General features: G+C 36.7%; 1 protein-coding gene and 1 pseudogene across 1 annotated transcript; both read left to right on the forward strand.

Moving 5' to 3' along the window:
* The first annotated feature begins 3,861 nt into the window (after positions 1–3,861).
* Positions 3,862–121,415, forward strand: PIGK (phosphatidylinositol glycan anchor biosynthesis class K). The gene is made up of 11 exons (XM_047794363.1): positions 3,862–4,001; positions 7,915–7,968; positions 11,285–11,376; positions 35,404–35,539; positions 37,630–37,741; positions 40,125–40,221; positions 42,848–42,965; positions 43,179–43,289; positions 50,536–50,708; positions 79,165–79,249; positions 119,956–121,415. The coding sequence occupies exons 1-11, from the start codon at positions 3,909–3,911 to the stop codon at positions 120,070–120,072; spliced, it is 1,188 nt and encodes a 395-aa protein (XP_047650319.1). The 5' UTR covers positions 3,862–3,908; the 3' UTR covers positions 120,073–121,415.
* On the forward strand, positions 87,775–89,770 carry LOC125132194 (60S ribosomal protein L39-like; annotated as a pseudogene).
* Positions 121,416–136,838: the final 15,423 nt, after the last annotated feature.

Consider the following 136,838-nt stretch of genomic DNA (forward strand, 5'->3'; position numbering starts at 1 on the left):
AGAAATGAGTCTTTTGAAGGGCAGTTACTCTCCTCTTGCACTGAAGCAATGTCTTTCTGCATTAGTTCTGAAGCTAGTGAGAAGGTCATGAATTGGAAACTGATTACAGCATAACAAACTATTATTAAATGGCTCATGAGAAGAAGGGGAGAAAAGTAATTTGAGGTCAACCTGAAGTGGAATTTAAAATGGTGCAAAATAAAAAAAAAGTACTAGAACATGATACAAATACACTGGAAATAAATGTTTTTGCTTCATTTTAACTGCTTTTTTCTCTTTGTATTTTACTATATATCTAACATCCTTTCTATTGAATATTATCTTGTCCAAAGAAACATTTTGACTGTTGGATGTGAAATGTCTCCAGCGAATATTTCTGGTCCTGTTTGTTTGTAGCAAACATATTTGCCTGCAGCAATTAAACTGTATAGTGTAAAGCACACAGCAGAATCTCTCTCAAGGGCCATGTTCTGATCCTGATTAAATTTATCCTTTTCATTCATTTACTTTATAACAATACTTATTTAGTAGTACAGAAGTACTTATCATAATATTAAGGCAAGTCTGCCTCCAAATTGCTCTGGGTAAATGTTTAAACCAGATCTTACTTGTATATGTGACCTAAACCTCATCACTTCCTGTGCATCTTATGTTAAATATATATATATATATATACTACCATGTATCAGTTGTACAAGTCAGATAGCCAAAAGTTGTCTTTGAAATTGTTCTCTCCCCTACTTCCCAAATACAATCCCATCATATTCTGTTAGTTGTAATCTTAAAATTCTTATTGGTTCTCTTCATTTTTCATCATCTTTACTCTTACCACTCTGCTCCAAGCTACCACTGTTTGGACTGTAACAGTGGCCTCCCCAGTGCTCTACCTGTGGCCATTCTCCTCTTGGGAGCCAGCATGATCTTTACCATTCTGAAGCTTTCCATGACCTGACCCTCAAGGATCTGAAGGGAGGTGGCACCTGCTTAGCAATGCAGTTTCATCTTGCAGGACTCAGTCTTTTTTTGTTCTTGAACTGCAAGCACAAAGTCAGAAATGATTACAAAGTTTCTTGTAATGCTGCAGGCTTCCCTCTTCCATAGGTTCTTTGCAAGAGCTATTTCCTCTGCTTTGAAAGCTTTTCCCTCCCCTCCATCTTTTCCTCAAGAGGTCATTAATTTCAGGTCAATTTTCTCAAGGAAACCTAACCTGGTTTTTCTTACAAAGTTGGGTCCCCTACTAGGAACCCTCCTGCTAAGACTAACATTTGCTTAAATGCTTCTACTGTTAATATCTGCCTCCCCTGGACTGTAAGCTCCATGAAGGCAGAAACATGCTCAGTTTTTGTTCTCTCTTCTACTGCCCATGACTACTAGCACGATGCCTGTACATAACTGGTGTTTAATAAATATCCACTGAGTGAATGAATAACACAACGGTGTTCCTGGTACAGAAAAGAGGGAAAAAGAGAAAGAAAAAGAAGATATGATACGAATGTAGGTAAGAGGAGAGAGCAAGAATAAACACTGATCCAAAAAGAGAGTCAACGGTGTCAATCTGAGTTATTACTTCATTGAAGAGCAATAGTAAAAACAGCATGGATATACAGAAACACTAATTCAAAAAGACACATGCATCCCAATGCATAGCAGCACTATTTATAATAATCAACATATGGAAGCAACCCGAGTGTTCATCACCAGATGAATGGATAAAGATGATGTGATTTTATATATATATATATATATATACACACACACACACACACACAGAGAGAGAGAGAGATTATTATGCTTAGTGAAATATGTCTGATAAAGACAAATACTCTATGATAATGCTCATACGTAGACTCTAAAAAATAATTTAAACAAATGTATATAGCAAAACAAGAAAGACCCATGGATATAGGAAACAAGTTAGTGGTTACCAGAAAGGAGAGAGAAAAGGGAAGGGGCAAATTAAGGGTAAGGGGTTAAGAGACACAAACTGCTATGTATAAAATAGATAAGCAACAAGGATATACTATATAGCACAGAAAATTATAGCCATTATCTTGTACTAACTTTTAATGGAATATAAAAATGCCAAATAATCGCATGTATCTTACAATTCAAGATTCCCATTCCGGGAAAATTATCCAAAGAAAATAATTCATAAATGTAAAAGGCCAAATGACCAAAGACTCTTTCCAATTTTGTTGTTGTTGTTGTTGCTATTTCTTGGGCCGCTCCCGCGGCATATGGAGGTTCCCAGGCTAGGGGTCCAATCGGAGCTGTAGCCACCGGCCTACGCCAGAGCCACAGCAACGCGGGATCCGAGCCGCGTCTGCAACCTACACCACAGCTCACGGCAACGCCGGATCCTTAACCCACTGAGCAAGGGCAGGGACCGAACCCGCAACCTCCTGGTTCCTAGTCGGATTCGTTAACCACTGCGCCACGACGGGAACTCCCTCTTTCCAATTTTATTTTAATAATAAAACTTAGAGACTTTGTATTGCTCAAAAGAGGGCCAATTACTTTGGCTGAAGCATAATAAGGGATAAATTCCATGTTAACAATGAATGTTAGGGAGTTCCCATTATGGCTCAGCAGAAACTAATCCAACTAGTGTTCCTGAGGATGCAGGTTCAATCCCTGGCCTCGCTCAGTGGGTTAAAGATACGGCATTGCCATGAGTTGCAGATGCGGCTTGGATCTGGCATTGCTGTGGCTGAGGTGTAGGCCAGTAGCTGTAGCTCTGATTTGACCCCTTGCCTGGGAACTTCCAATGCCAGGTGTAGCCCTAAAAGCCAAAAAAAAAAAAAAAAGTTAAAATTGCATCCATGACAAAGCAGCATAAACACATGTTTATGTCATGCTAAATGCAAAGAATAATTTAAAACTGAATGCATATACATAAAAAGGAATGAAATAATGCCATCTGCAGCAACATGGATGGAACTAGAGATTCTCATACTAAGTGAAGTCAGAAAGAGAAAGACAAATAACACACGATATCACTTATATGTGGACTCTAAAACATGACATAGATGAACCTATCTGTCTACAAAACAAATACACTCACAGACATAGAGAACAGACTTTCGGTTGCCAAGGGGGAGGAGGAGGGAGTGAGATGGATTGGGAGTTTGGGGTTTGTAGATGCGAACTATTACATTTAGAATGGATAAGCAATGAGAGCCACTGTACAGCACAGGGAACTATACCCAATCTCTTGGGATAGAACATGATGGAGGATAATATAAGAAAAAAGTCCGCATGTTATGTATTGACTATGTTTTAATTAAAAAATAAAATAAAACTGAATGCATATAATGAACATAATGGAATGAATACACAGAATCTTGTTAAATCCTCACGTTCTGAGATGTTTTAGCACTATAATTACGAAGAAACAAAAATGTAACTAATTTCTAAATAAGTTTTTAATAATAGACCCCCAGCCTGTTAGTTGCAGCATTCACCCACATTTTCACCTGGAACCGATCACCTTTAAACGTGTCTCAGAGTTTACTCTTCCCACCACATCATGCCTCACAGAGTCAGAATGGGCAGCACTGTGCCAAAAAGGAAATAACAGCTTCTGAAAATTTATGAGATCACACATTTTTCTCCCTCATCAATAAAGTTTTACAACGTTGTATCTATTTTACAATACAAAAACTGAAAATGCAGTTAAAGAGAAAGGATCAATGTCCTTTATCTACCGTGCCCCGGCTAGCTGGGGACTCCAGGTCTGTGAAAGTTCGGACACCTAAAGGCTGCCAAGGAGGCGGGGCAGGAGTCGCAAAACAAAAAAAAAAAGGAAACAAACCAAAGAAACGCGCACGCAAAGCCCCGCCCCGCCCAGCGCTGCTTTACGGCACTCGCTCCGCCCCTCCAGGTGCGGGAGGCTGAAGCCGGTCAATATGGTCGGTACTTGGTTTCTCTGCCGGGGTTTTACCACCCTGGCAGGGTTGTTGCTTCTGCCCTTCGGCAGCTTGGCCGCTAGTCAGATCGAGGTAGGAGCCAGGCGCTCTGAGCGACAGGGCCCCGGGGGGACAGCTGTGTCGTGGCCGTGAGCGCCCGGCAGATGTCCGATTCACAGCCGCCGAGGGAAGCCTCCTGGAGTCACCAGCCTCTTACTAGGCTGTGTGGGCTGTGGGGAGGGTGTCACAGGGGGCGGGATTGGACAGTGCCTGTCTGTTGGAGCCTTTTAAAAAGATGCATTAAAAGAATCGAGTTTTGGGAGGCCAGGGAGGGTCTGATCCTTGGCTCCGACGAGTGTGCGGTCCCTAGCAGGTGGAAGGTCAGACTGAGTGCTTCACCTCATTTCTTGCTGCTAAATACAGCTCTCTCGTTTAATCCGAGTCAGATGGATCCTGTGTTTTACTTTTGGCTCATACTACCTTCTCGTCCTTTATAAACCTTTTACTCCTGTAGTCTGATAATACCTCGGTCCAGTTCTGCAGCCTGTTTCTAGCATCATTACTCAGGCCAGGATATCCAGCTGGCCAAGGGCCCTAGAGTCAGCCAACATTTGAAGATTTGTGGCCATGTTTTAACTTCTGCCTACCCCATCTCCTGTGCCGTTCCTCCTAAGCTAGAAACTTGAGTTTAAAAATAAACTCCTTTCTACCTCACTTTTTAATCACTAATTTTTTTTTTTGTTCTGAACTTTTAAAATGGCTTTCCTCCTTTCTTGTACCTACCACTTGCTGAATGCATTCTCACTGAATGGTCATTTCTCGCCTCATCTATTAAAATAACTTTATCTTGTTTCCTCCATGCTTCCAGACTCCCTCACTTCAGTCTTCATCAAATGTAAACTCGATCAGGTTATTCCTCTAATTGAATCTTTGCATATTTTTCCATGGCTTACAGAATGAAGTCTAAAAATCTTGACCTGGTCTCTGCCTACTTTTCCAGTCTTCATATAGGAGTCCATTCTCCTCCACCTCACACCTTGATCTTAGACCAATGGACTCAAAACTTTTTGACTACATACCCTTACCAGTTAGAAACGATAGACAGCATGCATTCTCTGTTTCTGTTCATGAATTACTGCTTCTTTTTTTGTTTGTTTATTGATTTATTTTTCTTTTAACAGCTGAACCTGCGGCACATGGAAATTCCCAGGCCAGGGGTTGAATCAGAGCTGCACTTGCTGGCCTGTGCCACAGACCCACAATACTGTAAGTGAGCCGCATCTGCAACCTATGCCACTGCTTAGGGCAATGCTAGATCCTTAACACACTGAGCCTAGTATTAAACCCAGCATCCTCAGAGACAATGTTGGGTTCTTAACCTACCGAGCCACAACAGGAACTCTGGATTACTGCTAATTTGTGTATTCAATATTTATAAAGCATCTTGTTTAGGTAATATAAATATGAACAGAAATTCTATTTTCCTTATTTATTTTAGCAGATTATTTTGTATACTTCACTTTGGAAACCATTACTCTTTTTTGTAGTTAACACAATTACTTTGCTTTTTTTATATTACCATATTTTATTTCTCCTATTTTTTTTCTATTTACTCATTTACTAAGTTGCAATACATTTTAGAAGCTTTCCCCAGCCTTTACTTTTGCCTTTACTGTTGTAATTTGTGCACTTAGCTATTATAGCACTCACCTATTATAACCCATGTATGCCTTGTACTATCTATTACACCTCACTCACTTAGAGAGCGCTAGCTCCCTAACTGGTCTGCCTCAAGTCATCCTTTTCTCCTTTCAGTCTGTTCTCCAAGCTGCAGCCAGAGTAACTTAAATAGGCAGATCTGGAATTCCCCTCATGGCTCAGTGGTAACGAATCCTACTAGGAACCACAGAGTTGCGGGTTTTATCCCTGGCCTCACTCAGTAGGTTAAAGATCCAGTGTTGCTGTGAGCTGTAGTGTAGTTCACAGATACAGCTTGGATCCTGTGTTGCTGTGGCTGTGGTGTAGGCTGGCAGCTGTACCTCCGATTAGACTCCTAGCCTGGGAACTTCCATGTGCTGTGGGTGCAGCCCTAAAAAGACCCCCCCCCAAAAAAAACCCTACATCATAAATAGGCAGATCAGGTCACCCATCTATACCTTAATGTTACTTTAAGGGTAAAGAACTAAATATTGATCACGACCCATTAACAGGGCCTCACATACTTGGGCTCCTGCCTGTACCTCCAGTTATCTCTCCTGCCTCTCATTTTCAAACTTCTAGTCATGATAATCTTTCAGTTTCTAGAAACCTTTAAGCTCCCTTCTGCCGTTAGGGCCTATGTTCCCTCTGTCTGGAATTATCTTCCCTCATCTCATTATCTTTGGATCCTAACCCGGATTTCACTTCTCTAGCGAAACCTTCTCTGACATCCCTGTCTGCCCTCCCCACTCCCAGTCCCTGATCAGGTCTGGTGCCCCTATTACACTCTTCCATGACAGTATAGATCTTACCTTGGTAGAATTTGTAGTTTGTACTTATCTGCTTAATATGTGTTTACCAAATTGGATAGTAACTTATTTGGAGGTAAGTACTCACACTGTTTTTGCCATCACTGTATTCTGAGCCCTGAGGACAGTAACTGGCACTTGGTGCCAGTGAATGTGATGAATGAGTGTTACATTGTAGTGTAATGGGTTTGCATGCTTGTCTTTGAACTCTAACTCTGGGATTCTTGAGAGAAGCCAGCATACATTTTACTGATTTTTGAATCACTCTGCATCACATGGTACCTGGCACATGATAAGTGCTCCACTAACTGCATGTGAAATAAATAACTTTGCAGTGTTTGTATTGTTTAAACATTCACAAAAGAGTTTGCCATCTTAATTTTTTTCACCGAAGTCTTGATGTGAAAATTTTGGAGCTGGAAGGGACATTAGAGACTCTTGGGTCAACTCTCATTTCTACAAGAGGAAAATCAAGTCTAAAGAGCTAAATGACTTACTCTAGTCTTGCAGCCAGGTGAGGGATAAGATGTGGGTTGAAACTTCGATCTTCAAGTTCCTAAACGACTATAGTATATTGCTTTTCGTTGAGAAAGTTTAAAAAAATCCCCCCCTTATGTGTATGTATGTATTTATGACACACACACACTTGAGTGAACTTTTTGTTTCATTTTCCCTGAAGTTTTCTTGCCAGCTGCAAATTGAAACAGCTGATATTTGCTGTGCAATTATTGTATTCCCGTCACTGTTCCTCCATTCTCTGAGTCAGGTAATATTACCATTTTATAGATAGGGAAATGGAAGCACAGAGAAGTTAAGCAGCTTTCCTAAGTTTATGCAGGTAGTAAGTAGCAGTGTGCAGATTTGAGTCCGGGCAGTCTGACCGTTCTAGTAATTAATACTCTTTGAGAGTAGATCTGAGGTCATTATGGTTTATATTCCCTATTATTTTAATATATAATGAAAGTCATATTCATTAGGTGTCTGGATGGTCTTGAATGCTGAGTTTTTTTCATGTTCTGTGATAGCAAATGTAATTCAGACTTTTAACATTAGCAAAATGGTACATGGAGGTATGCTAGAGAAAGTGTTCAATCACATCTTTTGGTGAGTTCAAATAAAATAATAGGAAGCACAGAAGAGGAAGAAATATTGAATGAAATTTCATCAAGAAGGGTATTGTTTCGCATACAATTGAGACATGAAATAAGTCATTCACAATTTGAAGACTGAATGGAAAACTAGAAGCATTTGAGGAAGTGCTGACTATATTTGAGTTTTTAAAATGTTTAAAAACAATTAGCTCCTCTCCCAATAAGGCCCACCACCAACAAAAAGTTTCCGTATTTCATAAGGGCTAAGACTAGAATATTTATAAACTTGTACAATGATGACTTATTACAACTGTAAAAACTCCTTAAATTTTAACTATCTTTATCAGTCTTTATTCTGGGAAATGTGGTTTTTTTCTTCTAATCTTTTTACTATTATTTGACTGATAGGATCAAGCAGAACAGTTCTTTAGAAGTGGCCATACAAACAATTGGGCAGTTTTGGTAAGTGTTTTCTGTAAAGGTATACCTTGTTTACATTAGATATGTGTCTGAGAAAGTTTGCATGAATCACGTTCTTGAAAATAAAATTTGTTTCTTATATCTATAACAGAAATTATTTATTTTTATTTTGGCTATATTTTAAGTTGACCACATCAGCTAATAATATTTTTTGCCTTCAGTGTATCTGTCAAGTAGCGATATATAAATAAATAGAAAAATAAGGGGTGCTGTGGTTAAAGGAGGCATTTTATAAAGTATAGAATTATTTTCATAATGAAAACTAATAATTGTATTTATAATATTTATAGATATTATCTAGGCTGTTTTATTTTTATTTTTTGTTTTTCTGTTTACGAAAATAAATGATCATTGTAGAAAATTCAAATTATACAGAAAAGTTTAGAAGAGTCTCAGTTGAGAAACAGAAGGTGAGGAAGAATTATTACTGAGTAATTCACAGCTGTAGTTTTCATATTTTGTGGATTATTTTACACATTAATTCAGACTTAAGAGAGTGAGACTTCAATTAATTGTACTTTCTTAAATGGAAAATTCTGAAATTTGACCAGAGCCAAGTTGAAAGTATAAAATATGCATTTCTTTCAATGTTATTTAATTCGGATTTTAAAATATATGTTTTTCCCCTAGTTTGAATTAATTTGTTTTTGGTCTTGACTAGATGAACAGAGGTAAATGAAATGCCTCTTTGCTCTTTTTTTTTTTTTTTTTTAGGGCCACACCCACAGCACATGGAAATTCCCAGGCTAGGGGTTGAATCGGAGCTGCAGCTGCCAGTCTGTGCCACAGCCACAGCAGCACCAGATCCAAGCCTCATTTGTAACCCACACCACAGCTCACGGCAAGGTTGGAACCTTAACTCACTGAGCAAGGCCAGAGATGGACACATGAGCTGTGTCTTCATGGATGCTAGTTGGGTTCCTTACTGCCGAGCCACAATAGGAACTCCCCCCTTTGCTCTTGTAATAGTATTGAGAACACTTGCCACCAGAGGGAGATAGAGGGAAAATTGGATTCCATTTTAGTCTCAGGATCTGCTTTAAATAAAACATTTTTGTGTTTAATAAAAAAAGTTATAAGGATAATCCATACTCATGGTTAAAAACATAATACTGATACATAGTGATTTCGTTTCTAGCTTTTTGGTTTGATTTTTGCTAATATAGACAACATTATAATGAAAATTCTTGATATAATAGATATATTTGCATACTTATATAAGCTAATATCTTTTTAAAAAGTATATTTTTAAATGATATGTGTTCAAATTACTCTTTTGGAAGGTTTATATTAGTTTACATTCCCATCAGTAGGCACTGATGGTAGTCATTCCCCACATCCTTGCGGATGGTATGACTTGTCGACTTTTGGATATTTATCAATTTGATTTGCGTATCTTATTTTTTCGTCTTTTTTTTTTTTTTAAGGGTTGCACCCAGGGTATTTGGAGGTTCCCAGACTAGGGGTCGAATGGGAGCTGCAGCCGCCTGCCCACACCACAGCCACAGCAACACCTGATCCAAGTCGCATCTGTGGCCTACACTGCAGCTTTTGGCACTGCCAGATCCTTAACCCACTGAGTGAGGCCAGTGATCAAACTTGCATCCTCATGGATCCTAGTCAGGTTTGTTACTGCTGAGCCACAATAGGAACTCCATGATTTGCGTATTTTATTATTTTTTTAAACTTATTTGTTTTTTATTTTTATTTTTTATTTTTTGTCTTTTTAGGGCTGCTCCTGTGGCATATGGAAGTTCCCAGACTGGAGGTCCAATAGGAGCTGTGGCTGCTGGCCTACACCACACCTATAGCAATGCAACATCCAAGCCGTGTCTGCTGCCTACACCACAGCTTCACAGCAATGCTGGATTCTTAACCCACTGAGCAAGGCCAGGGACCAAACCTGCATCCTAATGGATACCAGTTGGATTTGTTACCCCTGAGCCACAATGGGAACTCCTTGTGTATTTTAAATTATGATAGAAATTGAACATCTTTAAGAGTTTTATTGTTCACTTTTTAATACCTTCATTATGAAATGCTTGATCTCATTTTCTGCCCATTTTTCAAAATTGGGTGGTTCATCTTTTTCATATTGAGTTATAATTATTTCAGGTTTTTCATTTGTTAGGATTTTATGGTATGTATTCTTGACTTTCGGAGGTTTTACGTTTTTATGTTGTCAAGAATTAGTCTTTTTCCTTATTGGATTCCGGGTTGAAAATTCATGTTAATAAAAAAACCTTGTAGTTTTTTTTCTGTTTGCAGGAGAAGAACATTTGTGCTAGTCTCAAAACCGTCATTATACTTAATATCAGTAAGGCATGTGGGAGGTGGGAGGGTGCTTAGTGGGTAGATATACTATCAACTGACCCAATCTCTGTTTACTTCATTTGAAACAGATGCTCAAGTGGACTGGCTTTTGAGGCAGAGCTTTGTATTTTCCTAGTACCTTTAATACCTTTTTTAAGGAGTCAGTTTCTTTTCTTCTTTTTCTTTTTCTTTTTTTTTTTTTAAAGGCCGCACCCATCATGGCATATGGAAGTTCCTGGGACAGGGATTGAATCTCTGCAGCTGCAGCAATGCTTCCAGATCCTTTATCCTGCTGCTCTGGGCTGGGGATCAAACCTGTGCCTCAGCAGTGACCTGAGCTGTTGCATTTGGATTCTTAACCCACTATGCCACAGCAGGAGCTCCAGTTTCTTTTCATTTTCTTTCTTTCTTTTCTATTTAAGTATAAGCCTCCTGGAATCATTTCTAGTTTTGTACTCAGTTCTCAGCTTTTTTATAATGCATTCTCTTTTGTGCATTTAAAACTGTTTTCTATGCTATGTTTTAGTCTCTATCTTACATTTTTCACAACTAAAAGGAGGAAGCAATCCAGAGTGAAAGGAATATTATATAACCCAATGTAGCTAATTTTCTTTTCTATTCTGTGAAAAGATAATGGGCACTGTCTTTGGTTCTGAAGAATTTAACATTTTAGAAATTGGAACATTATAAAAACACATAAATTGAGAATGACTAAGTTGGTTCAGTATTTGATTAAATTCCCCAAAGATTTGTTTTCTTGTCAGCTGAATTTTTTTTTTTTTCACTTAAGATGAGTTGTGAAAGCCCTCTCCCTAGAGAGATTGGTTTTATTAACAATTCTTTATGTGCTTTGTTGTGTCTAGGCCTGAATTATGATATTTTCTTTTTCTTAGGCGTCTCTGTATCCTACTAAAAAAGAGACAGTTCTGTAACTTTATAGCTTATTTTGATTCCTAAAAATAATATGTTTGTTTTAACATTTTAGGTGTGTACATCTCGGTTCTGGTTTAATTATCGGCATGTTGCAAATACTCTTTCTGTTTATAGAAGTGTCAAGAGGCTAGGTATTCCTGACAGGTAAGAATTCTTAATAAAGCTTAACTCTGAGCCTCAGTGAAAATCACCCTTAGATGATTGTATTATATTTGTGTCTTTGTATTGCTTTTGAAAAACATAAAGAAACCTAATATGAAGTTTTTGTTGTTATTATTAGAGCCTACCGTCATGTATAAAGTAACTTTTGCTTAAAACATGAGGGCAAAGTATATGAAACAGCAGTCAATACTAAGGTAAAAAGATTTGATAAAGTATAATTATTCAGCATTATTTATTTAATTATTAAATGCCTCAGTCTGGGTTTTTAATTGTAGGCAACAGAAGGCAATTGTAACTGATTCAAGTAAAGAAGGTATTTATTGAAAGCATATTGATTAGCTTACCAAATTGCTGGGAAGGCTGAAGCTTTAAAGAGTCAGGAACAAAGAAGACAAGGTAACAGAAAAGACATTTCTAAAATCATGGCATAAAACCAGTCCAGTGACAGTAGTGCAGCCTTGAATTGCTGAAGACTAAATTCGGCTACTGCATAGCTGCTACTATTGCCCTTGGAAACTTAACGTTGCTATTGCTGCCTGCTGCCAAAATCTGACTTTTGCCATCTCGACTTCTTACTGTCTCTAGCTCTTAATTTAGAGTCTGATGGGAATGTCATGTTGGCAGAGCATAGATTAAGCACCCATGTCCACGCTGCAGGGGTGATAGGAAGAAGGACAATATAGCATTGTTAGTTTCTCTATAGAGACTGGGGGGCTCTGCCTTCTGTGGAGACTCATAAAGTGGTCTATTTCCTAACTGTATGAGGGAATTCAGGTACTAAGCAGAACCCCACACCTCCACCCCCAGATACATGTCTTCCACATTTGGTTTGTCAGATGTGATACATCTATTTTTGCTACCTCCAAAGCAATTACAGAAGAAACTGCAGTTGGTCCAGTTATTTAGGTTTGATTTATGGAGCCCTTCCTCCCTCTCTACCTGTGAGGCAGTATGGAAGAGCTTTGCAGTTGGACGATGCGAGTTTGAAATCAGGGTTTAATGGTGATTTTGATTAAGTCATTTAGCAATCCTAAGCCTGTTTCCTCAGCTATTACATGGCGATAATGGTACCCTTTTTTGCAGGATTTAGGTACTTGTAATGAAAAGTGAGGAGAGCAATGTATAAAGTGCTGCAGGAGCAGAAAGGAAGCCGTGCATGACTCGGGAAACAAAGTTATGTTACAGTCTGTGTTAATAGTTTATTTTAGCCTCAGAAGCTGACAACTGTAGGCTGGGAACTATAATTTAATTCCTGTATTTCATTGGGAATTGAGGTAACTTGGTGATACCATTTTTAAAAAAATACATTAAATTAAGTCTGAGAAAGGATGATTTGCTTTATCAAGTATAACTATTCTTGTAATTAGCCAATTACCATTATCTGTCAGTTGGTTCTCCTCATATGGGTATGTGTGATTGGTCCTTTAGTTTTTAACTCCCATTGCTTCTGTATTTTATGTGCTCCTCCAGGGAATTACTGTGCATGGTTTGGCAGTAGGTTTCATTTTGGTAAATGAATCTTTATAAAGTCATTAGGATATATTTAAATGGTTTAAGTAAGATTTAGAGAAACTTTTTAGAAGTAGACTATAAGTTGAGGATATATTTTATATATTATGATTAGTAAGTTTGTCCCTGGGTTTCTGAAGAATGTTCTCTAAAAAGCTTATTCCTGTTTCAAATGCTCTCCTGTCTATATCTCTGTTTATAAAGTCTTTATTGGGGAATGAATTGGAAATTTAAATAGTTGATTTAAACCATTTGTTACTTAATAGAGATTAATAGAAAATATTCTATTTGGAAGGAAGCCGTATACATGTATGTGTAACTGGGTAACATGTATGTGTAACTGGCAGAACACTGCAAACCAGCTATAATGGAAAAAATAAAAATCATTATAAAATAAAAAAAAAATAGTCTCAGAAAAAAAAAAGAGTCTATTTGGCTTTTAGCCTAATATGGTGAATACTCCTCTTACAGGTGACTGGTCCCACTTTACTCCTACCTGGAATTAAGTATAAAATACTTTTTAGTTAGAAAGCAATAACCTATTATGGAATAACAGTTTAGGAGTTCCCGTGTGGCTCAGTGGTAAATAACCTGACTAGTGTCCATGAGGATGCATGTTCAATATCTGGCCTTGCTCGGTGGGTTAAGGATCTGATGTTGCTGTGAGCTATTGTGTAGGTCACAGACGTGGCCCCGATCTGGCACTGATGTGGCTGTGGTGTAGGCCGGCAGCTATAGCTCTGATTCAAACCCCAGCCTGGGAACTTCTGTATGCTGCAGGTGTGGCCCTAAAAAGACAAAAACGAAAAAGAAAGAAAGAAGTAACAATTTGGAAACTCATAATCGATAAGGGCAGTTTTCACTTTTACAACATGAATTTCAAAACACAGCTTGAATTTATTTGATAAATTATAGAACATTTTCAAGTTAAAGCAATATTATCCCAGCATCTGACATATATCATAACTTCTCAGGGTGTGTACCTGAGAAAAATGATTGGTCTTTGCATTTAATAAAAAATATGGGTAAAGCTCTGTTTTGTTTTATTTGGGTTTACTTTGCTTCCTTTTTTTTAAAGGACATTTTACTTTTGTCTTGCAGTGCAAAGTATTTGGGTTTAGTTTTCCCGTATACTTCAGTAGGAAACTAGTACATGTCAGAAATCGTTTCCTGAAACATGTGACACAGATGATTGCCTTCTATTTTGGAAGTTTACATCAATTCCTCAGACCCTGTTTGAAATGTCACATTAGTTATATCAGTACTATTCTGATTTCTCTCTGATCGTCTTTTGTATTTCATGTACTTTGACCACCCTGAGCTCTTCTCTCTGCCTGGAATGGTTGTCTGTACTTCAAGCTCACTGCTAATAAAACCTGGCTGTGAGTCTGAATCATTCATGGTGTATGTTAAAAATGTTGGTTTCTCAGCTCCACCCCTGGAGATTCTACCTCACTAAATCTGAAGTGAGTCCTAGACATTAGCTCTGTATGTGGTTCTAGTGCACAGTCAAGTTAGGAAAGTTTTCCCAACTTTCCAAATTCACTTTAATACTTCAGAAAAGCATTTCCTGGCCCCTTGTTTGCTTTTGTGGTATCCTTTGTGTGTACTTTGATTATAACCTGATTATGTTAACTATAGTATGTCTCCCTCATTAGATTATGAACTCCTTGAAGGGAACAGGGTTATTATTTTATTTCAGTTTGTACTTCTAGCATCTGGTATAGTGCCGGGCACATAATAGGTGCTCAGTAGGTCCCTGGGTAAATAAACATGTGACTTGGAAATACTTTAATCGGTTAGGCAAAACACATGCAAGTTTGTACTTTAAAAGTGAAAACTTTTCTGTCTTCTAAAGTGTGTTAGTGTAGATTTTAGCAAATGTTAATCTGTTATAAAAGACTTTCTTTTTAAAACGATTTTTGTTTTTTCCATTATAGCTGGTTTACAGTGTTCAGTTTTCTGCTGTACAGCAAAGTGACCCAGTCACACATACATATATGCATTCTTTTTCCTCACATTATCCTCCATCATGCTCCGTCATAAGTGACTGTGTATAGTTCCCAGTGCTATACAGCAGCATCTCATTGCTTATCCATTCCAAAGGTAATAGTTTGCTAAAAGACTTTTTAATACATAGGTTGCCAGAATTTTATAATACTATACCAAAATACTGACTCAGAGAGGGAATTTTAATGGTTATGGGGGAAAATAAAAAGGTGTGCTCATGAGATCCCCTTTTGACTATTATCATTTTCATTCCTAAGTTCCATGGAGGACAGGTATCTTGCACTTTGTCATGCACTTCTGTAACCTTACCCACCCTCAGAGGTTTTTTTCTTTACCTGGTTTTAGCTTCTGGAAACATTTCACTATTTTCAGGAAATTTGATGTCCTCAAATAACTGTCTTGGACCAAATCTCTGTTTTGCTACCTCCACTATGCTTTGTATGTTTAAGATGAGGAAGAGAAAATGCATTAGACAGGGGTTAGGTTCTGAAGTCAGTATGTGAAGCAAAAATTGAGCCAAAATTACTCTAGTAAGTTTCTTAAATAGCATCTAAAGTGTAATATAGTATTACTTTTCATTAAGTTGAACACAGCCAGTTTTAGAGCAGTGCTAGAACACATTATTGTTTTCTTTTTCTTTGGTGGAGCATTTGATGAAAGGGTCACTTAGGATTAAGGGACCTGTTGTATGAAAAATATCCACATCTCTAACACTAGAATTGTGATGCTCATGCTGGGACAGGCACAGGGGAATCGAGGGAATGTAGAATCATAGCTCCCATCCCATCTCATGTTTACTTCGGGGAATAGATGTATTGAGTAATAGGGTGGATGAGCTCTGTCCCTCCTTTTATTTATTTGTTTTTGGCTCAATGCCTAAGAATTCGGTTTCTGGAGCTCAATAAATAAATAAATACACACACATATATGTACATATATATATAATTTTTCTTAAAATATGATTTAGCTCTACTACAGGTTATAATGATCCCTATCTGATAACTATTTCTATAGTTAAATCCAGCAGCTTTTCTATTTTTTCCTTACTTTATATTTTAATCATTACGTGAGATTAATATTCCTAATTTAAACCTTTATTCATCTCCCCTTTATTCATCAACTCTTAGTGTGTGCAAAATAAAGTTCAAATCCCTTATGCTTGAAATGCAGGACTTTTGCACTCCATCCAACTCTCATATTCTGATCATTTATTTCAATTCCTTAGGCTCCAGTGGATTCCTTCTTGAAAGTCCCTGTGTTGGTTTCTGGCATTGCCTTAGGCTGTCCGTCGTTCTGTATTTCTTTCCTTTCTTCTTCAGTATGCCCAAATTCACTTCATACATCCCCTAAGGCTTTCTTGGTCCTTCTTGCATAAATATTTTATTTATCCTTCTATTGTAGTACTAATTTTTGTTATGTATTAATCTTATTTCTTTAAGGCTGGTTCTGATACTGTGTTTGTATTCCACAAAGTACATTCTTTGGTATATTGTGCAGAGTTGAATGAGTGAATGAATAGTATGCTTAAGATCCCTAGTTAAGTAGAACTTAATTGGTCTAGGCTAGAAAGGAAATATTTATGGGTCTATTGCTTATTTATAGTCTCTGGGAGATCTTGTTTATTAAGCTGTACTGAGCTAAAAATGTTCTGTGGTATATTTTATAAACTACTCCCTGACTCCTGCTTCTGGGATCCATGGGTGGAGTGATCTCACCAGGGAACTTCAAATTAATTTCCTTCTGTCAGATGGAAGTCCTTAGAGTGTTGCCTAAGACAGGTTAACTTCAGCTTGACTTATTCCCTACCTTCTTACTATTTAAGTTCTCTCAGGAGGCACCTTTTTTTGTTTTTTTGCTCCCATGTCCCTTTTAATTTCTTTCTCAAGTAATAAATATCAGAATTAGAAATGCGAATTCTGGTAATGTTTTTGTAAATTAAAAAAGAAAAAAATCACTAACTGCCTTTTATTGTTGCTAAAATCAAATTAGTAGTAGAGCTTTTGAGTGTTGCTCTTTAAGCTGGTGTGGATTAGATCTTATCTGTAAGAGGATATTGTCTAAGGGGGAACATTAATAAGATATTTCAGGAATTTTGTAGTATAATTTCTCATTAAAATAATATGGAGAAGGGCATGGCTATTATAGTTCTTTGAACATGCTTGTGGTGAAGTTCCCACTGTGGCTCAGTGGAAGCGTATCTCATGAGTAGCCATGAGGCTGTGGGTTCCATCCTTGCCCTGCTCAGTGGGTTAAGGATCTGGTGTTGTCTTGAGTTGTGGTGTAGGTTGAAGCCAAGGCACAAATCCCGCATTGCTATGGTATAGGCCGGCAGCTGGAGCTCCATTTTGACCCTTCCCTGGGAACATCCATATGCCACGGTGAGGCCCTAAAAAGCCAAAAAAAAAAAAAAAAAGGCAAAAAAAAGGAAATGCTTGTGACTTTCTTTCCAACAAGGCCAAAATGGACCCTGGTTTTTGACCTTGTCCTCTATCCTCCCTGCAACACACAGTCACTACCCACCATAATTAAGATACTGTATTAGGGATTTTATTATGAATCATTTCATTTATTCCTTGAGGCTGTTATGAGAGATTTTCACCCCCCCCCCACATTGTATATATTGAAAATGGTTTCTCAGGAGTTCCCGTCGTGGCTCAGTGGTTAACGAATCCGACTAAGAACCATGAGGTTGCGGGTTCGATCCCTGGCCTTCCTTGCTCAGTGGGTTAGGGATCTGGCATTGCCGTGAGCTGTGGTGTAGGTTGCAGATGCGGCTTGGATCCCACGTTGCTGTGGCTCTGGCGTAGGCCAGTGGCTACAGCTCCGATTAGACCCCTAGCCTGGGAACCTCCATATGCCGTGGATGTGGCCCAAGAAAATACAAAAAAAAAAAAAATTAAAAATTAAAAAAATGGTTTCTCAGAATGGTCAAATGACTTCCTTAAGGTCCATTAAAGATACTGTGAAATAATAGAAACAGAATTTGAATTCAGGTGTTTTGACTTTATGGCTGGACCGTTTCTATCACATCACAAATATCTCCTAAGAAATTACAACAGGTAATATTTTTGTAACATTTATAGTTAGAGAATTCTTTTAATAACATGATCTCATTTTATGGTATACACTGATCATTTAATACCATATTTAATTAAAAAATGTGTAACTACATGTTGAATGTGACGATACTAGGATGTTATGGAAATGGTTAATGTTAATTGAAAATATAAGGAACATCTCTTGTTTTCCCATTTTCTTCTTTTTTCCATAGTTTTTACTATTGTCAAGACTTCATTATCTCACGTTTTGTGTTTTTCATGCTTCTGTACTTGAGCAGCTTTGTAGCTGTTTATTCCACCTCTAGTCTTTTTCTTCCTCCAACTCATCCTACACACAGCTGTTGGAATTATCTTTCTCAGGCACTGCTTTCGCCTTTTCACTCCCACGATTAAGAACCTGCAGTAACTCTGTTGTTTCTCTAAAAATTCCAAAAATTTCAACCAGCCTTCCATCTTTACTGCTTTGTTAATTCCAACTTACTATATTCATTTGTTAATTTGTTATGACATCTACTACACAATATTTATTCACTCCCATTTCTATTTTTTTTTTTTTACCATTCTTCCCATTAGAACACTTAGAACATCCCCTGCACTGTCCTTTTCTGCCCATATATCTGTGTTTCTTTCCTTTGGGTCACTATGTAGGACTTTATTCTCTACAGGGAAGTCACTGGGTGGTAATATTTTAAACTATTCATTCATTTTTAAACCATTTCATAAAATTTCATAAAAGTTTTTGAATAACTAGATATATATTTAAAATTTTATTCTATTGCTATGTTTATTTTATGACCTTGACTCATTTTTTTATGAACAAAAGGACAGGAACCTTAAATGTGCTTGTAAATAATTTGCAATTTATTATTGTAGTTATTGTCAAGATAATATTCACTCCTGCCTTTGAATGTTCTGCTTTGTCATCTGTCATTTCCCAACAGTTTTTTTCTCATATACTTTGTAAATATATGAATAAGAATGTTTGAATGTAGATATTTATGTATTCTAAGCAGTCTGTCATTTTATTCTCATACTGGTAGCTGATCTGCCCATCACCCCGCATGATGTTCCTGATGAAGTGCTTAATATCTTGTGTAGGTAAACATTTAGAATAGTTAAGAAGTTGAAATGTGCTCCAAGGAGGAGAGTAGTGACAACACTAAAAGGAGCATTTTGGCCACTGCTATCACATTCTTATGGTTAGATAATTAATAAGATCCATTTGTAAGACTAAGAAGATCTTGGAGGATTTTATGGAGCAAAGGGGAAATTTCTTTATTGATGTGTAAATACGTAGGAGGGTTTTGGGTTGTTGAAGAAGTGAGAGATGCTTATTCCTTCATCAAAACTGTTAGGAAATTACAGAAGACAAGAAGCAGAACATTCAAAGGCAGGAGTGACTATTATCTTGACAATAACTACATTGTCTTCATTCCTGTTACTATCTTCTTATCTGGTAATTTGATTTCCTTGATTTTGTTCTCCTTTTGAATTGTCTTGGCTATTCTTGGGTCTTGTTCTTTCATATTAAGTTTAGAAGAAGTTTGTTGAGTTCTTGAAACCCTGTTAGGATTTTGATTTGCATGACAGTGAATTTTAATTTAGAGGGAATGGGCTTCTTTATAGTATTAAATCCTTCAGTTTATGAGTAGAGTATATCTTTAATTTTGTTTATAGTTGTTAGGGAATTGTTGACTGAAACTGCCTACTTAGGTCAAGCATGATAATAACTGCTTGCATAAGTTGTCTCAGGACAGGAGGCCCCTATAAGGAACAACTAACTGGGAGAATTTGGGAGGGGCCGAAAAGAGCGAGGAGACGCCAGCCCATAATATGTGTTGTAAAACTAAGTGGAAAAATTCAGGAGGGGCCAATTGGGATGAGCCGATCAACCTTCCTGATTCCTGAGCTAGAGGACTGGATGGTAGTGGAATCCTTGGCTGAGAGATGCCCATGCCCCAGGAAGGACCCTGAGTCAGACCAAATATGAGCCAAGCAAGATGATTGGCCAGGGACAATCCAGAAGGGATCCCCATTCCTGCAACATAACTTTGAATTTTTCTCCATAAACATTTTTGGTAGAATTTTTAGTTGTCTTATATTTTTTTGGTTAATAATATAAATGTATTTAAAAAATACATTTTCTCGGCGTTCCCATTGTAGCTCAGTGGTAATGAACCCAGCTAGTATCCATGGATATGGGTTTGATCCCTAGCCTCGCTCAGTGGGTTAAGGGTCTGGCATTGCCATGAGCTATGGTGTAGGTCGCAGATGCAGCTTGGATCCTGTGTTGCTGTGGCTGTGGCGTAGGCCAGCACTTGCAGCTCTGATTTGACCCTTAGCCTGGGAACTTCCATATGCCATGGGTATGGCCCTAAAAAAAGCAAAGAAAAAAAATTTTTTTCTTCTGTTTTGCGTGCAGTTGGTTTTTGTATGTTGTTCCAGCAACTTGCTAAGCTCTTATTAATTTTAATAATTTAACTCTAAATTCTTTTTTTGGTAGCCATAAAATCTACAAATAATTATAGTTTTCTTCCTTTCAAATCTTTGTACCATAAAAAACTTTTTTTTAAATCTTCAAAAGCATTTATATTTGAAAATTTGGAGACAAACCTCAAAATTAGTAGTTCAGAGAAATCTTTTATTTTCCACATGAGAAAAATGTATTCCTGAGAAGTAAAGTGATGTTTAAAGGTTAACAACTAGGAGTTCTCCTTTGGTGAAGTGGGTTAAGGATCCAGTGTTGTCACTTCAGTGGCTTGGTCATTGATGTGGCATGGGTTTGATTCCTTTCTTCTTTTCTTGGCCTGGGAACTTCCTGGGAACGGAAAAAAAAAAAAGCCAACAACTGTGTGGTAGCAGATCTAAATCTAGAATCCTGGTACAGTGATTATATTGTATTGTTTCCCAATTCATCAGTACAAATAAGTAAAATATTAAGGAAAAAGGATAAATGAAAGCAATTAAAATATACCTTATGAACTTAATGTTTGCATAACTCAATGTACTTGATATTTATTGTAAACAATAATCTAATAACCTAACCAAAATTACAATAGCCTATCTTTAGAGCTCTCTCCTGTGATAAGCTTTCTCTAGTGCTATCCATCTATTTCAATTTGAAAATAACTCAGAAAACTATTTTATTTTCATTTTGGCACCCCCAGTAAAGTACACCTATTGGCATCTTATATCTAATTTTTTATGTCACATTGTGCAATAACTTGATTGCCTAAGTGTTTGTGAAGACCGTATTAAGTAGTCTTGTTGAATGATTATTTTAAAATCAATTATAAACCAGTTTAAGATTCATTTGCGTCCAAGGATTATGTAAATGTAAAGAAATCACTGTTTAGATGGGAAGCTATTAGCATAGTGTTTAAGAGTACAAGTTTTTAGTAAAACTGTCTCTATTTGCAGATGTCATGCTATTATATATAGCAAACCCAAAAGACTCTACCAGAAAACTGTTAGAACTAATAAATGAAATCGGTAAAATTATAGGATACAAAATCAATATACAAAAATATGTTATGCATCTATGTACTAATAATGAACTATCAGAAAGAGAAATTAAGAAAACAGTTCCATTTACAGTTGCATCAGAAACAATAAAATACCTAGGAATAAAGTTTACCAAGGACGTGAAAATACACTGAAAGTACACTGAAAAATGTTAGACATTAATGAAGGAGATGAAAAAGACACAAATAAGTGGAAATTCTGTGTTTGTGAGCTGGAAGAATTAATATTGTTAAAACATCTGTACTGCCCAAAGCAATATACACATTCATGTAGTCCCTATCAAAATTCTAATGGCATTTTTCACAGAAATAGAAAAAACAACCCTAAAGTTTGTATAAAACCACAGAAGAGGAGTTCCCGTCATGGCACAGTGGTTAAGGAATCCAACTAGGAACCATAAGGTTGCGGGTTTGATCCCTGCCCTTGCTCAGTGGGTTAACGATCCGGCGTTGCCGTGAGCTGTGATGTAGGTCGCAGACGCGGCTCGGATCTCGCATGGCTGTGGCCCTGGTGTAGGCTGGTGGCTACAGCTCCGATTAGACCCCTAGCCTGGGAACCTCCATATGCCGCGGGAGCGGCCCAAGAAATGGCAAAAAGGACAAAAAAAAAAAAAAACCCAAAAACCCACAGAAGATCCCCAGATAGCCAAAGCAGTCTTGAGAAAGAAAAACAAAGCTGGAGACATCACACTCCCTGATTTCAAACTATATTACAGAGCTATAGTAACCGTAACAGTACAGTATTGGCATAAAAAAAGATGCATAGACCAATGGAATAGAATAGAGAGCCCAGAAATAAATCCATGTATATATATGATCAGTTAATTTATGACAAGCCAAAAATATACAATGGGGAAAAGATAGTCAATAAATGGTGTTGGGAAAACTGTACAGCCACATGTAAAACAATGAAACTGAATCACCAACTTACACTATACACAAAAATCAACTCAAATGGATTAAAAGACTTGAACATAAGATCTGAAAACATAAAACTCCTAGAGGAAAATGTTGGCAGTAAGCTCTTTGATGTTGGTCTTTTTGATGATTTTTTGGTTTTGACATAAAAAGCAAGGGTAACAAAGGAAAAATCAACAAGTGAGACTATAACAAACTAAAAAGTTTCTGTATAGCAAAGGAACCTATCCACAAAACGAAAAGGCAATCTACTGAATGGGAGAAAATATTTGTAACTCATGTGCCTGATAAGGAGTTAATATTAAAAAATGTAAACTCCATAGCAAAAACAAAAACCAAACCAAAGCAAAAACAAACAGTGCAATTACAATAATGGGCAGAGAACTGAATAGACATTTTCCAAAGAAGACGTACAGATGGCCAATAGGTACATGAAAAGGTGCTTAACATCACCTATCATCAGGGAAATGCACATCAAAACCACAATGAGGTATTATTGTAAGTAATCTAGAGACGATTTAAAATTTAGGGAGAATATTGCTGTGTAGGTTATATGCAAATACCAAGTCATTTTATATAAAGGACTTGAGCATATGTGGATTTTGGTAATCAAAGAGGTTCCTGGAACCAGTCCCCTGTAGATACCAAGGGTCAGCTGTATTGAAGCATCAGTAAAAGGATTTGATGTCATAGATTTTAGATAGGTGCTAATTGGTCTGAGAAATAGGAACGAAGACAGACAATTGATGGGGCGAAAGACAATACACACCAATTTACTTCTCTTCCTTTCTCCCTTATTTCTTCTTTCCTTCCTCCTCCTTTCCTTTTCCAGCCAAGAAATATGTTGTCAAGAGTGAATGGTGTTTAGAATATGCTTGCTGGTTTTTGTAATTTCAACTGAAGTGGGGTAAAGGAAAGGGAAAAGAGCAGAGGAGTAAGCTTCCATGAAAAATCTAAGTACTTGGCTGTGAGAGTGACCTCAAAATAAGTCAGACTAAGCTTGACATTTCACCATGGAAAGTGATGATAAGTATTTCAGAGAAATTTCTGAGGACTTTCCTGAAGAATTGATAGAAACAGTGTTGTAATTCTCAGTCATGTTCTATTAGACTCAGGGGTGTTAAAAGTATAAGTGAAATTAACATTTGTGAACATAATTTTATTTCTTTGGAGAAAAGATATTTCACAGAGTTTTATATTAATGGTTTCCAAGAACTTGACCTAAGCGTGAGTGGGAGGTTGCTCAATTCAGTAAAAGGTACCCTGACATTAAATCCTTATACCCACTAATTCACTTACATTTAATTGTACCCATCTTCGAGTCTTCAAATCATAAAATTCAGATATGAAATTTTAGAGAGTAAAACCCATATTAATGGGATATTAATTTACCTAAACTGTTAGTTTTTCTCCACCATACTAGAAACAAAAGGGCAATCTAAGAAGATCATATTAGGGAGATTGTTCTACAAATATATTTTAGAATTTATTCTGGGCCCATAAATGCTAACTTAATGTCTTGTACTTCTTCTGTCTATATTGTTAAATATAATAAAATAGATATTCAAATGTTAGCTTTGATATACTAATAAAGGTTATTGTTTAGTAGATTGTATTTATTCAAGAAAGCAGTTCATAGATACTGTCTTTTTAAAAAAGTTTGCTTTTTACTTAGATGTTTAGCTCTTGTACTAGGTTTTTACAAGCTGGTGAACACTGACAAATTATTTGTCCCACAGAAGTATAACCACTATTACTAGACAATATAAACATATGGTTAAACTAACATTAATACATATCACCTCTTGATCAATTACATAATAAACTATCCAGTATCCAGATACTGAGTTATACAACTCAAAAGGCATATGAAAATTAGATGTCTGCTCAGTTCACTAGCAGGAACCCGCTTCTTTTTTTGAAAGGGAGATTGGGAAGAGAAAGAAAAAATACACTTCAAACAAAAATAATAGCTGGTGAATAACTTCCAACAGGTATGGAAAAATAACAAGAATTTCAAGAATTTTACGATTAAGAATTTTTTAGTTACAATAATAAAACATCTCTGCCCTTAAAATATATTTACTGGAGTTCTCTGGTGGCTCAGCAGGTTAAGGATTCTGGCATTGTCATTTCTGTGGCTCTGGTTATTGCTGTGGTGTGGGTTTGAACACATGCTGCAGACATGGCAATTTTTCTTTTAACTAAATTGAAGAACATATTCTATATATTCTGCAGAAGATAAAGTCAGTGTCTTCCTAGAAGTATTCAATTAGATATTTAGTAGTTCCCATCATGGCTCAGTGGTAACAAACCCGACTGGTATCCATGAGGAAGTGGGTTCAATCCCTGGCCTCACTTAAGAGGTTAAGGATCCAGTGTTGCTGTGAGCTGTGGTGTGGGTTGCAGACACGGCTTGGATCCTGTGTTGCTGTGACTGTGGTATAGGCTGGCAGCTGTAGCTTCGATTCCACCCCTAGCCTGGTAAATTCCATATGCCACAGGTGCAGCCCTAAAAAGACACCCCCCCCCAAATTAAATATTTAGCCCTCTCCCATTCCTTTTTAGACTCTTCCTGTTAAGTTGCACACAAAAGTGCCAACATTAATTGTAAAGCTTTTTTGCTTGGAGACATTAAAGATATACTTCTATATACAATGTAGATTTTCAAAGTACAGATTTTCTATAATAGCACAAAATGAGATTTATAGAAAGATATTAAATAACCCCATGTGACTTGGTAAAAAGTTTAACAAAAATCAATGGTTATGCAAACTTGTATACTGACATGAATGCGGGCGAATGTAAGTGTAAAGTGAGCAAGCAAATAAGTATATAGGCCCTGTTTTCAATGTTTGAAATGACTGGAGGAGTAAACCACATAAGACCTGGAGTGTTCATGGTTCCTAGGCTTTTAGTTGATACTAAAATAATATACGTGTTACCCTGGGTATTGTGATACCTAATGTTTCTAAATTTCTTTTTAAATTATCTTTTATTTTTTTTAATATTTTTTAAAAAAATACTAGATTTCTTATGTTTTGAAAAGATTATGGCATGGAAATAGATTTAAAGAAGACATAACTCAGTACTGTGTGGCTTCAGGGACTGGAACAAATGATAAACAAATTTTAAATGCTGAATAGCAAGAATCTTTTGCTGAGTGTCTGAATAGGTTGACTGTAACCTAAACATAGAGGTTCTGTCAGGAATGTAGCCTGGTAAAACTACTTTTCAATACTTCTGTAAAAGCTTCATTAGACTTACTCACCTGAGCCAACTCTTGGCTGATATGCACGACGAAGTCAGAAGTTCCATTTCCAGGACAGTAGCATCAGTCACCTCAGTTTTATTGACCTTTGTAGTCTTTGCAGCGTAGACACATTTAAGTGATGCTTCTCTAAATACAAAAGTTGCTTGATGTTAGAAGCGCCATGCTGCTTTTGTTTTCTGATCTGTACTGAATCTTCTTGTTTCACTCCACCTTCTATTAATGCTAGGGCAACACAGTGATCAGCAGCAGTACGATAACCAGTTTCTTCATATAACTTGATATTTACAAGACTTAACTGGTTATCAACAATATGGTTGGACTGTGATGTGCTTGGATCAGTCAAGAACATGGTGGTTAACGAATCCGACTAGGAACCATGAGGTTGCGGGTTCGGTCCCTGCCCTTGCTCAGTGGGTTAACGATCCGGCGTTGCCGTGAGCTGTGGTGTAGGTTGCAGACGCGGCTCGGATCCCACGTTGCTGTGGCTCTGGCGTAGGCCGGTGGCTACAGCTCCGATTCAACCCCTAGCCTGGGAACCTCCATATGCCGCGGGAGTGGCCCAAGAAATAGCAAAAAGACAAAAAGACAAAAAAAAAAAGAACATGGATGCCTTCTTTTTGCATAAGAGCAGTGTCTTGCATTGCTTCACATACTCTTACCACTGTGATAATCTATATTTCTTACATTTCTCAGTGACTTTGTTTAAGGTTTCTTTGGTTGGATGGTGTATAATAACTATCATGTTCTTGTATGTGACTTCCATGGGAGTTGGCAGTTCATGTAAGACACGTTAATTTAGTCAAATACTCTTTAGGGTTGTGAAAGAATTTAATCAAATGCAGAAATGATGTGAAGAAACTTCACTTGCCTCCATTTGAACTTGGGAATTTGGGAATAGTGGGGAATGAAATGAATCTCCTCACAAGAAGCAGCAAGTCTTCAATCTTGTAATATCAAGGGACAGAGAGGAAGTGCACTGAGGCTTACCCCATCTAGGTCAGAACTGGAAAAAGCTCCGTGGATTTCAATTAAACGCTTGTGTCTAGGTCACTGCTCTTAGGTGGCTTCTTGGGGGAATAGTAATGAGTTTCTACAGCTCTCTTGTCCTCATAAAGTTCACGCTGTTTAGCAGTCATCTTCACTGACCTTCAGAAACTCCGTAAATGTGCGATGGATGACAGAAAGGAGTATGTTTATTCACTGAAAACTGTGGCCTAATCATACAGTGGGTATCAAAGCGACCCAGGCAGCTGTAGGGTGGAAACTCCATGGTGGTCGGTTGCAGGGTGGAGGCAGTGCAGCTGTTAACAGAGGCAACAGGCACGTATTGGGTTTTGAAAAAAAAGTTGAAATCAGAACATAACATCCCCCAAGCTTTCTTAGTCAGATTTTATTGTAGAAAATTGACAGAACACTGTAAACCAGCTATAATGGAAAAAAAAAATCATTATTAAAAAAAAAAAAGAAAGACTTTGGGAAGATTTTTTTTCAGTTTTTTTAAAAGGTGAAAACAGACTTAAAATCTGTAGCTCTAAAATTGAATGACTTGTTTATTTAAAAAATTGAAAAGGAGTTCCCATTGTGGCGCAGTGGAAACGAATCCGACTAGGAACCATGAGATTGCAGGTTCCAGCCCTGGCTCACTCAGTAGGTTAAGGATCTGGCATTGCCGCGAGCTGTGGTATATATAGGTCGCAGATGTGGCTCAGATCCTGCATTGCTGTGGCTGTAGTGTAGGCTGGCAGCTGAGCTCCAATTTGACCCCTAGCCTGGGTACCTCCATATATCGCAGGTACGGCCCTAAAAAGCAAAAAAAAAAAAAAAAAAAAAAAAAAAAGAAAAAGAAAAAGAAAAAGAAAAAAAATTGAAAATATTTGAAATGAAATTTAAAGCATAAATTTCATTGAACCATGGGAAATGCTCAGATGAGAATCTTTATGAGGAAAAGTGATGTCCCCTTAACTGTTTGTTGATGTGTGTATAGAAATTATTAAAGAATGTCTTGCTCTGCTCACTTCTGGGAGTGAAAAACAACATATTCCATTCTGCCAAAGAATGTAGAAGTGGATGGGAAGTGTGTGGACTATGAAATCAAATCTCATCTTTTCTGCTTACCAACTGTGCAGCTTTGGGCAAGTGATCTTACCTCACTGAATTTCCTTATCTTTAGAATGGAGATAATAATAGTCTTCATAGGATTGTTGTGATTTGGTGAGAATTAAATATCTGAAAGGACTACAGCCCCATGCCTGTCACACAGTGAACTCAGCAAGTATTTGTTTCCTTCATCCTGTAATCTTACCTTGTTTCCATTTTTTCCATAGCTTCTAATCTTATTTTTTATAATCTTATTGAAATAGGGAATCTAGATTTGATAATCTGGTAAAATATTATAGTGAGTGTCTGTACAATTTAATATTGGTATGGTTAAATCAAATTCGTGTCAATTAATACCATTATCTTTCTTTAAAAGTTGTTGAATTACATTTAGTTGAGATTTATTATCTTCCATTTAATTACCCTTTCATTTTGTCTGTCATAGTCTCCATTTAATATTTTTCCTCTTCAATTTGATTCTAAAAAACTAGGGCAAAAATGAAAGAACAGAGATAGTGGTAAAATACTCTTCACCACCAGTGTTGGGTCTCTATTTTATCGTTTGCCAAATAGATTTTTTAAAAACTGGTAAAACTGATACCTCAAAAGAAGCATAGCCATCCAAGTCTTCTTAATGAGAAGAATACCTAAGCTTAATTCTTAAGAATATCTTTCTCGGAGTTCCTGTCGTGACTCAGTGGTTAATGAATCCGACTAGGAACCATGAGGTTGCAGGTTTGATCCCTGGCCTTGCTCAGTGGGTTAAGGATCTGGCGTTGCTGTGAGCTGTGTGTAGGTCACAGACGTGGCTCTGATCCTGCGTTGCTGTGGCTCTGGCATAAGCTGGTGGCTACAGCTCCGATTCAACTCCTAGCCTGGGAACCTCCATATGCCGCTGGAGTGGCCCCAGAAAAGGCAAAAAAAAAGAAAAAAAGGCTTATTAATGATTAACGTTTGAATATATTTTTCAGGCAAAATGTACAATTCAGGCAATGTAGTAAAGTCATAGGAAACCATAGCATTCTAGTGATTATATAGAGACTGTTAAAATACTTGTCAAGATACTTGTCATAAAAGGATATGAGTTGGGGACACTGGTTAAATCAGGACAGATCATTACAGGAAAAATAACAAAAAGTAAAATTTCTCTTAAACATGAGACCATGTAAAAATTGCATTATTGATTTCCATTATGATGGACTGTATGCATTATATATTAAGATTAAAAAATTCATCCTATGTATTTTGACAAATATAGATTATACTAGAACAATGGCATTCATTAATGCAGCAACATTCTTTTAAAAAAGTCTTTTAAATTGAAGTATGTTGATTTACAATATTGTGTTAATTCCTGCTGTACAGGAAGGTGATTCAGATATATACACACACACACACAATTCTTTTTTATATTCTTTTCCATTATGGTTTATCACAGGATATTGAATATAGTTCCCCTGCGCTCTACAGTAGGACCTTGTTATTTATCCATTCTATTTGTAATAGTTTGCATCTGCTAACCCCAAACTCCTGATCTGTCCCTTCACCATCTATCTACCCCTTTTCAACCACAAGTCTGTTCTCTATGTCTGAGAGTAAGTTTCTGTTTCCTAGATAAGTTCATTTGTGTCATATTTTAGATTCCACATAGAAGTGATATCATATGATAGTCTTTTACTTTGCTTGGTATGATAATCTCTAGGATCATCCATGTAGCTACAAATGGCATTATTTCATTCATTTTATAGCTGAGTAATATTCCATTGTATGTATATGTGTGTGTGTATGTATCACATTTTATTTATCCATTTATCTGTTGATGGACATTTAGGTTGTTTCCATGCCTTGGCTGTTGTGAATAGTGCTGCTAAGAATATTCGGGTGGGAGTTCCCGTCGTGGCGCAGTGGTTAATGAATCCAACTAGGAACGACGAGGTTGCGGGTTTGGTCCCTGCCCTTGCTCAGTGGGTTAACGATCCGGCATTGCCGTGAGCTGTGGTGTAGGTTGCAGACGCGGCTCGGATCCCGCGTTGCTGTGGCTCTGGTGTAGGCCGGTGGCTACAGCTCCGATTCGATCCCTAGCCTGGGAACCTCCATATGCCGCGGGAGCGGCCCAAGAAATAGCAAAAAGACCAAAAAAAAAAAAAAAAAATTCGGGTGGATATAACTATGAATTTTTTTTTTGTCTTTTTGTCTTTTTCCCTGAGCCACGATGGGAACTCCTATTTTTAGTTTTTTGAGAAAGCTCCATAGTGTTTTCCATAATAGGCTGTACAAACTTACATTCTCACCAACAGTGTAGGAGGGTTCCTTTTCCTCCAAACCCTCTCCAGCATTTGTTAGACTTTTAAATGATGGCCATTCTGACTGGTGTGAGGTGATACCTCTTTGTAGTTTTGATTATTGCAACATTCTGTATTTTGTTTATTTCTGTGAGCCACCCAAAATGTTCAGGAAATATAATAACTTGTAATTTTGCTAATACAATGCATAGATTTGAATTCCAAGCCTTGAGGTGCTTAAGTCAGTAAACTACTTAGTGGGAAATTGAGCAATGGAAAACAGGAGGAAAGAGATGAAAAAGTTTCCTATGCAATACTAGGAAGGGCAAGGGGTAGATTGGACATGTCTGCTGCTTGCCCTCTCCTTCCTTACAGGAAGAATGGTTAATTAATATTGGGCATGTTTGGAAGCAGAGATGGAGCAGTCAAGACTTAGGCTGCATGTGGAGGTGCAGGTGTGGATGGTAAGCGTGAAAATGTTAGGCATGGTGGCTGAAAAGACTTTGGTGAGAGAAGGGCCAGTAGCAGGATGTCATCCCAATGCCTTTCTGTAAGAAAAGAGTCAGGGGCTTTGGAGAATTGTTGGAAGAATGTCTAGAACATTAATCCCAGTATCTCTTTGATGTTCTGTTCTCTAATTTTTGCGTTTAAGTGGACACTTAAATTTTTCGGTTATACCTTACTACCTTTAAAGGAGAAGCATGCTCTAGTGCTCTTCTTCACTTTAGAATTTCAGGGGCCTATTTTATGTTATTTGTCCTAAAAATTGAACAGCAGTAATGAGTGCATGCATTTAACTTAATTACCTGATTTGATTGAATTATTAGTTATTACAAAACACATTAAACTCTTTCAAATGCCAATTCACATAGTTTAAGGGTAATGCAGAATTATTAAAAGCAAATGTTCATGCCAAACAAACTGAGTTTCAATCCAAACTCCATTACTTACTAGCTCCGTGACCTGGGACATGTTACCTAACTTCTGTGTGCCTCAGTTTCATAACTTCTAGAACAGGGATGATAGTTACACGTATCTCGGAAATAATGTATGAGATAATGTGCTTATATTATTAGTGCAGTGCTTGAGATATACCAAGTACTCAATAAGTGTTCTTGTTGTATTACTGTATTATACTAAACCACATGTGACTTTAAATATGTGAGCCTATGGCTACCTACCTTATGTAACATGTCTGCCGCTGTTGACTTTCTATCTCTGCAGTGCAGTTTTTTGAGTTTCATTTCTAATAATATAAGTGCAAAATACCTGGCATCTATATATAGTCTAGAACTGCCAATTGTTTGACATTTGGCAATTGAAAGTAGTCCAGAAAATCTTGATGGTCCAGCACCTGTGGCTAGCAGATTTGTTATAATTAGTATCATGGTTCACTGGTGGTGAGATTTATTAACTTGGCAATTGCTCAGGACATGCAAGACAAAGAAGAAGAAAAGCCTAAAAGTAAATTACTCTGGCATCAAGCTAATGATTATATAACAAAATGTGTTGAACTTGCTTGATCCAATAGTCATTGCATTGCTGCGGAAGCAATAACCCACAGAGCATTCTAAATAATTTATGTGGGGAGAAAAAAAAGCAACGCCTATGAGCAGAAACCCAGAGACTCAAGAGAGCCTCAAAGATCTCTGTGATCCTCAAATGTCCTGCTGCTTTCATTTCAGCTACTATTTTAGATTGGAATGGTGATATTATTAGAGATAAGCTTGGTGTAACTCTGGGTGCTGAAGATGCTCTAAGGTAGTGTTACTTAACTAGTAATATGTTTATAGAATGTACAGCAATTTATTTATTGCAATTTTAAGTGAGTGGTTTAAAAAACACTTTCACGAGTATAGTAATTTATTTAAATTTAATTTATTAAATTTTTTTTATTATGGTAATACCAGTCTATTGAAAAGCTAGCTTTTTGAAATTTCATACTCTAATGGTCTAGAGCAGTGAAAGATTGTTTATTTATTAAAAAAATTATTTTTTCAACCCATTGGTTACTGGTTCCTAACTGGGCCAAGGGAAAATTTCAGAGAGGAGGTTAAGGAATAGATGAGCAGCCCTGATTCAGGGCTTACCTATTCCTTCAGTGTTAGGCAAACCTAAACATGGGAAATATTTATTTTAGACCATTTTCCTCTCATAGAAGTTTTCCGAATTGGGTTTCATGTCTTCTGTTTTTGAGAAGTTTTAAAATATCATTTTTGTGTCTATGATCTTTAAAATTTATTTAAGCATGATTGAGTGTTCTATTAAATCAGACACTAAATAGTAATAAGGCAAGAAAATATTAGCAGTTTCTTTATGTTTTTTTTTAATCTGTAAAAATTAGAGATTTTTATATTTCACTAATATTCATTATATATATTTAAAGTAACAAATACATATGACTTACAAATTAGTAGATATACATATGGGTGTCCTCATTTTTTTTTTTTAAGTAACAGGAGTGAGTGCATGATTTAAGCATTGTGTTGGAAACTATTTATATAAATAACTATTGTGTTTGTTTCAAATCCACTTTGAACTTTATGCAGTTTTAGTGCTTACCTTTTTTTTTTTTGGTTTGGTGTTGAGAGAAGGCCATATTACCATGTGTTTTATTGTGTGATGTAGGTTTAAAGGGCCTTGTGTAAAGTATGATAGTTGAGTCATCACACATGGTGGTAGTATAGGATTGTCAAACTGTAAGAATATCGTTCTTCTATCAGTTGGATATATTTGAGGGATTTTTGTCTTAATTTAAATAAGATAACAAAGCAATTTGCTTTGTCTTCAATGTTTTTTTTTTTTTTTGTCTCGATTCTAGTAGTAATTGATACCCACTCAGTGAAGATTTAAATAACTGCTGTGACACTATGCTGGTATTCAGGTGAAAAAGGCACTTTAAGGAGACAAGTTAGATTGCATGATAACTGGTGTTCAAAGAATGTTTACTGGCAAAGGCTTAAACATAAGATCTGATTATCCTGAACAGTAAACAGAGCCTGGAAGTTATGAATTGCATTTTGTACAACATACTTTTGCGAACAGATGTTTTCTATATCATCAACTTATATTGTAGTGCAGATGTCAAAATAAAAAAAAAAATGAACTGTAGAACCAGACTTGAAGTTCTCTCTTTTTCCTGTTAAATACAACTGCAGTCATTTAGTTGCAGCAAAATAACATCATCCTTCAAATGGAATTAATGTTCTTAGAGTATTCTTAGTGTGGTAGTTTCGTTAGAAACTAATTTACAATTTTGTATTTATTTGCTTATAGTTCTGTAAGAAATAAGCCTAAAGAGTTTACTTTCATCCATATATTTAAGTATCCTTATACAAATAATTTAACACTTGGGCCAAGTGAGAATTTATTTCTCCAGAAAAGAATTCTGAACATTTAACTTTCAGGAACAGTGCATTGGAATATGTGGTTGGGTTTCTAAATCTTTGAAATTCAGTCTTTTTTCTGTCCTATTTTTCATTTATTATCTATGAATCTAATGGTTTTTTAAAGATATATTGATTATGTTAACTGAAGTTTATATAGTACTCATATTTCAATCAAAATTTTGATTGAATTCATAATTTTATGCTAAAATGACTACTACTTTATGAAATTGGCATTGTATAGCTATTAAATAATCATTTATTTTCAAGGAATGATATTCACCTTAAACCAAAAACATGGCCTTAAGGGATATTCTTATTTTATATTGAGATTTAGAGGTCAGTTCATTCTTTTTAATAGTGGCCTATAATAAAAAGATATAATTGATAATAACTTAATGTAAATCACTTTAAGTTATTAAAAAGAGGAGATATATTTCCATTTCAAGAGGAGTAACTTTTACCTTCTGTGAGTATGAATCAGTAACAGCTGAAGATCTGCTCTTTGAATGCGGCAGGGTTGGAACCCTTTCAAAATAGAAACCTAGCCAATTTTCAAGAAAAATCACAGTGTTTCAGTTTTGAACTTTAATGTATTTGGAACATATGCATCAGAACATTTTCTTCTTGCTGTCTCCTGCCAAACTAATTACGTATGCCACATTAATTTTTCCCTTATGTTTGGGAAGCTCAAGTATATGGTAGAATAAAGAATTGCCTGATTCATGTTCAGTTTTAATGGTAAGATCAAGGTAGGAAGTATTTAAGACTTGGTAATCTTCTCTCAAAGGAAATATATGCAAAAATGAAAATGTTTCATTCACTCAATGACTATATTTATTGAATACCTACTATATGCCAGGCTCAGTTACTAAGCCTGAGTGATACAGTGGTGAACAGGACAGGTAAAGCTCCTGCCCTCAGAGAAATGCTTGGATTCTAATGGAGTAGGTGGTGGGAGATGATGGCGATTTCGGATTCGTAAATGACCTGTGGAAAAGAAAACATGTAGTGAGAATAGAGTACCTTAGCTGATATTGTGATGACATGAAGATTTGGGAGGAGGGAGGATCAGTAGCCCCCTCAATTGGGAATGGCTTGGCAAACGCCTGGAACGAACAGTGTGGAAGGAGCATAGTGCACATGAGTGGTAAGGGCTGAAGTTAGACAGTGGGCAAGAGACCACATTGAGCCTTTTAGACCATGTAAGGAATTTCAGGTTTCCTCTGATTATAATGGGGTGTCCTTGGAGTTTTTTCAGTGAGAAAGGTTAATGGTTTGACTTATTTAAGGAAGATCACCCTGGTGCTTATAAGGAGAATGAACTACAAAAGGGTGAGAGTGGAAGCAGGCAGCCAAGTGGGAGCTATTCCAGCAATTCCATTCTATCTAGTGATGATGGTGGCTGGTGTTAGTGAGATGAAGTGGAGCCAGTGAAGCATGACTGCGTTATAGATGTATTCCTGTGGTACAATGATTGCACTCGCTGATGGATTACATGTGTTCATACTCAAGTTTTTGAGATTATGAAAAGTAAATTCTTTGGAATATCATAGTTGAACTCTGTAAGTCTTGAGAGTATTAAATAAATTACTAAAATTTTAAAAAATGTTTGGGGAGGACAGTGTGGCTCCTTCATCTTAGCTTCCATTTGCTGTATCACCTAAAGTATACTCTGTGGGAAAAATCAATGTAAGATAGTAACTCCCTAGTCCTGTGGAGAAGTTCATGCTATATTATTCTAATTTCTCAAATTTAAAACTGACACTATGTAAGGCTATGAAAAAAATAATTAAAGCCCTCTTAAAGATGTACTCAATAATTATTTTGAGCTATTTTTGATAAAGAAAAGAGTGAACATAATTACCAGTGATATAAATAAAATAAATCTGTTTTTAACTTTTTGGCTTTATTTGAATGGTATATTTACTGAAATTTTTTTTTTCCTAGTCACATCGTTCTGATGCTTGCAGATGATATGGCATGCAACCCTAGAAATCCTAAACCAGCTACAGTGTATAGTCACAAGAATATGGAACTAAATGTGTATGGAGATGATGTGGAAGTGGATTATAGAAGTTATGAGGTAAATTGTTTAATGTAGCAACACTTCTGAAATCTAGTTTGCATTATTAAGCTCTAAAATAGTGGTAGAATAAAATAATCGTATTCTTTTTCTTTAAACTTTGTACGTGATTGTCACTGAAGCACTGATACAATTCTGTTTCTGCAATTCACATTGAGGAAACAACATTTGAGTAAAACTACCCCAACATGAATATTTCATATATGTTATCTAAGATAGAACAACTTTATCTTGGCTTCTGTACTAGGGTATTTTATTGAGGTTATTGAAAGTATCAACTTTCTTTTAAAGTAAATGTATTCTTTATTTTTCATATTTAATCTAGAAATTTCAAGTTTTATTTTTTTAGAAAATATATTAATTATGGGGATATTAAAATAACTACTTATAGGTAACTACTTTTAATGTTTCCAGTGTTTTATGCATTTACAATTAAAAATAAAAATCTAAACTTGAAAAAATGGCATTATACTATTATTTTCTTCCTTTGAAAACATCATTTTAAATTTAGCAGATTGTATGTTTAAAATGTGAAGTCTTCTTTGATGAAGTCTTCCTTGATAGTCCTTCCCCTTTTATCAAGCCTACCAAAAGGATGACACAATTTCCTATATTTCAAGGCAATTTAAAAAGAATATCTTGGAGTTGCTGTCGTGGCTCAGTGGTTAACGAATCCGACTAGGAACCATAAGGTTGCGGGTTTGATCCCTGGCCTTGCTCAGTGGGTTAAGGATCTGGCGTTGCCGAGAGCTGTGGTGATGGTTACAGTGTTGCTGTGGCTGTGGCATAGGCCGGCAGCTACAGCTCAGATTAGACCCCTAGCCTGGGAACATCCATATGCCGCATGTTGCAGCCCTAGAAAAGACAAAACAAACAAAAAAATAAAAATAAAATAAAAAGACTATCTTTTCCCAGGCTAAGTTCCTTGAGGATATGGCATATATTTTATTTATTTTACACTAGAGAGTACCTATAGCCCTCTGAAGGTACTCAAAAATGTTTGTTCGACAATTAGATATTTATGAATGTTGCACTTTTTATTTGTTTATTTAGTTATTGTAAAATGTAGACCAAATATTTCCCTTCCTTGTTAGCCACAAGAAGACCTGTAAAAAAAGCACTTAGTGTTTTACTGTCTTCTGAGAGAAATGTAAACCAAACAGCTTACTCTCTCTCTCTCTCTCTCTCTCTCACACACACACACACACACAGACATTTACATACTCATGATTAGAGAAAAGTCAAGCAAGAAAGCTGGTTTGATTTTCTACTTTTTAAATTTAGATCTGTATAATATAACTTCAAATTATCATTATACTTGTAAGACTTTAAGTATCTTTCGAAGAATCCCAGAGGTCCAGAAATTCCTGGTTGGGAAATCTAATTTACAGAGTTACAGATTTTTTATATGTTAAAGACGACCCTAATGAAATTCAAATGACAGTATTCATTAAAAAATCAAAGATACATAATTTGAGGATTATTTATAGATCTATCCTTATGGCTTTATTTTTACAATTTATTGTGAACCTGTCTTTCATTGTTAATCTAGAATTAACCATGTAGTTGCGCGTATTAATTGCAGTAGTTATGTTGAATTTATTTATGTTTCTATATTTTGTATTTTCTCAAACGATTGCCTATGAAGACATATTAATAATTTTTAAGTTTTTGGCAATACTTCATACAGCATTTGAACTTTTAAATTTATAATTAACTTATTTTTCTCCAATGTAGTTTTTATTTGTTTTTAGTATTTTTAAAAAATGGAAACAAATTTACTTTGAAGCACATTATTTAAATAAAAATATTTTTATTGCTATATTTCTCTTTGTGTTTTATTTTCAGTTTATGCTGAATAACACATAGAGAAAGAAGAAGGAATTTTTTTTTTAGACGAAACACTTAAAATTTTTTTTAATAGTTATTTCCCCAATGCAATTTTTTTCCTACTGTACAGCATGGTGACCCAGTTACACATACATGTACACCTTCTATTTTCACACATTATCATGCTCCAAGGAATGTTTTTGAAAGTGAAAAACAATAGAACCCCAAGTTCTATTTCATCTGATTTCTTTTTTTTTCAGGTAACTGTGGAGAATTTTTTACGTGTATTAACTGGGAGGATTCCACCTAGTACTCCTCGGTCAAAACGTCTTCTTTCTGATGATAGGAGCAATATTCTTATTTATATGACAGGTAATTTCAGAATTTAGATGTATAATGGTAGAATATGTTGTGATTCTTTTCCTGAAGGCATTTGCATGGAAAGAAATTTAAACACCTTGAATTATTTGGGGATAAAATAGTTGTGAAGGTCTCTCTTTTCCTGTAATGAATAACACCTTGAGTTGATGTTTGAGAACAGTGTATTATCAACTGATGTTAAAATAGGTTCCGATCGTTCTTAGATATCATTCAGCAAGACAGTTGACCCCTACTTAGTGGTTTACTTTTCTTTATCATGTTGCATTTATTTATAGCTTTTAAAATTCAGTTAATTTATGAACTACAAATTAACTCAATGAAATCAAGAAAATTTTCATTTTAGTTCATCTGATATTTACAGGAAATTTTCAAGCTTTTAAGGGAAATAGGATGAAGTACAGTCTCGTTGCTTGGCTTTTTTGATGTACTAAATGAGAGATTTTACATTTTTTTTTCTGCGTTTATTGGTACTCTCTCAGCATAACTCCAGATAGAGAAGAAATTCCAGTATCGAAGATAGGATTGGCAAACCATGACCGATGGAAGGGCTACCTCTTTTGAAAAAAAAGGTTTCAAAACAAGTTGCATCCGTTTGTTTTACCTGTTGTCTGCGGCTGCTTTTACATTGCAATGGCAGAGTCCAGTGGTTGCAGCCGAGACACGTGGCCCACAAGCCTAAAACATTTAGGACTTGGCCCCAACCCACATAGGAGAGTAGGAGGGCTGATAATTATGATAATAATAAAAATGGTAATAGCTAATCCTTATTGAAGCTTAGGATACATCAGGCAGTATTCTTAATCATTGTGTGCATTAATGCATTTCATGCTTACAACAGTCTAAAGATTTTGGTGCTGATTTTCAGGACTGTCATGTGGGGTTGTATGGATTGTGCACTGAACTTAAGTGTCTGGCTAGGGTGGTGAGTGGAATTTGAGATCTAGTATATGGTTACACTTACTCAACTGTGTCTATTGAGTTGTGTCTAATGAGAAATATATATATTTTTTCTGCCACAAAGGCATAGCCATTGTGAGCTGCTTTTAAGCTCACAGGACTGCATGTATTTAGAGGGGGCACTGAAATAGACAGATTTTTCTATTTTGATACCCAGTGGGAAATACCTTTTTGAAATCTGCACCAAGAAACTATATAGTCAGCCTAATGATGATCTTATGGATACATTTCTTATTTACAGCTGAGGAAACTGAGGCATAGAAACATAAAGCTATTTGCCTAAGATGACACAGTCATTAAGCAGTAAAGCTAGTATTTGTATCCAGACAGACTAGCTCTGTCATGCATTCTATCTTTTTTTTTTTTTTTTGTCTTTTCTAGGGCTGCATCTGCAGCATATGGAGGTTCCCAGGCTAGGGGTCGAATCGGCGCTGTAGCTGCAGGCCTATACCAGAGTCACAGCAACTTGGGATCTGAGCCTCATCTGCGACCTACACCGTAGCTCATGGCAATGCTGGATCCTTAACCCACTGAGTGAGGCCAGGGATCAAACCCGCAACCTCGTGGTTCCTAGTCAGATTTGTTAATCACTGAGCCACGATGGGAACTCCCTGTCATGCATTCTAAATGTCATAATCAGAGTTCCCATCGTGGCTCAGTGGTTAACAAATCTGACTAGCATCCATGAGGAGGGTGCAGGTTCAATCCATGGCTTTGTTCAGTGGGTTAAGGATCTGACCTTGCTGTGAGCTGTGGTGTAGGTCGCAGACACAGCTTGGATCCCGTGTTGCTGTGGCTGTGGTGTAGGCCAGATTTGGAGGCTGAAGCTCCGATTCGACCCCTAGCCTGGGAACCTCTATATGCCACAGGTGTGGCCCTTAAAAGCAAAAAAATAAAATAAAATAAATAAAGTCATAATCTTCTGGTTAATTCTTACATGACAGTGGTAGTTAAAAACATCAGTTTTTAGGTAGGAACTGTATTTCCTAGTGGTATAACATTTCAAGTATACACTGTGAATAGTGCTAGCTTACCATGGGACTAGTAGTGTCTGCAACTCCTTCCTCATCAAAAATGTTTGCCTGGTATTTGAGAAATTTTGTCTGTGGAAACTCATTTCTGACATAATAATATGGAGCCATTGAAAAGTATAAATGTGCTTTTCTAAAAGTGAATGATAGAAAAACTCTTAAATATATTGTATCTATTATGTTTTACACAGTCTATCATTAGTCTCTTTTTAATTGGTATAGCAGAAAGTTAAATTTATTTATTTTTATAGTACTTTTTACTGTAGGGCATAAAAACAACAAATAACATTAAAATATTCCCATGAATGAAGTGAATGTTTATACCTGCATGTATGCAGCTTGCATTAAAAATATATCTATTTGATCTTTCTGACTCTTCTTATAAGGACATGGTGGGAATGGGTTCTTGAAATTTCAAGATTCTGAAGAAATTACCAACATAGAACTTGCAGATGCTTTTGAACAAATGTGGCAGAAAAGACGGTAATTGACAAATGACTACTTTTCATAAGAAATTAGTACTTAATTTTTCCATGGTTAGTAGATTTATAAATCTTATTTTAAGAGATTTAAACTTAATAAGTTATAGCTTCTACCTTTTGATTTATTTTTGTTACTTCTGTTGAACTGAATTATTTTTAATTTTTTTTAACAGTGGTACTTTACAGCAGTAGTTTCACTGTATTTTACAGAAGTATGAACTGAATTCTTTTTGAAAGAAAAATTTGGGTTTCTTTAAGAACATGGAAGGAAGTTCACCTTTTAAGATCATCTCTCTTGTTATTTCTCATCCTTTTTGGAGGAAATAAGAGTCTCACCAGCCAAGTTCCCTGTAGATTATGAACATATATTTATTTTTTTCATCTTGTATTGATTTTTTTGTATGTTTTTGGGCCCTCTATGTGATGGCAATACATTATTTCTTCTTTGGAAAAAAATGCTGGAAATTTGGATTAGTATAAAACTTGTAGCAACTGACATTAAGATACATTGTTGGTAATCCATGATATGCACCCTTTTATTCAAAAGTTGTCACATGAATTTAAGTGAATTTAAAGTAGCAGTGCTTTTAACTTGTTTACCCTCAATAAATTCTTATTACTTACTTTCTAAACATGGCACACTGTGCCTTCAAAGTGTTTAAAATCTAGTGGAAAAGAAAACATGTACACAACTAAGCTATAAGTTAAATACTCTGAATACTGAATTATAAGCATAAGCGGAATGTATAAACGTGTTGAGGAGGAAGCTTTTTCTTGGTACTGCTTTTATTTATTCATTCTTGCATTTATCAAATGTATACTGGGTGCCGGGCACTGTTACACACGTGTTGCTTTTTTAATTTTAATAACTCCATGAGGCAGATCCTGTTATTATTCCCACTTTTACAAATGTGTGAATTGAGGTACAGATAGATTAAATAAGTTACCAAACTTTACGTAGTTCTTAAGTGCCAGTACCAGGATTCACATCCAGTGGTCCTATCCCGGAGCTTACTCTCCTTATTGTTATGTGCTGTCTCTCATAACCTTAGGTGTTTCTGATCTCCAAAGGCATCTTCAGATTTTTGACTCACAACACATGTGCCATATTAATTGGCCTTCTATCGTCTGCTTAGATATTGCCATTTAAGATTCCATGCTGTCTCTTTTAGGTCAGTATTAGCTGTTTATCTAGATCCAATGTCTGAGAGAACCGCTGTGAAAATGTTACCTGCTCCCTGTTTTCACCTTCACCAGATAGGCAGCTTATTCTAAAATATGGGAGTTCCCACTGTGGTGCAGTGGGCTGGCTTGTTTCTATGGAGCTTCCAGTTCAATTTCCAGCCCAGTACAGTGGGTTAAGGATCCAGCATGGCCACATGGGTGGTGTAGGTTGCAGCTCTGGCTTGGATTTGGTCCCTGGCTGGGAACCTCCATATACTTATATATGCCAGGGGGCAGCTGAAAAAAAAAAAAAAAAAGAAAAAAGAAAAAATAGAGACACACACAATTATGTTATTCTTTCACTTGTAAAAAGCTTTTGATGGCTTCTTCAAACTTAGAAGATTCAAATTTCATACAGGTGGAATTCCTGCTGTAGCACAGTGGATTAAGAATCCAACTACAGTAGTTTGAGTTGTTGCGGAGGTGCAGGTTTGATCCCCATCCAGTGAAATGGGTTAGAAGGATCTGTCATTTGCCACAGTTGTGGCATAGTTCTCAGCTGTGGCTTAGATTCGATCCCTGTCCTGAGAACTTCCATATGCCACAGCCAAAATAAGTAAATTTTTCAAAGAAGTGCAGCGTTGGTAGTATATTGTTGGTAAGCATATCTGCATTCCAAACTTCATACAGGATACTTTACACAGTGACCTTACCTTACCTTTTTGAAACTAATTGCTTTTCATTTTTCCAAATTAACTCTAAATCCAAGTTATACTATATTGTTCCTTTTCCCCAAACAAACTTTTTACATTTTTTTTTTTTTTTTTACATTCACTAATTTGGGCTTTTCCCTCTGCTGGTATATGCTGCTCCTTTCTTAGTTAGATAAAATAACACTCACCTCTCATTGCCTTTGTCAGATATAACCTTTCCCTGATGGTTTCCTTTATGGTTTCCTTTGTCTTATTCTCATCATCTTGGAGCACTTTGACTTTGTTAGACTCTAAGCTCTGAGAGGGCAAGGACTGTTGTATGCTCAACTTAGTGTCAGGCACATGGTAGGCCCTCAGTAAAATTTGTAACACTCATCACATTCTGACATAGTTATATGTTTATGTGTCTGTCTTCCAGTTAGATTTTAAGATCTTTGGGTATGGTGACCAAGTCATATAAATATATATATTTTTCCTGAACCTAGCTCAGTCACTAGGACTGCATGGGTGCCAGCTAAGTAATTGCTGAATGGCACAACCACTGCACTCTATTGAGATGATTTCCCCAGACGTGATTATACTTTTAATTTTTCTAGAATCAAATTTGTGTTGGGAATTCTATCAAAGAATCTCAAGTTTTTAATTAATGACTAAGATATAACAAACATCTTGTGGAAGAATTATAAAATATTAGCCAATATATGATTAACAGCACAATTCATGTCAAAGATATTATCACTTTTCTTTCAGCTACAATGAGCTACTGTTTATTATTGACACTTGTCAAGGAGCATCCATGTATGAGAGATTTTATTCTCCTAACATAATGGCTTTAGCTAGTAGCCAAGTGGGAGAGGATTCACTCTCGGTAGGTACATTTCTTTTCCCATTTTTAAATGGCAGTGTCTTTGGAATGTGTAGCTATTTCTGAAATCTTTTAACGTTTTACGAATGTATCTGTTATTTCTTATTCTTAGACTTATTTATATCTTGGAAGGAAATTTTGATTACATTTTAAACATTTTGTTATAATGATCCTATCTATTAGAGATGTACTTTTTTTTCCTTTGCTTTTTCATAGCATCAACCTGATCCTGCAATTGGAGTCCATCTTATGGATAGATACACATTTTATGTCTTAGAATTTTTGGAGGAAATTAATCCAGCCAGTCAAACTAATATGAATGACCTTGTAAGTATTTGCTTGATTTGATTATAGCACAATAGCTATGCTAATCTTAATGTGACAAGTGAAGTCTATTATTCCTTATACTTTTAGGATACTCTTCCATATGTTGAACAGTGGCCTTTTAAAGTGTTTTGATCTCCCTTTAGAGTAGTATCTCTTTCTTTGCTACAGGAGGCCTAAAACCGAAGCTTAGTTAACTTGCTATTCCTTGAGGTATTTCCTATTCTCAGACATTTGCTCATATATATTTTTTTCCTACCAGAAATGTACTCTTTTAGATTCACATATTGAAATTATGTCTATTCTTTGGGAGTCAAATCAGATCCTACCTCCTCCAAGAAATCTCCCCATATTCTTCCCTCTTGGAATTTATGTAAAATAAATAAAGCTTTTCAGAGCTTTATTTCTTTTTTTGTGTGTGTTCCATTTATCATTGTCTGTCTTTTTTTTTTTTTTTTTTTTTTTTTGACTTACTAATTGAGTGCGAATGTTTTTCTTACTTAATGGGAAGTTGTTGGAGGAGAGGGACCTCCTCTTACATGTTTCTGTTTACCCTGAAACTTCTAGTACAGTGTTTTGATAATGGCTTGTTGAATTTTATTTTATTTTTGTCTTTTTAGGGCCACATCTGTGGCATATGGATATTCCTAGACTAAAGTTTGAATTGGAACTATAGCTGCTGGCCTATGCCACAGCCACAGCAACGCAGGATCTGAGCCATGTTTGCAACCTACACCATAGCTCACGGCAATGACGGATCCTTAACCTGCTGAGTGAGGCCAGGGACCGAAACTGTGTCCTCATGGATACTAGTTGGGTTATTAACCACTGAACCACAGTGGCAACTCTGTGGCTTGTTGAATTTAATTCAACTTTTTTTCCTGAATTTTCTGCACTGATTGTATCTTTTAACATAAATCAACTTTGAGGTTGTTATTGAAAGTAGGCATAAAAGCTTGAAACAGCAATTCTAGAATGGATAATTACTGTGAATTAATGACTTTCACTTTTTTCATTAATTTATATCTTATTCATTTATTTACAAACATTTCTTGAATTTTTGCTAAGTGACTGGCATTGACTTCACTCTAGAGAAAGAGGCAGATACTGTCCTTGCCTTTAGGGAGCTTTGGAATGAATGAGAGGCTAAGTAGATATGGTTCTGGACTCTAATACTTTATTCACCCAAGCAGTTTTGCATTGATCTCTTTTATTATATAGAAACCCTTCAGGTAAATTTGTATTTATTAAAGGGGTTCTACTCTAAAATTCTGAAAATCACTATGAGCTATCAAATTTAATAATGCTTACTCATTACATTTTGAAGTGCTGGAAGGGAAAAACTGAAGATTCTCTACCCTGCAAGTTTATCACTCAGATTTGAAGGAGAGATTAGGAGTTTCCAGATAAGCAAAAACTAACAGTGTTTATCACCACTTTATAAGAAATGTGAAAGGGAATTTTCTTTTTTTTTTTTTTGGACTTTTTATTTTATTTTTTTAATTTTCCCACTGTACAGTAAGGGGATCAAGTTATCCTTACATGTATACATTACAATTACATTTTTTTCCCCCACCCTTTGTTCTGTTGCAATGTGAGTATCTAGACAAAGTTCTCAATGCTATTCAGCAGGATCTCCTTGTAAATCTATTCTAAGTTGTGTCTGATAAGCCCAAGCTCCTGATCCCTCCCACTCCCTCCCCCTCGCATCAGACAGCCACAAGTCTTTTCTCCAAGTCCATGATTTTCTTTTCTGAGGAGATGTTCATTTGTGCTGGATATTCGATTCCAGTTATAAGTGATATCATATGGTATTTGTCTTTGTCTTTCTGGCTCATTTCATTCAGTATGAGATTCTCTAGTTCCATCCATGTTGCTGCAAATGGCATTATGTCATTCTTTTTTATGGCTGAGTAGTATTCCATTGTGTATTTATACCACATCTTCCGAATCCAATCGTCTGTTGATGGACATTTGGGTTGTTTCCATGTCTTGGCTATTGTAAATAGTGCTGCAGTGATGGACATTTGGGTTGTTTCCATGTCCTGGCTATTGTAAATAGTGCATGTGTCTCTTTTAAGTAGAGTTTTGTCTGGATATATGCCCAAGAGTGGGATTGCAGGGTCATATGGAAGTTCTATGTATAGATTTCTAAGGTATCTCCAAACTGTTCTCCATAGTGGCTGTACCAGTTTACATTCCCACCAACAGTGCAGGAGGGTTCCCTGAAAGGGAATTTTCTAAGCTGGAAAGAAGAGGTAGTAATCAATAGTAACATAATTTCCCAAAGTAAATATCTTACTGAAAAGGTACTTAAATAATGAAGGTAGTGGATTAATCATTTATGAAGTAAAAACAAAGGGAAAAATACAGAAGGCATAAAATTAATTAAAAATGTAATAATTAGTTAAGGGATATGTAAAGTGTGTCATCAGAAATGTAAAATGTGTCATCAGAAATATAAAATGTGTTGAGGGATAAAATACAAAGCTTTGGAATGTGTTCAAAATTGTTATTGTCAACTTAAAAGAGTTATATATGTAGGATGTTATGTATGACCTCATGGTAACCACAGAGAAAAATATTATAGTAAATACACAAAAGTAAATAAAAAAGGAATCTAAACATAAACTAAAGAAGACAAACAAGAGAAGAGAAGAAAGGAACAGAGATGAACTACAAAAGCACCTAAAAAACAATGAACAAAATGGCAATAAGTGAATACCTATCAATAATTACATTAAATATAAGTGGACTACGTTCTCCAATCAAAAGACGTAAAGTGGCTGAATGGATTAAAAAAAAACCAAAGCCCTTCTCTATGCTCCCTATAAGAGACTCACTTCAAACCTAAAGACACAGTGTGGAAGTGAAGGGATAGAAAAATATATACCACGAAAATAAAGATGAAAAGGAGCTAGGGTAGCAATACTTAGACCAAATAGACTTCAAAACAAATACTATAACAAAAGATGAAGATGGGCATTATGTAATGATGAAGGGGCCAGTCCAACAAGAGGATGTAACATTTGTAAACATTTATGCACCCAACATGGGACCACTTGAATATATAAAGCAGATATTAATGAAAATAAAGGCAGAAATAGACAGCAATACAATAATAGTAGGGATTTTAATACTCCACTTACATCAATGAATAGATTATCCAGACAGAAAATCAGTAAGGAAACACTGGCCTTAAAACACACCTTATATCAGATGGACCAAATGGATACGTATAGAACATCCCATCCAAAATGAAAACAGCAGAATACACATTCTTTTCAAGTGCACGTGGAACATTCTGCTGGACAGATCGCATGTTAGGCCGCATAACAAGTCTCAACAAATTTAAGAAGTCTTAATAAATTTAGGCATCTTCTCTGATCACAACAGTCTGAAACAAAATTACAAGAAGAAAACTGGAAAAATAAAAACATATAGAGACTAAACAACATGCTGTTAAACAATCATTGTGGGTCATCATAGAAATCAAAAAATACCTTGAGACAAATGAAAACGGAAACACAGTGTTCCAGAATCTCTGGGATACAGCACAAGCAGTTTCTAAAAGGGAAATTAATAGTTAATCTGGCCTTAACAAAACTCTTAACCATCTAATTTTACATTTAAAGGAACTAGAAAAAGAAGAATAAACAAAGCTCAAAGTTAGTTGAAGGAAGGAGGTATTAAAGCCATTTTTTGGGGCTGCTCCCGTGGCTTATGGAGGTTCCCAGGCTAGGGGTCTAATTGGAGCTGTCGCTGCCACCCTACACCAGAGCCACAGCAACGCAGGATCCGAGCTGCGTCTGTGACCTACACCACAGCTCACAGCAACGCCAGATTGTTAACCCACTGAGCAAGGGCAGGGATCAAACCCGCAACCTCATGGTTCCTAGTCGGATTCGTTAACCACTGTGCCGCCATGACGGGAACTCCACAAAGAAATTATTAATGCAACTAAAAGTTAGTTCTTTGAAAAGATAAAGTCAGCAATTCTTTAGCCAAACAGACTCATCAAGAAAAGAGCCCAATAAATAAAATCAGAAATGAAAGAGGAGAAATTACAGTCATTACCACAGAAATACAAAAGATCATAAAAGAATATTATGAACAATTACACTGCAACAAATTAGACAATCTAGAAGAACTGGATAAATTCCAAGAAACATGAAGTCTTCTAAGATGAATTATGAGGAATTAGAAAGTTTGATATAGACGAGTTCCTAATAATGTAATCAAATCAATAATTTTTTTAAAAATGCTAACAAACAATGTTCAGGCCTAGGTGGCTTCACTGGTGATTCTGCCAAACATTTAAAGAAGTTAATACCTAGCCTCAAATTACTCAAAAAAAATTTGAATGAAAAGAACACTTCCAAAGTCATTTTACAAGGCTAGCATTACCCTCACACACACACAAGAATTGACACTACAAAAAAAAAAAAAAAAAATCACCAGGCCAGTATCTCTGATGAACATAGATGTAAAAATCCTCAATAAAATATTAGCAAACTGAATTCAACAATACATTAAAAGGATCATATAGCATGATCAGGTGGGATTTATTCCAGGGAAGCAAGGATAGTTTAAATAGGCAAATCAGTAATGTGATAGTAACAAAATGAATGATTAAAAATCATATGGTCATTTTAATAGATGCAGAAAGAAGCATTTGACAGAATTCAACATCCATTTATGATTAAAAACAACACAATGGGTAGAGAAAGAATATACCTCAATATAATAAAGGGCATATGTGATAAACACACAGCTAACATTATAGTCAGCAGTGAAAAGCTAAGAAACCTTTTTCCTCTAAGATCAGGAACAAGACAAGGATGCCCATTCTTGCTGCCTTTAATCAACATAATATTAGAAGTTCTAGCCACACAAATTTAAAAAAAGAAAGAAAAAGGCATCCGAATTGGAAAGGAAGAAGTAAAACTGCTACTGTGTGCAGACGATGATATAGAAATCCTTAAAGATTCCACCAAAGAAACTGTTAGAACTAGTATGAATTCAGTAAAATTGTAGGGTACAATGTTAATATACAGAAAAATGGTTGAATTTCTATACACTAATAATGAACTATGAGAAGGGAGAAATGATGAAAATAATCCCTCTTATGAGTGCACCAAAAAGAATAAAATACCTAGAGATACATTTAACCAAGGAAATGAAAGACCTTTATTCTGAAAGCACTAAGCATTAATGAGGAAAATTGAAGATGACACAAATAAGTGGAATAAATCCATATTTCTGATTTTGAAGAATTAATATTGTAAAAATGTCCGTATGATCTTGGAGAGACAGCTAAGATGGATTGAAGCAAGATCCTAATTCTCTGCTCAGAAATTGAACCTGGGCAGCCTGGGTGAAAACCAGGAGTCCTAGACACTAGACTAGCTAGAGGCTAGAGGCTAAAGACAGAGTTGTCCTGATTCTTGTTCCCATTAAAAGCAGGAATGTTTCAAGGAAACACAGCATAACATGTGGGAAAGCTCACTACTTTTTGGTAGACTGAGCAAGGTGGTAATACACACCCAAAAGAAGAGTATTCTTGTTTTGGTGGGCATTCTCCTGAGTGAGGAAGGTGCCAGAGAGGTGCTTTAAATCACTTATATGGAACAGTTCTTCCAGGTCTTTGTTTTCCTTTGAATAATTATCTTTTACTTCTCATACCTGATCAGACTCAAGGCCCTTTTCTGATATGCATGTGTTATCTTTTAGCCAAGATGAATTCCAGCTTGGGTTTTTATGGGAAGATTGACAACGTTTATTATGAGATGGTACCCCCTCCCTTTTTGACTTGGAGGACTCTTTCTGTGCATGTGTAGTCAGGAAGTTCCCCTTGACCTCAAGAATGATTAAAAAGGAGTTACAGTTGTGGCTCAGCAGTTAACAAACCTGACTAGTATCCATGAGGATGTGAGTTCAATCCCTAGGCTCACTCGGTGGGTTAGGGATCCAGTGTTGCCATGAGTGTGGTGTAGGTCACAGACAGGGCTCAGATAAGGCGTTGCTATGGCTGTGGTGTAGACCAGCCGCTGAGGCTCCAATTCTACCCCTAGCCTGGGAATTTCCATATGCCATGGATGTGGCCCTAAAAAGCCTAAAAAACAAAAAAACAAAAAAAAAAAGAAAAAAAGATAGATGTGGTCATCTTATCTTTTTACTCCAGCAGAACTCAACTCATGCCATTAATTTTCTCCTTGAAGTGTCAAAAAGAGATAAGGCCCAATTTACTCAGCTTAACAAATCTCACCTGTTCTCAGGCTGGGGGCCCATCTACCTCCTACCTTACATACTACCCAAAATAATCTACAGATTTCTTGCAACCCTTATCGAAATACCAAAGGCATTTTTAAAAGATTTTTATTTTTTCTATTATAGTTAATTTACAGTGTTCCAAAGATATTTTTTATAGAACTAGAACAAATAATCTTAAAATTTGTATAGAATCACAAAAGACCCCAAATAGCTAAAGCAGTCTTGGGAAAGAAAAACATAAGTGGAGATACACTCCCTGATTTCTGACTATGCCGTTAAGCTATAGTCATCAAAACAGTGTGGTACTGGGAGCACATTTCTAGTTTCTAGATGGGATGCTGCCTGCCCAATTTAAGAATCATCTAATAAAAAGCCAAATAGATCTTCAAATTTACTTGGTTTAATTTTGTTTTTTATAGATGGGTGGCAACAATGAGCCTTCCAATGGCTTCTGGGGACAGCAGAAAACACAGGCATGGCACCCTGTGAACCTTTTTGAGTTCATTGTCTTTCTTGCTGTTTCTGAGGGCCATTGGTAAGTTCCTTTTTTTTTATTTTTGCATTTTTTAGGGCTGCACCTACAGCATATGTAAGTTCCCAGGCTAGGGATTGAATTGGAGCTACAGTTGCCGGCCTATGCCACAGCCACAGCAACACCAGATCTGAGCCATGTCTGCAAACTACACTGCAGCTTACAGCAATGCTGGATCCTTAACCCACTGATCAAGGCCAGGGATCAAAACCGCATCATCATGGTTACCACTGAGCCACAAGGGGACCTCCTGCAAAACTTTCTTAAAGTATAAAGCATTACGATGGCAATGAAACTTTAAATCTTTAGAACCAGTAGCTTTTTTTAGGTTGGGAAAGCCTTAAAAATATACTACTCTCTAATATAATGTTTTTATGGACAATAAAAGTTATATGAATATGTAAGCATGTGTGTATTTATTATTGCTACATATATGTTTTTCAGTTTCAGGTGTGCCCCAAAAGTCTATGTGTGTCTACCCCTGGACATCGCACTGATCTTTTTCAGAGGGATCCTAAACATGTCCTGATAACTGATTTCTTTGGAAGTGTACGGAAAGTGGAAATTACAACAGAGACTATTAGTTTGCAGCCAGATTCAGGAATCATGAAAAGCAGGTATCCCTCTTAAATTTTTATTTGAATAGAGTATTCTAGTCTCACAATTTGTAAATTTTTATGTAATATAATATTGAGATGAAAATTAGTATTTATAAATAAAATTACACATTTCTACCCATTCTTTACTTTATGTAGGCCCTATGCTTTTCAGATTTATGGGCAAAAGCTCAGACTGATATTTGTATCAATGGGAAGCTAATAGCATGATTAGAGTTTATTGTAGCTTAATAATGCAATGTTTGTAGTAGTGTGAATTCAGACTTGCTGAAAAGCACTAAAATTTTCCCCACAACTGACTGCCTCAGATCCGTACTTTTCCTTCGGTAGAGGCATATATAGCGGTTCACAAGACCTTTCTAATAGGGCAGGCCTGTGAATGTTTCAGACATTAAAACTCTCTAGCGAATGCGTATGTTGTTCAACCTGTTGCAGTAGAAAGTATTAAATGATGTGGCATTGGATAGGGAAGTTGACACCTGGGCATTTAGAGTACGATAGGGCCCTAGGAATCTGGCAGATGCAAGGCAGATAAACATATAAAGGGGAAGTGAGTGCCAAAAGAATATAGGTGCCAAATGTATACTGCAGACTATATAACACAATGCTTCCATTTTCTGAATTCCTCTGAGCTCCACTAATCTGATTTTGGTACCATGTATTTTGGTTCCTAGAGTCTGGGTAGTTTTTGAATCTGGTTCAGTCCTGTCTCTGGCATTTCTTTAGTGTTGTAGTCTCTTAATCTTGAACAGTTTATCTGGGGCTATTGTAAATTTGGAGAGGCCCTCTAACAATGGGTGCTACTGTTTAGGATTTCACTGGAGGCTCTTAGTTATTAATTAGGGAAAGGAATGAAAGAGAGAGGTATAAGCTAGGTACTTCCCTCTTGGGGAATGGATTATGTGAGAGAGAGAGAGAGAGAGTGTGTGTGTGTGTGTGTGTGTGTGTGTGTGTGAGAGAGAGAGAGAGAGAGAGAGAGAGAGGAATTGAGAGATAGAGATTGGTTGATTTTAAGTATGTGAATTTAGAACTATTTATAATGTCCTGCTTGTTTATCTGCTATAAGTATTTTTTTAAGGCAAAAATACTTTGTTAGGATTAAATAGTGTCTCAGTTAATAGCCAATGTATTTTTCCTTCTTTCTTTTTTTTTAGATTTTTAGGGCCACACTCATGGCATATGGAACTTCCCAGGCTAGGGGTTGAATCAGAGTGATAGTGCCAGCCTACACCACAGCCACAGCAATGCAGGATCTGAGCTGCATCTGTGACCTACACCACAGCTCATGGCAACACTAGATCCTCAACCCACTGAGCAAGGCAAGGGATCGAACCCGCATCCTCATGGATGCTAGTTTGATTTGTTCCCACTGCGCCACAACAGGAACTTCCTATTTCTTGAAATATATAGACAATATATTTTATTAGCCATTAAACTTTGTTACTTATGATTATCTAATCCTGTCAGTTGGAAACTTATACTCCAGGGAACTTTGGATTGCCAAATGGCAGCATATAAATTACTCTCAGTTTTGAAAATTTCAAATATTTATAATTGAGTTTGTGAATGTTTTAGAAATAAATTCAAAAACTAGCACAAAAATGCATTTATGAAGATTTGAAATTGATACTATTATTATTTCCTACTTTGTGTATTCAAAGCCTTGTTTTTCTTTTTTAATTTCCTATAGCTATTGGCTTAAAACATATTCTCTTGGGAGTTCCCACTGTGGCTCAGTGGGTTAAGAATCTGACTGCAGCAGCAGTTGCTATGTAGACGAGGATTTGATCCCTGGCCTGGTGCATTGGGTTAAAGGATCCAGCATTGCTGCAGTTGCAGCGTAGGTTGCAGCTGCAGCTCAGATTAAGTCACTGGCCTGGGACCTTCCATGTGCCGTGGGTGCAGCCATAAAAATTTTTTTTCTTGACACTGCAGATGATATATGAAAACAGTGTCACTTTTATTATTTAAATATTGAGTTTCAAAGTACTTTTGTAAAATAGCTAAACTATACCATGGTACTTAGCAACTAAAATTGAAATTGAGTTACATGTCTTTTGCCAAATTTATTTTGTAATTTCCTTTAAACTTATGCCTGTAAAACATAAGATACACCTTATCTTAATCACCTGAATATTGCATTAATTTCATTTATAGGCAAAGAATTTTTATACTTCTGTACTTATTTTCTATTCTGCTTACCTTACACAGTATTAAATATATAATAATCATACAGTAAAAAACAAATGGTTTTAGTGGAGTTCAACTGAATATTGTATGTTCTTGAAAGATGGAATTTTGTCTCATAAAGTATCTCGAAAGATGGAATTTTGTCTCATAAAGTATCTCAGTGTATTGGTTCAAAAGCAAAAGTTGTTGGTGTTGACAATTATCTTCATTTATCTTTAATTGAAGAGAAAATTATTTTACTCATCAAAGTCTGATACCAAGCACTATTGAATTAGAGCACCCTCTAGTGTTTATAAATACATTTTACTTAGAACATTGCTTACAGGTGGTTTCATAATTACTAGTACACATGATCCAATTAACTTAGGAGGATTAATTTCCCCACATGTTTCAGGAATTTTTACATGGGTGATACAAATATTATATGTCGGTGCTATTTATATGCAAATGCAAATGGCAATTGGATGTTTGTTTAAAGAAAAGTATATTTGTTTGAGATGAGATTTCACAAAAAACTGCTTTATTAAGGAAATTATGAGCTTGAATGTAAATGTGTTTTTTCAGATCTCAGCTTAAAAATATAAGTACAGTTATTGTTACTAAAATTGATAGTTGGACTTCCTTTGTAGTGCTGCGAGTTAAGGATCTGGTGTTGTCACTGCAGTGGCTCGGGTTGTTGTTGTGGTGTGTGTTTGATCCTTGGCCCGGGAACTTCCATGTGCTGCAGGTGCAGTGCCCCAAAAATCTACAGTTAAACTTTTTTAAAAATACTACTTTTTACATATGTTAGGGAAAAAATGAAACTCATTTGTTCAGATTGTTCATGTTTCATATTTTTTATTTTAGAGTAAGCCAAACTAAAATAAGATATGATGGAGAACATTAGTGCATAAAGTTGACTGAAGTAGCTATATGAAATAATTGTCTTTTTATGTCTTCTGACACATACATATTATATGAGGAAAGTACAGTCATATACTTACATATTGAGTAAAGTACAGTCATATACTTAGTAACAACACTTGTTTCTGCATGTTTTACAACTTGTGTTTTTAATTTATTTTCAAGAACAAATGCATTTAAAATAAGGACTGATTGCAATAAGCTTGACTCATATATGTTAATTCTAAACTACTTCATCTCAGTATACATAGGTTGACTTTTTTTAAATGAGAGTTGCAGTGTTTATTTCAGGTTCTCTCTCTTTTTTAAAACATTTTTAAATTTTTGTCATACTGGCAGCACATGGAAGTTCCTAAGCCAGGGACAGAACCTGAGCCACACAGCCCTAGCCAGAGCCATGACAGTGAAAACACAGGAACCTTAACTCCCTAGGTCATCAGAGCACTCCCCATAGGTTGACTTTTGATTAAATATGCATACAAATTAACAGCTTGCCTTCCTCAAAGATTTGGGCTTCCTAGAACCTAGTAATAAGTCCATATCAGCATTACTCAGCGTGCCAGTTTTGTGTCATAACTATATAAGGAAAATAGCCTTTGGCTTGTGAATGTAAAAATGCAGGCACCAGAATGTAGAGGTGTAGGAGTTCCTGCTGTGGTGTAGTGGGTTAAGAGTCTGACTGCAGTGGCTCAGGTCTCTGTGGAGGTGTAGGTTCAATCTCTGCCTGGCACAGTGCGTTAAAGTGTCCAGTATTCCCACAGCTGTGGCATAGACTGCAGCTGCAGCTTGGATTCAGTTCCTGGCCTGGGAACTTCCATATGCTGCAAGTGTGGCCATAAAAAAAAAGTAGATGTGTAAATTCTGTAGGCATTGCCCAAGGGGGGAAAAAAAAAAAAAAGAATCTGGGACAATATGAACTGTAAGTGCCCAACTTTTATCTTGGTTGGTTAGGTTACAAGTTAGCTGGTCTGACTTTTGCTTTAGGTTGTAAATTTAGGCACTTGATTCTGTTTATTAATTTTTTGTTGTAAGTTTATTCTGTTATGCTAGAATTTCTTTCTTTCTTGAGGCAGCCTTTAGCAATTGAAAAATTTTGAGTATCCCAGGAAAGTTGAAGCTAAACTCTTTTCTTACAGATTTCTTATAGCTCTCTAATAGAGGGGTGACCTTATTGAAGTCAGTCTATGTTTTGAACACCAGAGTAGGACTCTTTCAAGGACTTGGTAAGGAAGTCCCCGCCTCATATAGGAGATCAGACAGTTGCTGCCACAGTCATCAGATTTCTGAGTCTTTTCTATGTGCTTCATACTTTATATAACACATTATCTAGTACTGTTGGGTTGTAAATTGTAGAATCCAACCCTAACAAGCATTATTTCCTTAAAGATACTTGTTATGCAGATATTCTGTGTTTTATGGAACCCAAGGGCAGCCCCCAGTAAGGGACTGGAATTAGGAACCAGAAATCAGTCAGAAGTGTGAGCAGACCTCTCTCCATCTCCCTGTTGGTCTAGTCTTTTCTTTCTCTGCTGCTCTGGCCATGCAGGGGATAGAATGTGTGCATTTTGCTGTTCTAGAGGTTTATATCTGTTCTTTTCATGACACAGCCCAGATAGAGTTAACTTGCTTATTCCCTATTTTATGCTCCCTGGAGGGCTTTATGAAGAGCCCAGCTTGAGTCAGCTGGGCATAGTGGGGTCATTTAACACAAAAGCGTGGCCCTTGGGGGACCTATCCCATGTGGGTAAGATGAACCTTCCAAAGGGGACTTGGAAGCTAGGCAGAAACTCTGAAGGAAAAATTACATTAACCCTTTTTAACATACATAATAACTTTATGAGGCAAATGTATACTGGTGAGTAAAATGAGGCTGAGAAAGGTTAAGAAACCTGCCTAAAGTCACACATCTAACAAATGTTGAAGCCAAAGTATGAATCCGGGAATGCCTCCTACCTCTAAAAAGTATTTATTCTTATTTTATTCTTTTATCATTTACCCTGAGTTACTTGGCTTACTTTCCTGTAAAAGGATGTAAAATATAACTGGTAGCTCAGTGAATTATCACAAAGGAACTACTCATGTAACCACCAGAGAAAGAACCAGAACAATGCTGGTGCACTGGAAGTTCCCTCCAACCCTTTTTATACCTCCCTCAATCTTTACCCTCTCACTCCTCCTTAAAAGATAACCATTATCCTAATTTACATTCTTGCTCTCCATCTTAGTTTATCACCTAAACATGATCCCTAAACATTATGTTTTGCTTCTTTTGCGAATACTGTGTTTTCGGAGTTCATTTCTGTTGTATGCAGCTATAGTTTTTTTTTTTTTTTGAATTTAGTAAAATTACCTTTTTTAGTACATAGTTCTGAGTTTTGGTAAACATATGCATTTGGATAATCACCATAGCAATCCATCACTACACAAAATCTCTTCATGCTTCCTTCTATCCAGTCACTCCCTCATATCCCTGAAAACACTGATCTGTTTTCTATCCCCATGGTTTTATCTTTTCCAGAATGTCATATAGATGGAATCATACATTCTGTACTCTTTTCAGTCTGGCTTCTTTTCTGGTATAACGCATGTCAGATTTATACCTGTTTCCACAGGTTAGATTCTTAACCTAAATCAAAGTCACAGAGACTGTAAGTTGGGCACTTAACAGATCACAGCCTCTACCACAGCTCATGGCAACACTGGATCCTTAACCCACTGAGATAGGCCAGGAATTAAACCCGCATCCTCATGGATACTTGTCAGGTTCTTAACCCACTGAGCCACAATGCGAGCTCCTTAAGTGATATTTTAAAAATTTATTTTCTATCTGTTGCTCAACTATAGAAATATAATTAATATTGACTATATTCTGCGATTTTATTGACTATGGTATATTGATCAATTCAATCCCAATCAAAATCCCAGCAGGCTTTTTTCTATAGAGAGAGCCAGACCGATTCTAGAATTTACATGGAAATATAAAAAACCTACTATAGTTTTTATTATATTATTGAACATATGAATTCTAGTCTCTATTTATAATGTTTACTAGGAAATTAAATCAAATTTGAATATATATATTTAACAGAATCATATGTTTTGAGATTGGGCAAGGTAGATTGTGAAGATGAAACTTTTTCATCAGACAATTCACTGAAAATTGCTCATAGTAAATTGATAAGGTTTTGAAACTTTATGAACTAAAGATTTATCAAAATGGCTCAAACAATAGTTTATAGGGTTTCTCCCCTATTATTCCACATTCTTTCAGGTTTTAAAAAGTGAATTAATTTACTTATTGGCGTAATTCTATATTAACTTAGGCTTTTTTTGTTGTTGTTGTTAGGGCCGCACCTGTGGCATATGGAAGTTCCCAGGCTAGAGGTCGAATTGGAGCTGCAGCTGGGGCCTACACCGCAGCAGTGCCAGATTCGAGCCACATCCATGACCTATGCTGCAGTGCCAGATCCTTAACCCACTAAGCAAAGCCAGGATCCAAACCTGCATCCTCATGGAGACTAGTTGAGTTCCTAACCCACTGAACCACAATAGGAACTCCATTTAGGCATCTTATTTGGTCATTTATTTCCTAACCCACTGAACCACAATAGGAACTCCATTTAGGCATCTTATTTGGTCATTTATTTCCTAACCCACTGAACCACAATAGGAACTCCATTTAGGCATCTTATTTGGTCATTTATTTTCTATTATTTATAACAGTCACAATTATTAGCAGCTCATTAGCATAGAATTTTAGAGCATAGATTGGATGTGGTTATTTGATTTAAAAAGATACCAAAACTGTGAGTTCCTGATATGGCTCAACAGGTTATGAGCCTGACTAGAATCCATGAGGATGTGGTTTCAATCTCTGGCCTTGCTCACTGTATTAAGGATTCGGTGTTGCTGTGAGCTGTGTTGTTTGTCACAGATGCAGCTTGGAGCCTGCGTTGCTGTGGCTGTGGCGTAGGCTGGCAGCTGTAGCTCCAATTCGATCACTAGCCTGGGAACTTCTGTTTGCTGCAAATGCAGGCCTGAAAAAGCAAAAAAAAAAAAAAAAAAGATACCAAAACTGACAGCTTAATTACCCATTATGTCATTTTGCTTACATATAAAGATCTTAATATAGTTTAAAAATGTGTTGATTATGTAATGGGCAAATTTTTTTACACAACTAATTCTACATTAAAAAAAAATCCGTTGAGTTGGTTTATAACTTTTAAGAAATCAGCGTATATAAACAATATAACAGTGTAGTATAACTTTTTATATAAGTAAAACCCCTCTGAATATAAATTAATAAGAATTATGTTGACTAGGAATAGTCAACTTCCAACTACTACTTATTAATGTTTTAAAATATATCAAAGCAAAGACCCTAACATTTTTTAATTGTGAAAAATTTAAAAATAATATATATTATATATAAAAATAGAACATTAAACTTAATCCACTAGGATGTTTAAGGAATAAACTTCTGAATTATATTTTAACTCTTTGATTCTCTGTTCTGTGACTGTTTTAATTTGCTTACTAGTGGTAATATTGTTGCTCTACTCTACTAAGATTTAATGTCCTAAATGAGTTAAATCAATGTCTATTATCTGATGTTATAGAGGATACTACAGCATAATAATCAAAGGCAGGGTCATTGGAATCAGTCTGCTTCTGATTTCAGAACCTCTGCCATTTACTAGCTATGTACCTTAGGCAAAGCACTTGATTTCTTTGAGTCACAGTTCCCTCATCTGTAAAATGAAAATAATAATAATTATGTTTTATAAGGTTATTAAGAGAATTGGTCTTCATTTTGCTTGTACAGTTCTGTGCTCAAATATAGTAAAGTATTCAATAAGTGTTAACATTATTGGGAGAAATATAGCACATGTACTGGTAAAAATTATTGCTAGAATTCTATTTTTGGTAAATTTTTGGCCACTTAAAAAATTATTCTGGATTTCCGTTGTGGCTCAGCAGTAACAAACCCCACTAGTATCCATGAGGATACAGGTTCTATCCCTGGCCCTGCACAGTGGGTTAAGAATCTGAAGTTGCCATGAGTGCAGACATGGCTCAGATCTGGTGTTGCTGTGGCTTAGCATCCTAGGCTGGCAGCAGTAGCTCCAATTCATTCCCTAGCCTGGGAACTTCCATATGCCATGAATGTGGCCCTAAAAAGACAAAAAAAGAAAGGAAATCATTCTGCTTTTATTAATCTAGTGCTAGAAAGAAGGTATTTTATATTTGGAGGTTTGTCTTTTGAGTACTAAAAAGATTTGGGAAATTGTGTTTTACCAGAAGATGGCAGTAGAATTACATATTTGTACATAAGAAACTTTTTTTTTTTTTCAATGTTAAAGATTAAGGTTGTATTTTTAAATAAATCATGATATTTGTTTCTTCACATCACTGTACAGGGGAAAAAGAATTTTGATATTGTTAGTTTTAAAAAGTATGGTAAAAATTCTGTATGTAAGTTGTCTTGCTTTAATAAACCTAGTAATACGGAATTTTGGTTGCGAAGTAGGTAAATCTGCAGGATCTTTTGAACTGTTGCTCTTCTGGCATGTTTTTCAAAATTAATTTACATGTCATTAAATACCTTAGTCAAGAAATTTGGAGTTCCCATCGTGGCTCAGTGGTTAATGAATCTGACTAGGAACCATGAGGTTGAGGGTTCGATCCCTGGCCTTGCTCAGTGGGTTAAGGATCTGGCGTTGCTGTGAGCTGTGGTGTAGGTTGCAGACATGGCTCGGATCCCACGTTGCTGTGTCTCTGGCGTAGGCTGGTGGCTACAGCTCTGATTTGACCCCTAGCCTGGGAACCTCCATATGCCGCAGGTATGGCCCTAAAAAGACAACAAAAAAAAGAAAAAGAAATTAAAGGGTCAGAAAAACTCAAGATGTGTCTGGGAAGATTATAATTAATTAGTAATAAAGATAAAGCAGTTCTTATTTATAATTTATCAGTGAGAAAACTGGATTCAACTTTTTAAAAAATTTATATGTAGCACTAGAGGGTTGTGGCTGTTAGGTAAATCAAGAGGCAGAATACATTTATATTAGCAATATACTTCTGCAGTCTCATTTCAGAAGTTGCCATTTTTGTTGAAGTTATGGTGTGCCTTGTTACATGGTTCTCAAATATTCTACAGGTGAAGTATTGCCCAATTGTTTCTTCCAGTGCGTGATAGAAGTTTTAAGGCAATCTGGAGTTCCCATTGTGGCTCAGCAGTTAACAAATCTGACTAGCATCTTGAGGATGCATGTTCGATCCCTGGCCTTGCTTAGTGGGTTAAGGATCTGGCGTTTCCGTGAGGTGTGGTATAGGTTGCAGATGCGGCTTGGATCCTGTGTTACTGTGGCTGTGGCATAGGCTTGCAGCTCCGATTCAACTCATAGCCTGGGAACTTCCATATGCTGTGGGTGTGGCCCTTACAAGCAAAAAAAAAAAAAAAGAAACTTTAAGGCAATCTGTTACAGGTAGAAAGAGTATGGCAGTGAATGGACTCATATTCAAGTTTTAGTTTGATTTCTGGCTTTATGTCTTGAGACATATTACTTAATCTCTCTTTAACTCAGCGAGGTGCCCTACTTTCTGCCTTTAGAGTTGTTTTCGGGATTCGGGATAATGTATATAAAATGAGCACACTTTGTCAATGCCTTTTTAAGAGCGTGCCATGTAAAACTCATCACAGCAATACTGATATCTCTCCTCCAGTGTAGGAGATACAGTGGAAGCATTACCATCTTTATTTGGTGTACGTAGGTCTAGGTATATGGCTTGATTTGCATTTTTATCAGCCATGCCACATGTTGCCTGTTCTGACAGGAACTCCTGTGAAGTTGGCCTTCCTATACTTACTCATGTAGTTGATTTTCAGAAAACTCTATTTTAGACCTGATGCTTATTTAGTTGAATTTTTATCTTACAAGTAATTGTCTTAAAAGTACTAGTTCGTTATTGTACCCGATCAGTCTTTTAGAATACTCATTCTGATATTATGATGTTAGGTTAAACTATCTGTAGGTTTTATTGTGGGAGGGGGGGAATGAACCTAATGAGGGACAGGGCTAGGAAGTCTTCCTAGAACATTCTTTGTGATTGATATCAATTTGGACACAGCTGTTACATTTATTAAACTACTGTAATTTTTCTCAGGGGTAATGGATGATTTGAAACTTCATGACAATTTTTTTTTAATAAAGCCAGACTGTACTCTAAAGCAGCAATAAATTCATTTATGAGACTCTTCACTAAGTTACTATACCTTAGTAAATATTATTTAAAGTATATTTTTCTATAAATGTAGTAGAAAAATTCCTACAAGGTGGAAGGTAATTAAGAACTCTTATTTCAAAATTGATTTTCTCTTAAAAATAAAAAAGTAGGAGACTAAAAAAATCATATTTGGTTTTTGACCATGTCTTAGTAATATAAATAGTACTTTAATATTAATGTGAGAAAGGGAACATATTATGTTTCTTCATGAAACAAACATTTATTGGCTATTTTCATTTGAGCTACAGATGACATTTATCTATCCAACATTGACTAATTGCATTACTGTCCATCTTTTTCTGTTTGAAATTCAGGTATCCAGAGTTGTTGTCATATCCAGTATATTCCATACTTGGCACTTTGTTTAGTTTGGTGAAATTGTTGCATATTATTCTGGAAGTACTTTCACTACGAGAAGCATGCAGTTAACACTGGACTCTTTTTTCCCTGAGATTGATCAATCTCATTTTAACTTCCTTTCTTTGTTCTTCATCTGATGGGATCAGCTTCTAATGTTAATTAATACTTTCCCGTATGATTTCTCAAAAGTGAAAAACAAATGAAAATTAAGGAGATAGAAAAGTTCAAAGGATATGCTCTCAGAATACCTGAAATTTGTCACATGATACCTAGTACATGTCAGTGCATGCTGACCGAGAAGTACTTTGCACCACACTGTGTAATAGTAGATCTAGTTTAAATGGTCCGAATGACTTTGCAGGTCAGTGGGCAATTTCAATTGGGTTGTATTAAAATTAGTGTTTATTTATTCATGCCAAATTTATGTTTATTTAGAGTATGTATCTTGAGAGTTGGCGTATTTTAGATTTCCATGAGGTGACTTAAGTCCGCATGCTTCAGGAGAGTATTTTGCACTTTTCCCTTAAGCTACTGAGACAGATAATAATGAGGTATATGGCTAGACATTAATTATTAGTATAGTCATCTTGTAACTTAGAGATTCCACCCTCAGTTTCTGTTACTTGCAGTCAGGAACTGTTAACTGCTCTAATTGCTTTGCATAAACATGATGTATACATTTAAAATCTTGTATCCAGTGTTGAAGAAAGCTCTAACTTATGCTTAACAAATAACTAATATTCATAATGTTGTCTCTTTAGTATGCTAAAACATGGTAATACGTATCTTCTAAATTAATGAAAATGATTAAAATATATCTTGTATGGTTTTAATGTTAAGGATAGTTTTTTCCCTTACTCTTTGAAAATCACACACAATAAGACCTTAAGTGTCACCAAATTAGGTAACTTTTAGTAATAAAGAATACATGAAAGTTGCCAGTGAGTTGGCTCTGAATAGGAGAAATTCCATTTTTACCTTAGATGTAGAAATACAACTTGACTTTAAAGGCCTTCGGCATTCATAGTTTGAAATTTCATTTCTCAATAAAAGAATACCCTGTAATGTTCAGAATTAGATATAACATTGCACTTTTTCCAGAACAAGAAATTAATATAAATGAGTTAGAGAGGTGGTTTGAAGTTATTGAAACTAATAATAAGGAACAATCATTTGACTTCACTTTTGAAATTGTTGCTGACTAGATTTTTCTGAAAAGCTCTTCTGTTATAAAAAACCTGGATGCTCTATAAATTGCTAAAAAATCACTTTTAAACATGTAACTGAACTACCAAAAAAGTAGTTGCATGGAGACAGACGCCATTGTTTGATGAAATGCCATTTCTGGCTTTTCCCAGGTTGAACTGGAACTGGTAGCACCTCCTTATTCAGGAAAAGGGTCTGCATACATTCAACTTCCAGTAATGTTTTTAGTCAGTCACAGCTGGTGTTCCAAACATGCATCTTCTCTAAGCAGTTGGCAATAAGCTCAGACTCTTTGTCTCCCCTAGCAAGGGCTGCTTAGCTTTACTGTAAGTAAGTGTCAGTGGGTGAGGTCCCTCTTCTAGAGCCAATCCTTTTTTTTTAGGGCCACACCTGTGGCGCATGAAAGTTCCCAGGCTAGGGGTTGAATTAGAGCTGTAGATGGCCAGCCTACGTCACAGCCACAGCAACACAGGATCCGAGCCGCGTCTCTGTGACTTACACCACAGCTCACAACAACACTGGGTCTTTAACCCACTGAGCGAGCCCAGAGATTGAACCCATGTCCTCATAGATATTAGTCAGATTTGTTACCGCTGAGCCAAAATGGGAACTCCCTCCTAGAGCCAATCCTAGATGTGTCCACCTGCACCCTAATCCAAACACGCCTTTACAGAGGACCATGTGCTTTATCCTACTGCAGGATATATATTTTTTAATCTGCGAGGCAGAAAGTGTTTGTTAGCAAGAGCCCATTGCTGAACAGTGGCTTTCAGTAGAAAGCTCTACTTTCTTCAGTAATAGGGAAATCTCTTGTGAAAAATGTCGAAGGAGCTAAAATCCAAGCAGTAAGTAAACATACAAGGTAAGCCTTCCTATAATTACTGCTATAGAAATCTAGAGCTTTGAGTTAGAATGGCTTTGTGTGAGGGTCAAGACAAAAGCTCTGGATCCATTTGTAGATAGTTGGGCTTAAGAAAGTAACTGTAGGTTAAAATTGGTTATCCAACCAAACTGTTGTTAAAGAATGAACAAAAATAAGGACATCTTTACAAGTAGAAAAACTGAGAGTATTTTCCATCAATACATACTTACTTAAACAACATCTAAAGGGATCATTTCTTGAAGAAAACAAAGGGGCCAGAAGAAAGAGGTCTAATTACAAGGAAGAATGCTGAGCTCACAAATGAATGAAAATATGAGTAAATTTAAGCAAAAACTAAGAATATTTTATAATTATGATAATGGGATGATGATAATTTTTTGGGGGGAGTAAGATACATCAAAGTACTAATGTATCTAATAGCATTATTTCTACATAATAGTATTATGTAGAAAGGAGAGGAAGTCATTGGTTCTGAAATATTCAGAGGTTTTTTTCAGTGGTGGGGGGGAGGAGGAGTAAGTTGTAGTAGCTTTAGATAGCAAGGTTAGTATGCATTTTACATTTTGAGAATGACCACTAAATGACTAGAAGTAGAAGAAATAGAAAAAAAATAGTACAGGAGAAAAAAATGTAATCAAAATCAGCGAGGAGGCAGCCAAAGAATGAAGGTGAATCAGAAAAAAACAAGAGTAAAAAAGTATGAAGACATAATTATGTTGCTTGCAACAGTAAGTGAATTAATCTTAGTTTAAAACAGAGACCATATTAGGAATCAGATAAATCTAACTATAGACAGAAAACATAATGACATTAAATACTGAAAATAAAAGCATTACCAAGCAACTGCTAACCAGAGAAAGCTTGTATAGTTGTATTAATATCAAGTAAAATAGACTTCAGGAAAGGACTTTACCAAGCATAATGAGAGCAACTAATGGTAAAAGGTTTAACTCATCAGAAAGATAAAAACATGTTAAACTTTTAATTACCTAATAACATAGTCACAATATATTTTTTAAAACTTTACATGCTCAATAAAGAGCTTTTAAAAAGTTTGATAAATTATAATAGAAGATTTTGGTATCACATTATCAGAAACTGATTAAAGATTCTCTCAAATGTTTTGAAACTGAAGATGTGAGCAACATGATTAACTGATGGATTCAACATTAGAAAATAAACATTCTTCAAAGTCCAAATGTAATACTTTAATTAATTGACCCATATTTGGCCAAAAAAAAAGCATATCTTAACAACTATAAAGTATTTGGAATCTTATGGAGCATTTTTTTTTTGTTCACAATAGAATTGTTATAATCAATAGCAAAAAAATTATGTATTTTGTTATTTAAAAAAATATAGAGAGAAGTTTTAAAACACACTTGAGTTATTCTTGAAATAAATAAAATAACAATGGAAATTTTAAAAATACTTAGAACTGAGTGATAGTGAATATTTTTAATATCAAAAGTGGCAGGATATAAGTTCTGATTCCAGAATAATGAAATAATTTGCAATAGGCTTATGATCCCAAAGAACAACTAGAAAAGCCAGATAGAAATAATATTTTTAAAGACATCAGAGAAATACAGAAGCAAAGTGGACTGAGGAGGTATATTTGGGAAAACTTCTCAGAGATGAACTGAAAATCTGTAGCCACTTTTCTATCAGTTACTGATTCTGAGAGTAGGCTGAAGGTTGAGAATCTGGGTTTGGCAGTGGGTCATTGCTTGTGGATAGGAAAACCAGCAAAAATTTTGGTGATTGTACGAGGCTAGAGTGAAACAGCTGTCACTCAGTCAAAAGCCAGTTTCCTTTTCAAGATTTTGCCAAATTCTGAAACTAAGGGAAAGCTAACTGCTAAGCCGAAAATCTCTCAATTCCAGAGCTGAATTTATTAGACTTATAATTCTGAAAAGATAAAATCTTCGGTGTGTGAGTCCCAGAAGAACATGGTGGGTGAGGGTTGATGCTCCTGGAGATGGTGGTGAACTGACAATGACAATTTCTAGTGATTTTCATCTTTGGTATACTTCCTAATTCTGGGTACAGTAAGAGCAAAGATCAGCAAACTGCAGCCCAAGGGCCAAATCTGGCCCATTGCCTATTTTGTAAATAAAGGTTTTTTTTGTTTGTTTTGTTTTTTTCCCAAATAGCCACATTCATCCCTTTATTCATTTGCATATTGTTTTTGGTTGTGTTCATACTATAATAGTAGAGTTGAGTACTTCTGACAGAGACTGTATGGCCAGAGAGCGTAAGATCGTTATTACTCTCTGGCCTTTTAGAGAAATAAGTTGTTTACTTGCATACTAGAGGAATCTGGGCTTAGCCTCAGATAGAGGGTCACTGATGAGGACAGAGTGACCATTATGGCCTGAGGCAATCCTGTGGAGCTCGAATGCCTAACTCTGAAGCTATTCAGGACAACAGGACAAAAATCTAAGCCAGAAACCTTGCAAAGTGGACTTTGCACAGTGGACAGTTCTCTCTTTTGAGGGGACAAAGATCTGCTAGGCTTCAATTTAAAACTCTGAAGGGCCTCACTGTAGCAATAGGGGCAAATTAAAGATTGAATGGATTTTATCAAAAATTGTAAGGCAGTCTTAATTCAGCTCAGTCTCTGATGGAATGGAAGTAATCAGACCACTACTCTCTATAAACGCCTAATAGAAGAAAGTGGATTTTCTCAGATGGAAAATAGCGATTCTAGTAGGTTTTTTTTTTCTCCTTTAAATATGTATGCGGTGTCCTGTACACAATCAATCAATAATTACTAGGTGCATAAAAAGGATATTATGAACATGTTACCAAGAGAAAGACAAAAATGAAACAACATGGAAGCAGACCTGCAAGTGGTTCAGAACTTGGAGTTAGTAGAAAAGAAACTTACAATATATGTTTTAGTATGTTCAAGAAAATAGGAAAAATACCTTGAAAATAGATGAAAAGATAGGAAAATCACCAGAGGATATGAATATATATATAAAATAATGAAGTGAACATTCTAGAATTGAAAAACATAGTATCTGGATTGAAGAATTCAATGAATGGTTTAACATCACATTGGGTATATCAGAAGACAGCATTATGTGTTTGAAGACAATTCAATAGAAAAAAATCCAAAGAATGAAAGAAATGACCAGAAAAGAGAGTAAGGGATATTATTAGATACAGTAAAATTCTGTAATGTGTGTGAATAATGTTTAAACTATAGCACAGATTGAAAATAAGAAAGAAGCAGTACATAAAGAGATAAGGAGCAAAACTAATGAAACACATCAAACCATAGATTCAATTAATTCAGCTAATTCCAAGCAGGATGAATGCAGCAGGAACCACAACTTGGCACATCATAGTCAAAATGCTGAAAATTCATAGACGGAGAAGAATCTTAAAAGCCCACCAGAGAAGAAAAGGCACGTCACCTTTAATACTGACATAAACAGTGAAAGAATAAAACAATAAAATAACATGTTTAAAGTGCTGAAAGGAAGAAAACTTCTAACCTGTAATTCTATATTCAGCAAAAATATCTTACAAAAAAGAAGGTGAAATAAAGACGTTTTCAGACAAACGAAACAATTTGTTGCCAGTGCACCTGAACTGAAATGAAAACTGAATAGAATTTCTCAGCCGGAAGTAAAATGATCCTAATGGGAAACAAATTCAGTAAGGAATGACGAGAACCAGAATAGGTAAATATATCATTTAAGATCATTGAATATTGATAGGACAAAAACCAAATAAAAACAGTGTCTTGTTGAGTTAAACAGTATTTGTAGAATTAAAATATATGACTATAACAATGCAAAAGGCAGAGGGATAAATGAAAACAAAGTGTTGCAAAATACTGTTACTGGAGAAATGGTCAATGTGATCCATTTGATTAGGTTAATAAGTCAAAGCTGGATGTTAAATTAATATCCAATGCAACTATTATAATGTAAATGTACGTATAACTTCCATGTTAATAAAGAAAAAGGAGGAATCATAAAATATTAACTCAAAAGAAAAACGGAAAGAAAAAGAAACATCAAATAGATGGAATCTAGAAAAATCCAGTTATATCAGTTATTAAATTAAATATAGTTGGACTAAAAATCCTCTCTGAAAGAGTAAGATGGCCCTACTAAATTCAAAAGGAGTTCCCATTGTGGCTCAGCAGTAACGAACCCAACTAGTATCCATGAGGACTCAGGTTCAATCCCTGGCCCTGCTCAGTGGGTTAAATGATCTGGCATTGCTGTGAGCTGTGGTGTCGCAGACGCAGCCCAAATTCTGCATTGCTGTGGCTGTGGTGCAGGCTGGCAGCTGTAGCTCCTATTTGACCCCTAGCCTGGGAACCTACATCTGCTGTAAAAAGACAAAAATAAATGAATAAACTCAAAACCCCAAAATGTGCTACTAACATATTTAATGTAAGGTACAGAAATCACTTCGAATATGGCTAAAGACATACTTAGAAAGGATTTAGGGAAAAATAAATAAAATAAATAAATTAATCCTTCAAGTAAAAGAATTTGCTTTATTTTCATTTGTAAAAAATACGTACCCTCTCCCAACAAACTTCAAACAAGCAGGAGGCTTAGATGCTTTTTACCCTATGACTTTTACCAAACAGGTGGAGTGACATATGAACAAAATATAGAAAGCAAGCTACCTAACCCATTTGATGGGACTAAATAATTTTGAAACCAAAATTAAGCAAGGAGAGTATGAAAAAATAATAGAGCCAACCTTATTTATGATCACAGATATACAAATCTTAAATGAAAATCCAAATCAAATCCAGTAATGTAAAAATAAAAATATTTTATGACCAAATAGCAGTTATCTTAAAATTGCAGGAATAATTTAGGATTAGACAATATATTAATGTATTTCATAGTATCATTGAATTAAATGAGAAATATTTTGTAATTGTTTCAGTAGATGCAGAGAAAGCATCTGATTAAAATTCATCAATCATTAGTGGTGAAAAAAGCAACGTGGCTTAGCAAACTAGAAATAAAAGGGAGCTGCCTTGACTTAATAAAGGCCATGTATCTAAAGCCAGCAGCAAACATTGTACTTTAGGGTAAATCTTTTAGAAGCATCTTGATGAAGGTCAAATGAGATATTTTCATCTATTCGTAATTACACAAGAAATGCCAACTAATGCAAGAAGACAAGGGAAAGAATAGGAAGTATAAGAATCAGGAAGAGACAAATTTTCCCTGTTTTTTGTTTGTTTGTTTGTTTTTTGTTTTTATAGACCATGTAATAGAATATCTAAGAGAATCTACCATTTAATAATTATTAAACTTAATAAAAGTTGGGAAATAAGAGTGGGGAAAGATGTCCTGCTAACCAAAGCATAGCTCATAAAAGAAAAGATTGATAAAGCTTATTGTAGCAAAATTAAAATATCATATAGTTAAAAAAATTACAAAAAGAGAACAGAACGTCTGAATTAAATTATTTATAACATCTCTGTCAAAGAAGTTCTATCCAGGTTATGTAAGTAACTGCACTTACATAACTTTTTTTTTTAAATCAAACAATTTTTTGATTAAAAAAAAAAAAAGACACCCAACAGAAAAATGATCAAAGGAAATACAATTTGGAAAAGAAGAAAGATTCATGTTCACTGACCATTCAAAAAGAAAATGGAAATTAAAACAATGAGATACTCTTTCTTGTAAAAAATTAAGTGATGATGAGGGAAACGGAAACTTCCACATTTCTGATGGCAGTGTAAATTGATACCGGCCCTTTGGATAGTAATTTGGTTGTTTCTCGCAAAATTTAAAATGAGCATGCATGCGTTATGACCTGTAAGTCCACTTCTAAATAATTACTCTGGAACAGAGGTTGGCAAACTTTTTGGTTAAAAGGCCAGATGGTAAGTATTTTAGCCCTTGTAGGTCCTATGGTAGGTCTTATGGTCTCAGTTGCAAATACTTTGCTTTGTAGTGCAAAAGCAGTCAGAGGTAATACATTAACAGTGAATGAATATTTTCTCAGGTCAGTCTCCCAAAGCGATAGAAATAAGAGCAAAAACAAACCAATGGGACCTAATCAAACTGAAAAGCTTTTGCACGCAAAGGAAACCCAAAAGAAAACAAAAAGACAACTTATAGAATGGGAGAAAATAGTGTCAAATGATGCAACGGACAAGGGCTTAATCTCTAGAATATATAAGCAACTTACACAACTCAACAGCAAAAAAGCCAATCAACCAATGGAAAAATGCGCAAAAGATCTGAATAGACTGTTCTCCAAGGAAGATATACAGATGGCCAGCAAACACATGAAAAAATGCTCAACATTGCTGATTATAAGAGAAATGCAAATTAAAACAACCATGAGATACCACCTCACACCAGTCAGAATGGCCATCTTTAATAAGTCCCCAAATAAGAAATGTTGGAGGGGTTGTGGAGAAAAGGGAACCCTCCTGCACTGTTGGTGGGAATGTAAACTGGTACAGCCACTATGGAGAACAGTTTGGAGATACCTTAGAAACCTATACATAGAACTTCCATATGACCCTGCAATCCCACTCTTGGGCATATATCCAGACAAAACTCTACTTAAAAGAGACACATGCACCCGCATGTTCACTGCAGCACTATTCACAATAGCCAGGACATGGAAACAACCCAAATGTCCATCAACAGAGGATTGGATTCGGAAGAGGTGGTATATATACACAATGGAATACTACTCAGCCATAAAAAGAATGCCATAATGCCATTTGCAGCAACACGGATGGAGCTAGAGAATCTCATCCTGAGTGAAATGAGCCAGAAGACAAAGACAAATACCATATGATATCACTTATAACTGGAATCTAATATCCAGCACAAATGAACATCTCCACAGAAAAGAAAATCATGGACTTGGAAAATAGACTTGTGGCTGTCTGATGGGAGAGGGAGGGAGTGGGAGGGATCGGGAGCTTGGGCTTATCAGACACAATTTAGAATAGATTTACAAGGAGATCCTGCTGAGTAGCATTGAGAACTATGTCTAGATACTTATATTGCAACAGACAAAGGGTGGGGAAAAAATGTATGCATGTAAGGATAACTTGATCCCCTTACTGTACAGTGGGAAAAAAAAAATAAATTTAAATAAAAAAAAACAGTGAATGGGTTCAAGTGAAAGTTTACTTACAGACACTAAAATTTCAATTTTATATATTTGATTTTTCATGAAATACCATTTTTCTCTTTGATTTGTTTTTTCAGCCATTTAAAAAATATAAAAACCATTCTTACCTCAGAGGACATATAGAAGCAGGTGACAGGCCAGATTTGACTGTTATAGTTCATCCCTGTTAGAGAACATCTCTTGCACATGTAGACAAAGTAGCCTGGAAGGATATTTTTTGTAACATTATTTCTAATAATAAATAATTGAAGGCAAATGTCCTTCCATAATGGAATGTCTAAGTAGAATGGAGCATTTTCATACTATACCATTTAGCTATTAATAGTAATGAACTGGATTGGTAATCATATTGAGTACATGGATCTCAAAAACATGTTAAATGAAAAAAAAAGTGGCTGAATTATACATAGTATATGTATCTTATTATTTTTCCATTTCTGTTTTTATTTATATATATAAATGACATATAGCATTATATATGTTTAAGGCATATAGCATAATAATTTGACTTTTTTCATCATGAAATGATTACCACAATATTTAGTGAACATCTGTCATCTCCTATAGATATAAAATAATAGAAAAAAAATATTTTAATAAATACACGAGAGTGTGAGAACTCAGGATTTACTCTCTTAAGAGCTTTTATAACACAGCAGTGTTAATTACATTAATCTCATTTTACATTACATCTCTAGTACTTCTTTATCTTAAAACTGGAAGTTTATACCTTTGGACCACCTTCATCCAATTCCCCCACTCTCCACTCCCTAGTCTCTGGTAATCACAAATCTGATTGCTTTTTCTATGAGTTTGTTAGTTGACCTATAACACTGTGTTAATTCCTGGTGCACAACATAGTAATTTGATATTTCTATGCATTACAAAATGGTTACCACAATTAGTCTACTTACCATCCGTCACCATACAAAGATATTCCGTTGTTATTCACTGTATTTCCCACTTTATACATTTAATCCCTGTGACTCATCCCTGGAGGTTTATATCTCTTAATCCCCTTCATCTATTTCACTCATCCCCCATACCTCCTACACTCTGGCACCCCCCTATTTGTTCTCTGTCTGTACCCATGACTTTGTTTCTCCTTCATTATGTTTGTGCATTTGTTTTTGCTTTTTAGATTTCATGTGTAACTGAAATCACATACAGTATTTGTCTTTCTCTGTTTGACTTTTCTTAGCGTAATACCTTCCAGGTTCATCCTTCGATGTTATAGTAAATGGCAAGATTTTATTCTTTTTTATGGCTGAGTAATATTTCATTTGTGTGTGTGTGTGTGTGTGTGTGTGTGTGTTGTGTACCACGTCTTCTTTGTCCGTTCATCTATCTTAGCTGTTGTAAACAATGCGCCAATGGACATAGAAGTGCATGTGTCATTTTGAATTAGTATTTTTGTTTTCTTCCAATAAATACCCAGAAGTGGAATTGCCGGATTGTGTGGTACTTCCATTTTCATTTTTCTGAGAAACCTTCCTCCTGTTTTCCATAGTGGCTGCATCAATTTACATTCCTACCAACAGTGCACCAGTTTCCTTTTCTCCACATCCTCACCAGTACTTATTTGTTGTCTTTTTGATAATAGCCATTCTGACAGATGTGAAGGGATATCTCATTGTGGTTTTGATTTACATTTCCCTCATGGTTAGTGTGATGGTGAGCATCTTTTCATGTGTCTGTTGGCCGTCTGTCTTCTTTAGAAAAAATTTCTATTCAAATCCTCCCCCCATTTTTTTTAATAGGGTTGTTTGTTTTTACGCTATTGAGTTATATGAGTTCTTCATCTATTTTGTATATATTTATATATTTTCTTTGTATATATTTGTATATAGAATATAATTTATCAATGAATCTTTATGGATATCTTCATATTTCATGTATAAATATATATGTAAGCAAAATAAAATGAATAGAACTATATATATATATATATAAGTTATACATTATATACTAACTTATATGTACCTACTAGAGTGCCTAATACAGGGTAAGTGCTCAATAATTTTGTTAGGTTTTCCTCTGACTACCCACCACCACCAGTATTTTAGAATTGCCTTTGATTCTGCAAGATAGTTCTTTATATATGCAATTCACTGGTTATTAGAACTTTTGGAAAGCTTGCCTATAACTTCTAACAGAAAAGCAATCCTTCAGTGAGAACTAAGGCTTTATTTTCTGGGATTTTGATTTCTTGGGAGGTATTCTTTTTTAAATGGTATGTACATCTTGATACCTCACTGCAAGTTGATGGTAAATAAGATGCATTTTAGCAGTTGGGCACTAAATTAATCTAACCTTAATTCTCTTGGGAATTACATGTCTGGTCTCTACTTCAAATTATGTCTCTTTCCCCTGGCTCATCGTCCTCCTTGTACTTCTTCAGAGGAAGCAATAACAAGGTTATGTTTTAATATCTTTACTTGCAAGCTTTTAGTTTGACAATTAAAAAGAATGGTAATGCTGTGAGTTTTTTTTGGGGGGGGGATGATAGGGACTCTTATTTCAAGAAAGATGATGCATTAGATTGTTGTCTCATTTTTATATAACCTATCTTCAGAAAAATAATCTTTAGTGATTCTTGAGACATTTCTGGAGTTGTAATAGCATTTTGTGTTTGTCTCTATTGACTAATAAATTTGATGTTTTTTTCCCTTTAGAGTGTCCCTTAAACTTTCAGGAATGTCACAGGGCTCTCAGTTATCATGTATGTGTTCTCAATTATATGAATGCTTGGACATTTTTTTAAAATGCAGTTTAGGAGTGGAAAATTTTCTGTCCTTTTTTTTTTCCCCCAACAAGATTGTATTAAGAAATTAATTTGGTTTCTTTATATACTTTTAGTTTCAAATGATTCTATTAAGCTATCATGTTCAAGAAATTCCACTAACTTTGGCTAGCTTCTTGTTTTTGATATGTTTAGAGAATTTCTTCCTAATGATTTTGAATTATCCTACATCATATGCCTTGAATTATTATTGATCTACTTAATTTGTATTTGGCACAGCACTCTGTCTCTGTTTTCCTGTTCTTTTTGCTGGGTGTATTTCTAGTGTTTGAAAAAATCCTTTGGCTTTTGCCCCTGCCACAGTAAGCTAGGTCATTTTATACATGAATAATCTAATCTCAGTATGGCAATATAGAATAAAAACTTCACCTTTTCTGAATCAGAGATGACCTTATATATGACACAGTAAATAATTTTACTATATTATTTTAGGAGTGCTTGGATAGCACAGAGAAGGAAGAATTTTGAGGGCACTGAGCACCTGTGAAAGAGTGAAATGAATACAAAAGAAACAAGTGTTTGTAAACACTGACTTTACAGGCTTCAGAATTTTGCCAGCAGTATTTTATGTACTTATGCAGAGGATTTGGACAATATTTTAATTGTATTTTGATTTAAGATGGTAGCATCACCATGTTGAATCCAAAATCCTTCCATAGTAGGATTCCATTTCATTTATTATTGTTTTCTTCAAAAATGCAGGTTTTAAAAAAAATTGTAAAAGAAAGGAATTACAGCTTTGTGCATGCAGAAACTACTCCCTTGTAAAATTATTTAGGTAGAGATTCTTAGTAAAGGATCTTGGAAAGAGGGAATAGAAAAAGTGTATCCTGTTAGGAGGGACTCAAAATGCTAAATAAAAGGAGTAATGGGTGGCTCTAAGAAAGAGAACTTTACCATTTTGCAGGAGAAAAATGCCAGGTTCCCCTAGAAACCACATATAAACTGACATTAACTGAAATTTTCTCAATTTCTGAATTATACTATAAGCATGGATTACTTATGTGATCAGAACCCTAGCTACTAAAGATAGAAGAGATAGGGCTTAGAATGTGTGGGTGACCCTAGGTGACAGTCTTGGGAAAACATTAATTCTGAGGGAATGGAAGATACCTTCTAAGGAGAGTGGAAGGGTGTCTCTTGGAGACTTGGTAGTGAAGGAAAAGAAAGAAGCAGCTGAAGGTAAGGGTCCAAGGGAAATAAGATAAATGAAAAAAAAAGAGGCAAATTCTGTTCTCACCACTACCACTAAAAGTACTGTTTATTAAAGAAGCTACACTTCAGTATAGCCACAGAAGAGGAAGAGAGCTGTTTAACTGAGAGAAACCTAATAAGCCAGTTTAATCTCCATTATTCCTCACATCACATTATAGCTTACTAATGCTGATCCTGAAAAAAAAAAAAAAAAAAAACCAATACAAATAATTTTCAACGGAAAAAGAAGCCAGCATACAAAGTTACTGTAAGAAAACAAAAAATTAAAGCCAAACCTTCTCATACACACACACACACACACACACACACACACACACACACACACACACACACACACAGAGAGAGAGAGAGAATGAAAAGAAAAGCCAATAAATAGGAGAAGTAAGGCATGATACTTGAACACGAATAACCTGCATTAAACATTCAGTTTCATTATGAAAGGACAACATGGATCAGACACTCCAAAACTCATAGTTGAAATGGACAATCAATAGGAAGATGTATGAAATAGGAGCTGACTGAACTCTGGAAAGAAAATCAACAAAAAAAGATAATCATTTCAGAAATGAAAACTAAATTACAAGGTACCCCAGGGAAGGTAGATATTACCAAAAGTTCAGTAAGAGACATAAAGAATAGAAATGAATTAAGGGAGTTCCCGTCGTGGCGCAGTGGTTAACGAATCCGACTAGGAACCAGGAGGTTGCGGGTTCGGTCCCTGCCCTTGCTCAGTGGGTTAACGATCCGGCGTTGCCGTGAGCTGTGGTGTAGGTTGCAGACGCGGCTCGGATCCCAAGTTGCTGTGGCTCTGCCGTAGGCTGGCGGCTACAGCTCCGATTCAACCCCTAGCCTGGGAACCTCCATATGCCGCGGGAGCGGCCCAAGAAATAGCAACAACAACAACAAAAAAGACAAAAGACAAAAAAAAAAAGAAATGAATTAAGTCTACAAAATAAAACTGAAATAAAAAGATTAGAGAGAAAGTGATAGAGAAAATCCAATATATTTAGTTCAAGAACTTGAATTAGAAAAACAAATGGTAAATGAATAGAAATAATATTTAAAATTATAATAAACTTTTCTGAAATAAAAGATCTGAATTTCCATATTGAAAGGACTCCTATGTGCCTGGGAGAATTGATGGATCTAGAACGATTGACCTTTAGCTAGATCCTGTATCCTAGTATTAGACTTTAAAAGAAAAAGAAAAGACCATTGGGGCATCCCAGCCAAAAAATAATGAGTAATTTAAAATTAAAATAATTTAAATGGAAAGAAAACTTGACATCACACTTCTAGCAACATATAGAGCAAAAAATGATGGATACTTTCAAGAAATTCAAAATGAGTAATTTAATTTATTTTGAGTCATTATAAGGAAAATAAATGTGTCTGGAACTCTTCATAACAATTACTTGGCATTTTTTTAAGTCAAAGCAAATTGCTAGATTTCTAATATTTTTGTATCTTTTATATTGACTGAGGCATTTTATGAGTAAAATGAATTCCATTTTGTACACTGTTAACTTTATATTTTTGGAATAAACAATGCAGAGTTTTTCATATTTCTATTCTTAGAATTTGTTCAATCACTTAATCTGTGTTCATTTTTTTCAGCAGATATTTATTGAAATTTCTGATGCCTTAACAGGAGTCAAGGCAGTGGCAACAAACTGTACTGAGTGGTCAGATTTTCCCTCCACAGACACACAGTAAAAAAACCCACAAATATCCTTGACGAGGAAGGAAAACTTTTATTTGAATTATTTATCTTTTTATGATTGAGTTGTAATTTTTTTTTTTTTTGGTCTTTTTAGGGCCACAACTGCAGCATATAGAAGTTCCTGGGCTAGGAGTCCAATTGGACCTGCAGCTGCAGGCCTGCACCACAGCCACAGCAACGGGGGATCCGAGCTGGGTCTGTGACCTACACCACAGCTCACCAGAATGCCAGATCTTAACCCCTAAGCGAAGCCAGGTATTGAACCCATGTCTTCATGAATACTAGTCAGGTTCATTACTGCTCAGCCACAACAGGAACTCCCAAGTTGTAATACATTTTTGATACAAATCTTTTTTTCAGAGGAAGGTTTCCAAAAATTTTCTTCTAGTCTTTGGCGTTTTTTCACTTTCTTGATAGTGTCCTTTGAAGCACAAAAGTTTTAAATTTTGATAATACTCCATATATCACTTTTCTTTTTGTTGCCTGGTCTCTGTTTTATATACCTAGAAATGTAAATAGATATTCTTTTAACTGCATATTGTGAAATGTTTAAAAATAATGTGTGTTGTTTTTTTGGGTCAATAAATACTTATTTTTAATTGTGGTAAGATATACTGTATTAGTTTGTGAGGGCTGCCAAGACAAAGTACCACTGACTGACTAGCTTAAGCAACAGGAATTTATTCCCTCACAATTCTGGAAGCTAGAAGTCCAAGATCAAGGTGTTGACAGGATTGATTTCTTATAAATCCTCTTGCCTTGACTCATAAGTTGGTCAGATCTTCCCCTGATGTCTCCATATGGTCTTTACTTCTCTTTCTCTGTCTTTCTCTTCTTATAAAGATAGTATCATATTGGATTAGCATCTACCATAATGACTTCATTTAACCTTAATTACCTTTTAAAAGATCCTGTTTCCAATTACATTCCAAAGAACTCAAGGTTAGGGCTTCAATATATGAATTTTGAGGGGACACACTTCAGCCTATAGCATATTGAACACATAAAATTGACCATTCTAACTCCCTATTCTCCCCTCCTTTGACCCTGGCAACCATTGTTCCACTTTCTATAAAATAATGTTTTAAGACAGTTTTTTCATCATTAGTGAGAGTCTTCAAAGTTCTCCCAAATTTATTATTTTTACATTAACCAGCAAAGTATACACAGACTTTTATCTAGTGGAGAGGTTTTTTATTAAGCCACAGCAGCGTCAGATTTGAGCCCCACTGGCGACCTATACCACAGCTCATGGCAACGCTGGATCCTTAACCCAGTGAGTGAGGCCATTATCAAACCCTCATCCTCATGGATACTAGTTGGGTTCTTAATCTGTTGAGCCACAACATGAACTCCCTCTGCCTTTGTTGGGGGGAAAGAGCAGATTTCTCATCATCAGATTTCTTAACTACAGCCCTAGAGACTTATACTAGTCTTGTTTGATTATTTTTCAAGGTAATTCAAGTTTTTAGTTTTATAAATTTAAAGTTAATAGGTTGATGTGTAGTTTACAGGAAGAAAAAGTAAATGAAAGTTAAATGTGTTTATGTCTTACTGTTTTGAAATCTAATGTTTATTTGCTATTTTGAAAAGGGTCAGTAATTTTTAAAAACATTTTTTCTAATGCTCTTCATTTGGTGAGATTTTATTTTTTATTCCTGCTGTGCATTTCACTGTTTTACACTGTTAGGTATATGTTATGTCAACTTTGCATCTCATTGTAAATATAGGTATTAAAGAAAATATTTTTCACATAAAATAACTTCTCAGAGAGTATTGTTGTCTTCATTTTATTCATATATTCATTCAGCAAACATTTAGTCTTTATTATATGGTAAATATTGGATATACAAAGAAGAATAAGACATGGCTTTTGTCTTCAAGGAAGTAAAAAAATGTACCTAGATGGGTCTAAATAAATTATTATATTTGAAAAAAGAGTAAACAAAGGAATTGTGGATGGTCCAAAAACGAAATGTAATGGAGAAAATCGGAGAGTCATGGAACTGCAAGGCCCACTGACATATGACCCATAGCTGAAACAATAGACTCAGGCAGAGAAGGAGTTGCCAGAGATGAGGTTTGAAAGGTTGGAGCCCTGTTTTGAGGACCTTTAAATACCGTGATTAAAAAAAAACAACATACCCAGTGAACAGGGAGTTCCTAACATTTTTAAGTCTCAGAGTGAAAGACGGGATCTCAGACAATTAGCAGATGTTAGCTAGTCTTATAACGTAGTAATTAAATGGAATCTGAATGCATCTACAGTTAGGTCACTTAAAAATTATCATTAGGGAAGTTCCTGTTGTGGCTCAGTGAGTTAAGAACCCAACCATGTATGCCCAGGAGGATACAGGTTCTATCCCTGGCCTCCCTCAGTGGGTTCGGCATCTGGCCTTGCTACAGCTACAGAGTAGGTCGCAGCTATGGATGTGGCTCAGATCTGGCATTGCTGTGGCTGTGGTGTAGGCCGGCAGCTGCAGCTCTGATTTGACCCCTAGCCTGGGACCTTCCATATGCCACAAATGTGGCCCTAAAAAGAAAAATATATATGTATACTTAGGTAGTTTTTCATATATTATTAAGTACTGATTATTTCAAATTTTGAAATTATATATATTTTTAATGTTTCATATTTGGCTATTTAAATATTGGCATATTTAAATATTGGCATATTTTAAAATAGTGTTTACTGTAAACTTTATATTTTTTAATTTCTTTTTTCCAGCCATGAGAAAGCTGGAATGGATGAGGAACTAATGGAACCTCTGAAATATGCTGAACAACTTCCTGTAGCTCAGATAATACACCAGGTTTGCTTTTCATTTTATTCTTTTGAAAGAAACAAGATGTTTAATCTCTGAAAAGTAATTGCTTTTGTTAGGTTTTTCAGAATCAATGTGCTGTAGCTAAAAGGCAATCCAGGCCATCTATTCCTATTTAGACTCCACCTATTACAGTTGGAAGTCTCATTCAAAGCACAATATTAAAAGCTACTTGCTGTGTGACAGTAGAATTCTTGCTTATATAAAGTATAGGGTAGAATCAGAATTATCTTTTGTGCACTACTTAACAACAAGACTTAATTTCAGAAACCCTTCATTTCAACCACTGTATATGGTACTTGCTAGTGACAAAGAAAAAGAGCTGAAAAAATACCATTTGGGGTAATTTTTTGGAGTAGCTAAAATGAGAAAGCAATCTCTCCCTATTTCCTCTACCCCACTCTGTTATCAACTCTGATAAAGTGTAATTCTAAATGTCATGTTGGTAATTTTTTCATTTCCAATTATAATGACTCTATCATCCCTTCTACATAACTGTAATCTTAGAGAAGGCAGTGAGATAAGTTTTTGAACTTAGATTTTGTACTGTAATTTTGACAGCATATGAAGTCTGCAGTGCCAGGCCAGAATCTGAGAATTTTAAAAACAGTTTGTTGGTGAGAGTTATGGCCTTTAGATCTACCAGATTTTTCAGAAGTATAGATTATAAGAAATATTAAAAGCTCTTAAATGTCAGAATTTCTAAGAATTTTAATGAATTTTAATTATAATCATGGGTCTTTCCATATATCTTTGCTATCCAAAAGAATTTTTATTTAAAAGATATGGGTTGATTAGAAGAACTGCCAGGTTGAGCTTCTTAAAAGAAACAGGTTTTTACTTTAAAGTGTTGGTTGTATAGATTTTTTTCATTGACATTAAAATTGAAAATAAAATCTAAGGGAAAATTACAAAATCGGTCAGAATTTTGTCCCATTGTGTAGTGTATATGTGGTTGGTAATCAGGTCCAGTTTATATGTCAGGAATTCCCTGGCGTTGTCAGAGCTTAAATGACCTAACAGCCTGCAAATGTCACATTTAAAATTCTGTCTTCATGCCTGACTCTCAGCATAAATGAATTAAACAGCAGAGCAGGCAGCAAGTCAATATGTTCTTAACAGTAAGAGTGAGCAATGAAACAGTTTGTGGTTTGTTCAGAATAGGTAAATAGAATCTGCCCAGAACAGTTCACCTAGAAAAAAATTTGAAACAGGAAACAAGAATTAACCTTTAAGATGGTTGACTAGATGAAATGTCAGTCATGTTTTTATAGCTTGAATAAACCAATAAACTATGGTTTATGTAACAGCTGCATTTTGCTATTATACACCGTTTGAATTCAAAGATGAAAAATTTTGACCCTGGTGAAAATTTTTATGATGATCTTCTTGGCATTTTAAGAAGCTGTATTAATTTTAACACTGAGTTATAAAGATTATAATGAAATTTCTATAGTACCTGAATTTATAAAATTTCTGTTTTGACACTTGCATGATAGGGATTTCTTTTTATTTTTATTGAGTAAAATTAATCCTATTCTCAAGGGTTAACAAGGAAAGGTTATTGTTAAGCCAGACTCATATCTGTTCCTCTTGTTATTTCCCTTTGGAACTGTTACCATTGTCTATCCAAGTGATCTTTAAGAAACATACGAGTTAGGAGTTCCCTTCGTGGCGCAGTGGTTAACGAATCCGACTAGGAACCAGGAGGTTGCTGGTTCGGTCCCTGCCCTTGCTCAGTGGGTTAACGATCCGGCGTTGCAGTGAGCTGTGGTGTAGGTTGCAGACGCGGCTCGGATCCCGCGTTGCTGTGGCTCTGGCATAGGCCGGTGGCTACAGCTCCGATTAGACCCCTAGCCTGGGAATCTCCATATGCAGCGGAAGCGGCTCAATAAATAGCGAAAAAAAAAAAAAAAGAAACATACGAGTTATGTTGCCATAACTTCATTTGTAAGTTGATTATTTAGAAAGCAGTTTTTTCCCCTAAGAGAATAGTAATATATGTCGTATGTAAGTTGATTATTTGAAAGCAGTTTTTTCCCCTAAGAGAATAGTAATATATGTCGTAATTAGGTTCAGCCAATGCCACAAAGCATATTGGGAGTTCCCGTGTGGTCCAGCAGGTTAAGGATCTGGTGTTGTCACCACAGCAGCTTGGGTCGCTTCTATGGTGCAGGTTCCATTCCTGACCCAGGAACTTACACATGTTGCAAGTACAGCCAAAAAAACAAACAAAAAAACTGTAATGTATCTAAATTATAACATTATTGTATATATATTTTTTAACCTATACCTATAATAGTATGTTTTGTACTGTAGGTAACTGTTCTTCTAATCTTGAATCATGCTTTACCTATGCCTATTTTGGTGCATATCATTTTTATTTGAAATAATGTTATTTATTCACATGTCTCATATATATCTTCTCTTTGGTTGTCTTTCTGGATGTCTGATTTCTTGATATTCTTTTCCGCATCATGCGTTGTGCCATGTGTGCACATGTATAAATGGTATAGTAAGAACCAGAGCATCTCTTTTCCCTACTACCCAGGCAGTGGAAGCCGGAGCCTTTCACAGTTCAGAAGCTGAAGGAAAGGAGGAGCAGGCATAATAGGGACTGTAACATGAGGAGCAACTTGAGAAATAGCAGAGAGAGAGGAATGTGTCTCAGTCAGTTGAGTAATTAATTTCTGGTGTAAGGAGTTCCCGTGGTAGCTCACCAGTAACAAACCTGACTAGTATCCCTGAGGACGCTGCTTTGATCCCCAGCCTTGCTCAGTGGGTTAAGGATCCAGCATTGCCGTGAGCTGCAGTGTAGGTCGCAGATCTGGCATTGCTATGGCTGTGGTATAGGCTGGGGGTGCCTGGGAACTTCCATGTGCTGCAGGTGTGACCCTAGAAAGCCAAAAAAAAACAAAAACAAAAAAACAACAAACAAAACTTGTAGATGTTACTTAAACTGCATTTTAAAGTGAGGAAGTAGGCAAGATTTCAGTATTGCCATTTTATACAACCAAATTATTTACTATTTTTAGGCATCCTAGAAAACATGACCGCACATCTAGGAAACACAAGAGACTCAAATTATAAACAATGGAATTAATAAAAGAATCTGGTGACATAGCCAGATATAAGATGAATAAAACTGATAGCTTTTCCATATTTGCAATAAGCACACAGATTGAAAATGGGGGAAAGTTTTCTTTCACAATGAAAGGAACTGTGAAATACTTAGGAATAAATTTAACAAGTTAAACCTTAGCACCTGCATCATAAAAATCATGGAAACATTCCATATTATATTATATCATATTACAGTACTTGCCATATTATAGCAAATACTTAATGGGGCAGGGAACTTAATATCTTAAAAGTATACTTTCTCCCTAATTAGCAGTTCTAATTAGAATAGAGGTAAGTTTTTTTTTAATGTTAGAAAAAATGACCACATATACTTCATGTAGAAGAACAAATATCCAATAATAGCCAAAGAGGCTATATAAAAGAGAGATACACCCGCCTTATTAGGTATCATAATACAGCTAGATGTTATATACACTATATATATTAGCTATATATATTTAATGTCTATAGATATTATATGACCAGAATCATATAAATATGTATGGACAAAGGAATAGACAAATAGATTAATAAAACATAATGAAAGAGTTGATTTTTTAATTTCTCTATTGTAATTCAGAATAAGAAATACATTTTACATACATAATGACCCTTGATGTATGTTTTGTATTTGTGTGTTAAAAATTAGAAATAAAAGTTTTATGAAACATTTACCCTCACTACTTACAAGGAACACTGTTTTCTTTTTCTATTTTCTGTTTTTTTAAGTGGCAAATAAAACCTACTAAATTGATTTCAAAATAAATAGTCCAGACCTGTGGTTTGAAAGACACTAGAATAGAGAATCCAGAGAAGAAAAAATTATTAATTAAATATATATTAAGATATTTTATGTCAGTAGGAAAACAGTTAAACTTTTATTTCATACTATAAAATATGATGTAAATTATGTGTAAAGACTTATAAATAAATAATTTTAGAAGACAGTTTAGGCAACTGATTTTTTAGTCTGGAAGTAGGGAAGAACTTTTTTTTTTTTTTTTGTCTTTTTGCCTTTTCTAGAGCCACACTGGCGGCACTTGGAGGTTCCCAGGCTAGGAGTCTAATTGGAGCTGTAGCCACCGGCCTACACCAGAGCCACAGCAACGCAGGATCTGAGCAGCGTCTGCAGCCTACACCATAGCTCACAGCAGTGCTGGATCCTTAACCCACTGAGCAAGGCCAGGGATCGAACCCACAACCTCATGGTTCCTAGTCGGATTCGTTAACCACTGAGCCACAACGGAAACTCTGGGAAGAACTTCTTAACACAGACAAAGAAGATACGTTCAGCTTCATAAAAATGGAATTTTTATGTAACACAAGGTTATTGTTATTGTATTGTTATTGTATTCCACAATGTTAAAAGACTAATGTTAGAATCAAGACAAAATGTTTACAAAGACAGCATTAGCAAATTGGTTAATATCTAAAATATACACAAATCTCTTGAAAGTTTATAAAAGACAAAAATAACTCAGTAGAAAAAAAAAAGACAAAAGAGTTGAAAAACAGTTCAGGAAAAAAAATATGAAACGGTCAGAGAGTGAAAGAAAGCCTAAAACTTAGTAAAGAAGTTCACATTACAAATTCAGTAAAATTATCGCATATCCATGAAATTGACAGAAATTAAAATCACACTTTGGAAAACAGTTTGGCAGTTCCTCAAATGCTTAAACATAGATTTACCATATGACCCACTAAAAACATGTATATCAAAAACATGCATTTATGCAGAAACCTGTACATGAATGATCATAACAACATTATTCATAATAGCCAATAATTGAAAACAACGCAAATGTTTATCAACTAATGGACAAATAAAATATAATATATCCATGCAGAGGGCTATTATTCAGTGATAAAGGGGAATGAACATGCTGCAGCATGGGTGAACCTTGAAAACAAACAATATGTTAAGTAAAAGGAGTCCATTGGATTGTGCATTTTAAAAGGGTGAATTTTATAGCATACGAATATCTCGATAGAAATATTTTAAAAATTAATCACCCATTTCTGGCAGAGATGCTAGGCAAAAGATACTGTATACCTTGTTGGTAGATTCCTGAATTATTCCTACCTTTTTAGAAGGCCATTTTGCAACACATTTAATATATATACCACTTATGAGACTATAGCCTGTGCGATTAACATAAAAATAAAATACCAACATATAAGAATCTCAGTGCAGTGGTATTTGTAGCAGCCTTACTTGTGGCTGTAACAAGTTGGAGGCAATGTGCATGCCTCCCAGCACAGTTGATGTATAGTGTGTATGATTTTCAGAAGCCATAATTCATTAGAGCAAATATATGTTTTTCTGTATTTTCTTTTAATTGGATTTATATTCTTACCAACTAACCTCTTCTCCCTCCTCCTCTTTCTGCCTGATAGTAGACACCTAGGATTTTCTCTCTCTTCCACTCCTTCCTGGGATGATGGAATCACAGCTTAGATAGTAGGGAGGAGTTGACATGGCTTCATGATACCTGGAGATTCAAGGTTTTCTTTCACTGAGACACACTGTTATATTTTATAGTTCTGGATTGGCATCTCTCTGAGTCGGCTGGTATACATAGCACATCTGTTAATATTTAACCATCTCTCCACATGGATGCATAACTCCAGCAGTGTTAGAGGAAGAGAGCAGAATAGGTAACGAGAAAAACCAGCTCTTCATTTGTTGTCATTCCTTTTCTATCCTTTCCTCTTCTTCTGTCTTCTGTTTTTCTTACTTTTCTTTCTTGCCCCTTACCCCATTTTCCTCTGTTTCATTCTTGTAAAGTTGTATGAATTCTTCCCAAACATTAGTGAGTGTTGTAGGTTATTTCTTTGGAAGGTGAATTAAATGCAATACCTGATACACAGCAGATAACTGGAGAGATAAGGTAACCTTTGCTGAATTAGGGGTCTGACATGCCAAGAAGAAAAGAGAGTTAAGAGATCTTTAAAGGTCACAAAGAGCCTATTGAGAGAGCTACTTATGATATTTAGGTTCGTTTTGTAGCCAGCAAAGTAGTATTTATTAAACATTTCTGAGTAGGTATGCAAATTGTAGACTTCATTATATGAGCCATTTAGGCAATGTAGTGGTCTTGCAACAAAATTTTAAAAAGCATAAATTGCAGGGGAAAGTGTAAATTGCAATTACTGATGAAAGGGGCACTACTTTATATGAAAGTACAGCTAATCCTTTTAAGAATTTATGAAGTTAGGACATAGAATATTATGAAGAAATAGAAAAATATAAAAGAATATGATTTGGTTAACCTTGAATGCTTATAGTGATATGTTTTCTTTAGAGGTGATTATTTTTTCTCTTAATCTGTTCACTAGGAAGGCAGGTACAGAACTGTCTTACTGAAACAAGTATGGAGAAGTGGATTCTTTTCCATATAAGTAATCTTACGTTTACTTCAAAGATGTTAATTTTAAAATTAAAGCACTTTTAAAAAATGGCTTAAATTTACTCTTTATATTTGAAATGTGTGACTATACTATGGTACTTTTGTAGAAAGTTGGTGTTTTTTCTTCTTTGTAAAAAGAATTGCATATGTGTCAGAAAACATTTTCTTCCTTTTTTTAATTAGTGAGTTCAGGAGTTCCTGTCGTGGCTCAGTGGTAACAAACCCAGCTAGTATCCATGAGTATGTGGGTTCATTCCCTGGCCCCGCTCAGTGGGTTGGGGATTCGGCATTGCCATGAGCTGTTGGTATAGGCTGCAAACATGGCTCAGATCCCATGTTGCTGTGGCTGAAAAGCAAAAAAAAAAAAGAATTAGTGAGTTCATTTCATTGTAATTTTGATTAGCACCATGTGGAGTTTATCACGTTATAAAATACTAACAACTAGGGAATTAAAAACATTGTCAGACTCGAGTATTTTAAAAAGAGAAATTTGTAGTTAAGAGTAGTAGATTAGACTCAAATACATATGTTACCTTAAACTTCTTCTTAAAAAGAATAAAATATTTTAGAAATGTACTTAAAAAATGAAGCCAGTAATGAATGTATAATTTAACTGTTGTTATCGTAACACTTTTTCTTTAGTATCATCTAGTTAGGCATGTGTTTATTTTTTAAAATTCTGTGCCAAGAATCAATTTTTGTTGGCCCTGACAGATATCAAAATATTTAGGCCCATACTGTTTAGATATACAGAGTTGTACTGATAGAAAAATGCAGGTAAGTCTTATGTGCAGAACAGATCTGAGCAGAATAGAAAGAATAAATCACCTAACTAGCCTCGAAACCTCAGTATGTATATGGAGTATATAAATGACAAGGATCACATCACAGATCAGTGAGAAATCATATCATTATTCAATAAATAATGCTGTCACAATAAATTATTTAAGGAGGGTACTAGAGTCTTGCTTTATAACATGTGGAAAAAATTAATTCTGATTGTATCAATGCAAAATACGGAAAATATCAAAACAATTAGAAAGTGTCTTGGTAGGTATTTTTTGATGAGGGAATTTCTAAGCATGAACATAATGGTAAAACTACAAAGACAATTGATATATTTGACTTTGTAAAAATGTAGAACTTATGCACATCAAAACAAAAAGGTGCAAGTATCAAAGTGGAAAACTATTTTCCTCACAGAACTAACCTCTTTATATATAAAGAGCTTTTCCAAAGAGACAAGAGAAAAACCTGACCCTCCGAAGGAAACGGAGCAAAGAACTTGTACAGATATTTCTCAAAAGTTGAAATAAAAATTTTTGGCCAATAAACTGATGAAAGCATATTAACATTCATTAATGATCTAGGAGTTATTCATTTCAACCATAAAATGCCATTTAAAAATAAATCTCTTAGATTAACAAAGATATGAAAAGTAGTAACACCTAGTGACAACAAAGGACCTACGCTGTTGGAGAGGAATGTAAATTAGTATAAATTGAGGACAATATGGTAATTTGTACCAAAATGTGTAAATATGTTTATGACCCATTTAAGTATGGCTGATTGAACCCATATTTATCCTCCTTTCTGGAAACTCCTATTAAAATGACAGTAAAGGCATAAAAATATATAAACCCCATAAGACAAAGAAAATGGAAGAGGAGTTCCCGTCGTGGCTCAGTGGAAACAAATCTGACTAGTATCCATGAGGACGCAGGTTCAATCCCTTGCCTCACTCAGTGGGTTAAGGATCCAGTGTTGCCATGAGCTGTCGCAGACATGGTTCAGATCTGGCGTTGTTGTGTGTGATAAATGCTGCTGCTGGATAAAGATCTTATGATCAGTGTTTTATTTCCTCACTCTTAACTATGAAGATAAAACCAGGGATCATGAAACTTTTGGGAAATGTCTTCATTATGAAAGACAAAGTTCAAAATAAGCAAACGGAATAAGAGAACTTAGCAAAACCCAACAATGCCAGAAACAGCAGAAAACTTCATAATAACAACCATCACCACCACCGTGACTCAGAGTCCCATGCTGGTAACCATGAGCTTGTTCCAGGCCAACTTGTTATCTCCGAAGCAGGGTAAAAAAATTTCACAGTTTTAGACAATAGTTGATGAAGTCCAATGTCTGACTAATAAAAATACTAGAAAAAGAGGACAAAGAAAATGGAGAGGAGGCTATATGAAAGAAATAAGAAAACTCATAGAACTGAATGGTTTGATAAATGCTCAATACTATGAAACAAAAAGACCCCATCCAAGGAACATCATTTTGAAATTTTAGAACAGTTAAAAATAAAACAAGGCCCTCAAAGTTTCCAGAGTGAAAAAAAAAAAAAAGAGTCCACAATCAAAAGAATAAGAATCAGAATATCATCACACTTCTCAAGAGCAATGCTTAAAATAAGAAAGCAATGGAGTGATGTCTTCAAAATGATTGACATAATAATTTCAAATTTAAGATTCTATTCAATGCTGATCATCCTTCAGATATCATGATACAGAAAAGATATTCAAAGTCTCAACAAATATCTTTTTCCCATTCATCCTTTCTCAAGAAGTTACTGCAGGTATGATTGAATTGAAGAATAAACCAAAAAACCTGAAAACTTACCATCTAGAAAATAAGTAATTGATCCATCAAGGTGAGGTGCTAGTGAAATTCCCAGATTGGTAGTGAAGGGAGGTTGGGGTGGCAACTGTGTAGAAGTTTAAAAAATACAGACTTTTCCATTACATCTCAATATAACTGGGGAGGGGGGGATAATTGTCTCTGGAACCAGTGGAATGATGATAAATTATCTGATATATATATATTTTCTTTTTAGGGCCACACCATGGTATGTGGAATTTCCCAGGCTATGGGACGAATCAGAGCTGCTGCTGCCAGCCTGTGCCACAGACACAGCAACACCAGATCTGAGCCACATCTGTGACCTATACCACAGTTCACAGCAGCGCTGGACCCTTAACTCACTGAGCAGGGCCAGGGATCAAACCCACCTCCTCATGGATACTGTCAGGTTCATTACCTCTGAGCCACAGGGGGAACTCCCAAATTATCTGATATGTTTAACTACATTAAGATTCAGTAGTATCTTAAGAGTGGATTTAGTAATAGCTACATAGAAAATTAAGCCAACAGGAGATCTAAAGCAACTATTAACTTCAGGCGGGGAAAGTATAAGAAAAGATGTAGAATCAGAGTCTATTTTGTGCATCAACGCAAACAATAGTTACATAGTTATAATAACGAAACAATTGACTGTTTACCAGAAATTGGGACATAAATATATAAGGATAAAGCTAGCGGTGGGCGAGGGGGGCTGTGAGGGGTAGGGAGCATGGTGGCATCAAGGAACAAACTTATCTTTCATAGGAACTCAGTGGATAATGTCTTAAGACTGAAAAGTAATAGTGGTCCCTATCCTCTGCTCCGCTGTACTGTGTGCTGTTGAATTAGCTCCTGGCTGTGTCTTCTCACTAGACTGTCAGGATCAGGCTATTCCCGGCCAAGAAGCAAAAGCAAAATCGTCCCATCCCCCAGTGGATTCAAATGAAAACTGGTAATGAAATCAGGTACAACTCGAAGAGAAGACATTGGAGAAGAACTGAACTGGGTCTATAAGGAGCCTCTGCACGTGAGGTGGCACACGTATTTACACTGTGTGGCAGTCACTTCCATCTTACCATATCACACAGAAAACAGCACAGCCACAGTTGGATACATCAGGAAATGAGTCCTCTTTGTGTTGGTGTTTCTGCATAGTGCTTTGCCTCAGTAATAAATATGTAAAGGCCTCTTCTTGGGGGAAAAGAAAAGATAAAACAAGTAATAGCAGAGTAAGCATATTCTCTAGAAATATTGGAGATAAATACCAGAAGAAACAAAAGAACTGAGATGGGTAACTCTGAGGAAGGTGAACTGGAGATGGAAGTGGTAATGGGACTGGTATGTTTTATATGAGGTTCTCGTTCCTGGTTAGTTTCTAGAACAATGTTCAGGCAGTACTTTACTAGATAGAAAAATTTACTAAAGATAAAAAAATGACAAAAAAGTCAATGAAAACATAGTTTCTTTGAAAAAAAATAGACAAACTTGATAACACATTTTGTTATACTGACCAAGAAAAGAGAAGAAAAAAAAATTAGCTATATCAAAAATGAAAGGGGGGGGCATCACTAGAATGTCTTCAGAAATCAAAAGAATTTTAAGTGAAAGGTCTTGAAGACCTTTTTGCCAACAAATTAGACAACTTAAATGGACAAATCCGTAGGAAAATACCAATACTAAAACTGACTCAAAAGAAATAAAAAGCTAAATATACTTTTCATGTTAAGGAATTGAATTTGCAAATTAAAATTTTACCACAAAATAAAGTCTGGGCCCTGATGATTTCACTGGTGAACTCTATCACACATTTAGGCAAAAAAAGATGCACAGTCTCAGAAAACAGGAGAAAACACCTCGCAGTTTATTTTGTGAGGTTAGTATACTCTGATACCAAAGGCATCACAAGGGAAGAAAATCACAGATAATATACCTCGTGAACATAGATACAAAACGGTAACAGAATGTTAGCACAGGAACAAAAATTTGTAAAAGAACAAACATCTAGTTTGAGGCAAAGCCAAGATTTGAACCTGGCTTTGCTCTTATATACTTGACTACACTGTACTATGAAAGCTGCAAAGGTATGGTCTGGACCCTGTGAATATGAACTGAATAATCATTGTCCTCATTTGTGAAATTAAATTTATCTTACTATCTCAGCCTGTTCCTATTATGAAACAAGCACAAATATGCCTGCTTTAAACATCTTGATTAGAGGTCTTATAGTAGATGCTTCCCTGGGACCTAGAATATTTGAGAGATTCATTCTGGGAATCAACATCTTAAAACAATTTTATCTTCTTTATGAACTCAAGACTCTCTGCTAAGGCAAAGGCTATCTGTGAACAAAAGCACAAACCCAAGCATGCTTTAAGAAACTTTTAACTTAAATGTTGCATACCAATGAATACTTTGCCTTGACAGAGATATGTTATCTACTTTTTCTCTCTCTGTGTTCTTATTTATATTTCAGGCTTTCCCTGGATACCCCTATTTCAGTTATAAGGCTTCTTACAAATCCTTTAATATTTTAATACGATTAGTAGATTACAAAATCCTTATTTTTTAATGCATCTCTGTGGTATACGTGATGATGATGTAGTGTAACCTATTCTCTTTCATTCTGATAAGCTGCCCAAAAGATTGCTATAGAGCATTGTATCCATTAAAAATTTAGTATACTGGTAAGAAGTACCGTAGAGTGTCCCATTAGGCCTTGGCTTGAAACGTAGAAGATTATCTTGCAAAATGTTGCTTCCCATCCATGAAATTTTGTTCTTTTTTAATCCTAGAGATATTTTTCCCCAGTATAACTGGTCCATGTAGTTTCCTGGTATAACCATTGTTTCTCTTTTGGGGTGCTCTTGGTATTTGAGTGGGAAAGTTCTGTCATTGTCCAAGACTGGTCTGTGCATCGCAGGATTTTTAGCATCCCAGTCCTTCAAAACACTGTTGCCATTATCACTTCCTCAGTCATTGTGATACCAAACAGAGCATCACCTTTGCTGAACTCCTCTCCTCCCCCAGAGGGCGGTACTAACATCAGGTTGAGTGCCACTGCAGGTAATTAATTATTTGCAGTATGTACCCACAGAACCTTTTATTTGGATGATCCAGTCTCTTAATCTTACAAAGTAATCTTTTAAAATATGTGTCATTGAGAACTTCTTCCTAGTTTCCTACACTCTGGGATGTTGTCTTGGATGCTGCAATTCTAGCTTCTGTCCATATGAGATATGGATTTGGATAATTTTTCAGTTCTTTTGTCCTTGTTTATGATAGTTCTTCATCTTGTTTTATTGTAGCTATTTTGGCATTTTAATGTTTTTTAAATTCCAATAATGCTACCTCATTACAGCTAAATTTTAGTAAAGATTGACTGAAGTATCTACCAAGTAGAAAAATCTCTGACATCTTCTTTTTAAAAATGTGCCTATTGAGTTCCCATTGTGGCTCAGCAGAGATGAACCTGACATAGTATCCATGAGGACGCGGGTTCACTCCTTGGCCTTGCTCAGTGGGTTAAAGATCTGGCATTGCTGTGAGCTGTGCTGTAGGTCACAGACACAGTTCGGATCTGGCGTTGCTGTGGCTGTGGCGTAGGCTGGCAGCTCCAATTCGAGCCCTAGCTTGGGGACTTCTATATGCCACATGTGCAGCCCTAAAAATAAATGAATGAGTAAATAAGTAAATAAAAATGTGCCTATTGAATTTTCCTTACCTGGAAGCTCATCAAAGGCTGAAAGGGACTGACTATTACTGCTTTAAGATCTTACTGAGCTTTCCTTAATCATGGACCTTAAAACTGAAGTCTAGTGAAAAATAATATACTGCTTATATTATTTTCTTTCTAATTTTAAGGCAAGTAATGAAAATTAAACTACTTGAAGGTCATATGCTATTCCTTTAATATTAACTGGGATGTGATTTTAAATTCATATAAATTAATTTCAGCTTTCAAATTATTCTTAATGACAGTAACTTCCAAAAATGTCATTTTTCTAGGAATAAATGAAAGTGTAAAGCTATTTGAAAATAGTGATCAATATTTCAATACAGATATTTCATCAACTTATATAAGTTTGAGAAATTCTTGCCATCTATAAATTTGTCATCATAGTTTCTGATACATTAAATTTCTGTATTAGAAGTGAAAAGTCATTAAGTATTCCAAAATAAGAACAGATAGCAGTTTTCACCAAATGTATAAAGATTTTAAAAATGAGACTAGTTGGTATTGGTGAAGAGGCAGTGAGATGAGCATACTCGTAAATTGCTGATGGAAATGTAAGTTAATGTAGCCTTTCTGAAAAGTAGTTATTCGTGTGTGTGTATTTATAACTAATAATAGTAATTCTGCCTCTAGGATTTTTTTCAGAAGAAGGAATTAGACTAGGACAGAAAGATTTATAACTGTTATGTTCATCAGCATTTCTTAGGACCCAGCATAATGTAGTAGAATGGACTGGGATTGAATCCAAGCTTCACCACCTAATAACTGGTCTTGGCCAAGTCTCTTAACCTTTCTTTTGCATTTATACATTGGAAATATGATGATGATGATGATGATGACGTCAATGACAATGACAACAACAGTAGCAGAAATGAAGACCATGACAGCTTCATCTGGGTTAAATGCTGCTGAATAAAGCTAATTAGGTCCCTTTTCAATTTTTCCATAGCAGATGTTGCATATATTTGCTACAGTCTATGTGCCTCTGCCTCACTTCTGTCCCCTTTCATATTCACTATATGACAGCCCCCTAAGTCTTGAGAAAATCCTGGTCATTAGGTAAAATCACCTTCAGTATATCTTCCCCTTCAAACTCCAGTACGTTCAAACTTATTTGTATCTTCATGAATCTTCTTTTTTTTTTTTTTTTGTCCAAAAGACCGTGGAAGAAGTGTGTGAACTGTATCAGAGATAACCTTGCTTACGCAATTAGGAACGTTGTTCCATCAGTTATGCCTTTCTGTCCTGTCTTTACACTCTCCACGGCTGACCAGATTCCTACTAGACAGGCACTCCCTACTGTTTCATATACTATAGTGGTTTTCAAATATTACTCACATACCAGTAACCCCCAAATATTTTCATCTCCTTCTTTAGTTACAAAACAGTATTCTATTGCATATAAGACAGCTTTACCTGGATCTTCAACCCATTGTCTAAAACAGAATTCACCCCTTTCCTAATGGTTCTTCTATTACGTTCTATATCTTAATGCAATTGTATCCTCAGTTATATTGGTTAAGAATCTTGGTTTTATTTTTTTTTCCCTGTTTCCTTCTTCCATCCCTCCCTTATTCTCTCCCTCCTTCCCTTCCCCTTCCTCTCACAATATTCGTATATAATTTGTTTTTGATTTTAATGATTCTGTCCTTTAAATGTATCTCAAATTCATCTTCTCCTTTCTGTAATTGTTGTGCACCTGCAAACAGTTGTAAAATATCATATTTCACAGTTAATCATAATCATCATCAGAAAACAATTAGTATCATTGAAAATGTTATCATTTTCATTTTATGCATGGATAAACTTAGGTTCAAAATGGAAGTCTTTGCTTAAGATCTTCTATCTTGTAAGTGACAAAGCCAGAATTTGGATACAGGTCAGTTTGATTTCAAGGTCCTTCTCTTGACTGTATAGCTGTACTTTCTCTTATCAACACCAAAAAGTTCTTGCAGGGTAACTTTGTCCCCAGGAAATTTGATGAATGTGATGTCAACAGATGTATGTAATACATGTTATGCTTAATTGAAACTATTTTGAAAGAACTAATTGTCAGTAGAAATCATTCAGTATTCAGCACATGAGGAACATTTTATTTAGAAACTGGCCTAAAGAGAGTCACCCTCTTCACATTTCTGTTCCTGATTTCCTTCTCTAATCCCAGTTGTCCTTGGCTCCCCAAAGAGGGCTTGAGACAAGGTCGAGATCCGAGGGGATGGCGGATTAAGAGTGATAGGACAATGTGCTGAAGGTCACCTTTACTCATTTAAGATTATACCTTTAGTTGACTCACTTGAATCAAGAGAGAAATTTCTTCTGGAGTTCCTGTTGTGTTCCTGAGTGGGTTAAAGACCTGACGTTTTCTCTGTAGGGATGCAGATACGATCCCCAGCCTGGCTCAGTGGGTTAATAAGGACCCTGCTTTGCTGTGAGCTGTGGCATAGGTCACAGATGTGGCTCGGATCTGGTGTTGCTGAGGCTGTGGCATGGGCGCCAGCTGCAGCTCCCATTCAACCCCTGGCCTGGGAAATTCCACATAAGGGAAAAAAAAAAAGTTTCTTCCATGTAGTCAATCTGAAGATCTATACTAGTTCAAGTAGTTCAGCAACATTAAGTACTTTGTAGTCTTTTGTGAACTATCTTGATAATGTAACAACCATTTATAAGGATGATTTTCAAAAACATTTTCCATAAAACTGATGATAAAAAGCACATTTGTAATATAATTCATTTACTGTTTCCCTGTATTAATTCTTTGTCTCTTCTCTACTACAGAAGGCAGCCTCATAGAGGTTTGTCCAAAGTTGTAAGAAAAATGCATGTCAGAGAGCTCAAATAGTCTGTATGAGTGAACCTTGAATACTTGTGAATTATTAGCTACACACAACTAAAATAAATAATCAGCAATTAAATCAACTAGACAAATACACATTTCTTTCACAAGTCAAAAGTAATTTGGAGTTCATCACATTTAGAAAGCGAACATCCCTAATGAATATTAGTCATTTGACCCTTTGTGTTGCTTTGAATATTAAGATCTTGGTAGTAATTAACTTTACGCCCTGTACATTATAGCTTTATTATCTTAGTTACTAAGATAAAGGCTTTTAGAAGAATTTTTGGTTTTTCCTCATAGAAAATATAACCCTTTTTTTCTTTTAAAATATTTGACATAAATAGTTGGCTTATTAAATATATTTTATAATGGATTTTTATTTTGTTAGTAGATACCATGATGTAATCGTAATAGCAACTCTAAATTTGAGTTTTGGTTTTTAAAAATTCATTGTAATTTGGTAAATGTCTCATCTTTCGAATATAAAGAATGATTTCATTTTCTGTATTCCATTATATCAAAATGTTATCATATAACTTCTAATATATGCTTGGATTTTCTGACTATCCTTGTCTTAACAATGTGTAAGACCATAGTATTAGGAGCATAAATGTGCTTTGGTGGAGGATTGTTGGTGTTTGAGAAAATGTTGACTTTCCAGGGGTTGAAACAAAAAATACTAGAAGAGGAGATGGGCCACTTTCCACTTTCAGGATATGGAAAAGTAATGTGCTTCTTGGTTAGTTCCCTAGCTATATCTTTGTACCTATTTTTTTCTTTTTGGTCTTTTTTTGTCTTTTCTAGGGCCTCACCTGCAGCATATGGAGGTTCCCAGGCTAGGGGTCTAATCGGAGCTGTAGCCGCCAGCCTATGCCAAAGCCACAGCAACATCAGATCTGAGCCATGTCTTCGACTTACACCACAGCTCTCGGCATCGCCAGATCCTTAACCCACTGAGTGAGGCCAGGGATCGAACACGTAACCTCATAGCTCCTAGTTGGATTTGTTAACCACTGAGCCACGACGGAAACTCCAATAAAAATCTGTATATAAGGAAGAAAAAGTACATTATACAGTGAAGAAAATAGAACCATATCACGCATGCATATTATATCCTGTGGTTCTAGTAGGAAGGTTTTATTTTATAGTATAGTATGGTAAGTGAACATGTTAGTTAAAGAAAAAAAAGTGAGGGAAATACATTGTTCCTTTTATCAATAGGAGGTTATATACCTATCCTAATAAACTTGACATCAGTTAAATTCAAGAATCCATCAAAAGCAGTATTAGAAATACCATGGCAAAAGAAGAAAATGAAACACAAGAGGATCTCTTCTCATAGAGATTCAGAAGCTGGCTGTTTGAATATAGACATATGAAAACACAGTGCCCTTCACCTTCATGCTTTGTACTTGGCAGTAGAAATAGTGTAATTAGGAGTTGTTTAATCTGTCATCTAAATTGACCTGAAATAACCTCAATGTGTTTCCTGATGAGGGTGGAGATTATCATGCACTTTAAAACTGATGTACTCATATCAGAAAAGTCATATTTTATATTAAAGGTGTCAATATCTTTAGTTACAGATTTGTAGCATTCAAGATTAACTTTCATTTTATTGTACTAATCATGTTTGGTGGGTAATTAGTATAGTAAATTTCAATTATAGTTTCTGATGATTTTAGGTAAGTGCAGATTTCCGTCAAAGATTATTTTTACTTTGGTCTGTATTCAGATGTATTTACCAGTGCCTGATCAAGGTATTCAGTCATTTGATTTTGTGCATCCTTTTTTATTTACCAGTTCTATCTCTATGGTTATTAATACTTTTTGAAAACAGAATAATATCCATGTTACCTGATTTTGATTTATTAGGAGATTTCTGGTTTAAAATGTAACAGTAGCCATTTAATTTGTGAAATAAACTTGTTTACTTTTAAGTAGTGTTATTAAATCTATAACATTGCTAGAAAGAGATGTAATAATTATAAATGGATATGTTAGGTACTAATTATATACTTTATATATTTTGTTCTGCTAAGTAGCTATGTCTTTCACACCTCAAATTGCTAGCTTGTGACAGAGTAAATTTAACAGGCATTTTAACAGTTAATTTTTAAAGTTTCAGACTTCTTATTTTACTTCTTTCCTAGTACATCTCAGCTGACTGTTTCTGCCAAAAATAAAATAGTAGTTATAGTAACTATAGACCTTAGCCTGCTGTCTTCACCCAGTACAGAAGTAGAAAAGGACTGTTTCAGAACATTGTTATCGATTAAACCACTTGGCATACCTTCATCCGTGAGAAAGATCATTACAGGCAGAGCGTGGGAAAAATAATTATGATTTGGATTTTTTTGCAAATATGTCAAATATTTTTATAATGACTACCATACTAAAAGTGACTTCTTTTGTAAAAACACTTTGTCAAACTTTAGATAATTTATTGAAAGAGAAATTTTGTTTATAATCTTTTTAGGTACAAGCAAATGATGTTCCTCCCAAAATTAATTTGACTGAAATTAACTTATTTCTCCAAATAATGACTTCATTTTAGCACAAAGATACGCTTCCTAATTTGTTCTTCAGACTAAATTCAAAAGAGAAGATGCCAGTCCTCAGATTTAAACACTTAAAGGCATTGTAATGATTCTTTTTGAGGCCCACATTACAAAGTTATAAAAATTCTGCCTAAAAACATGGCATTAGAATTTAACTTTTTCTTAAACAGGAAAGTAACAAAATCCCATAGTAGTTACAGTAATTACTGTAATTATATAGTAATTACTATATAATTAAAATTATAGTAATTTTCAATTTTTTTCCTCAACTATTTACCCATTTAGAAATAATTGTACAACTGGAGACAAGAATTATGAATTACTGGTATATTTGTAGGGGTTTTGTCTTTTTTTTTTGGCATGGGATAAAATGCAATTTAAATGTACTTTTTGGAACTTTAGATGGAGTAAGTTTTGATAATTTAGTTGTTGACTTTTTCATATCAGAATGAGAAACTTTTCCATATGGTTTGAACTCATAAAATAATGTAAGTCCGCTGATTTCTCACTGCTTTCTTAGAATCTTATTATCTCAATGTTAGAAAATCTTCTATCTATCTAATCCTTATACCTTTTACGTGGCGTCTCACCAAAGTGTTGTTCACTAAACCTTGGAAGATCCTCTCATACTCTTCAGAGCAACCTGTTCTGTCTTTGACCTGCTTGTTGGAAAACTTTCCTTATATGTAATTGGAAATAATCTCACTTTCCACTCCTTCAGTTTAGGTTCTAGCACTAAAGGCTACATAAATCAAATCTAATCCCAGTTGCATCTGCCAGCCATCATCAGATATTTGAAAGATTATTGTGTTTCTCCTCAGCTTTCCAAGATTCTGTCTTTTAAGGAAGACATCACAGTGCAGTAGAAAGACTACATGGTCTTTTGAATAAGTCAGGGCTAGATTCAAGGTTGGCTAATTACTTAATAGATTTCTTACCTTGGGCAATTTACTTACTACTTTTACTCTAGTTCTTATCTATAAAAGGGGGTTAATACCATCAATAAATATGTATATAGATTATGTATATGTATATAGATAATGTAGAACAAGTAATATTATCTACCTTAAAGGCAGTGCAGTGACATTTAAAATTCTTAAAATAATGTGTGGTGTTTGATAAATATTTTAAAAGTGTTAACCATTTATTTATCTGGGGTTTCTGCTTTACACTCATGGGTTCTTCCCTCAGGCATTCTTATCAGTACCAGTCCTTATGTTTTATAAACTGGCTGGAAATCCCTTTCCTCTTTGTAGACTGTCTCCTCGTTTCCAAATCAGTTAGGGATGTGGACTCTACAGAAATATGTCTTTAACTCTGACTTAAAATTGGGTAAGATGGTAGTTGGTGTCTTTCAAGGGATAACTTGTCAAATTTATTGCCTTAAAGTATTTTTATATCTTCTTATTATATTTTGAATGTCTGCTTAATCTATAGTGATAGATTTCATTTTCCTCTCTTTTTTCTTTTAATCAGTTTTTCCAGTCTATCAATTTTATTGAACTTTAAAAGAAGCAGTTTTTCTGGTTGTTGATATTTCTCTCTGTCTCTCTGTTTTGCCTTTTATTGAATTTCACTTTTTAATTTTCTTTCTTCTGCTTACTTTGGGTTTCATTTGCTCTTCTTTTTTGAATATCTTCAGGTGGAATCCTAGATTACTAAATTCTGAAATTACTAATACAGGCATATAAAGTATGTTTTATGTGCATCCTACACATTTTGAAGTATATGAACAAGGAATGTCAATTTCAGTAAATAGCCTCCCCCCCCCCATCAAGCCTCAGCAGCTGCAGCCACGATGCCTGACAGTGCACCCTGAGTAGAACTTAGGATGAAGAAAAAAACAGGATACTAGCTCTAGATAGTTAAGATACATATATCAAAGGAATAATTTCAATAAGCCCAGACACTTGTTTTTTCCCATACATGAAAAAGCACTAAATTCATTACCTTGATATGTCTAGTTTTTAAAATATAATTAGCAATAATTTTTTGATGTTGGACACTTGGGTTTTGGTGGGGGTTTAACTTGGAGTTTTTTTGTTTTTTGTTTTATAAAAACTCCTATATATCCTGACTCTTCCCTTACCTCTTTGAAACAGTCCCTCAGAGCTGTATCTGAGAAGCTGTATGGCTTAAGTCCTCAATAAGTCTGCTGAATAAAAGATAAGTCTCAGTTTTTAGGTTGTGCATTTTTTTTCAGCCAACGAGTGTATTTTCATTTTCGTTCAGTTCAAATTTTTTTTTTTTTGCCAAAATATTTTCTAATTTCCCTTCTGATTTCTTCTTGGGTAATTTAGAAATGTATTGTTTAATTTCCAAGTATTTGGGGATTTTTCCAAGTTAGCTTTTCTAAATTGGTCTATCACGGTGAATGTTCCATGTGTACTTATAGAGCATTTGTATTCTCTTGTCACTGAGTGGAATGAAATAAATACCGACTACATCAAATTGATTGATAATGTTCAAATTTTCTATATTCTTACAATTATTTTTACTTCATAATTCCCAGATTGTGCTGAAACATACAGTTATTATTTTCCCTTTCAGTTTTATCAGTTTTGCTTTGTGAACTTGAAACTTCCCATCATGGCTCAGTGGAAACGAATCTGACTAGTATCCATGAGGACGCAGGTTTGATCCCTGGCCTTGGTCACTGGGTTAAGGATCCGGCATTGCCATTACCTGTGATGTAGTCACAGACATGGCTCATATCCCACGTTGCTGTGGCTGTGGCATAGGCCGGAGGCTACAGCTCTTATTCAACCCCTAGCCTGGGAACTTCCATGTGCCAAGGGTGCGGCCCTAAAAAGACAAAAAAAACCAACCATACATTTAGAAGTTGTATCTTTTGATGAGTTAATCCCTTTAGTATGAGAAGTTCTTTTTATCCCTATAATATTCTATATTCTAAAGTCTATTTTGTTCTGATATTAATATGGCTTGCCCAGCTTTCTTTTTCCATGGTGTTTCTTTTTCCACTCGGTTACTTTTAACTTATGTGTTCTGAATTTAAAGTAGATTTCTTATAGACAGCATATCACTGAGTTTTATGTTTTTGTTCAACTTGACAATCTCTGCCTTTGATTAGAGTGTTAAGGTCCTTTTTCTTAATGTGATTATCGGGATTTAAATTGAATTTAAATCTAGTTGGATTTAGATCTATATTGCTGTTTGTTTTGTGTTTGCTTCATCTATTCAATTCCTTTTCTTTTCCTGCCTGCTTTTGTTTTGAGTATTCTTATCCCATTTTAATTCCACTTTTGGTTTATTTAGTGAATACATTTTGTTGCTGTTTATTCTGCAATTTATAATATACAGCTTTAATTTATCACAGTCCACTTTGAATATTATATTATTTTATAATATTTAATCTAAGAACTTTATAATGATATAGTCTCAGTTCGTCCCTTACCTCCTTTGTGCTGTTGTTATACCTTTTGATTCTATATATTTATGAACTGCCCAACACATTATTATCATTTTTGCTTTAAACAGTTATCTTTTAAAATGAGGAACATATTTTTGTGTAAGTTTACAGATTTACTGTTTCTATCTCTCCTCATTCATGTAAGTCTGTAATTCCACCTGGAATAATTTTCTTTCTGCCTGAAGAACTTCTCTTAACACTTCCTGTATTGTAGGTCTACTTAGGTATACCCTGTAGTATAGATATTGGGTACACTACCTTGTAGTATAAGTCTTCTGCAGTATAAATCTGTTGAATTCTCAAAGCTTTTGTTTTACTGAATGATATTTTATTTCATGTTCATCATTTTTTTTTTTTTTTGCCATTTCTTGGGCCGCTCTCTCGGTACATGGAGGTTCCCAGGCTGGGGGTCGAATCAGAGCTGTAGCCACTGGCCTGTACCACAGCTCACGACAACGCCGGATCCTTAACCCACTGAGCAAGGCCAGGGATCGAACCTGCAACCTCATGGTTCCTAGTCTGATTTGTTAACCACTGCGCCACAACGGGAACTCCCACGTTCATCTTTGAAAGATTTTTTTTCACTTGGCACATTTTCCTTAGGATTGTAGGTTTGTTTTTTTTTTTTTTGTCTTTTTGCCTTTTCTAGGGCTGCTTCCTGTGGCATATGGAGGTTCCCAGGCTGGGGGTCTAACCAGAGCTGTAGCCGCTGGCCTACACCACAGCCACTGCAACATGGGATCCAAGCTGCACCTGCAACCTACACCACAGCTCATGGCAATGCCGGATCGTTAACCCACTGAGCAGGGATCGAATCTGCAACCTCATGGTTCCTAGTCGGATGCATTACCACTGCACCACGACGGGAACTCCTTTAGGATTCTAGATGAACAGCTGTGTTCTTTCAGTACTTTAAAGATGTCTTTCCATTGTCTTCTGGCTCCATGATTCCTGACAGGACATCTTTAATCATTCTTATCTTTACTCCTTTGTAGCAAGGGTCAATACACTTTTTCTTAAAGGACCAGATAGTAAATAGTTTAGGTTTGTGGGTTACCTGATCTTTGTTGCAACTGCTCAGCTTTGGTATAGTGTGAAAGCAGGGATAGATAATATGTAAATAAAAGAGTGTGGCTCTGTGCTTGTAAAAATAACTATTTGTAAAATCATATGACTGGCTCATCTGCTGTAGTTTGTTGAACCCTGCTCTGTAAGAGCAAATCTCTCTTTATCTGATTGCTTTTAAGGTGTCCTCTCTATCATTGCTTTATAGCATTTTGATTATGATTCCTTGCATGGTTTTCTTTATGGCTCTTATATTGGTGTTGAGCTTTGTGGATTTGGTGGCTTAGAGTTTTTATGAATTTGGGAAAATTGCAGTCATTATTTGTTTTACATATTTTTTTCTCTCTCTCTGTTTAGGACTCCATTTGCACAAACGTGATCATACTTGATACTGTGCCACAATAGGCATAGCTTAGACTCTGTTTATTCTTTTCCCTGCTCTTTTTCTTCCTGTGCTTCATTTTGAGTAACTTCTGTTGCTATCTTAATAGGTCTCTGCTAACTCTTCTGTAGTGTCTACTCTACTATTAATTTCATCCAGTGTATCTTTCATTTTATATATCATATTTTTCATCTCTAGAGATTCTAAAGTGAGTCTTATTTCTATGTTCTGTTTCTTTCCTCCTATGTTCATGTTTTTCTTTACATCCCATTCATAATAGCTGTCTTAAGAGCACTGTCTACTAAATCCATCATTTTTTCATTTATGGGTCTATTTCAGTTGATTGATTTTTTTTCTTCTGGCTTTGGGTAATATTTTCCTCCTTCTTTCCATGCCTTTTTTTTATATATATAAAATGGATGCTAGATATTTTAAATTTTTTGTTGTTAGCTGTTGCATTTTGGATTTTGTTTTATTCATGTAGCTAGTGTTAGTGTTGCAGGATCAGTTTGATTCTTTTAAGAATTGCTTTTCAGTTATTTTAGGAAGATCTAGAGCAGATTTTTTTTTTTTTCTAGAGTGGGTGTGAGGTAGCTCCACTGTCCCTGATTTATTCTGATTTAGCCCCCTTATAAGCTATGACCTGATGTTCTATATCTTGTGAGTATTGGGCATTGTTTGGCCTGATTGCTTTTGGTGTTTTATTTTGTTTTCCTGTACCAGCTTCTTGTTAGGCATACACAGAACTCTGCCAAAGATTCAAAGAGACACCTCTGCAGATCTCTGGAGCTGTGTCTCTGTGGATCCCCCTCTTCTCCAGTAGTCTACCCTGAAAATTCTAGCCACCAAAAGCTCCCCGAATTGTAACCTATGTCTCTTCAACTCTACAAAACTGCCAGGCTCTGTTTGAGTCTCCGTCATTGAGCTTAGAAATGACTTCTAGGCAGTAAGCTTGGGCAATTGAAGGACTTGTTCGTTTTCATTCTCTCAAGCATCAGAAAACTTCTGCAGGAGTTCCCATCATGGCTTAGCGAGTTAAGAACCTGACTAGTATCCATGAGGATGTGGGTTTGATCCCTGGCCTCTTTCAGTGAGTTAAAAGATCTGGTGTTGCTGTGAGCTCTCGTGTAGGTCAAAGACACAGATTGGATCTGGTGTTGCCATGGCTGTGGCCTAGGCTGACAGCTGCAGCTCCATTCAACCCCTAGCCTGGGAAATTTCATATGGCATAGGTGCAGCCCTATGAGGGGAAAAAAAAGAAAGAAAGAAAACCGCTGCAAATTGCCCAATATCTGAAAACCTTTGTTTCTCACCTTTTGAATGATTATCTAGTTGTTCAGAATGTCAGATAATTTCTGTACCATTTAATCCTACATAGGGTGAAGCAGAACCCTGATTACCTCTTAGCAGACACAGGTAGATACTGTTGATAAAGTTACCTTTATTATGTATTTGTGGGAACATTGAGTTATTTCTCTTAGTTAAGAACTAAAAGGTTCAGTTATTTCAAACTTCAAGCTGTTTTACACATTTTTCTTTTTTTGTTTTGCTTTTTAGAGCCACACCACGGCATATGCAAGTTCCCAGGCTAGGGATCGAATCAGAGCTGTAGCTACCGGCCTACCATGGCCATAGCAACGCAGGGTCCAAGCCGTACCTGCGACCTACACTACAGCTCACAGCAACACCAGACGCTTAACCCACTGAATGAGGACAAGGATTGAACCTGCTTCCTCATGAATGCTAGTCAGATTCATTTCTGCTGGGCCATTACAGGAACTCCATTTTACACATTTTTAAGAGAATATTTTTTAACTTCTCATTAGGGATTCTTAAAATGGATTGTATTATTTGATTAATGCAATTCCCAATTTTTCCTTAAGTCATAAAACCAAGAATATAAACTAGTAAATTGATACTTTATATTTGAGCATTTTACATTCTTATTTTCAAGAAGAAAATAATATGTAACTAGGACAAATTGATTATTGTATTCAAAGCTTATGAGACCTTGATAAGATTCAGAAATGAATATCACAGACAGATCAAAATGTAGTAGTGTTGGAGTTCCCGTCGTGGCGCAGTGGTTAACGAATCCGACTAGGAACCATGAGGTTGCGGGTTCAGTCCCTGGCCTCGCTCAGTGGGTTAACGATCCAGCGTTGCCGTGAGCTGTGGTGTAGGTTGCAGACGCGGCTCGGATCCCGCGTTGCTGTGGCTCTGGCGTAGGCCAGCGGCTACAGCTCCGATTGGACCCCTAGCCTGGGAACCTCCATATGCCATGGGAGCGGCCCAAAGAAATGGCAAAAAGACAAAAAAAAAAAAATGTAGTAGTGTCACACCTGTAAATTAACTATAGTGTAAGACAGAAACACTGTCTTCTTTGGTGCCCAGAGAAGAAGAAAGTAATTTTCACTGAGTATGAGAACAGGCTTCACTTGGAGATGACAGTTAAGCATGGTCTTAAGAGAAAAAATAGGTATTGAAGAGCAGAAAGAATTAGTCTAGAATATTTCATTCTCTTCTTTTTTTTAAAATATAATGTTAATATTCTAATAAATTATTTCACTCAACAAGTATCAGATATAATGAATAGTTCTTTTCAAGATTTTTTTTTGTTAATTTGTTTTCTATAGGTGTGTAACAAACAGATTTAGTGATTTAAAAGCATTTATTTATATTTTATTTTCTGCTGTGTGCCATGCAGAAGTTCTCAGGCCAGGGATCAAACCTAAGCCACAGCAGTGACAATGTCAGATCTTTAACCATTAGGCCACCAGGGAATTCCTGAAAGCATTTACTCTCTCAGTTTCCATGGATCAGCAGTCCAGGCACAGTGTAGCTTCTTCCTGTGCTCAAGACCTAGCAAGGCTTCGGGCAAGGTATTAACCAGGACTACAGTCTCATCTGGGGCTTGGAGTCCTCATCCAAGCTTACTGATCATTGGCAGAATTCAGCTTGTCATGGTCATAGAACTGACTGTGAGGGAGGCCCTCAGCTCCGAGAGGTTGCCTGCCCTTAGCTCCCTGCAGTCTACTCCACAACATGGCTGATTCTTAAAGACCAGCAGGAGAGCATCCCAGCTTCTTCTCATATAGTTGTCTCTCTGACTTAGGTCTCTGATATCTGGAACCTCATTAGAAAGGCTCACCTGATTAGGCCCGCCCCTCCCCCCGGGATAAATCTCCCTTTTGATTAGCTGAAAGCCTCTGGGACCTTAATTACATCTTCAGAATCCCTCTGTCTTTGCTGTAATGTAACCTAATCAAAGGAGTGATACCCCAGGATGTTCATAAGTCCTGTCCACACGCAAAGCGAAGGGATTTTATAGGGTATGTACCCAGGGAGAGGGACTGTTGAGGGTGGTCTTAGAATTCTGCTGACCATAGTTTGATTTATACCATTAATATAATTTGAAGACTGCAAATTATAGAGAGGATGTGGATAGATTGGAAATACCAATAAACTGCAACTGATTAAACAGTTGAAAACAAGTAACTAAAGCCTTTTCTAAAGTAGTTATAACCTCAGTAGATTGCTTTTTTTTTTCTTTCCTTAAAAGGTAGTTTATCTGATCTAATATACTCATTATATATTAAGAATCTTACTGAAATCTTATAAATTTTCCATTTTTTTCTTCCCAATAAATATGTCTAATTTTAAAAATCCTTGGCTTTTTTCTTTTTACATATTTTTAATACTTAGTTCTATTCTCTGTAAACTCTTTTGAAGTTCCATGGTAATGTTCTCCTGGTAACATAAAAGGGGAGACTGAATACTGTTCACAATTGGCAGTGTAGTGTTGCTAAGCTACCTATCTTTAATTTGAAAGATTAGGCATTTCAATAATAGGTAGCCCTTAAGCTTTTAAGTGTTTGCTCATGACACCTTGCAGTGTTTTATGTATGCTTTTCACCTCTATATTATAGCTATTCTTGTGAAGGTTAAAAAAAAATGAGTGTATTTAATAGCAGTCAGTAGAGTACCTTAACTACATAAAATCAGTCATTTTATGAGACGCTCTAATATGGACACATATGAAATTATAAGCTATACTTTAATACAAACTTACCTCAAATGCAGCCATATTACAAAATGCAGTAATTATACCAATCTGTCATTTGATTGTAAGTAAAATCGTTGTAGAATGCCTAAAATATTACCTATGGTCATATTAAAAATAGCAATACTGTTATACTTTAGAAATATCATTCAATAATACTGAAAAAGCACTGAATTATTTTATGCTGCTCCCATGCTATTCACATTTCTTTTTCTTAAAGTAGGTTATCAAGTACTAAACAGTGTTATTGCAGTATATCTCCTAATTTGTAAAAGATGAATTTTCAAACATTCATCTAGGTGGATGCTTGTGATAAAAGTTTTTCCTGTATATTTCCCTTCTCCTATAAAATAAAAAAAAATACATACTTACTATAGAAAATATGTCTTCAAAAATACAGATAAGTATAGAGGAGAGTTGGAAACTACCTCTAATCCTGCTTCCCTCCAGAGAAACACTATTAAGACTTGAACATATTTCCTTTCTTTGAGTATTGTGATAGAAAGATCATCTTTCATACTCAGTTTGCATCTTGCTTTTATTTTCCTATTATTACAGTATAAACATTTTTCCAAGTCATTAAAATTGAAAATGTTTTTGATGACTGATTATGTGGACTTTCAACATTTCTCATATTATCTGTATAGATTGTTTCCTATTTTTATTATGTAAATAACACTGAGAAGAAAATCCTTGTGCAAAACCTTCGTCAGCATCTCTGAGTTCCTTACTATAGCTTCTGGCTAGGACTGTAACAAATTCTAGGAATGAAGACATATGAGCATTTTAAAGAATTCTGAACATGTTAATAGATTACTTTCCTAAAAGATTGACCAGCCTTATTAACATTTACTAGTTAGTTTTAAAAAGAGGAAGCAATAGTCAATACATCATTTTTCACTTGTTTTTATGATCAAAAATTGTATTTTTTTTCAAAAGTTTGTTAACATTTGTAATTATTCTTCTATAAAAAGTTTCATTTCCCTATCTCATTTATTGATAAGTACATGTGTCTTTTCTTACTGATTTTGGGGAGATCTTAAAGTACTGAATTTATTTCACTTTCTGTTATATTTTCCCATCTGTTTGCCTTTTAATTTGATTTATATACTTTGTTAAATACAGATCTTTTTTTTTTTTCTAATTTTGGCTTTTTAGGGCTGCACCTGTGGTACCTGGAAGTTCCCAGGCTAGGGGTTGAATCAGAGATGTAGCTACTGGCCTACACCACAGCCATAGCAACGTGACATCTGAGCTGTGTCTGTGACCTGCACTGCAGCTCATGGCAATGCCCGATTCTTAACCCACTGAACAAGGCCAGGGATCGAACTCATGTCCTCATGGTTACTAGTCGGGTTCGTTACCGCTGAGCCACAACTGGAACTCCTGCAGAAATACAGAACTTGCAAAAATTTATTTTAAAAATCTCTTCACCTTTTTTATTTTCATTTATTTCTTTTAAGCTTATAAATTCCTTTACTGTGCAGATTCTCCTACATTTTATCTCTTTTTACCATATTCACTGTGGTTGCTGACTAAGCTCTCAGGGGCATCTCATTGTCTCAAATCCTAGCCTGCAACTGGGCATTCACAGAATGAACTTCCTCGGCCTTGATGCTTGCTACTCCCAAACTGCCCCCGTTCTTTCAATAGGGATTCCAAAGTACCAGGGTCCTTTGGGTTTGGCAGCAAATAGGGATTCCAAAGTACCAGGGTCCTTTAGGTTTGGCAGCAAACAAAACACATGCACATCTTTTGCCCTTGTGAAGCTTCTGTCACCTTCTTCCTGCCAGCGAGGTTGGGGCATCACCCTTGTCTCAGTGCCTGGCTTTGCTCAGTTCTGTGACTTTGCTCCATGTGCCACTGCTCAGGTTCTGTCTCTTCCTCTCCACCAACCCAAATATGACATCTCATTCAAAGGCCAGCCCATCCAAGAAGTCTTTCTGGAGTGGCCACCCACCTAACAGTCCCCTTAGCTTACAGGTCTTTGACTCATGTTTTCTGCTCTTCACAGCGAGTTCCTTTTAACTGCTCTCCACTGGTACCATTAACATGGCTACTATTATGATGTATCCCTGGGTGCCGCTTTACAGAAGTAATTCAAAAAAATTTTTCTTGAACCTAATATTTTTATATCTAGTTCTAAACCATGTGAAATGTATTTTGGTTTATAGTGTTGGGTTAAAAACAAAACTGATTTTTTTTCCAAATGTTAATCTACTGTTAAAAGACCAGTAAGAATATTCTTTTGCCCATTAATTTGTGGTGGTTCTTTTTTCATATACCAAATTCTTGGATACTGGGCTGATTGTCTACTTTCTATTTTGTTTCATTGATTTTTTTTCTATTTTACATCCGAGGAGCATTATAGATTAGCTTTATTCTATCCTTTTTGATATTCAGGACTGTTTACCCCTCTATAGAGTAATATAGATTATTTGCCTTATATCTCTTGCTTGAGTATTCCTGGATATTTTATGTTCTTTATTTCTATTGTAAATTTTTTTTCTATTCTGTTTTCTGACTCATTTTTATAGGCACATTGGAAGGTTTTTTTTTTTAAAGTCTGAAATCTGAACTCTATATTCTCAATAATAAGAATTGTTTTGTAGACTTTGTTGATGCATCTGCAAATAATGAAACTTTACTTCTTAGAAGTTATGCCTGGATTGGCTGGAAATTTCAGAGCAATATTAACTAATAATATTAATAGTAGGTATTCTCATTACAGAAAAACTGAGATCATGGTTAAGGAAAACAGTGGTCAAATTTCTCTTGAAAGTAAAATTATAAAAACCAATCATCTTTAATTATCCTAGGTTAGATTAATTTCTTTGGAAATTTACCATGGATAAGATACATCAAGATTTGGGGAGATGTTCACTTCTCTGGCAGAGAATGGGGTTGGGGGCACATCTGACTGACACTAATTGCTAACTAACTTCAAAAGGAACTAGACTCGAGATCTAGATTGCAACTGAGGAGAAAGGCTGGAGGGAAACAAAGTGAGTTAGTCTCTGGATTGCCCCACTCTGTTTCCTCTGGAGCAGTTCTTAGCATGGGGCAAGTGGAGTCAGTCTCTTTCTAGGAAGGTTATGAGTGAAAGCTACAAGTGAGCACAGCTGCAGCTTCCTTAAAGTGAGAGGTGGCTGGCAAGGAACATTCATGGAATTTTCCTTTAGGAGACACTGTAGCATGGCTTCATCAGAGCCTGGCTGTACATACTATTCAGGTGTGACAGGTGGTTGCTGAGGTTCTTACTTTGTGAAATTTAGCTCAGATGAGTTAATGGGGTTGGATTTCTCATTCTAGAAGGTTCCAAGGGGATTATCTTCATAGACCTCCCTCACTTCAACCAAGTTCATGGTGGGCAAGGGGTTGATGAGCTGCCCTTCATGCTGATTTTATTTATACTGTTGCAGAAACCTGAAGCTTCAAGTATTTAGGTGGAAGCTTGATCTTCTTAAGATAATAAACATACTGCAAAGCGAATAGACGCAAGAATGCATGGGGAACTGGGACTCTTTTTTTTTTTTTTTTTTTTGGCCATCAGTCTACCATAGTTCAGAGATGTGCTTAAGACACTATTTTCCTCATCATTATAGATTTTAATTTTGCTGTTACAAAATTATGTCACTTAGCTTACTTTTATCTGAACATTTTGACCCTGTGTCTTGTATTATTTTTCTCTCGATACTGTTCATTTGTTTTTGGCTTCTTGTGTATTTTTAGTCTAGTCCATGCCAAATAAAAATTTTCTAAAATTATTTTTGATTCCTTATTAAATCTCTTCAGAGATACATTCTCTGTATCCTCAGGATAGTTCTTCCCCATGTGCGGAGTATTTTTATTCGTGGACCTCACCTTGCTTTTTCCCTTTTTCTTAGGTCACCTTTGGTATTTACCAATAGCATGTGGATGCGTCTCACTATCTGCTTAGACTTAAATGCCTTTTCTGACCCACATCTGAAGAATAGGTTGTTACACATTTTCCAGTGACTGGCAGACAGACTTCAGATGTGGTTTTGCTAAACTAAACTAGGATCATCTGCTACCATGCTATGTATGCCTGGGTTTTGGACACTTTAAAAAGATGAAGTATATGGAAAAGCCATATTTCTTAACGTATACTACTAAAAAGATTTTTTCCTGTATTTTCCCTTCATTGCAGAGATTTTCATTTGGATATTGAACTTTCTTAGATGCAGTGAACCATTGTCACTGCCCCTCTACCTTCTGACATGTCCTTTAATGAGAATTGCGTTTAAATGGATGTAGAAAGAAGTATATGCCATTGGTCAGCTGGGAATGAGTTACACTGCTCCCGCTGCATCCTAAAGCCATTCCTCTGCTATGTAAACACTGTTTCTCTTAAACAGCAGGCAGAAAAAGGGAGGGAGCTAAAGGCTCTTTCTCAGCCGACAGAATTACTGTGTTTTACAGAGCAAAGCAATCCTTTGCATCGTGTGTACTAATCAGAAAAACTGGGCCACCATTAATTTGTTTCCAGACCTGGTTTCTAGGACTTAACAGATAGTGAAATTGTCTAAGGTTTCTCATTAGTAGGGTGTGCTGTTGTGGGTTTTCTTTTTGCCTTTTTTTTTTCCTGAGAAGATGGGAGAGGCTACACTGGGAGTATTCTACATAGATGCCATGTTGAGCTAAGAGTCCAAATGTATATAATTAATAATTCATTTCTCATTTTTTGTTAATCAAATATATGTAATGAATATACAATAAAAATATAGCAGTTTTTGAAAGACTGAGATTTGCTGTTTTTGTTAACTTGTACAGTGTTGTGATGTGAATAAATGCACCATTGCATAATAATTTGGGAGTAATAACATATATTTCTTAGTCCTTTATTGCTTTCAGAGTTTGGTGTTGGGGAAACCCCAGCTTTAGCCCTTTGCTTTTGCTCTCTTATCCTTTCCTGGCACCAGTGATCTAAATGAGGGATACATCTAGTTGAAGGATCAGGAAACAATGCCTCCAGAATTCTCTGAAACAGTTTTTAGAATAACATCAAAATAGCTACCAGATCTAATCTTTGGAGAACTGGAAGTTACTTCCAAAGATGCTATAATTGTCTAATCTCTGGCAACTATTTCTGGCTACTAAGCCGAAGATGTAGTGATAAAATTGTAAATAGTGCTGCAGTGAACAAGGAGGTGCATGTATCTTTTTGAATTGTAGTTTTCTTGGGATATCTGTCCAGGAGTGAGATCGCAAGATCATGTGGTAACTCTGTTTTTAGTTTTTTTAAGGAACCTCCATGCCATTCTCCATAGTGACTGTACCAATTTCCATTCCTATCAACAGTGTAGGAGGGCTCCTTTTTCTCCACACCCTCTCCAGCATTTATTATTCGTAGACTTTTTGATGATGGCCATTCTGACCTGAGTAAAGTAAAACCTTATAGTAGTTTTGATTTGCATTTCTCTAATAATTATCAGTGTTGAAAATTTTTTTATGTGCCCATTGGCCACTTGCATTTCTTTGGAGAAATCGCTGTATAGATCTTCTGCCCACTTTTCGATTAGGTTGTTTGTTCTTTTGATACTAAGCTGTATGAACTGTTTGAATATTTTGTAAATTAAGACCTTGTTGCTCGCATAGCCAAGACATGGAAGAAATGTCCATCAACGGGTGAATTGATAAAGAAGATGTGGTATATATATTCAATGGATGTGTATATATATTCAATGGATGTGGTATATATATTCAATGGAATTTAAAAAAAGAATGAAATAATGCCATTTGCAGCAACATGGATGGACCTAGAGTCAAGTAAGCCAGGCAGAAAAAGCCAAATATCATATGATATCACTTATATGTGGATTCTAAAAAAAAAAAAAAGGGTACAAACGAGCTTATTTTACAAAACAGATATAGACCCAAAAGAAAACAAACTTATGGTTACTAAAGGGGAAGGGGGGAAATAAATTAGGAGTTTGGGATTAACATATGTACACCACTATATACAAAATAGATGACAAGTGAGGACCTACTGTATAGCACAGGGAACTATACTCAATATTTTGTAATAATCTATAAATGAAAAAAAATGTGTGTGTATATGTGTATGTATGTGTGTGTATATATATATATATATAAACTTTGCTATATACCTGAAACTAACATGACATTGTAAATAAACTAAATGTTTTTTAAAAAGATGTAATAGTAAAATGATTGATTGATTGATTGATTTTTATTAAAGTATAATTGATTTATAGTGTATCTTCAATTTCTGTTGTACAGCAAAGTGACCCAATCACACACAGTTCCCTGTGCTGTACAGTAGGGCCCCATTGCCCATCCATTCCAAATATAACAGGTTGCATCCCAAAACCCCAAACTGCCTGTCCACCCCACTCACTCCTCCTTCCACACTGGGAACCACAAGTCTTCTCTCCTCTCTGTTCCTGTTTTGTGGATAGGATCATCTGTGCTGTATTTTAGATTCCACAAATAAGTGATACCATATGGTATTTGTCTTTTACTTCTGGTTTACTTCACTTAGTATGAGAAACTCTAGTTCCATCTGTGTTGCTGCAAATGGCATTAGCTTGTCTTTTTTATGACTAAGTAATATTCATGCTGTATATGTACCACATCTTCTTAATCCATTCATCTGTTGATGGTCATTTAGGTTGTTTCCAGGTCTTAGCTATTGTGAATAGTGCTGTGATGAACATAGGGGTGCATGTATTTTTCTCAATGCACGTTTTGTTTGGATATATGCCAAAAAGTGATATTGCTGGATCATATGGTAGTTCTAATTTAGTTTTCTGAGGAACCTCCATACAGTTTTCCACAGTGGTTGTACCAATTTACATTCCCACCAACAGTGAAGGAGGGTACCCTTTTCTCCACACCCTCTCCAGCATTTCTTATTTGTTGACTTGTTAACGATGACCATTCTTACTGATGTGAGGTGGTACCTCACTGTAGTTTTGATTTGCATTTCTCTAATAATTAGTGATATTGAGCATTTTTTTCATGTGCCTGTTGGCCATCTGTATGTCTTCTTTGGAGAATTGTCTGTTTAGGTCTTCCACCCATTTTTCATTTGGTTTGTTTGTTTTGTTGTTGTTGAATTGCATGAGTTGTTTGTATATTTTGGATATTAGGCCATTGTCTGTTGCATCGTTTGCAAAGATACTCTCCTATCCTGTGGATTGTCTTTTCATTTTTTTAAAATGTTTTCCTTTGCTGTGCAGAAGCTTTTGAGTTTAATTAGGTCCCACTGGTTTATTTGTGTCTTTATTGTCATTATTCTAGACCTCAGGCAATCCATCTCATTGCAAAGTAACTAGTTTCCACAGGTGCAGAAATAAGATTTGCTTTTATCTACTTGATTATTATTTCAGTAATCTCTAATGAATCATAGAGCTTAAAGGATGTTCAACATTTTTTTTTTACATGCCTCAGTTTAAACACTACCTGAAGTGACAAGTGCTCTTGAACTCTTGAAGGTTCAACTGAACTGTTTTAGCACTGAAATTCATTAAATTGGTTTATGGAATAATTGTCTATATTACAGGCTGTTATTCTACAGTTCAGAGTTTACTTTAGGGCCAGATTTTGACAATATTTATTTAAATTTTTGAAAAATAATAGCCTAAGTATATGTGTGTGTGTGTTTCAAATACCATATATATCAAACTCCTAGTTATTGGGGAAATCTGAGTCTTATCTCTCCAACCAGGTCGATACTCTTAAGTTGGATTCCCACGGAACATCTGCAGATATTGTATAAAGGTGTGCCTCCATTAACAATGAATAATGGTGATCTTTCCCTAGTTTGTGGAAAAATAATTTTTGGTCTTATGCTTCATTATCTCTTTGCATGAGTCAGTTACCAACTGTTTGTTTGACTAATAGAAAATAAACAGGACAAAACTGAGCAGTAGTTAATCATGTTCAGTTCACTCACTTGTTTTTCATGTTACATACTTGTGATACTTATATTGCCTATCTCTAATATAATTATGTTGTATATTAATTATTCTAAATTTTCTAGTTGAATTAATATTTTTCCCAATGTTGCACAGTGTTCCAGGAGCTCACAAACCATCTGAAGTGGTTTCAGAACCACTAAGCTTATCATCGTGTGAGATACTGGAAGGAAAGAACTTCAGTCATCGTCGTCATCACACTTATGATCAGGAGCCACTGTAGACTTGAGTAGAAAGTAACATGAGGGAAAATTTGGTGTAATTTCGGGAGGTGTTTGGAGAGTTTTCTGGAAGGAGTGGTGAAGTGTGAGAGTAGACATGGCAGTAAGCGTGTAATGTAACCACTTTAAACAATATTGTTGGTTCAGTTCATATTAAGCATTTGATTAAAAACTAAAACTCTAGGAGTTCCCGTCGTGGCTCAGTGGTTAACGAATCTGACTAGGAACCATGAGGTTGCAGGTTTGATCCCTGGCCTTGCTCAGTAGCCTAAGGATCCAGCGTTGCCCTGAGCTGTGGTGTAGGTCCCAGATGCGGCTCGGATCCCGCGTTGCTGTGGCTCTGGCGTAAGGCCGGCGGCTATAGCTCTGATTAGATCCCTAGCCTGGGAACCTCCATATGCCGCAGGAGCGGCCCTAGAAAAGGCAAAAAGACAAAATAAATAAATAAATAAATAAACTAAAACTCTAGCGTTATGATCCAGATGAAAATATTAAGGTGGATTTCTCTCCTGTTAGTTTAAGTTAATATTGAATTAATGATCAGATTTTTTTCCAAACATTTTCCTTATAACTGGCCAACACAAATGAAAAGCATCTAAAAAGTACTTTGAGTTTCATATCATTACTTTTCTAGGTAGGAGTGTGTAAATTATGGGTACATGTTCACAACCACATCATTATAGTAATTGTGCATTCATTCATTCCCAGAGACGTGTTGCTATGCCCACATTACAGAATCAGAAATTCAGAGTGGAGTAGTAGCTTGGCAGATAACTTGGGCTTTAAGTATTAAAGCTAAACTTTGAATCCAAAGCAGCTGATTTTAAATCTCATGCTCTTTGAACCACAATACAATATGTGATAGTTTTTAACTTATCTGATTTTTTAAATTAAAAAAGTTATGTACACTTAAGGCAAACAATACCTACATGCATACATTATGTATTGCAAATATATATTTTACAAATATATATTTGTATTTTTAAAAGATGTGTTTAGTAGCAACATGGTTGATAGATGAAAAATAAAAGACACCTTTGAGGAAGAGAAACTAGTTAGACTATTTCCTGACAAGAAACTAAGAGCAAGAACTAAGATAGTGGCTTATGATACTTATAACAAACGTAACAAAACAGAAACAGCGGCAATAGAAAACTTACAAAGGACAGATGCCATGGGGAGAAAACCTATAAGAATGAGTAACTTATTCAAATGAGAAGGTTTGAGAGATGGGGGAAATAAGAATGGGTTTATCACTTGACTAACATGGTGATGCCCCATAGATGGGGCAGTGGAGAACAGGAAAGGAAGGGTAGAATCAGGTGGAGGGGTTAGGGATGAGTTTAGTCTTGGCTATAGTAAAGTTTAATCTTAGCTATAGTGAGATATCCTTTGGAATATCTTTTTCTTTTTTAGGGCCACACCTGTGGCACATGGAGGTTCCCAGGCTAGGGGTAAAATCAGAGTGCAGCTGCCAGCCTACACCACAATTCACGTCAATGCCGGGTCCTTCACCCATGAGTGGGGCCAGGCATCGAACCTGCATCCTCATGGATACTAGTCAGGTTCATTACCGCTGAGCAACAACAGGAGCTCCAAGAGTCATAAGCCTATTGACAAAGGTTGAAACCAGAGTACAGGTGTCACCTGGAGATATTATGCAAAGAGAGAGAGAGAGTAAATTGCTGAAAGCAGAGCTCTAGAGAATGCTAGCATTTAAGAAGGAAAGAAGACCTAAGGAATGGCTAGGAAAGTAGAGAAAAACAGAAGCTAAGGGAGGAGAACTTCAGAAGAGAAAGAAGTTGCAGAAAGATCACCTAATTGAGTATATATACCCCATCTTCTTTATCCACTCATTCACTGATGGGCACTTAGGTGGCTTCTGTATCTTGGCTACTGAGAATTATGCTGCAGTGAACATAGGGATGCATATACCTTTTCAAATATGAGATGATATATATCATCATAAATTTGTATATATATATATATATATATAGATGTGTGTATGTGTGTGTACAAACATGTACACAATGGAATATTAGCCATAAAAAGAATGAAATCTTGCCATTTGTGACAACATGGATTGACCTAGAGGGTAATCTGCCAAGTGAAATAAGTCAAACAGAGACAGACCAATACCATATGATTTCACTTACATGTGAAGTCTAAAAAACAAAACAAATGAACAAACATAACAAAACAGAAACACAGTCATAGAGACAGAGAATAAACAGGTGGTTGCCAGAGCGGAGTGGGTGGGAGATGAGTGAAATAGATGAGGGAGATTAAAAGGCACAAACTTCCAGTTATAAAACAAATGAGTCATGGGAATGAAATGTACAGCATGGGGAATATAGTTAATAATAATGTAATATCTTTGTATGGTGACAGATGGTAACTAGACCTATTGTAGTGGTGATTTTTAAACATTTAGAAATATTTTTTTTATTAAGGTGTGGTTGATTTACAGTGTTTCTTCAATTTCCATTGTACAGCAGAGTGACTCAATCACACAATTCCCTGTGATGTTTAGAAATATTGACTCACTATGTTATACACTAGGAACAAACGTAGTGTTTTAGGTCAATCATACTTCAAACAAAAATGAAGCAGGCTCATATAGAGGAAGATTCTGATCACATCTGTGGTTACCATAGGTGGGTGTGGAGAGGAAGTACTGGATGAAGGTGGTCAAAAAGGTAGAACCTTCCAATTAATAAGGTAAATAAGTACCAGGGATGTAATGTACAACCGGATAAAAGTTATTAACACTGCTGAATGTTGTATATAGAAGTGGTTAAGAGAGGAAATCCTAAAGGTTCTCATCACAAAGAAAATGAAAAGAAATCACTGATTTTTTTTTATATCACATTACAGCTGTTGCAAATACTTGAAAGATGGTTTACTCTTGGTTTTGAAATTATTATCCATATTTTAATTTAAAAATTCCATTTTGGAGTTCCCATCGTGGCTCAGTGGTTAACGAATCCGACTAAGAACTAGGAGGTTGCGGGTTACCAGGAGGTTGCGGGGGTGATCTCTGGCCTTGCTCAGTGGGTTAAGGATCCAGCGTTGCCGTGAGCTGTGGTGTGGGTCACAGAAGACGAGGCTCGGATCTGGTGTTGCTGTGGCTCTGGTGTAGGCCGGCGGCTATAGCTCCGTTTAGACCCCTAGCCTGGGAACCTCCATATGCCGCGGGTGCGGCCCTAGAAGAGGCAAAAAGACAAAAAAAAAAAATTTCCATCTAGAACAAAACTTGGTTTCTTAAACTTTTGATAACTAAAATTTCAATACAGTAATTCATTTCCTTTGGAAAAAAAGGTTACCTGATTGAAAATCAGACATTTACCTAAATAACTTCTCCATTTGTAAGATTAAAATAAAAATAGAATTTCTATCAAAATATTCCTTGGAATTCCATTAGTGAGTTTAAAATCTTCAACGCATGAGGTAACTATTAGGTGTTTTAAAACATAGATAATAAATGTAACTAACTATAGAATGTGGTAGTGAATGTATATTAATGTGTGGCCCTTACTGAAGAATTCTGATTGATTTGTGTAATTTTTTTCCTCCCTTCCCCCTCCCACCCCCACCCCCCTTTTCCCCTTTTCTTCCCTCCTTTTCCCGTCCCTTCCCATAGTTAAGGGAAAACCAAACTATAAGATGTGGAAACCTCTAGGAGATTTATGAGCCTTTCTGGGAGCTAGTTTACATTAGCCAATTTTGGATTACAGTTTCTGTTCACTTTAATCACTTAAAAATGTTTCTCCTATCATAACTATCCTTACAATCTCGGCTTGCAATTCAAGAAGTAGAATTCATAAAGAGATCCTAGTCACAGACCTTCAAATTCAGGGCCATAGTGTAGCTGCTGAAATGACAACTAAGTGGAGACGACTGATCTGCCTTTCCTGGCTGGGCAAAGAAACACACAGAACACTTGGCTGGGTGTTGAGGGGTGAGAAATGGAAAAGGGCATGTAAAATGGACTCAGCCAGACTTTTCCCCTGGAAGTTTGCATGGAGATAACCAATAAAGGTAACTGTAAGAAGTTTGCATGGAGATAACCAATAAAGGTAACTGTAATAGTGGATACGGGTCCAAATAGAAGGAGCTACAGATTCAAAGCAAAGAATTCATCATTTGGGAAAGTCTGGAGGAGCTGGCATTTAACTTCGTGAGTTTTAAATAGGCAGAATGTTGTAAGGTGCAGTCTGCCTCAAGGTTCTATAATACGACCAAACTCACCCCTCACCCCTGAATACCTGTTGAACATATGAATAAATGGAATTGGGTAGCATTGTTTTTCCACTGATTGACTCAGCATAATATATGAGTGTCTCCCATATGCCAGGCACTGTGGCAGGCTGGGTTCTGGAATATGACAAAATGACCCTCATAGAGCCATGCTTTGATAGAAGAGATAGATACTGAATATATAAAATCAAAGTGAGGAGTTTCTGTTGTGGACCAGCAGGTTAAGGACCCGATGTTGTCTCTGTAAGGATGTGGGTTTGACCCCTGGCCTTGTTCTGTGCATTAAGGATCCGGCATTGCTGTGGCTGTGGTATAAGCCTGCGGCTGCAGCTCCAATTCAATCCCTGGCCCGGGGACTTCCATATGCCACAGGTGTGGCTGTAAAAAGAAAGGAAAAAAAAAATGAAAGAGGACTGATGGGCTACAGAATAACTTGGGTGAAGAAAGATGGTTGGACAGAGTAAGTAAGGAAGACCCCCTTTAGGGAACAAAATTTCATTTGAAACTGATTCTTGTAAGAATCACTTAGAGTTATTTATCCTGTTTGAAGTCATTACCATTTTTGCTGTCCCAGTGTAGGCCCCAGGGGTCTGGTTCCAGGACCTCAGTGGATGCTCAAGTCCCTTATATAAAATGGTATAGTGTTTGCATGTAATCAAAGCATGTTCTCCTGCATATTTCAAATCCTCTCAGGATTACTGATACTACCTAACACAATGTAAATGCTATGTAAATCGTTGTAAATATAATGTAAATCCTATGTAAACAGTACCAGTGCACGGTAAATTCAAGATTGCTTTTTGGAATGTTCTGGAATTTTTTCCCCCAATATTTTAATTCCACAGTTATTGAATCCATGAATGTGGAACCAGCAGATAGGGAAGGCTGACAGGACATTTAATTTGTATAAATTACTCCCCCTTAAAGCACAACCCGTGAATTTCCTATTTTCCATCAGTATGTCTCTGTTGTTGACTTATTTACCTATTGTTTAATTTATATTATCCTTGTTTTGCAGAAACCAAAGCTGAAAGATTGGCATCCTCCTGGAGGATTTATTCTAGGATTGTGGGCACTCATTATCATGGTTTTCTTCAAAACATATGGAATCAAGCACATGAAATTCATTTTCTAGATGCAATGATGTATGAAGAAGACTGCATGGAAGACTACAACCTTGGATAAAAGTTGATGTCAGTATATTTGACAAAATACATTGCTCTTGTGTGACTTTGTGAAAAATACAAGGGAACTAAATTTGAATGAACCATTGATTTTATAACTTAAAGATAATTGTTAGTGAGAGTGTTAAATGCTAAATATGTATCAGTTTTTCATTTTGTGTGTTATTAAAGTATTTGGCCAAAAAATTGGAGCCTACTCATTGACTTTTTTTTGAAAGTGTGGATTTTTCCTCATTTTATCCCCTTTTCATTTGGAAAAAAAGAAGACATTAAATTCTCACTGTCACAGGAACTCATTAGTATTTTTGTGTTTGTTCTCCCAGTCTACCATAGCTTTTTTTTTCCAAAATAGAAATCATATAGAACTACTGGTTTGCAACCTCACTAGTCATTTTGCAACATGTTAGCAACCCTCTCCTGCTCCTTGGATATTCTTCAAAAACAAATTGTGAATGGCTGCATACCATCTATTTTATGAATGTACAGTAATTTATTTAATACTCTTCTCTAATTAGACCACTTATTTTGTTCCCCAAATTTTCTTTTGGTTCATTTTTTTAATATGTTAATATTTTACTATGAGCTGTCTTTAGAATTCTGTAACTAAAATTGTAAGTAAATATGAAAAATTAGTTTCTTAGTCCACTGTACTACAGACTCCAGGACCTGATTTACTGTCCAGGAGACTGTAGTACAGTTTGTCTGGAAATTTTAAGATCTTTGGGAATTTCACATATTGACAGCTCAAGAGAAACTAGCCCACCCTTTTTCATTTCTAAGTGTTTTGGGATCCGCTAGAATTGATCACCTCCTCTTCAGTTTCCACACTGAAAGAGATGTTTCATTCTGTTTAAGAATCTACACTTTTCCTAGGACAGTCCCATAAAGTGGGTGGACTGTATGAAAATCCATGCTTGTGACCCTTCTTCATGTCTGACTGATGTGTCACAGAAGGCAGGAAGCCTCTTGTCTGGTCTCTGACAAGATGCAAGAGCCTGTATCCCAATCACGGATTTCTTCATCTTGCCAGCTGTCCTTGTATCTGTCTCAGAACTGGAAATGGTATTGAGACTGTGCTTTGCCGTCAGCCCCAGATACTGTTTTTTTCATATATAAGGGGGAAAACAAAACCTTAAAAGGTGAGTGTTCATGTCTCTTGGGGTACTTTCCGTGTTTTATCTGTTTTATCCAGGAACTTATGTGTTAATCTTTATTCGTTATACAATCTGTTTTGTAATTATAGGTAACATACAGAAGAGAACTCTTCCTTCACAATAAAACCTCCTAAAATTAATAGTCCTTAAACTTCGTTTTCCTTTCAACACTTAAAATATTACCCTTTAATTATATACAAAATGGTCTTGCCTTTCACAGGCAAAGGATTAACTGTGTTATCTCTCAGGTTAGAACAAATGTTTGAGGCTTTTTGCCAGCTCTGAGTCTTCATTTTAATTGATCTTTTTTTTTTTTTTTCTTGGTGCACTAGATGAATGAAGAAGGAAAATTTTCATTTGATTATATGGAGAAGCATCTTTTTGTACATAGAAAAGGGGGGGAAAAAACCTTAAATTTGAGTAGTGGGATTGTAGTAGTGCTAAGAGACAGATAAAAGGTTGACCATGTCACCCTTCAAACACTTAGACAAGGTCATGGACACTGTGGTGGGGGAAGCTACTTAGAGTAGTACAGGAAATATGATTGTTCTGGAGCCAAAGTAATTTAGTTTGAATATAATGAAACATACTCTGATGGTAAGGATTACTGGAAAGTGAAAGGATTCGTCTTCAGAGATTATAGAAGGTGCCCTTCCTAGTTAAAACCAAACTGGGAGAAGTAATACTAGATATAATATACAAGATTAATTATTTTCCAGACAAAGTTTCAAAGGGCAATTATTTTTCTGTTTCATTATTGACCCTTCAGAATATAGTTAAAGCAGAAAGCTTAAAATATGTTAAATGTTTAACTCATAACCATAATCTTTTTATATAAAGCACATTATTCTGCCTTCAATAATAAGTAAATCCCCTGCATATGTTAAGTGGATAATATTGTAAGTGCAATTAAATGGCCCAGACTTTAAATGATAACATAAAAGTACACCCTTCAGTATATTCTACTTGAATCACAAAGAGCTGAAAAACTAAAAGGTGTTTTCCTTTTGCGTTTCTCATGGTGTCGTTGTGAGGATCAGACGAAACACTTTGGAAATTGCAAATATATGGTGGTATTTTTCTTATTTCTGCTTAGGAAGATACCAAGGGGGAAGTTAATGGTGTCAGGGTCCCTCTTTCAGTTGCACCTGTTTTCCTTTCTAAGCTACTCCATGTGATTCTTGTTCTTTTTGGTATTCTTGTTCCCCTCCCTTCCGGTGTCCTTCCCAGAGACAAGGACTGTAGATAAATGGATCCCAGCAGACATGTCCTGACCATTTTGGGGAGGGCCAGGGTATAATGATGCTATTCTGCCAAGGCAGCCTGTGTGAAGGAAAAAAAAAAAAGGATACGGATTTTAAAATTTATGAAAGACATTCATTTGAAGTTTATGAAAGGGAAATGTAGTTTGGATGCAAAGCCGATTAAATTGGATCAAGAAAAATTGGAATTAAATACAAAAAATAATGCATGCATTTATGGTTTCAATCTTTATATATCCTCAGCTGGTTGAAAATGATGCTTCCCACAACAAGCATAACTCAGCTTGTTTCTGCTTACTGAGTATTTTCCACTGTGGTATATGTTGATAACATTTCTTCCATTATGTATGTTGTACAGCAGAGTTACAGTTACTTTGGGAATCATAATTTGAAATTTTGACTCCTCTGTTTCTGGAATCTTTACAACAAATGTTGCATTAACATAGAACTTTTGCATTGACTTTTACCAAAATTAAATTCATCTGTAACAGATACTGTTTTAACTTATAAAGAAATATTTTATAAACATTCTATCACAAGGTATGGCTATAAAATGAGTTCGGTCTCCATTTTACATTATGGAATCAGCCCCATTACTTCCTTGTCATGCTTCTTCTCCAGCACATTTATCTCCAGGAAAGTGTTCTCTCATATTGCCCTTCTGCTGCTGCCTGCCCTACCTGCATGCTTACCTGCTGTGTACACAAGGAAGTCTTTGGACTCATGGACCTTAGCAACAAACAGTCTTTTTTGCTTTCTTTTAATGCAGACATTTTACTGCTTTGGAAATGTGCTGTGAAATGGTTAACTGAATAGAATGTGTGTATGTGTGTCTTTTGGGGCCCACAGCCACGGCATATGGAAGTTCTCAGGCTAGGGGTCCAATTGGAGCTGCTGCTACCAGCCTACACCACAGCCACAGCAATAGGGGATCCAAGCTGCATCTGTGACCTACACCACAGCTCACAGCAATGCCAGATCCTTAACCCACTGAGCAAGGCCAGAGATCAAACCCATGTCCTCAGGAATACTAGTTGGGTTTGTTTCTGCTGAGCCACAGTGGGAACTTCTGAATACTCTTGAATGATGGGATTGATCCAGATGAACATGTGACCAAGAAACTCATTATGAAAAGTTCATTTACTCCAAACTTGGAAAGGTGGGCGCTGTCAACCTTGTCTCACTTGGATTGCTTGCAGCCTCAGAGGCCAGAGGATGTTCAGATTTGCCTGAGGTTTACCCAGTCAGAGTTTGCCAGGTGGAACTCAGATGATATGACCCTCTACTGATGATGGACCGAGCAGATTTCTATGGGGCTCCTGGGCACAAAAGCCTTTTTGTGTCCCCCATTTCTTGTTTTTAGGGAACAAGCTTCAGCCTCTATGACCTTTCCTGAGTTCCAAAGGATAGGTTCAAACAGATGCTAATCAGGGAAGGGAGGGGATGCAGAGACCAGGGAGGAGCAGTCAAGAAGCCTTAGTGCAGCCCTGGGGCAGGGTCCTGGTTCCTCTTCAAGAAATATACATAATAATATCTTTGAGTTCTTCTGCAGAACTAAGACCCTCCAACAAAAGAAAACCAGAGAGGAGGACCACCAGAACCAGTCCTGGGCCACTAAACACCAATTCTGAAGAAGAATGAAAGCTTGCATCCACCCCGATCCTTATCTGTGGGCCTACTTTCTACTCCTAAACTATAGAACCACTTCCTAATCTCTCCCAAGGGGCACAGTCTTTAGGGCATTAGCCTGCTATGGCCTCCTTTGCTTGGCAAAGCCATAAAGCTATTTTTTTCTCTTCACCCAAAACTTTGTCTCTGCATTTCTATTTAGCACTGGTGGACAGAGGCCAAGTTTTAGCAATGAAAATGCCAGGCCCAAGTGCACTAGAATCTCAGGGACAGCTGGCCAGAGCAATGTAGGACTCTTTTTTGGGGGGTCATTAAAAAAGGCCATGGAGGTCCCGTTGTGGCTTAGCAGAAACAAACCTGACTAGCATCCATGAGGATGCGGGTTCGATCCCTGGCCTCACTCAGTGGGTTAAGGATCTGGTGTTGCCATGAGCTGTGGTGTATGTAGATCCCAGATGCAGCTCAGATCCCCCGTTGCTGTGGCCATGGTGTAGGCCAGCAGCTACATCTCTGATTCGACCCCTAGCCTGGGAACCTCCATATGCCACAGGTGCAGCCCTAAATAAATAAATAAAGCCATGAATGTAAAGCACATCATATGATACCTGGCACATAAGTGAAGTTCATCCTTTTGTTCTTTGCTGAGCAGGACTTTACCTACCTCTTGTTTTTAACCTGTACTTGGGCTCAGGCAGGGGTCACTCTTTAAAGAACCATTAGCCTTGGTGCTCCTGGACTGTCTGGTTCCCTCCTGTTTTCAGCAGATGTCATTTTTTTTTTTTTTAATGGCCGCACTGGTGGCGTATGAAAAGTTCCTGGGCCAGGGATTGAACCTGAGCTGCAGCTGCAACCTATGCCACAGGTGCAGCAACGCTGGATTCTTTATCCCACTGTGCTGGTCTGGGGATTGAACCACTGCAGTTGGATTCGTAACCCACGGCACCACAGTCAGAACTCCAGGAGATGTCATTTGGTGGTAACAATTTCTTTTCACTTTCTTTTTTTTTTTTTTTTTTTTTTTTTTGTCCTTTTAGGGCCGCATCCATGGCATATGGAGGCTCCCAGACTAGGGGTTGAATTGGAGCTGCAGCTGCCAGCCTACACCACAGCCACAGAAATGCCAGATCCGAGCTGCATCTGCAACCTACACCATAGCTGACACCAATGCTGGATTCTTAACCCACTGAGTGAGGCCAGGGATCGAACCCGAGTCCTCATGGATAAATAGTTGGGTTCGTTTCCACTGAGCCATGATGGGAACTCCTCTTTCTTTCAACACCATCCAACGATTTCAATCCATAGGATCTCTTGCCTTTCTTTTCAGCACCCCTCTGCCCCCATTTTAAGTAGGTTGAGGCTTTTCTCCTACCTTCAGCCTTAATTTTTAATTATCTTATCGTTCTTTGGCCTATCCACTCTGTTGGAATCACACCTTTAGCATGATTATTGGACCATCTATCCTCACCCCAGGCCCCAGATGTCTGGATAAGAACACTGCCTGAAACCCTCTTTATTCCTCTTTCACAGCAGGTGCTGCATTTCCAGAAGATATCTCTTTCCTACAAATTCACCTCTGTTTTCACCTCCTCCCAGCCCTAACCCCACCCCTTTGGTCTTAGAGATGAGGTATGGATCCCATCCTTCTGGCCTATTGCTTTACTCATAAACTCACCTCTCTGCTTGTCCTGCAATCCCCCTCTGCATAGAAGTACTTTGCCTCGCATTTTGTTAGATGCTAAAGACTCCTCTCAAAATTCCATTTCCCCTTTGAAAAAGCTACACAGAGCTCTTTTCTGCTTCATTCTATGGCTGACTCTTTTGAATGAATAAGCAGCATTCACTAACTTGCCTTCCCTGCCTAGTATTCATTTGTGAACCTTTCGGTGACTCTATCATCTCCCACCACTCCCCTAAAACCGTTTTCTTTGCTGATATCAATCATCTCCTAATTGCCAAATCATATGGCATTTTTCCGCCTGGATCTTTTTTGTTTGTCTGTTTCTTTGCTTTTTAGGACTGCACCCACAGCATATGGAGGTTCCCAGGCGAGGAGTCAAATCAGAGCTGCAGCTGCTGGCCTACACCACAGCCACAACACCACCAGATCCAAGCTGCCTCCGCAACCTACACCACAGCTCATGGCAATGCCGGATCCTCAACCTACTGAGCAAGGCCAAGGATCAAACCCACGTCCTCATGGATACTAGTTGGATTCATTTCTGCTGTGCCATAAGGGGAATTCTCTCTGCCTGGATCTTTTTTTTTATCTCTCCTTAATGTGTACCAATGGCTGGTTACTCCCACCTTTAGAAACATTTTCTTCTCTGCCTTCATCATACTGCTATCCCCCAATTTTCTTCACTTAGCCTCTCCTGTTCAGTCCCCAACAAGAACTTTCTTTGACAGCGCACCCCAGGTGTTCTACAGGGTTCTGTCCTCCAGCTCTTCAAATTTCACACTCTCTCTGAATATTTTCCACTATTCCTTCTACATCACTGGCAGCTGGGTTTGTATATTCCAGGATCTCTCTTGGGTTCCAGAAGTGCCCCTTTCTACCTGAAAGCCCCATAGGAATCTCAAACGTAGCAGACCCCAAACTGGACTTACCATTCTTTCATTATCACCTCATTGCCCAGTTCTTCCTTCTCTATTCTCTTTTTCTTATTTTATATTACGAGCCCTCTCTAGATGGGCACAGATAGTGAAGATGTATGTGGCTCATGTAAATGTTCACTGTAACATTTACTGCACAAGCAGCTCCTAACAATCAAGTGGGTATAAATGACATCTCTACGGGTGTCAGCCTCCTTTCCTAGCCATCCCTGTGCTTGCTAATGGGTCCATGAAAAGAAGTGGTTATGATGGGGGGTAGAGACTATGTATGGGCTCAACAGGTTGGATTTCTCCTTAGCAAGGCTGATCTGACTAATGCTTCGGCTGAGAGCCTGATCTACCAGTAGCAGAAGACTTCATTAAATCCAGCCACTGCTAGGTTAGGGTCTCCATTCCCCAAGGGCTCCAGTCAACCGATTGGGAGTAGGTGGGTCATATTGATCATCGCAGAGTGAGCGGACATTTATTTGCACTGAAATAGACACATATTCTGGGCATGGATATGCATTCTCTGTTCTTAAAGCTTTTGCCAGCATCACCATCCATGAACTCACAGAACTCCTTATCCCTCATCGTGGCATTCGGCACGGTATTGACTCTAATCATGGAACTCATTTCACAGCAAGGGAAGTACAGCAATGAACTTATGCCCATGAAATTAATCAAACTTACCGCAACCCCAGAGGACACAACACTCTGAGAGGAGGGAGTTCCATCTCACAGGGCTCAGAACAGACTTTAAATCAGAGATGATCACACGGCAGTATTTCCCCATAGATAGAATGCAGAGATTTGGGATCAAGAGTAGAAATGCAAGCAACTCCTTTCGCTATTTCATCCAACAATGCAACTATAGTATCTTTGCTTCTTGTCCCAGCAACTTTGAGCTTTGCTAGTATGGTGAACTTAGCTGCAAAGAAAGAAACATTTTTCCATCAGGGGTCATCACAGTGGTTCCACTGAATCTGAAGAGAGGAGTGCCACCTGGCCATTTGGGGCTCTTTATACAACTGAACCAACATGCCAAAATTAAGGAGTTGCACTACTGGTTGGAGTGATTGATTCCAGTTACCAAAGGGAAATTGAGTATCCGCTACACCCTGAAGGTAAGGAGGATTGTGTGGCAAGAGGATTCTTTGGAGTGCCCCCTACTAGCTTCCATTGTTATGGAAAGCCATAACAATCATAAAAAGGCAGGATGATTGAGGACTCCGTCTTCTGAATGAAGATTTGGGTCATTCCACCAAATAACAAATTGAACGACTCAGCTTCTGGCTGGGGGGCAAGAGAGATATGCAGTAGGTAGAGGAAGATCAGATCAGCTGTGGCCCACAACTAACTACCGAAATGTAGTAGCTTTGTATATTTTGTCTTTCCCTGTTGCACATTTATGTGTATGTACTATTTTTCTCTCTTCTCACTCTTTCTTCCCACTTTTATTTTATGCTGGTTGGTGGGGCTTAACCTTACAATACAATCTTTAGGTTATAAAATATTTCCTGGAACTGCGATGGAATCTGAGGAGGAATGACTGCAGCCAGGGGTGTGCACAGCAATATCCAGGGCTATGCATCTCCTTATTTCCGTGAAGTGTGAGAATTTCTTCCCTTGTAAGAATAGGAACATCTTGTTAAATGGAAATAGAGAGTTGGGTCGTTGCTGGACAGCGCTCCAATGTGTGGAAGAGGGAATGCAGGAGCTGAACAGTTCCAGGTACTGTTCCAGTTACCAGGTCACTGTTTCAGCTGAACCCTTTCACAATTTCTCCATTATTGCGAACACAACGTTAAGCCTTGTCAATAGAGGATGCTGGGGAGGCATGGCAAGAAGGAGCGCCTCTTCCTGTTTCTGGTGTACTCCTCCTTAAGGTCTCCTGCAGACTGTGTGTGTGTGTGTGTGTGTGTGTGTGTGTGTGTGTGTGTTGCATTCACCAGTGTGCATGTGTTTCCCCTGGCATCCAGCAGTTGGCAGCACAGAGCACCTTCCTGTGGGCAGCTTCATAGCAAAGGTTGCCAGCAACGCACCCCAGGCATCCTGCCTGCAGCAGCTTTGCCGTGGAGCACCTGCGAAGGGCAGCTTCCCCCAGCACACCTCCCTAGGCATCTCCCTCATGGGATGCTGCTGGCAGGGCACCTCCTCTGGGCAGCCTTCCCCACACCCTTTTAGGGGGTGTGACGTGAATTCTAAGATACGGCTCCTCCCTGAGGATAGCTTTCCCTAGCGCTTCTTTGAGCAGCTTTCCAGCAAGTTCCACCGAGAAAAGACCTCATTGAACTGCTCTGCCATCAGGTGAGCTCCACTGCACCCTCTCCAACGATGGAGGGACCTCGGGCCCTGGGAGCTTCTCCCTCAGGTCCTTGGTTTCAACCTGAGGGGTGGCAGCTGCTCCTGATGCCTGCCTCTACTCCTTAGAGGTCTCTCTCTCTCTCTCACTAGCAAATTCCTCCTTGCTCTGATTCCTTGTTCACTGTAGGTTTTTATCTTTTGTTTTTGCTTTTTAGGGCCGTACCCATGGCATATTGAAGTTCCCAGGCCAGGGGTCGAATCGGAGCTGCAGCTGCCAGCCTACACCACCGCCACCACAATAGCAGATCTGAGTTGTATCTTCATCCTACACCACGGCTCATGGCAATACCAGATCTTTAACCAGCTGAGTGAGGGCAGGGATCGAACTCATCTCCTCATAGACACTAGTTGGGTTCGTTACAACTGAACCACTGCTGGAACTCCCGTTGTTTGTTTGTTTTTTCCTTCCCTTTTTAATGTTTTGTTTTGTTTTGGCCTTGCCCACAGCACGTGGAAGTTCCCAGACCAGGGACTGCACCCGAGCGACCTCAGTGACCATGCCACATCCTTAACTGCTAGGCCACCAGGGAACTCCCTCGAACTCCCTGTTCAAATCATGATGTGGTTTCACATCTTCTGATTGGACTAGGACTGACACACCTCCTCACAGAAGCCAGATGGCACTCAACGGTGAATTCTTGACCACGGTCATTGAAATTGTCCAGATTGTGCCTCTGGGTTCATGAGAAAGTCCTCCTCCCTCCCAGAGAGATGGGCAAGGGATTGGAGCCCCATCTCACCACCTCCCCCTAACTTCCGCCGAGGGTAGAGAGATGGAAGGAATGCCTCCTTCGGACACCGTCTGGCAGCCAGAGCTGCTCAGAGATGTACAGACCTACCAGACATGTGGAAGCCATTCAGCCAGGGGCTCATTGACTCTGTCTCTGGATTCTTCGGGCTCTGGGCAGCTTCTCCTTGTTCCTTGTCATGAATACAAGGACAGAAAAAAATTTAGGCAACAGGAGTTCTTATAACCCAGCCAAAAAAGGAGATGGATCAAAAGAGAAAAAAGCAGGTGAGAAGCAAATTTGTGTAGGAAATATTCTTGTTTGGTTGGCTATGGAAGTGCTCACAGATTAATAAGACTGAATAGCACAGTCGTTAAGAGTCAGCTTTGCCTTTCTGTTGCTTGTCAGCCTGATGAATGCACGTTATACAGGGAACAGAATAATTAAAATTACAAATAAGAAACTACACTTAGAAACCAATAAAAACCAAAGGAGAAGGAGAAAAATTGAGGCTGAAATAAGAGAAACCAAATAAGGGAATAAACATTATACATTAAACAGGTTAAAAAACAAAACCAGAAGCTCAGATATGACACTGTGTGACTAGGAAAAATGAGATAAAAGAATTAAAATTTTAGATGTTAAAATCAGAACCTTAGAATTTCAAAGCTATAGTTGTGACTATAGTTAAAGTGGAAAAGGAGACAAAAAGTTGTAAAGTGAAAACAATGGAGAGGGGAATTAAATGGAGTATAAAAAGTAATCCAGGTAGCTGAAACAATTTATTTTAAAAGAAGATTAAAATAAAGCTAAAACTAGTCAAAGGAATATAACATTCTCCAAGTGCTAAACATTTAGAGAACAAAACAAACTAAAAATAAATATAGAAGGCAAGCGATGAACAATTTAGAATCTGAGAAAACATTTTTTAAAGCAAATTATCTACTTTTTAAGAGACACCTGGCTTTGGTTATTGTTATTCTGCAGCTACTCAGGCAACCACAAATTCTAGTAGGTTATGCCTGTAACTTTGATTCCCAAGGTCAAGTTCTTTGCAGGGAAATCCTATGGGATTTCTTTAGCTCAAACACTAGAGGTAGCAAGCAGTTGGGAAGGTTAAGCCTTTCTCCAAAGCTCCTGGCTCCTGTGTCTGCAAGGCTTTTAATTCAATCCCTCCAAGCATTGGCCATGGAAACATGCTGGAAAGTTCCACACCCTGGCTTGGTCAGTCCTGCTGTCGGCTCAGCTTTCTGAGCTGTCCTGTGGATGTGCCATCACCAATTGCCTTGAAGCCCAGCAATCATTGTACAAACACAAGACCGGCTTCCATAACTCTAGATGCTGAAGTGATCAGAGGCTCTCCTTCCTTCTTGTCATGTTCCTGGCTCCATCTCAGACAATTATACTGTTCTGTAATATTTCTGGGCTCGGAAAGCAAATTAGTGTTTTTCAAAATTTTGGGCTACCGCCCACAGTAAGAAATACATTTCTGGAGTTCCCGTCATGGCTCAGTGATTAATGAACCCAACTAGAATTCACAAGGATCCCACTCAGATCCCATGTTGCTGTGGTTGTGGTGTAGGGCCGGCAGCTGTAGCTCTGATTCGACCCCTAGTCTGGGAGCCTCCGTGTGCAGCAGGTGCAGCCCTAAAAAGACAAAAGACAAAAAATATTTCATATTGTGACTACATATATGTGTATATATTGATATGACTAAACAGTTTCACAGAATAAGTACCCTCTCTAATGTCATACACTCTCATCTTCTATTTTTTTTGTGTTCTGTATTATAGAATTATTTCAGGTGGGAGCCAGAATAGCGGTCTTTTGAAATTCTCAAAAATACATTGCTTCTATCTGCACGAAGGAATAATACACTTCACCCTATGACCTGATGCACGTAACATGTGTGCATCTATATAACCAAAAGAAGCTTACAAAACAATACTGACTCTTTCTTCATAGAAAGAACCTATCAATTTTCTGTTCTGTTGTATTATAGCTTTGTCCATAGCTTCTGAGCAATATCTGGCTACAGTTGCCTCTCCAACCTTCCTGCCAAACAGACTCAATGAGTGTGGGGAACCTCAGCCAAGGGAAATGCCCACAGGGTGGTCGACTTATTATGAACATCCTTCTACTGATAATGAACTTTACTGTTCCCTAATGCTGATTTAATCTTGACATTGTGTGAATGATAGCGCTCCCGTCTCTAAGCCTGTCTGGTGAGTTAGAAATGCCTTTATTCTATGGGTTTTGTTTTTTTTGTTTTTTTGTTTTTTTTTTTGTCTTTTGTCTTTTTAGGGCCATACCTGCGGCATATGGAGGTTCTCAGGCTAGGGGTCTAATCGGAGCTGTTGCTGCCGGCCTATGCCACAGCTCATGGCAATGCCAGATCCTTAACCCACTGAGCGAGGGCAGGGATGGAACCCCCAACCTCATGGTTCCTAGTCGGATTCGTTTCTGCTGCACCACAACAGGAGCTCCCCTGTGTTGTTTATTTATAGTGGCAGATGGGGAGCCAGGATGATGGTAAAGAGAATTCCAGGAGAGTTTCCAGAAGGTGTCATAAACTGAGAGCATGGGTTGAATATAAATTTTTTGAAAATGACAAAAATCCCAACACAAATATGCATAAATAAATTATAGAATGTATTTACATAACTTTGTCCTGGTGAGTTGTCTTCAGGATCAGCTTGAACAAGCACTCATGACATTCTAAGTTCTATCACTCATATCTGCTTCCCCTGTGATGGTTTCATTCCCAACGTCATTCTTCTTGCAGCAAACATAGCCTTATCAGTCTCAGACTCTAAAGCACTATGATCTGGGGGAAGAGGTGTATCCCAGCATGGGGTTATGTTTTCACTCTTGAACCAATTCTCGTGTCTGGGGGATAGGCTGTGCCAGTAGGTGCAAGCTAGCCAGGGCCTACCCCTGGAGCTGTGTATAGAGCTAACCACATAGTTAATGGTGGAGGGATCGACTTTCCAAAGAAAATATAGGGAACCCTGGCCTGAAAGATGGGGAAATGGAAGCTGGGCACTCAATGGTAGACTCTTACTCCCCTGAGCCCTGAAGCAGTGTGGAGACAGGGAGAAGAGTTTTGGTGGGGAGGGCTGGTCAATGGATCGGGACCCAGGGGCAGGGGCAGAGCTCGAGGTACAAGGGGCAGCCTGGGTGAGGCCACCTTAAGTCACTGATGCAGTGGAAGCTTTGGGACACACGTGGAGGGGCTGTGAGGGAGGAGACCAGGGCTAATAAGGTGGGTTCTGAATCCAGGCCATGGAATGAGGACTAAATCTAGAAGTTGGCCAGAATTCAGAAAAAGGTTCTGGGCGAAATCAGTAGTTTATGAGGCTCACCTTGCCCTGGCAGAAAAATGCGAGCAAAGCAATCCTGGAAGGCCACGGAGGTGCAGGCAAGAGAGAAATGAGTGTGAACAGGGGAGCAGCATGGAGACAGGAGAGGAGGAGACGCAGACACTTTGCCGCTTTATCGCTTAACCTGAAATAAACTTTCAGTTCTGGTGAGTTGTGCAAAGGAAGGAGCCACCCCTTAATATTTAATTGGCTTCCAACAAAGACCAAATAATTCTGAAAGCTGTACTTTTCAAAAGGGAAGACACTGCCTTTGGGGGGGGGGAAATAAGCCAATGATTATGTAACTCACCATCCATGTCTATCCCATCAAGTGGTTAAACTAGAGAGAATAAAGATATTTCTTACTGGACAGGTCCAGAGGGCTCTGATCTGAATTCCTCTCCTCCCCATCCCACAGAACCTTGGGTCCAGCCATCTCGTATCTGCATAAACACGTGTGTGTTTATCACCCTTGGATGTATGAGCAGGAGGACAGGCTCCGCTTCCTGCTGCCTGAAAGCATTCTCTTACCCTCGCTCCCTCCCTTTCCCAAGCACCTCTGCTTGGCACCAAAGCATCGTGATAGTGCTGGAGAGATGGAGGTGAGTCCCAGCTCGTCCTGAGACCAAGGAGGAGCCAGTCTAGTGTGGGAAGGGAGACATGTAACGAATACCAGGGGAGACGTCTACATGGAATTCAGTGGGAAGAGAGTTCGGCTCCACAGGGTGAGAATGGGAAATGCTCCAGGAGAGACAATATGTGATATGAATCTTACAAGACTACAGCCAGACAGGGTGGGCAGGAGAGAGGAAAGGCATTGAGTGGGAAGCATTGATCAGGCAGTTCTAATTCGAACGGTTCTAGGTGTTCTAATGTGGGGGAAGCCAGAACTTAACCTCATGGGTGTCCACAAACACACATACCCATTTTCTTTCCTTCTTTTTTTTTTTTTGGTCTTTTTGTCTTTTCTAGGGCCATACCCGTGGCATATGGAGGTTCCCAGGCTAGAGGGCGAATTGGAGCTGTAGCCGCCGGCCTACACCAGAGCCACAGCAACGCAGAGCCAGAGCCATCTGCAACCTACACCACAGCTCACGGCAATGCCGGATCCTTAACCCACTGAGCAAGGCCAGGGATCGAACCCGCACCCTCATGGTTCCTAGTCGGATTCGTTAACCACTGAGCCACGACGGGAACTCCACATGCCCTTTTCTTTAGAGCATGTTCAGAGCACCTCCCTGCCCTGTGGGACTGAGTCATCATGGACAACAGTCTTTCATATATTCTTACTTAACTCTTACCACAATGCCATATAATGGAAACAACAGGAGTACCCCCAATTTTACAGCAAACGGAGGTTTAGCAAAGTGGCAGAGAGGCACACAGCTGGGAAGGGAGTAGAGAACAGGAGTAGAGAGCTTGAGAGCTGTCCTGGCTTACAGGACTTCTGCTCCACAAGACCATACAGCTATCACCCACACTCTGCTTGCAATGACTACCTGTTAGAGTTGAATCAGATTGGAGAATTGGGGCTCCCTTTTCTGCCCTCAGCTGTGTCCCTTTTTTTAGTTCATTTTCCAGAATCAGCCCAATAGTTTTTTTTTTTTTGGTCTTTTTTTTTTTAGGGCCACACCCACATCATATGGAGGTTCTCAGGCTAGGGGGTCAAATCAGAGCTAGAGCTACGGGCCTATACCACAGCCACAGAAATGCCAGATCCGAGCTGCATCTGCAACCTACACCACAGCTCATGGCAATGCCGGATCCTTAACCTGGGATCAAACCTGCGTCCTCATGGATGCTAGTCAGATTTGTTCCCACTGAGCAACAATGGAAACTCCTCAATAATTTTTTTTTTAATTGCAGTATAGTTGACTTACAATGTTATGTCAGTTTCAGTATATGGATATATACTTTTTTGAATTCATTTCCATTATAGGTTTTTGCAAGATATTGAATATAATTCCCTATGCCATATAGTAGGTCCTTGTTGTTTACCTATTTTGTATATAATAATATGTATCAGTTAATCCCAAACCTCCAATTTATCCCTCCCCCTCGTTCCTCTTTGGTAATTGTTAAGTTTGTTTTCTGTGTTTGCAATTCCATTTCTGTTTTGTAAATTAGTTCATTTATATCACTTTTTAAGATTCCACATATAAGTGATACTATATCAGATTTATCTTTCTTTGGCTGCCTTACTTCGTTTAGTGTGATAATTTCTAGGTCGATCCATGTTGCTGCGAATGGCATTATTTCATTCTTTTTTACTTCAGCCCCAACAGTTTTGACACCTTGAAAAAGAAGCCCATTGTAGACAGAATAAACTGCACACACACACACACGCAAACACACACACACATTTGGCAAAACATGCTGATGGAAGATCTAAGGTGAAAGACCATTTGGAGTTAAGGATACAGGTTTATTTTTACTAAAATAGGGCAAACAAGATTAATTTCTCTCTCCATTAGAGCCACTTGCAATTATATTGAAAACAAGGAGTACTCTTGTAGAAATGGAAATATTGGTGCTCATGTTGATGTAATTCTTAGCAGAAGAAAAAATTTTAACATTCCTTGAACCCCAGAACGCATAGCTTTACTCATATGACTTCCACGCTGAAACTTCAGTGATAGACTGCTAATGTCACCAAGTTAGACGGTCAGCTTGGAATTCAAGGTCAGCAGTAATTACACGCCATCTATGCTTCTCGCTTTATTTCCAAGTTGTCTTATGCACTCCTTGTAGAGTTCTTGCTCACTTCTCTCTACCTTTAGCTTTGGTCCTGTCTCCTCAGTGGTACCCTTGCTATTGACAATACTGTCTGTGCTGAAAATACTCAAGAGGAATTGACAGACTTCATCTGAGGACTAAAGTCTTGATTTGGCCCATTGTGGGAACACATCTCTTGCCAGTGAACCATCTGCCAACCTTCTCTCACCCTCTGCATGAACCTTGCTGAAGTTACATCCCCTTCGAGACCACTTAGATGATGCAAAACAACCTGGTTACTACCTCAAAGAAGGACAAGAAGTGATAGTGAAAAGGTGAGGCTTAAAAAAATATATCAAGGTGACCCTCCCCCAAATCTTGTTTTGTTCTATCCCTTATTAGAAATGCCAAGCCAGATCCTCGTATGTCCCTTGAAATCTAGGGGAGGAAGGAGGCAGACAGGTGGGTCCAAGAGGTGGAAGGATGTGTTTGGGGCACAAGGAAAGGAGGAAACTGAACACCAGGGCAGAGTACTGCAGAGAAGGGTCATGCTGTAAAACCAGCCAAGAGTCACAAAAAAGAGCTTTGAAAATTCTATATTTGAAGCAAGAATTGAGAGGGGGGAATACAGTGGTCACCAGGTGCCAACTTGATTTTCTTTTTAGGTTGATGATTAGCCAGGGGGATGTTACAGACACTCTTTGTATTTTAGCAATATGTTTGTTAAAGGCTTCCACTGCATCCTTGAAAAAGTTGAAAATATGTGCTGGATTGACGTTATAAACACCAGGTAAGTCCATTCTATCCAAATGAGCATCTTGGAATTCCTGTTGTGGCTCAGTGGAAATGAATCTGACTAGGATCTGTGAGAACGAAGGTTTGATCCCTGCCCTTGCTCAGTGGGTTAA

This window comes from Phacochoerus africanus, chromosome 8 (genome assembly GCF_016906955.1).
Source record: "Phacochoerus africanus isolate WHEZ1 chromosome 8, ROS_Pafr_v1, whole genome shotgun sequence".
Classification (NCBI taxonomy): domain Eukaryota; kingdom Metazoa; phylum Chordata; class Mammalia; order Artiodactyla; family Suidae; genus Phacochoerus; species Phacochoerus africanus.

Excerpts from the sequence above, each read along its gene's own strand:
- PIGK (XM_047794363.1), top strand. The coding sequence starts at position 3,909 with ATGGTCGGTACTTGGTTTCTCTGCCGGGGTTTTACCACCCTGGCAGGG. Across the intron at positions 37,742-40,124 it reads TATTCTTATTTATATGACAG|GACATGGTGGGAATGGGTTC; the intron begins GTAATTTCAGAA and ends TCTTCTTATAAG. Across the intron at positions 42,966-43,178 it reads TGGGAGAGGATTCACTCTCG|CATCAACCTGATCCTGCAAT; the intron begins GTAGGTACATTT and ends GCTTTTTCATAG.